This window comes from Oncorhynchus clarkii, unplaced genomic scaffold, assembly GCF_045791955.1.
Source record: "Oncorhynchus clarkii lewisi isolate Uvic-CL-2024 unplaced genomic scaffold, UVic_Ocla_1.0 unplaced_contig_1142_pilon_pilon, whole genome shotgun sequence".
NCBI lineage: Eukaryota > Metazoa > Chordata > Actinopteri > Salmoniformes > Salmonidae > Oncorhynchus > Oncorhynchus clarkii.
In genome coordinates this window covers 4,437-148,615 of record NW_027260904.1, presented here as the reverse complement: position 1 = coordinate 148,615, position 144,179 = coordinate 4,437, and the positions used below count along the sequence as shown (strand labels likewise).

Here is a 144,179-nt window from a genome sequence, read left to right as displayed (position 1 = left end):
TGCAACAGTCACCAGCAGTACTTAGTTTGTCCACACAGTGGCAGTAGATACATTCAGTCATACCAACACTGAGGGTTCTAACCCTAGTTCTATGAACAATAGTGAACCTGTAGTGAACCCAGAACCCTACCACCAAGAGGGTCAACTAGCCTGTCGGGTCAGGTGATCTAAGGGCAGAATAGGTCATTAACTAGCAGGATGCCGGTATGACGTCACACACAGACAATGTTGTAATGGTATTCCTTTGATGCTTCTACGACTGTGTTGCCACTGGAGGCAGCATGTGACTTAGGCTACTGTGTACATTGTACTGTGTACATTACATTGTCCCACATTCAGCTGTAATCACTTCCGTGTGTGGCGCAGCTCATAGGCTTTGCTGTGTCCATTACAAGACCAACAGAAATTGTGTTGATCAAAATATAGATAAAATCCATCAAATATATTATCAGTCAGATAACGGCAGTATAGTTATCATTCGGTATGTCCATAATCTATGACTTGTTCAGGTAGTTTCCTTTCACTGCCAGCTCTTCCTTGCACAGCTGCTAAACTTTGTGAAAATGTGTGGGTTCAAAAACAAAACCCACAACAATTTCACTGATACAGGGACTAATAATTAACATATTCTCTCAGAGTCGGACTCTGACCCCTACCTTTCCCACAATCCTCTGAGAAGGGGTGTCAGTTGGAATGTAGATTGCGAATTGAGAAGGTTTGGAGAGAAAGAGAGAAAGAGAGCAGGGAGAGGAATTCACCGGTGAGTAGCAGTGAACGTTGTTAAAAGGAGAGTTTTGAGGACCACCAGAGTAGAGTAGATAGGGTCTAGGTACTAAGAGAAGGCCTTGAAAAGATGAAGAGCTGAGAGAGAGAGTAGATAGGGTCTAGGTACTAAGAGAAGGCCTTGAAAAGATGAAGAGCAGAGAGAGAGAGAGAGAGAGAGAGAGAGAGAGAGAGAGAGAGAGAGAGAGAGAGAGAGAGAGAGAGAGAGAGTAGAGAGAGTAGAAACAATGATAAAGCTGTAAATAATACAATAGCTGATGGCCCAATGAGAGAAGGAAGGGCTGTATAAATCTATAGTGAGGCTCTGACCTGGAAAGGAAGTGAGGATGTTCAGGTGTCCAGCCTCCTAACAACCTGAACCCTGGCAAGCAATCATTGGCCGGGTCAGAGGGGTCATGGATAGTTTGAAGAGCCCTTCTCTCTGGCACCATGGGGAGGTGGGTGGGGTGAGGTGTGAGATCATGAGAGAAGGAGAGAGCCAGTCTCTCTGGCACCATGGTGAGGTGGGTGGAGTGAGGTGTGAGGTCATGAGAGGAGGAGAGAGCCAGTCTCTCTGGCACCATGGGGAGGTGGGTGGAGTGAGGTGTGAGATCATGGGGAGGTGGGTGGAGTGAGGTGTGAGGTCATGGGGAGGTGGGTGGGGTGAGGTGTGAGGTCATGGGGAGGTGGGTGGAGTGAGTTGTGAGGTCATGGGGAGGTGGGTGGAGTGAGGTGTGAGGTCATGGGGAGGTGGGTGGAGTGATGTGTGAGGTCATGGGGAGGTGGGTGGGGTGAGGTGTGAGGTCATGGGGAGGTGGGTGGAGTGAGGTGTGAGGTCATGGGGAGGTGGGTGGGGGGAGGTGTGAGGTCATGAGAGAAGGAGAGCTCCACTGTCAGTGGGAATTATCAACTCATATACTTGTCTTCTCTTGTCTTCTTTCTCACCAGGAACCATGACTGACATGTTGCCAGTGATGAGAATTGGAGTTGTGGGATATGGACATTTAGGTCAGTGGTGTATTCCTCCTCTCTTCCTCCCTCCTCACCACATCTCATATGTTCTCACTCTGGAATGGATTAATTTATTAAATGTGGTTTTACAGGGAAGATGCACATTCATCAACATTACTATAAAAGTGCCAGACGGCTAATTTTCAGCTGCAGTCCCTGGGTTGATTGCTGTGGTCAGTCTGTGTCAGTAGGTCCCATCTTCCTAAATCATACCACTTTACAACAGGGTCATTCATTTACAGGCCCTCGAGGGCCTAAGTACTGCTGGGTTTCTTCTCTGTCTGATTGTTAATTGATCAACTAATGTAGTGATTGGGTGGAGAGTTCACCAGGTTCATGTTCTGTTTGACCTTTTATCTACAGATGTAGGATCTTAATTTGAGCCAGTTTGCTACAGCAGGAAAATAATCCTGCAGCAACAGGAAATGTGGATTATTATGTGGATTATTATAAAAGGACATTTTTGTGGGGGGTGATACATTTTTTTGTTAGGGAAAATCAAGTCTGAAATTTCAGAGTGGAAATTACAAACTTCAGAAGACTTTTTAAAACTGAAATACACTACAAGTTGTCCTGCAACAGGGTGATCAAATTTAGATCCTACACCTGTACCTACTGGTATTCATAATGTTGATTGTATATTTATGATAGGCCTTTTGTTGTATTCATGGTTTTCAGTTTGTATTGCCTACTACTGTATGTAGTACTCGATACCACATAATAATGGCCAGAACGGAGCAAACGGAATGGCATCGAACACCTGGAAACCATGGAAACCATGTTTTATATGCTTGTTACCAATCCACTAATATCGCTCCAGTCATTACCACAAGACTGTTCTCCCCGATTAAGGTGCCACCAAACATCCTGTGATTACACAGGCAGCCCAATTCTGATATTCCTTTCAACAATTGGTCTTTTGACCAATCAGATCAGCTCTTTGCCAGTAAGAGGACAACATATCAGAATTGTTCTGCCTGTGTAAACACTGCCCATTCAAGGTGAACGTGTTGAACTTTCAGGGCAGTACCTTGTGGAGCGGCTCCAGAGAGAAGGGGCCCAGGTGGGCCTGACACTGGTCTTTGTGTGGAACAGAAACACTGACAAACTCAGGGAATCAGTGGCTGAGGAGCTCATTCTACACAACCTCCCAGACTTTACAGACAGGTAGAGAGCCACGTCACACACACACACTGTAATGTGTGTTATGTCATGTGCACAAGTAACGTGTGTGTGTGTGTGTTCTAGGGGTGCTGATGTGATTGTGGAGGTGTGTCATCCCAAAATTGTAAAAGACTTTGGAGTCCAATTCCTCTCTAAGGCCCATTTTCTGGTAAGATCTCTCTCTCTCTCTGTTTCTATTTTCTAGTAAGATCCCTCTCTCTCTCTCTCTGTTTCTATTTTCTAGTAAGATCCCTCTCTCTCTCTCTGTTTCTATTTTCTAGTAAGATCCCTCTCTCTGTTTCCATTTTCTTGTAAGATCTCTCTCTCTGTTTCCATTTTCTTGTAAGATCTCTCTCTGTTTCTAAAAACATCTAAATGAACACTTTAGAGCATTATCTCTTATTGAACATTCTTTAGCTAGCATGGATAACCTGGCAAAACAGCTGGCATAACATGCCTATATAAATAAATACTAACAGTATATGCTAATGACAACAGTATAAAGGGAGGATTTCCCTCACACACCAATCTGAAACACGGCAAGTTACAGTACGGAGGTAGTCCTTGAAAAGATTGTGGTCTAATTTCTTCTTTTAAAGTCATTTGTTACCCTGTGCACCAGAAATGAAGTAACTACTACACCCTCCCTCCCTCTCTCTCTCTCTCTCTCTGTCTGCCTCTGTTTTAGGTGGGCTCACCTTCAGCCCTCTCAGACCCACAGCTGAACCAGGAACTGCGCCAGGCTGCAGAGCATCATGGGAGGACCCTATATATCCCCAGTGGTGCATTGTGGGGAGGCCAGGATATCCTGAGACTCAATGATAGTGGATCTTTAAAGGTGCCGGGAAAGAGGGAGGAGGAAAGAGGACTTAACAAATACAATATGTTCATTTATAAGGGATAGCATAGTTAATAGTTAAGTTGGTTACGTTATGTAGATAGTTAAGTTAATATATAAGAGTTAGTATAAGAGAATGTGTAGACCTCATCAATATGAGATTCAATTCAGATTGTTATTAAAGGTGAAGAAGGTCATTGTTCTCTATTTCTAATCTTCTGATATGTCAGAATAGAGCATGCAGAATGGTTGTACTGGACAGAATGTTGTTACATACAGAATGGTTGTACTAGACAGAATGCTGTTGCATAGAGCATGCAGAATGGTTGTACTGGACAGAATGGTTGTACTGGACAGAATGCTGTTGCATAGAGCATGCATAATGGTTGTAGTGGACCGAATGGTTGTACTGGACAGAATGCTGTTGCATAGAGCATACAGAATGGTTGTAGTGGACAGAATGGTTGTACTGGACAGAATGCTGTTGCATAGAGCATGCAGAATTGTTGTAGTGGACAGAATGCTGTTACATAGAGCATGCATAATGGTTGTAGTGGACCGAATGGTTGTACTGGACAGAATGCTGTTGCATAGAGCATACAGAATGGTTGTAGTGGACAGAATGCTGTTACATAGAGCATACAGAATGGTTGTACTGGACAGAATGGTTGTACTGGACAGAATGCTGTTGCATAGAGCATGCAGAATTGTTGTAGTGGACAGAATGCTGTTACATAGAGCATACAGAATGGTTGTACTGGACAGAATGGTTGTACTGGACAGAATGGTTTACTGGACAGAATGGTTGTACTGGACAGAATGCTGTTGCATAGAGCATGCAGAATGGTTGTACTGGACAGAATGCTGTTGCATAGAGCATGCAGAATGGTTGTAGTGGACAGAATGCTGTTACATAGAGCATACAGAATGGTTGTAGTGGACAGAATGGTTGTAGTGGACAGAATGCTGTTACATAGAGCATACAGAATGGTTGTACTGGACAGAATGCTGTTACATAGAGCATACATAATTGTTGTAGTGGACAGAATGCTGTTACATAGACCTTATTTTCTGCATTTTCCCAAAACCCCTACAAAAACGCCATTCATTTCCCCATAGACGTTGTCCAACGAACCATGGTGGAGTTAGTTCCTACAAAAAGACTTACTATTGCTCTCTATTCCCTTTAAATCGTAGAGTTTCTGTTGTATTACTGATGTACAAAACACACGTTTTCTAAATCCCTCCTCTGCCTCTGTTCCTCTCCTCTTTCTTTACTAATCTCACGCCCCTCCTCTCGTTGTTCGCTTGAAGGCACTGTTCATCCGGATGTCCAAGCACCCGTCATGTTTCCGTCTGACAGGAGACGTGCTGTCTGATTGGACAGAGGATGAGGGGAGGCGGGTCTTATTCAGTGGCTCCGTGGCAGAGCTCTGTCCCGTCGCCCCTAACAACGTCAACACCATGGCGGCAGCGGCCATCGCAGCGGGGACCCTGGGTTTCGCTGGCGTCCAGGGGGAGATTGTGTCGGATACGGCGTATGCAAAGCTTCATAAATAACCCAAGATTCAGAGTGCTCTTTTACAATGGGAATCACTGTAACACTATGGGCAGAACAAGCAAGGAGGTGGGCTTGTTCTGCCCATAGTGTTACAAAATATATTTCAATTAAGGAACCCCCACTCTGAAGCACAGCTGTGCAAGAACTTAATTCACTAATTACCATGTGGTGGAGGTCACTGGTGCCAATGGCTTCTCTCCATCTCCTAGACTAAGTGATTACCATGTGGTGGAGGTTACTGGTGCCAACAGCTTCTCTCCATCTCCTAGACTAAGTGATTACCATGTGGTGGAGGTGGAGGTTACTGGTGCCAATGGCTTCTCTCTCTCCTAGACTAAGTGATTACCATGTGGTGGAGGTTACTGGTGCCAACAGCTTCTCTCCATCTCCTAGACTAAGTGATTACCATGTGGTGGAGGTGGAGGTTACTGGTGCCAATGGCTTCTCTCTCTCCTAGACTAAGTGATTACCATGTGGTGGAGGTTACTGGTTCCAAAGGCTTCTCTCCCTCTCCTAGACTAAGTGATTACCATGTGGTGGAGGTTACTGGGGCCAATGGCTTCTCTCCCTCTCCTAGACTAAGTGATTACCATGTGGTGGAGGTGGAGGTTACTGGTGCCAATGGCTTCTCTCTCTCTCCTAAACTAAGTGATAACCCTGATGTGGAGGTTACTGGTGCCAATGGCTTCTCTCCCTCTCTTAGACTAAGTGATTACCCTGATGTGGAGGTGGAGGTTACTGGTGCCAATGGCTTCTCTCCCTCTCCTAGACTAAGTGATTACCATGTGGTGGAGGTTACTGGTGCCAATGGCTTCTCTCCCTCTCCTAGACTAAGTAATTACCATGTGGTGGAGGTGGAGGTTACTGGTGCCAATGGCTTCTCTCCCTCTCCTAGACTAAGTGATTACCATGTGGTGGAGGTTACTGGTTCCAATTGCTTCTCTCCCTCTCCTGGACTAAGTGATTACCATGTGGTGGAGGTTACTGGGGCCAATGACTTCTCTCCCTCTCCTAGACTAAGTGATTACCATGTGGTGGAGGTTACTGGTGCCAATGGCTTCTCTCCCTCTCCTAGACTAAGTGATTGCCATGTGGTGGAGGTGGAGGTTACTGGTGCCAATGACTTCTCTCCCTCTCCTAGACTAAGTGATTACCATGTGGTGGAGGTGGAGGTTACTGGTGCCAATGGCTTCACAGTGCATACAGTGAGGAGGAACCCAGCCAAACTTGGAGCTGTAACTGGGAGTGCCACCTACAACTCCTTCTGGAGCAGCTTACTGGGTGGGTTCTGCTGTAGAAGGGTGTGTGTGTGTGTCTCTCGCATGAATCAGTGTGAGAACATGAAGGGTTGTGTTCTCTAACGGTCCATCCTCTCCTTTTCTTCTCTCAGTGTGTAAGGGACATGGTGGCCGGGTTTACTTGTGCTGAAGAGGGAGGGATTTCAGAAGACAATTCTCTCTACCAACCAAACACTCACAACACTATGGTACTGAAACACACACTACACAACATTACGGTACTGAAACACACACTACACAACACTATGGTACTGAAACACACACTACACAACACTATGGTACTGAAACAAACACACTACACAACATTACGGTACTGAAACACACTACACAACATTATGGTACTGAAACACACTACACAACACTACGGTACTGAAACACACTACACAACATTACAGTACTGAAACACACACTACACAACATTATGGTACTGAAACACACACTACACAACACTATGGTACTGAAACACACACTACACAACATTATGGTACTGAAACACACACTACACAACACTATGGTACTGAAACACACACTACACAACATTATGGTACTGAAACACACACTACACAACACTATGGTACTGAAACACACACTACACAACACTATGGTACTGAAACACACACTACACAACACTATGGTACTGAAACACACTACGGTACTGAACAGTCTGCAGTGGCTGTGTCTGTAGTTACTGATCATGTGTGAGCAAAGTTCGGCTTGCTTCATATAATATGGTGTGACTGTATCAGGATTGACAAAGATGGGCTTGCTTCATATAATGGTGTGACTGTATCAGGATTGACAAAGATGGGCTTGTTCATATAATATGGTGTGACTGTATCAGGATGACAAAAACCTTCAAGTCTGCATCTACAATTCTGGGGAATCAAATGTTGCACCTTCATCCTACACAACATCCTACTACTGTATCCCAGCAGCACTTCCCTCCTTTTCTCTACAAATTAAAACATGACTTTGTGAAGTAACAAGTTAAATGAGCAACTCTCTCAGGGTGATGGCAGACACCACATTCATTAGCAATCGTCTAGCAACAACCCACATCTTTTACAGCTCTTATGCATTTACATCCACTACTGAGCTGTAATACATGTTAACAGTAATGTATGAGGATCTTTATGTAGTGCCCTGGTGTTGACACCACACACACACCATTGTGACCTTAAAACTAGAAGGTTCTATCTGCAAAAAATAAGGTTCTGAAGCCTAAATTGGTTTGAATGATGTATTCTTATCTTGTATTCTTTTGAACTTAACATTGAGTTATATAGTACTCCATGTAGAGAACATTGTACAGAACAAGGAATAACAAAATGTCAATAACAAAACGTGCAGATAGAACCTTATAGTTTCAAGCTCTCACAGTATTTCCTGTTGTAGTGAAACCCCAACAAAAGAGAAGAGTCCTGTGTTTCATCATTAATACATAGAATATACTTTATTTTCTCTTCCTCTGGTGTGTGATTGTAACAAACAAACAAACTGACACAGCAGTGTGGGATCTGGATCAACTCATCTTGGTTTCTGGCTGTGCACAGCTGGGAATAGGATCCACCCAAACCTGTGACCTTTTCCCTTCGCTCCTCTCTAATACAGTCTGTCGTCTAAAAACACCACTAGCTTTTCAGGACGGAAGCCCCACCTATTTACCTAAACCTCAGAGTGCAGGCAGAATCAGTGTTCCATCACAAATACATTCACACACACACACAAAGAAAAACACTCAAACACAGGCTCACTGACTGAAAGGTTAAAAGGTGACCAATCAACAGTTTTTACACACAGTAATGCCGGTTCTAATACAGTACAAGGCCCAGAGACGATGACAACGCCCACAGAAAGGTCTGAATCTATGAACAAATGGGAGCCTGTTTCAGCAGGAGGCTCTTCGGCAGGACGTTCTGAGGCTCAGCCATAGAGTTAGAAAGAGGACTCATCTTAGTATCTGTGATAGAAGCCCTCAATGGCAATGTCCATGCAGAAAACGGGCTACATACAGTACATCTATCTAGTCTAACTCTATGGGCCCAGCTCTAAATGTGTTGCTTATTGGTTTCCTAGCCCAGGGAAGTGCTGCTGTTGGTTGGGTTACTGCTACAGTGTGACAGGAAAAGTGCTGCTGCTGTTTAAACAGGTTGCTGTTACTGCTTCAGTGTCTGAACAGGAAAATTGCTGCTGTTGGGTTGGTTGTGTGACTATGACATAGTGGGCCAATGCCTTTGCCCTTGATAGCAAGACTAATTAGCCCTAGTTTTTTTTTTATCCTGATGATACCACTGGTTATATGGTTATCTTAGCCTCAGTTACAACTCATGTTAGTCAACACTGGCAAGGATTTCATAAATTCCTAGATTAAGGACCAGAGCACAGGAGGTTGGTGGCACCTTAATTGGGGAGGACGGGCTCGTGGTAATGGCTGGAGCAGAATACCTGGAATGGTATCAAACACATGGTTTCAGCCATTATTCCAGCTGTTCCTCCCTCAGCAGCCTCCTGTGGACCAGAGGTAACCTAGATTACTGACCAGAGGTAACCCTCCTATATACTCCAAGTTATCCCCCTTTGTTATCTCAAAGCTGGGCTCTTTAACTCAAGGAAACATCACCCGGCTAGCCATCCTTTCCCTCTCCTCCTCCATGTCAGTACAGGATACCCACAGAGGCGGAGCTGCATGTAGGTTTGGAAGACGTTCCGGCTGCTGGATGAATAACACACTGTAAAGAGCTCATCTCTTCAGCAGTTGTCAGATCTATATTATGGAAGTGGAGACGGTCAAGATAAGAGTGCCGTGTTTGTAACGTGTGTGTAGTGAGTATCAGCATATGTCCGTTTGTGTATGTTGTGTGTGTGAGACAGTCAGTTTTTCACACCGGTGGCTCCGTTCTTCTCTCCATTGGCACCTGGCAGGGTGTAAGGCAAGGCGGGACCCTTTTTACTGGGCAGGGTCAAGGGCTGGCGGATGTTCAATCGGTCTTTCTCTGCCTCTGCATCTTCATCATAGCGGTCATCATCTTCTTCCGCCTCGCTCTGGCGGGGGGAGGAGTGGCGCGACAGAGACGGAGATGGGGGCACAGAGGCCGGTCTAGGGTAACGGAAACCTTGGGCCTGAAAATAAAGGTTGGTGGGTTTTAGAGGGTAAGACACAGACAACACACCACACCATGGCTGTGTTTAGACAGGCAGACACATTCTGATGTGTTTTTCACCAATTGATCTTTTGACCAATCACGTCAGATGTATTTCAGATCTGATTGGCCAAAATACCAATTAGTTAAAAAAGATCAGAATTGGGCTGCCTGTCTAAACACAGCCAGAGTAGCATAGCAGTATGTTGAATCTGACACTTTCTCATAAGATTAACTAATCCAGATTTATATCTTATTTCACATATGAAATAAACCAGGGGTGTCCAACTCAATCCCGTCAGGGTCGTGTCTGCTTTCTGTTGTTAGTTCCTTTCAAATTGTATCCAATGAGGACAGAGACAACCAGGTGAGGGGAGTGCCTAATTAATATGACCTTAATTGATAAAGTACAAGGGAGGAAGGAAAACTTGCAGACACTCAGCCCTCCGGGTAATTGAGTAAACACCCCTGTTATAACCCTCAGCCCTCCAGGTAATTGAGTAAACACCCCTGTTATAACCCTCAGCCCTCCAGGTAATTGAGTAAACACCCCTGTTATAACCCTCAGCCCTCCAGGTAATTGAGTAAACACCCCTGTTATAACCCTCAGCCCTCCAGGTAATTGAGTAAACACCCCTGTTATAACCCTCAGCCCTCCAGGTAATTGAGTAAACACCCCTGTTATAACCCTCAGCCCTCCAGGTAATTGAGTAAACACCCCTGTTATAACCCCCAGCCCTCCAGGTAATTGAGTAAACACCCCTGTTATAACCCTCAGCCCTCCAGGTAATTGTGTAGACACCCCTGTTATAACCCTCAGCCCTCCAGGTAATTGAGTAAACACCCCTGTTATAACCCTCAGCCCTCCAGGTAATTGAGTAAACACCCCTGTTATAACCCTCAGCCCTCCAGGTAATTGAGTAAACACCCCTGTTATAACCCCCAGCCCTCCAGGTAATTGAGTAAACACCCCTGTTATAACCCTCAGCCCTCCAGGTAATTGAGTAAACACCCCTGTTATAACCCTCAGCCCTCCAGGTAATTGAGTAAACACCCCTGTTATAACCCTCAGCCCTCCAGGTAATTGAGTAAACACCCCTGTTATAACCCTCAGCCCTCCAGGTAATTGAGTAAACACCCCTGTTATAACCCCCAGCCCTCCAGGTAATTGAGTAAACACCCCTGTTATAACCCTCAGCCCTCCAGGTAATTGAGTAAACACCCCTGTTATAACCCCCAGCCCTCCAGGTAATTGAGTAAACACCCCTGTTATAACCCTCAGCCCTCCAGGTAATTGAGTAAACACCCCTGTTATAACCCCCAGCCCTCCAGGTAATTGAGTAAACACCCCTGTTATAACCCCCAGCCCTCCAGGTAATTGAGTAAACACCCCTGTTATAACCCCCAGCCCTCCAGGTAATTGAGTAAACACCCCTGTTATAACCCTCAGCCCTCCAGGTAATTGAGTAAACACCCCTGTTATAACCCCCAGCCCTCCAGGTAATTGAGTAAACACCCCTGTTATAACCCTCAGCCCTCCAGGTAATTGAGTAAACACCCCTGTTATAACCCCCAGCCCTCCAGGTAATTGAGTAAACACCCCTGTTATAACCCTCGGCCCTCCAGGTAATTGAGTAAACACCCCTGTTATAACCCTCGGCCCTCCAGGTAATTGAGTAAACACCCCTGTTATAAAACAAGAAGAGTCCAACTACAAAGGTCCACTACAGCAGATTCCTACTGAGTCAATAAAGAACACATGTTTTACTCATCTCCCCCGGGCACCATTAGGTACTAGGTGGTTTCCAATGGTGTAGAATTATTAAGTACCCATTGTTACCCAAAAGGAGGAAACAGCATCTCCTCTCCAGACAGACAGAGACAGACTTACAGTGTCAGAGTCATGAGGTTGGTAGAAGTAGGTATCTGGGAAGGCTTTAGCCAGGGCCATGTGACGAGCTGATATGTAATACTGAAGGAGAGAGGAGAGATGATAGTTATTAGTAGAACGGTTGACATTTCTTCTCTTGGTAAAGGTGAAAGTTCTCACCCTGCCCAGGTATCTCCAGTCCAGAAGGTCACTCAGGCGCTCTGTGCGGTTCCGCTGGATGATCCTGGCGCGCCGGCTCTGCTGACAGAACTGGAACAGGTACGACGTGAGCTGGTTACATGACTCATCAACCCCTCTGTACCGTCGATCAAGGATGTAGATTCCTGAGGTAGAGGACAACAGCATTAGTCAAATCTACTGAAGATCAGTTGGTAGAGAGCAGTGTTTGTAATGCCAAAGGTTGTGGGTTCAATTCCCACTGGAACCACCCCATACGTACAACGTAACATGAATGACTGTCTCTTTGGATAAAAGCCTCATCCAAACAACATATTATACTGGGACCATTACTTCTCTAAATGTAGAATGTTTAATCAGCCCCTTGGAAGACACTTAACAACCTTGACTTGGACACATTCTGAACACACCGTATGCTGAGGGATCAGCTATGTGTTCCTCCATGAAGCAGCCAAACCCAGAGAGGTTGGTAGAGATTGAGGGGATCCCCATGACTGTACACTCAGCTGAGAAAGGGAGAGATATTGAAGTAAATATACTTGTATATGCCATACAGCCAATGTACAAGACAACCATATCTCCATGGTTCATAGTATCTATAAGAGTCTACCTGGTGTCTATCTCCATGGCTCATAGTATCTATAAGAGTCTACCTGGTGTCTATCTCCATGGCTCATAGTATCTATAAGAGTCTACCTGGTGTATATCTCCATGGCTCATAGTATCTATAAGAGTCTACCTGGTGTATATCGCCATGGTTCATAGTGTCTATAAGAGTCTACCTGGTGGTTCATAGTATCTGTAAGAGTCTACCTGGTGGTTCATAGTATCTATAAGAGTCTACCTGGTGGTTCATAGTATCTATAAGAGTCTACCTGGTGGTTCATAGTATCTATAAGAGTCTACCTGGTGGTTCATAGTATCTATAAGAGTCTACCTGGTGGTTCATAGTATCTATAAGAGTCTACCTGGTGGTTCATAGTATCTATAAGAGTCTACCTGGTGGTTCATAGTATCTATAAGAGTCTACCTGGTGGTTCATAGTATCTATAAGAGTCTACCTGGTGTATATCCCCACGGTTCATAGTAAGAGGGGAACACTCCAAGATGGCAGCCTCTTACAAACTCTTCATAATCCATCGGCAGGAGGGGAGAGGTGGAGGACAGGAACTCTGGGTGGAAGATCACCTAAAAGGATGATGGGAAACACAAATGAAGCAGGGGATGAGGACAGAGTTGACCAGATGAAAGAGATGCACTTCCACCATATTATTTACACCAGTTTTACAAGTCTTCCAATCAGTGCAGAAGAAGAGGAAGAGAATAATTATTTTGAAGCAGTTGAACCCATTTGACCCCCAGCTCTGCAGCGGGCTGAGCAATGGTTTCTAGCCCAGACTGGCCTTTGCATCAGTAGCAGGATAGTGTTATAGGAATGACATTTGTGTGACGGGAGGGACCAGAGCAGAGCACAGTGTGACGGTTATGTATTTGTAAAGTGTCAGTATAGCCCACATGCCATCTAACTAGCAAATGAGGACAATGGCAATGAGCCTCTGGCCTTCGTGTTTTTATCCTGGAGGATTGTTGACATAGGCTATGTAACGTCGTCTCCGGCTGGAGCTGCCTAATACTTTTAATTATCTAATTATTTAAATGAATCAATCAATCTACCTTGACGCGGTCGGCAGAGCTGTTGAACAGGCCGATGCGGCGAATGCAAGTGAGGATGGGGTCGTTGCTGTCCTCCAGCATGTTGTGGGTACAGATGGGAGGCTGGCACTGCCTCTGGGTGGCAAAGATGGCACGCTTCATCATGGTGAAGTCGTCCTTACTCAGCATCTTGGACACGTCCGGCAACTGCCCACTAATGCAGCACAAAGGTAGATTTTACTAAGGGTGTAAAATACAAACCAGCACAAAAGCTCTGATGAAGGCCAAGAGGCAGACACATAAGCGTGAATCAAATGTGTGTGGGCTTCCCTTCTCTTTAACTAACACAAAGTAATTCATACAAACTGTCGTCTATAAGCTCTCTTACAGTAATAATAAGTACAGTGATTCATATGGGTTTTTCAAGACAGTGATTCATATGGGTTTACAGGACAGTGATTCATATGGGTTTACAGGACAGTGATTCACTCCTAGCTGTCCCCAGTCCACCTGGCCATGCTGCTGCTCCAGTTTCAACTGTTCTGCCTGCGGCTATGGAACGCTGACCTGTTCACCGGATGTGCTTCCTGTCCCAGACCTGCTGTTTTCAACTCTCTAGAGACAGCAGGAGCGGTAGAGATACTCTCAATGATCGGCTATGAAAAGCCAACTGACATTTACTCCTGAGGTGCAGTAGTTGTCTGGGTTTCTGCTTGCTATTTGGGGTTTTAGGCTGGGTTTCTGTACAGCACTTTGAGATATCAGCTGATGTAAGAAGGGCTATATAAATACATTTCATATGGGTTTACAGGACAGTGATTCATATGGGTTTACGGGACAGTGATTCATATAGAGGTCCACTTACACCAGCAGTGATTCATATGGGTTTACAGGACAGTGATTCATATGGGTTTACAGGACAGTGATTCATATGGGTTTACAGGACAGTGATTCATATGGGTTTACAGGACAGTGATTCATATGGGTTTACAGGACAGTGATTCATATGGGTTTACAGGACAGTGATTCATATGGGTTTACAGGACAGTGATTCATATGGGTTTACAGGACAGTGATTCATAGAGGTCCACTTACACCAGCAGTGATTCATATAGTTTCTTTCCGAAGCGTTCCTTCACTGTTTGAGCGGTATCCCTGCCATGAGGATGTCAAAACAAAGTCCAGTTATTAGTCACTAGAAATACATACGTTTTCTTATTTTCTCACATGCAAGTGTCTCCCTCTGTGGCAGGAAACAGCCATGGTGGCGTTGTCATTACCAGAGCTGCTTCCTGACTGCTTGGCCTTTCAGCGTCTCCACGTTGAAGTTGTTGGTCCGTGCAGGCATGATGAAGAACGCAACGACAGTCACGTCGCTGTGGTTGACCTGGGGGAGAGAGAGGAGGCAGGGAGGGAGTAAATACCTGCAAGATTCTTGAATACATCCAACTAACCGACAGACAGGTAGACAATGGGTGTGTACACTCACACAGACACCCGGTCCATTCAGAAGGTATTCAGATCCCTTGACTTTTTACGTTACAGCCTTATTCTAAAATTGATTTTTTTTAAACACAATAACCCATAATGACAAAGTGAAAACAGGTTTTTAGAAATGTTTGCAAATCTATAAAAAAATATTTTAAAAAATACCTTATTTGAGAATAAACAGAAATACCTTATTTACATAAGTATTCAGACCCTTTGCTATGAGACTCGTAATTGAGCTCAGGTGCATCCTGTTTCCATTGATCATCCTTGAGAAGTTTCTTCAACTTGAAGTCCACATGTGGTAAATTCAATTGATTGGACCTGATTTTGGAAAGGCACACACCTGTCTATAGGAGGACCCACAGTTTACAGTGCATGTCAGAGCAAAAACCAAGCCATGAGGTCAAAGGAATTGTTTGTAGAGCTCTGAGACAGGATTCTCTGGTCTGCTGAAACCAAGATTGAACTCTTTGGCCTGAATGCGAAGTGTCACGTCTGGAGGAAACCTGCCACCATCCCTACAGTGAAGAATGGTGGTGGCAGCATCCTGCTGTGGGGATGTTTTTCAGGGGCAGAGACTGGGAAACTAGTCAGGAACGAGGGAAAGATGAACGGAGCAAAGTACAGAGAGATCCTTGATGAAAACCTGCTCCAGAGCACTCAGGACGTCAGACTGGGGCAAAGATCCAACTTCCAACAGGACAACGACCCTAAACACACAGCAAAGTCAATGCAGGAGTGGCTTTGGGACAAGTCTCTGAATGTCCTTGAGTGGCCCAGGCAGAGCCCGGACTTGAACCAAATCGAACGTCTATGGAGAGACCTGAAAATAGCTGTGCAGCTACGCTCCCCATCCAACCTGACAGAGGTTGAGAGGATCTCCAGAGAAGAATGGAAGAAACTCCCCAAATACAAGTGTGCCAAGCTTGTAGCGTCACACCCAAGAAGACTCGAGGCTGTAATCTCTGCAAAAGATGCTTCATAAAAGTACTGAGTAAAGTGTCTGAAGACTTATGTCAATTTGATATAATATTTTGTTGTTGTAGTAATACATTTGCAAAAATGTCTAAAAACCTGTTTTTGATTTGTCATTATGGGGTATTGTGTGTAGATTAATGAGGGATTTTTTCCCAAATCAATTTTAGAATAAGGCAGTAACCTAACAAAATGTGGAAAAAGTTGAGGGGTCTGAATACTTTCGGAACGCACACACATTTTCTGATACACGTGTACACACACACAGTGCCAGACACGCACACACAGCTTACTCTCAGTAGATAGTTGAGTCTGGCCAAAGCCTCCAAGAAGATATCAGCTCCTTTGTTGCTGAACTCATACCTCCCAGCGATGAACAGGAACAGACACTTGTCCAGGTTGAAGTCCAGGTGCCTGGCGGGTGGGACAACAACAACCATTCAAGATGAGACCATCACCTGACCACATGTCCAGACCAGGGTTGGGGTCAATTTCATTTCAATTCAGTCAATTCCAAAAGTAAACCGACATTCCATTTGCTTCTCTATGAGAATTGATATTGGAATTCAGGTTAATTCCTGAATTGAAATGGAACGGACCCCAACCCTCATCCAACCACATCATTCATTAATTCCCTTGTTCTCCATAATCAAGATTTAAATCATTAAAATGAAGGTTGGGGTATGTAGAATTTGATAACGAGATTGAGAATCTTAGCAAATTAAAGAAAAATATGACAAACTATATTTTGACATTTGTTTAATTAGTCCACTGTTGATACAGTCTCAAAATGTCAGCAATCAAGTTTTTTTTGGTGTTGTTCCCCTTTAATTCAGGTGAGCACCAGCCAGACAGTTGTGTTTGGCTAACTGTGTTTCTGTAGTCACTTGTGATGCAGTTTTCAAAACAATGGCCACTGGATTGGTGCAAATCATAATGATTCTGCCAGGTAGTTAATAGGCTACTTTGTATCGACCTTTTAAGTGTCTTTCCATTTACCCCAAAACAGTTAGACACTCATTAGCACCGCTAACGGCTAAGCCCACAGCAGGGCTTGACATTCTGGTAAATGTGCGAGACACACTGGGCCAGTGCCAACTGAAAGCTACTGGCCCGAAGAAAAAAATACAAGATCTGACAGCAGGTGATTTTATATTTAATTTGTGGGCTGAGTAAGTCGCCTTACAGGGTTCATACAGACATCGGAAAGTCAAATTCAAGGACTTTAAATTATTTTTTTAAACACTTAATTGTAGGCAAATTTTGAAGGAGCTACATTTTATGTCATTGTTGTAATAGCCTATAGAAGAAGAAAAATCCCCCCCCGTTTCCACTATGAATAATGCATTCTGTTTTTAATAGGCCTAACCAATAGTATTATGCATTGACAAAACTTTTACATTCTAAAATGTCACAATATTGTGGACATTGCCTGACTAAATAGACAGCATGCTCCTGACACAAACACAACAACGTGTCTGTACATGTGGTAGCTAGTCGGTCTCACCAAAATAAATAAGTGAACCTACTAATCGAGTCAGTTAAGAACAAATTCTTATTTACAACACCGGCCAAACTACCTTTGTATAGAAAACCAAGTTGAAGCAAACATAATAACCGCATAGGGTTTTACCGCAACAGGCTTCAATTGAAACAGCGGGAAACAAACGAAAGCACCTGAATCTCAAAAACTGATCAGAAATTCAATCACGTAATAATTCTATTGGAGCAGTAGAAGTTGTAAATCGGCTACCATAACCAATGACTTCAACAACCAAATAGTGGAGAAGAAATATCTGATTTTCATGGTAGGCTATTCCATGACTGATTTTGTGCATCGCCAATATTTAAACAAGAACGTTTTACCTGGGTTGCATACCCATTCTGGCCTTAGCATTTACTGCTAGATATAACTTGTAACATCTTTCCTACTGCTTTCCTCAACACAACAACCAGCTGTTTCAGAGCTGCGCGTTCTTTCTGCGCATCAGATCATCTATAGGCCGTGTGCAGAGCGAGTGATAAATAACCGACATAACGAACGAAAAGCTTTGCGAATCCATTTTTTTAAATAAATTATATAGCCTAGATTAAAAATAGCATTATTAAAATGTGTTTTCCACTGGCCAGGGGGCCACTGATGGAGGGTTTCTAAACCTCCCCTGTATGTCAAGTCCTGACACACACAGACAGGGGCATTCCCGTGACGATGTTGCCTCTTCAGAAACTTGATTTATTTTTGGTCAGTTGCACATTACTGTTTGAATAAATCATGATAAAAAAAGATATGTAACTGGCACCCTTGCGACCAAAACATGTGTCGCACTGTTATGGCCACAGTATCAAACCCTGAAAATGATAGTGTCAATAAGGTTCAAGCAACAGGCTGTTTCTATGGTTGTCTATTAATATGATAGGTAACACTCCCATCACTGGGAAAAAAACGGGTTAAATTAACATTGTTTCCACATCATTTAAACAAAACAAATGTGATAATGTTGAATCAACAACAAAAATAAACATAAGGGAATTTCTTATTTTTTTCCACCCAACTTTGAACCTAAATCCAATGTGATGGTGATCATGTTTTGTTGAATTTACATTAGTTGACAACTCAACATAATGACAATCAAAAATAGACATTGAAATGACATCTGTGCCCAGTGGGTCAGCAGTATGTATATATAGTATATTTGTGTTTGGGTGGTGACCCCACTGACCCATAGAAGTGACCTCTGATGAACTCCTGGATACGGTTCTTGCTCTGGGCGTGCAGGTTCTGGAACTCATGCATGGCAGAGAACTTCTTCACGTTCAGCCCGTTAGGGGTGATTATGTCTGTGGGGTGGCGGGGGAGAAGGAGAGAGGGAGAACAGGAAAGGGAGAGAGAGAGAGAGAACAGGAGACGGAGAGGTAGAGATAACAAGAGAAGAGAGGTAGAGAAAGAACAGGAGATGAGGGGTAGAGATAACAAGAGAGGTAGAGAAAGAACAGGAGATGAGGGGTAGAGATAACAAGAGAGAGGAGAGGTAGAGATAACAAGAGAAGAGAGGTAGAGAAAGAACAGGAGATGAGGGGTAGAGATAACAAGAGAGAGGAGAGGTAGAGATAACAGAAGAGGTTAGCCAGACAGTCAACTAAGAACAAACAAAGAGGTTAAAAGGTTTAAAAAAAAACTGAGACTTGACAGGAATTCCTGTGACAGACATGCACACACACACCTGGTTTCCTCTTGAGCAGGTGCTCTGCCTCAACGGCTGTGATCTGAGAGACGGTGGTGAAGACATGAGCGCAGCGTGCCGCTGTCCTCTCCAGACAATACCGATGGTAGATCTGTCTATCCCCCGCCTCCTTATCCACGTTGAACTGAGACAGAGAGGACAATTCCAAATCCTCAATTCCCCTCACCAAGACTAAGCTATTACCTACTATGAGCTAAAGTTAATTGAATAAATAACTTGCAAAAAAACATATTCTCAATTATTTTTGATCATAAAACAAAGCCTATCTGATCTAGAGTAGTGGCTATGGTGAAGAGGCTGGGAGACACTGACCCACAACGTTCAGCAGTTGTGGGCCAAGTAAATAGCACATCAACTAAGTGCTTTCACTGTTTTAGTGGAGCAATCCAGGGTCGATGAAACAGGACAGACTAGATGCTAAAAACCAACATGCTAAAAATGCTAAGGTCCTGCCCGCCCCACCTTCCACACACTTGCGTAAGTCTGGAAGCATCAGATTGGTATCAGTCTGGTAACAGTTCTCCACTAACTCTAGAAGCATCAGATTGGTATCAGTATGGTAACAGTTCTCCCCTAACTCTAGAAGCATCCGATTGGTATCAGTATGGTAACAGTTCTCCACTAACTCTAGAAGCATCAGATTCGTATCATCAGTCTGGTAACAGTTCTCCACTAACTCTAGAAGCATCAGCTTGGTATCATCTGGTAACAGTTCCCTTTCAGATCTACACTAGTGAATACTAAGTAGGGGACTAGGGGTTGATTTAAGATCAGGGCAAAAGATACTAGCTAGGGTGATACAACTGACCTTCAAACAACCTAGAATGACCCACAACGCTTACTGTGAGGTCAGTTACCTGTGAATGATGGTGAAGATGCACAAAGACAGAGCAATCAGAACAAAGTAAACATGACATCCCAACCCTGACCAACACACACCACAGATCATGACATCACCACGTGTACACACAAACACACAGATACACTCACATCGGCGAGGTTGTTGTAGAAGTCCACGCTGCCGGCACACAGGTAGCGTCCCAGCAGGGTGGCGTGGGTGGTGAAGATGGTTGCCACGGGCAACTGTCTTTGTCTACACAGCGCCAAGCCCAGGCCTGCCAGCCACTCATGGAAATGGGCCAGGATATGGGGAGGCTCCTCACACTGCGCTGCATACTGGAAGAAGACAATGTGGGGTTAATATAATGGGCCAGCATACTGGAGGAAGACAATGTGGGGTTAATATAATGGGCCAGCATTCTGGAGGAAGACAATGTGGGGTTAATATAATGGGCCAGCATTCTGGAGGAAGACAATGTGGGGTTAATATAATGGTCCAGCATACTGGAGGAAGACAATGTGGGGTTAATATAATGGTCCAGCATACTGGAGGAAGACAATGTGGGGTTAATATAATGGGCCAGCATACTGGAGGAAGACAATGTGGGGTTAATATAATGGGACAGCATTCTGGAGGAAGACAATGTGGGGTTAATATAATGGGCCAGCATACTGGAGTAAGACAATGTGGGATTAATGGGCCAGCATTCTGGAGGAAGACAATGTGGGGTTAATATAATGGGCCAGCATACTGGAGTAAGACAATGTGGGATTAATGGGCCAGCATTCTGGAGGAAGACAATGTGGGGTTAATATAATAGCCAGCATACTGGAGGAAGACAATGTGGGGTTAATATAATGGGCCAGCATTCTGGAGGAAGACAATGTGGGGTTAATACGGAACCTTATACGGAATACTGTTACTAATGAATTGTAAACTTGAACTGACACAAGCCATTATTCATCTGGCTAGAACAGTGGTCGCCAACCGGTCGATCGCGATCTTCAAAACATTCCTAGTCGATGAAATACTTCTGTAGAAAAGCCAACGAACGATAAAGTATTGCACTCCTTTTTTAGATCGTGTTGAGCTATTGCTGGTAGGTGCACTTGATTCAAAAGTGCTGCGCACCGGGTAAGCAAAGTGTTCCCATGAGACAAACTCTGCATACCCGGCAAATCTGTGACTAAATCAAGTGCACCTACTACGCTGCCCAATCGGAAAGCTCAAATCACCGTGAATCACTTTTAAAACCAATGACAACCGAGACTGTCAACGAATACAGCAAAGAGCTGCTGTTTTTATGAGTGTTGAAGTTTCTATTCAGCTCTGTCACTATTAGAAAACGCACATCTCCGTACTTCCACTCAGGCTGCAGCTGTAATGAAAGAGTAGCCAAGTATCAACAGCCCTGCCTTTTATTATTATTAGCAGCTCATCGTGTCCATTTTAATATTATGGAATATTTCACTTTCTCTGGTCACAGGAACATCATGAATTTGTTTATGAGGCAGATGCGGTGCGACCGAGTTTCGCCATCAGGTGGAAGACGGTGTCCCCTCTCTCTGGTCAGTCTCACCGGAGGAAAGGAAGGAGAGAGCAGAGATCGTGAGAGGTGGTTGGGAAAAATAGTTTTGAACGGTCATCTAACCCGGAATTCCAAGTCGGAAACTCTGGCATCTTTCTAGAGCTCCGACTTTTCGACCTGAAGATCATTGACGTGGTGATTTGGCCTCGTTGACCATTAGCTGCAGGTACCATCAGTCCAGCAAAATAAAAAAGCCTTGTTGACCATCAGCTGCAGGTACCATCAGTCCAGCAAAATAAAAAAGCCTCGCTGACCATCAGCTGCAGGTACCATCAGTCCAGTAAAATAAAAAAGCCTCGTTGACCATCAGCTGCAGGTACCATCAGTCCGGTAAAATAAAAAAGCCTCGTTGACCATCAGCTGCAGGTACCATCAGTCCAGTAAAATAAAAAAGCCTCGTTGACCATCAGCTGCAGGTACCATCAGTCCAGTAAAATAAAACAAGCCTCGTTGACCATCAGCTGCAGGTACCATCAGTCCAGTAAAATAAAAAAAGCCTCGTTGACCATCAGCTGCAGGTACCATCAGTCCGGTAAAATAAAAAAGCCTCGTTGACCATCAGCTGCAGGTACCATCAGTCCGGTAAAATAAAAAAGCCTCGTTGACCATCAGCTGCAGGTACCATCAGTCCGGTAAAATAAAAAAGCCTCGTTGACCATCAGCTGCAGGTACCATCAGTTCAGTAAAATAAAAAAGCCTCGTTGACCATCAGCTGCAGGTACCATCAGTCCAGCAAAATAAAAAAGCCTCGTTGACCATCAGCTGCAGGTACCATCAGTCCAGTAAAATAAAAAAGACAATTATTTAAATTCATGCTTCACAGTGACTCACAACTGCTAAACCAACTGATCTATTTTGTTATCAAAGCTCGAGTTTTGAAATATGGTCTGATTAACAATATTGGCAGGCCAATCATATAGCCTGTATTCTGTGATAATGTATAAGGCCTACTGCCCAAACCTCATTCCTACAAAACTGTTTGTGTGAGGTTAATGTAAAAAATTAATCTGAGCAGTAGATCTCAGCTTGCTTTTTGACTGCGAAAGTGATCTTGACTCAGAAAAGGTTGGCGACTACTGGGCTAGAACCACCTACTTATAACAGTGAGCAGTATGTAGGCCACGCCCCCCTTATCCCCATTCAACCCATTATCCCTGACCCTCTGTGGCAGCAACCCACCTCTCCTAGTAACTCATTATCCCTGACCCTCCCTGACAGCAACCCACCTCTCCTAGTAACTCATTATCCCTGACCCTCCCCGACAGCAACCCACCTCTCCTAGTAACTCATTATCCCTGACCCTCCCCGACAGCAACCCACCTCTCCTAGTAACCCATTATCCCTGACCCTCCCTGACAGCAACCCACCTCTCCTAGTAACCCATTATCCCTGACAGCAACCCACCTCTCCTAGTAACCCATTATCCCTGACAGCAATCTATCTCTCCTAGTAACCCATTATCCCTGATAGCAACCCACCTCTCCTAGTAACCCATTATCCCTGACCCTCTCTGGCAGCAACCTACCTCTCCTAGTAACCCATTATCCCTGACCCTCCCTGACAGCAACCCACCTCTCCTAGTAACCCATTATCCCTGACCCTCCCTGACAGCAACCCACCTCTCCTAGTAACCCATTATCCCTGACAGCAATCTACCTCTCTTAGTAACCCATTATCCCTGACAGCAACCAACCTCTCCTAGTAACCCATTATCCCTGACAGCAACCCACCTCTCCTAGTAACCCATTATCCCTGACAGCAATCTCTCCTAGTAACCCATTATCCCTGACAGCAACCCACCTCTCCTAGTAACCCATTATCCCTGACAGCAACCCACCTCTCCTAGTAACCCATTATCCCTGACAGCAACCCACCTCTCCTAGTAACTCATTATCCCTGACAGCAACCCACCTCTCCTAGTAACCCATTATCCCTGACAGCAATCTACCTCTCCTAGTAACTCATTATCCCTGACCCTCTCTGGCAGCAACCCACCTCTCCTAGTAACCCATTATCCCTGACAGCAACCCACCTCTCCTAGTAACCCATTATCCCTGACAGCAACCCACCTCTCCTAATAACCCATTATCCCTGACAGCAACCCACCTCTCCTAGTAACCCATTATCCCTGACAGCAACCCACCTCTCCTAGTAACCCATTATCCCTGACAGCAACCCACCTCTCCTAGTAACCCATTATCCCTGACAGCAATCTACCTCTCCTAATAACCCATTATCCCTGACAGCAACCCACCTCTCCTAGTAACCCATTATCCCTGACCCTCCCTGGCAGCAACCCACCTCTCCCAGTAACCCATTATCCCTGACCCTCCCTGGCAGCAACCCACCTCTCCTAGTAACCCATTATCCCTGACCCTCCCTGGCAGCAACCCACCTCTCCCAGTAACCCATTATCCCTGACCCTCCCTGGCAGCAACCCACCTCTCCTAGTAACCCATTATCCCTGACCCTCCCTGGCAGCAACCCACCTCTCCCAGTAACCCATTATCCCTGACCCTCCCTGGCAGCAACCCACCCTTCCTAGTAACCCATTATCCCTGACCCTCCCTGACAGCAACCCACCTCTCCTAGTAATCCATTATCCCTGACAGCAACCCACCTCTCCCAGTAACCCATTATCCCTGACCCTCCGACAGCAACCCACCTCTCCTAGTAACCCATTATCCTTGACCCTCCCTGACAGCAACCTACCTCTCATAGTAACCCATTATCCCTGACCCTCCCTGGCAGCAACCCACCTCTCCCAGTAACCCATTATCCCTGACAGAAACCTACCTCTTCCAGTAACCCATTATCCCTGACCCTCCCTGGCAGCAACCCACCTCTCCTAGTAACCCATTATCCCTGGCAGCAACCCACCTCTCATAGTAACCCATTATCCCTGGCAGCAACCCACCTCTCATAGTAACCCATTATCCCTGACCCTCCCTGACAGCAACCCACCTCTCCCAGTAACCCATTATCCCTGACAGCAACCCACCTCTCCCAGTAACCCATTATCCCTGACAGCAACCCACCTCTCCCAGTAACCCATTAGCCCTGACAGCAACCCACCTCTCCCAGTAACCCATTAGCCCTGACAGCAACCCACCTCTCCCAGTAACCCATTATCCCTGACAGCAACCCACCTCTCCCAGTAACCCATTATCCCTGACAGCAACCCACCTCTCCCAGTAACCCATTATCCCTGACAGCAACCCACCTCCCCTAGTAACCAGGCGGTCAAGAAGCCAAAGAGGACGGCGTCGTTGGCCTCGCGGTCGAACCAGGGCACCCCGATAGAGAAGTTGTCCCACAACTCTTTTTTCCACTTATCCAGGTTCCAGGCAGTGAACGCCACATCTATCAGCACCACGTATGGACTGCCCTCAATCAGCCAACGACCAAAGTACACCTGGGGTGAAAAGAGAGAGTGAGAGAGAAAGGGTGAGAAAGAGACTGGGGTCAGTGTTTTTAAAGTAGCTTGCTAGCCAGGCAGGTGCTGTTAGCCATAGTGTCGCAACACATTTAGCATATTTTCAATGTGGTCACAGTCTGGACATAGAGTGTTTGACATGTATATGTTTATTTGTTGTGGCCCAGTAAAGATAATTAAAAAGCCATTTCTTGTTGTTTATACCATAAAGAACTGGGAGCTTACACAATGATTTACACATATGTTCCACAACTTCCAGTCCTGAAGTGAGGACGATTACGGCACAGTATCGCTCTCATCCAATCAAATGATCTGACCTCACTACACAGGGCTTTCCCATGGTGCACTGCACTGCTACGACAATGCACACCTAGAATGCCAAGGAGTGACTCAGTATGGCACACACACTTACACATATGAACTACACATGCCCACTACACACACGCTACAGACTGCCTACCAGAAATAGACAGCAGTGTGTGTGACACTGATACAGCCTTTAACCTTTTAACAGAAATACCAGAGATTAGAACGACAGGGACAGAGAGTGAAGGATAGAGTGAAATAAATACAGAGAGGAGGGACACTGTGTGTGTGTGTGTGTGTGTGTGTGTGTGTGTGGGGGGACGTGTTCAACTATACTTGTGGGGACCAGAAGTAAACAAATGTATTTTTGACAAACTGGGGACATTTTGTTAGTCCCCACAAGGTCAAATACTATTTCTAGGCGGTTTAGGGTTAAGGTTAGAATTAGTGCTCGGGTTAGAATTAAGTTTAGGGTTAGGAACTAGGGTTAGGGTTAGGAACTAGGGTTAGGGTTAGGAACTAAGATTAGGGTAAGGGAAAATATGATTTTGAATGGAACTGACTTGTGTGTCCCCACAAGGTTAGTTATACAAGACTGTGTGTGTGTGTGTGTCCTGAGGAAAGGCCAATGCCATGGACCAGTGTTAGGTGGAGTCTTGGGGTGCACAGGGGCTTCTGAGGCAAGGTTGACGTCACTGATCAAACCTTTTTAAAAACCGAAGGACACTGCTTAGAAATGCCTAAAATGGAATAATACTGCTTTTAACCTCATCATAATCCCCCAAAAAACTTCAATTGCAAGGACGTGAATAAGTTATGTACTGCTAATGTTTTTTTCATATTGTTGTCAACGTCACGATGGAGAACCAATGGTAATTCAGGAAGCTGCACACACACACAGGCTAGTTGAGGTACGAATTCTAATTAGAAACTTCACACTGGGTTCTAAAAAGCACATTTTAGTCTCATGGATTTTATTCTCCTTTGGTGCTAATGTTAGATGCAGCTGCTTTAAAGCGACAATCTGCAGTTTGGTAAAAAGCTGAGGGGTGGGGCTGGGGAAATGTAACCACTCTCAAACTCAGACAGAACTATGGACTGACCATCCATGATATCACACTGATAGTTTTAACCATGTTTGATTTATATGGTGTTTGTTTAATGTTTACAAACATTGGAGTAAATCAAGCTTATATATTTTGGGTTGTGGTGGGGTACGACAGTTAAACTGAGCTCATGAGGCATTTAAATAAGTTATATTCTTAAAGAATCAAAAATGGATGAAGCAACTGCAGATTTCCCCTTTAAGTACTTTAACAGTGCCAGCAAACTGGTGTGGGTCTCTGTGCGGGTCTCTGTGCGGGTCTCTGTGCGGGTCTCTGTGCGGGTCTGTACCTTACATCCACTGGAATTCATCTTGTCTATGGCTCTCTTAAGGGCAGGGTTGGTGGGCTCAATCAGCTCCACCTGGGTACGGACGTTACTCTCCACGTACGGACCAACCAGGAAATAGTTTTCTCCCCATTCCTCTGCCGTCAGACGGGCTTTGGTCTGGATCACTGTGTAAATCCCACCAACTGCACAGAGGCACGGACCAAGAGTTATTACTAATATACTGTCATTACACACAGAACCAAGAGTTTACTAATATACTGTCGTTACACAGAGAACCAAGAGTTATTACTAATATACTGTCATTACACACAGAACCAAGAGTTATTACTACACACAGAACCAAGAGTTATTACTAATATACTGTCATTACACACAGAACCAAGAGTTATTACTAATATACTGTCGTTACACAGAGAACCAAGAGTTATTACTAATATACTGTCATTACACACAGAACCAAGAGTTATTACTAATATACTGTCCTTACACACAGAACCAAGAGTTATTACTAATATACTGTTATTACACACAGAACCAAGAGTTATTACTAATATACTGTCATTACACACAGAACCAAGAGTTATTATTACACACAGAACCAAGAGTTATTACTAATATACTGTCATTACACACAGAACCAAGAGTTATTACTAATATACTGTCATTACACACAGAACCAAGAGTTATTACTAATATACTGTCATTACACACAGAACCAAGAGTTATTACTAATATACTGTCATTACACACAGAACCAAGAGTTATTACTAATATACTGTCATTACACACAGAACCAAGAGTTATTATTACACACAGAACCAAGAGTTATTACTAATATACTGTCATTACACACAGAACCAAGAGTTATTACTAATATACTGTCATTACACACAGAACCAAGAGTTATTACTAATATACTGTCATTACACACAGAACCAAGAGTTATTACTAATATACTGTCATTACACACAGAACCAAGAGTTACTACTAATATACTGTCATTACACACAGAACCAAGAGTTATTATTACACACAGAACCAAGAGTTATTACTAATATACTGTCATTACACACAACCAAGAGTTATTACTAACATACTGTCGTTACACACAGAACCAAGAGTTATTATTACACACAGAACCAAGAGTTATTACTAATATACTGTCATTACACACAGAACCAAGAGTTATTACTAATATACTGTCATTACACACAGAACCAAGAGTTATTACTACACACAGAACCAAGAGTTATTACTAATATACTGTCATTACACACATAACCAAGAGTTATTACTAATATACTGTCGTTACACACATAACCAAGAGTTATTACTAATATACTGTCGTTACACACAGAACCAAGAGTTATTACTAATATACTGTCGTTACACACAGAACCAAGAGTTATTACTAATATACTGTCGTTACACACAGAACCAAGAGTTATTACTAATATACTGTCATTACACACAGAACCAAGAGTTATTACTAATATACTGTCATTACACACAGAACCAAGAGTTATTACTACACACAGAACCAAGAGTTATTACTAATATACTGTCATTACACAGAACCAAGAGTTATTACACACAGAACCAAGAGTTATTACTAATATACTGTCATTACACACAGAACCAAGAGTTATTACTAATATACTGTCGTTACACACAGAACCAAGAGTTATTACTAATATACTGTCATTACACACAGAACCAAGAGTTATTACTAATATACTGTCATTACACACAGAACCAAGAGTTATTACTACACACAGAACCAAGAGTTATTACTAATATACTGTCATTACACAGAACCAAGAGTTATTACACACAGAACCAAGAGTTATTACTAATATACTGTCATTACACACAGAACCAAGAGTTATTACTACACACAGAACCAAGAGTTATTACTAATATACTGTCATTACACACAGAACCAAGAGTTATTACTAATATACTGTCGTTACACAGAGAACCAAGAGTTATTACTAATATACTGTCATTACACACAGAACCAAGAGTTATTACTAATATACTGTCCTTACACACAGAACCAAGAGTTATTACTAATATACTGTTATTACACACAGAACCAAGAGTTATTACTAATATACTGTCATTACACACAGAACCAAGAGTTATTATTACACACAGAACAAAGAGTTATTACTAATATACTGTCATTACACACAGAACCAAGAGTTATTACTAATATACTGTCATTACACACAGAACCAAGAGTTATTACTAATATACTGTCATTACACACAGAACCAAGAGTTATTACTAATATACTGTCATTACACACAGAACCAAGAGTTATTACTAATATACTGTCATTACACACAGAACCAAGAGTTATTATTACACACAGAACCAAGAGTTATTACTAATATACTGTCATTACACACAGAACCAAGAGTTATTACTAATATACTGTCATTACACACAGAACCAAGAGTTATTACTAATATACTGTCATTACACACAGAACCAAGAGTTATTACTAATATACTGTCATTACACACAGAACCAAGAGTTACTACTAATATACTGTCATTACACACAGAACCAAGAGTTATTATTACACACAGAACCAAGAGTTATTACTAATATACTGTCATTACACACAGAACCAAGAGTTATTACTAATATACTGTCGTTACACACAGAACCAAGAGTTATTATTACACACAGAACCAAGAGTTATTACTAATATACTGTCATTACACACAGAACCAAGAGTTATTACTAATATACTGTCATTACACACAGAACCAAGAGTTATTACTACACACAGAACCAAGAGTTATTACTAATATACTGTCATTACACACATAACCAAGAGTTATTACTAATATACTGTCGTTACACACATAACCAAGAGTTATTACTAATATACTGTCGTTACACACAGAACCAAGAGTTATTACTAATATACTGTCGTTACACACAGAACCAAGAGTTATTACTAATATACTGTCGTTACACACAGAACCAAGAGTTATTACTAATATACTGTCATTACACACAGAACCAAGAGTTATTACTAATATACTGTCATTACACACAGAACCAAGAGTTATTACTACACACAGAACCAAGAGTTATTACTAATATACTGTCATTACACAGAACCAAGAGTTATTACACACAGAACCAAGAGTTATTACTAATATACTGTCATTACACACAGAACCAAGAGTTATTACTAATATACTGTCGTTACACACAGAACCAAGAGTTATTACTAATATACTGTCATTACACACAGAACCAAGAGTTATTACTAATATACTGTCATTACACACAGAACCAAGAGTTACTACTAATATACTGTCATTACACACAGGACCAATAGTTATTATTACACACAGAACCAAGAGTTATTACTAATATACTGTCATTACACACAGAACCAAGAGTTATTACTAATATACTGTCGTTAAACACAGAACCAAGAGTTATTACTAATATACTGTCATTACACACAGAACCAAGAGTTATTACTAATATACTGTCGTTACACACAGAACCAAGAGTTATTACTAATATACTGTCGTTACACACAGAACCAAGAGTTATTACTAATATACTGTCGTTACACACAGAACCAAGAGTTATTACTAATATACTGTCGTTACACACAGAACCAAGAGTTATTATTACACACAGAACCAAGAGTTACACACAGAACCAAGAGTTATTACACACAGAACCAAGAGTTATTACTAATATACTGTCGTCACACACAGAACCAAGAGTTATTACTAATATAATGTCGTTACACACAGAACCAAGAGTTATTACACACAGAACCAAGAGTTATTACCAATATACTGTCGTTACACACAGAACCAAGAGTTATTACTAATATACTGTCGTTACACACAGAACCAAGAGTTATTACTAATATACTGTCATTACACACAGAACCAAGAGTTACTACTAATATACTGTCGTCACACACAGAACCAAGAGTTATTACTAATATACTGTCGTTACACACAGAACCAAGAGTTATTACTAATATACTGTCATTACACACAGAACCAAGAGTTATTACTAATATACTGTCGTTACACACAGAACCAAGAGTTATTACTAATATACTGTCGTTACACACAGAACCAAGAGTTATTATTACACACAGAACCAAGAGTTATTACTAATATACTGTCGTTACACACAGAACCAAGAGTTATTACACACAGAACCAAGAGTTATTACACACAGAACCAAGAGTTATTATTACACACAGAACCAAGAGTTATTACTAATATACTGTCATTACACACAGTGATACCTTTGTTGGCCACCTCCCATGCGATCTCGAAGAGGACAGCGTCCTCCAGGTCAAACTCCTCATCCCACTCCTCCAACCCCGACAGGGAGGTGATGGACAGGCTGCGAGCCAGAGGCATGCTGGGAAAGAACAACAACACACATGGTTTAGACATGTCATGAGACACACACACATTGTTTTTTGGAAGGAAGGGTATATTCAGCTGATAAAATAGCTGAAGATGTAGTTAGACATGGGGGTCATCATTGAGGTGGAAAAGAAATGGGGCTAGGTGTAGAGTCAGTGAGGTTAAGGGGTGAGGTTGAAAAGTTACCATTGGCTAGGATTAGAGTCAGTGAGGTTAAGGGTTAAAGTGAATGTGTGCTCACTTTCCAGCATTTTTACATATCAGTTTATTGTACCTTTATTTAACTAGGCAAGTCAGTTAAGAACAAATTCTTATTTTCAATGACGGACTAGGAACAGTGGGTTAACTGCCTGTTCAGGGGCAGAACGACGGATTTTGACCTTGTCAGCTCGGGGATTTGATTTTGCAACCTTCCGGTTACTAGGCCACCTGCCTCTAACCGCTAGGCCACCTGCCTCTAACCGCTAGGCCACCTGCCTCTAACCGCTAGGCCACCTGCCTCTAACCGCTAGGCCACCTGGCGCCCAGATTGCTAAGACCATTGAGAGAGTGGATGGTTACAACTACCTCAGTACACTCAGCTTAGAGAGAACTGGGATGTCGTGGTCTAAAAATACGTCAGTAAAAAATGATTATTTATATTTTATTTCACTTGCTCCCCCACCCCCTCAGCCGACAGTCTTTACTCTGCCTCCACCCCCTCAATGGTAATTTAGTCTGCTGCTCTCCCTATGGTCCCCCCCCCCCCCCCCCGACAGTCTTTACTCTGCCTCCACCCCCTCAATGGTAATTTAGTCTGCTGCTCTCCCTATGCCCCCCCCCCCCCCCCCTCCACCCCCTCAATGACAGTCTTTACTCTGCCTCCACCCCCTCAATGGTAATTTAGTCTGCTGCTCTCCCTATGGTCCCCCCCCCCCCCCCCGACAGTCTTTACTCTGCCTCCACCCCCTCAATGGTAATTTAGTCTGCTGCTCTCCCTATGGCCCCCCCCCCCCCCCCGCCGACAGTCTTTACTCTGCCTCCACCCCAATGGACATGTATTTATTCATCACTGCTACAGTTGTTACTGTGTTCCTATCTATGCTGCTATAGTCTATGTGGCGGGGGATATATATATCACACACACAGTACACACACACACCTCTCTCTCGTGGGACTTTTTCCACATTGCTTGCTCTTTGGGGATTTTAGGCTGGGTATCTGTAGAAGTATTTGTGTCAGCCGCTGATGTCAAAAGGGATTAATTAAATACATTTGATTGACTGAGTCACTGGTCTACTTTGCAAACTGAGAAGGCTGGATAAAAATGACGTCAGAATGGGAGAGATGGTTTATGTTCAAATGAGATTTGTTGAGACCAGGATATCGGTTGGAGAGCAGCTGGGCAGCTGAGTGTTAGGCAATCTCCTTCACAGCCCAAAGAACTGCCAGACTGGCACACACCTTCAGTCTTTAAAAAGCCAATGAGAAGAGGCTGTTCCAACTAGCTCCTCTGTGTCTTATGGGGTTCTAGGAGTGTGTGTGAGAATGAGAGAGACAGTATGCAGTGTTGTGTGTGTGCATATGGGTGTGTGAGAGAGAATGTGATTTGTGTGGTGTGTGTGTGTGCGTGAGTGCGTGAGTGTGATCTGTTTGTGTGTGAGAGAGAGAGTGAAATATTTGTGGAAGTACAGTCATCAACTGTAATGTAAAGTAGTGGAAGACAAGAGGGGGAAGGTAGAAGAGGTGGGGGGAGGGAGAGGAAGAGAGAGGGGAGGTAGAAGAGGTATGGGGAGGGAGAGGAAGAGAGAGGGAAGGTAGAAGAGGTGGAGGGAGGGAGAGGACGAGGAAGAGAGGGAAGGTAGAAGAGGTGGAGGGAGGAAGAGGACAAGGAAGAGAGGGAAGGTAGAAGAGGTGGAGGGAGGGAGAGGACAAGGAAGAGAGGGAAGGTAGAAGAGGTGGAGGGAGGGAGAGGACAAGGAAGAGAGGGGTAAGGTAGAAGAGGTGGAGGGAGGAAGAGGACGAGGGGGGGGGTAAGGTATAAGAGGTGGAGGGAGGGAGAGGATGAGAGAGGTGCAGGTGGGCTCTGAGTAGAGCCTAGGTCCAGGAAGTTACTACACTATTTTAGTGACATGTTCTGACCAGACATTCCTGTCATGCCAGAAAAATACTGAATGTGACACACACCCCTCAGCTTCTGTGAAATAGCTTGGACAACAAACGATGCTGGTGACACACAGCACCATGATGAAATATTGCAGGGTGATTTACGACACTAGTTGCAGCAACCCAAAGCTGGTCGACTGTTGGCATGCTGTGGCTCGGGCAAAACCAACTCCCATGGTTTCAGACTGTTGTTGGAAATGTAGAGACATGTCATATAGAGCAAGTCATAATACTGTAGTGTAACACACTTGTGATGATCGAGAGAATGTTCTCCCCCTTTTTTCTTCTCTCTCTCACACACACATTTGATGAATGATAAAGCTGTAAAAGACAGATGAGACCTACTCAGCCAGGGCAGGCTAATATATATCATACATGATAGTCTATGTCACACTGACCATGTCTGAGGCTACTTTCTCTTCCTGACTATGAATGAAGTCCATTATACATCCTAAAGAAGCCTGTAGGGCTGCCTGGGAACAGGTTGATGGCTACTAGTACTGTCCGAGGCCTCCTCTTCGCTCGTGCCGCTCAGTCACACCTCCAACACAGACACTCCAGCAGCGAACAACACACTATCATTTATAAATATGAAACACCGCTTTGTTACTAATAATGATAACAATGTAACGTGTTTACTGTCATCCGCTACATTGCAACGACACACTGTATCAGGAAAGACTGCTTGCCCAGCCAGAACACAGTGTGACTATGACAGCAAACACATCGCGATGCAGACGACGCTCTCCTAACCTCGGCAATAATACACGTCCTCATAGGCTATACGTTCCAGAAAACATGGAATTATCATCAACCCCACTGAAGTGGTGAAGGTTACTTACCCTAAACCGGTGTCGTACCAAGTTCGGTAAAGCAAGCTATGGCAACGTTAGCATCTGTTTAAATCAATCAACAAAAAAACTTGAGATAGCAGAGGGGGCGGAAGCCTCATGCGAATGCTGGAGATTCACATTGGTTTAATGCACAGTGTGTCATGTTGATGGACAAAATGAAATAACGTCTGTGTGCGGATTACTGCACGTAAGGGGGCGGGGTTGTATCGGCTAAAGTACCGCCCCTTTCACATTATTCATGAGATGGCGTTCTTGACCCCTTGATTTCTATGGGGTACAGGCCCCGCCCATGGGAAATGGGTCGTTTTCACAAACCAAAATGCACAATTGGTTTACTGAGTTCACTAACACGGACTCTGGTTGGTGGACTTTGTTGTCAATCGAAGGAGAGGGAATCGTGAGCAACGTGAGCAACTGGTCTGTCTTTTTTTATTTTTCAAAGAGGAGAGAAAAGGGCAAGCAAGTTATTTATAATGTTCGTTGAGTGTCAGATTGGAGTATAGCGGAAAGTACAACCGACAACGTGACTACAGAATGACATTTGACCATGCAGCAAGCCCCGCTCTCAGTTCTTATATGCTGTGAAACCTTACCGAACTTATAGTTTTTCCTCTTGCATGTCTCTCTCTCCACACACACACACACACACACACACACACACACACACACACACACACACACACACACACACACACACACACACACACACACACACACACGTCATTGCCCACATGGGGCATTTGCAGATTTGCAGGTAAAGAAAAAAAAATACTACTAGCCAACTAGCAATTCTATAAAGTTGGCTTTAGCTAGCCCAGATGGGTTCCCAATCTCCCAACCTCCAAGAAGCTAGATGCTTTTAGCAACAGTAGTATTTACATACTAGCCTTGTTAGGAATTAGCTTGCAAAGCCAGAAGTTCAATTTCAATTTACTATGTAGATTGTCTGTAGGGTTGGTCCTAATGCAGTGGGGAAATTGAGATTTTTAAAAAACTGAACATAAATTAAACAGACTTTTCAAATGTCTGTCTGTTGTATACCCACTTCCTCTCCGCTTACCTTACGTCATAATTAAAGTTCTGCAGGTGCGCCATACCTGCAACAAAAAAAAGTCAGAACTTGTGGGGGGACTTTTATTTTGAAATGAGGAAATCCGAAAGGAACTGACTTCGCTGAGGAACTGCATGGGTCTACAACAGACCCACGTTTGGAAAGTCTGTTTAATTATAAGTTCCACTGATGCAATCTCTATTGCACTCCACACTGCCCTTTCCCACCTGGACAAAAGGAGCACCTATGTGAGAATGCTATTCATTGACTACAGCTCAGCGTTCAACACCATAGTGCCCTCAAAGCTCATCAATAAGCTAAGAACTCTGGGACTAAACACCTCCCTTTGCAACTGGATCCTGGACTTCCTGACGGGCCGCCCCCAGATGGTAAGGGTAGGTAACAACACATCCGCCACACTGATCCTCAACACGGGGGCCCCTCAGGGCTGCGTGCTCAGTCCCCTCCTGTACTCCCTGTTCACTCATTACTGCATGGCCAAGCACGACTCCAACACCATCATTAAGTTTGTCGGTGACACAACAGTGGCCTGATCACTGACAACGACGAGACAGCCTATAGGGAGGAGGTCAAAGACCTGACCATGTGGTGCCAAGACAACAACCTCTCCCTCAACGTGATCAAGACAAAGGAGATGATTGTGGACTACAGGAAAAAGATGACCGAGCACACCCCCATTCTCATTGACAGGGCTGCAGTGGAGCAGGTTGAGAGCTTCAAGTTCTTTGGCGTCCACATCACCAACAAACTAACATGGTCCAAGCACACCAAGACAGTCATGAAGAGGACACGACAAAACCTAATCCCCCTCAAGAGACTGAAAAGATTTGGCATGGGTCCTCAGATCCTCAAAAGGTTTTACAGCTGCACCATTGAGAGCATCCTTACTGGTTGCATCACTGCCTGGTATGGCAACTGCTCGGCCTCCGACCGCAAGGCACTACAGAGGCTAGTGCGAACGGCCCAGTACATCACTGGGGCCAAGCTTCCTGCCACCCAGAACCTCTATACCAGGCGGTGTCAGAGGAAGGCCCTACAAATTGTCAAGACTCCAACCATCCTAGTTATAGACGGTTTACTCTGCTACCACATGGCAAGTTGTATTGAAGCGCCAAGTCTAGGTCCAAGAAGCTTAGAGGTTAGAAGCTTCTTAACAGCTTCTAGCCCCAAGCCATAAGACTCCTGAACATCTAATCAAATGTCTACCAAGACTATTTGCATTGCCTCAACTCCCCATCCTCTTTCACACAGCTGCTACTCTGTTGTCATCTATGCATATTAACTTTAATCCTACATGTACATATTACTTCAACTAACTGGTGGCCCCGCATGTTGACTCTGTACCGGTACCCCCCCTGTATATAGTCTCGCTATTGTTGTTTTACTGCTGCTCTTTAATTACTTGTTACTTTAATTTCTTATTCTTATCTGTCTTTTTTTTAACTGCATTGTTGGTTAGGGGCTCGTAAGTAAACATTTCACTGTAAGGTCTACTACACCTGTTGTATTCGGTGAATGTGAACAATAAAATTAGATTTGATTAGATGTTTTTTCTCTCTCAAATCTCCCCTGCATAAAGACCAAGCCTACAGACAATCAACAAAATAAGTTGAAATGTAATTTTATTAAACTTTTGGCTTCTGGCAGATTTTTCAGTTTTTTTGCAAGCTAATTCCAAGCACTGCAATTGTGTAAATGCTAGCGTTGCTAAAGGCAGCAACCAAGAAGACATTTCGGGATATCAATCAAGTTAGAGTAGGCAAGGTTGGTTTAGAAAATCAAGTAATAGCTAAATGTATGGAATAAGACTCAAATTCCTTGAACTCTTTTACCTAGATTTGATCAGAGATGCAGAGAAGAATATTTAGTTTCTTTAAAAAAACAACCACCAGTCAGGAGGAGACAGACAGCTTAGATATGCAGAACATTTGAGGTATTCGTTTACACAGAATTAAGTATGATTATGGCTGTAGATTGCAGGAAAAAGCTGTTTGAGGTGCCCTCCAGCCATCTTCACGTACTTTGTGCCCCCTCAGATTATTGCGGTGCATGATGCACCTACACACACACACACACACACACACACACACACACACACACACACACAACCCTTTAGTAATCCGTAACGATAAATACATTACAGTGAACCACACTGCTTGTTAACAATATAATAATTGGAATAAGATCTATTTCATCTATTGGTTTAGGTTATTAGCTTCATAGAGATCTCTCTTCTCTGTGATTAGACTTCAAATTGAGTGTCACCACAATGTAAACATATTGTTATGATAGCTATCTAACACAGCTCACACAGAGTTGTCAGTCTCTGAGCCACACCAAATATGGCCGCTGCTTCCATCCCTTTTTTCAGCCACGGGTTTCCGCTCTATTGACCAACCACCACGTGCGCTGTGGAAATCCTCCGCTCTTTCCGGGGGTGGAAGTTCACGAATTAAACGCACAAGTGGCGGGAGTTGTTGTCAAGTAAGATCTGATCGAAGTCACCACATTGAACAAAGGTAGCTACAACATTTTATTGCCAAGTAGCGAGAGCTAGCTAATAATGTCACATGTGTCCGATTGCCAAATACATGCGGATAATAATTAATTGGTATACCCATTTGTTTCTTTGTAACTAGCTATTTACAACTGAAACAGGGCTAGCTAGTTAGCTATAGCTAACTTGCAGGCGTGTTGTTGTTCAACGACGTTGAGAAGTTCACATTGAGGCAAATAAACACCTCAACTGCGGCTTGTAACTATTAATATTGATAGCTACTTACTAACGATGCCTGCTCCTCTTCCAAATGTGACCAGTAGTTACCAGTGTCTCAACTTCATCAGCGGATAGCTAGCTATGAGGTTGGAAAGTGATATTTGGATTCGGTTATTGTAGCTAGTTAAGGTTAGCTGTTAAAGGCACAGTCCTTCATTCGTGTTTCAGCCAAACGACAGCCCTGCCACTTGGTTCCTATAGTTAGTGGTGTAAAATACTTTAAGTAAACTACTTAAAGTCGTTTTTTTTGGTTAGTTACTATTTATATTTGACAACTTTTACTTTTACTCCACTACATTCCTTAAAAAGTGTGCTTTCTACTCCATACATTTTCCCTGACACCCAAAAGTACTCGTTACATTTAGAATGTTTAGCAGGACGGGAAAATGGTCAAATTCACGCACTTATCAAGCAAACATCCCTGGTCATCCCTACTGCCTCTGATCTGGCGGACTCGCAAAACACATGCTTTATTTGTAAATAATGTCGGAGTGTTGAACTGTGCACTTGGCTATCCGTAAATTAAAAATACAAAAACACCGTGTCGTCTGGTTTTATTAATATTAGACATTTTAAATGATTTTTACTTTTGATACCTAAGTACATTTTATCAATTACATTTGCTTTTGATACTTAAGTATATTTAAACCAAATACTGACTTTTCCTCAGGTACTATTTTACTGGGTGACTCACTTTTATTTGAGTCATTTTCTTTTAAGGTATCTTTACTTTTACTCAAGTATGAAAATGTTGTACTTTCTCCACCACTGTAGTTAGTTCACAGGAATAGCCAGGGCTACATGTAGATAACTTTGTAAAAATGAGGGAGCTACTGTAGCTAGCTAGGTAATACTCAACTTCATAGATGTAGCTATGAACCTAAAGTCCCAGTCTACATGAGATCAGAGTGATAGCTAGTTTAACACATACTTTGAAGCTATAGCTACATTGTTTAAAAGACATTGTAACAACCTTATATTTTGGATTATGGTGGGGTAAGACCGTTCTACTAAACTCATGAGGCATTTCAAGAATCATTGGGCATTGAAATGAAGTGGCCTAAATATTGAATTCTATGAGGGTAGCTGGCTAGCAAGCTAACACAACAACCTTCACTGTCCACCTGACTGATGCCCAGGCAGCCACTGCGCAAGAAAGCTCACCATAGCTTCATCAGCGACAGTTGAAGTCGGAAGTTTACATACTTAGGTTGGAGTCATTAAAACTTGTTTTTCAACCACAAATTTCTTGTTAGCAAACTATAGTTTAGGCATGTTAGTTAGGACATCTACTTTGTGCATGACACAAGTAATTTTTTCCAACAATTTATACATACAGGGTATTTCACTAATAATTCACTGTATCACAAATCCAGTGGGTCAGGAGTTTACATACACTAAGATGACTGTGCCTTTAAACGGCTTGGAAAATTCCAGAAAAATGTGGTCCTGGCTTTAGAAGCTTCTGATAGGCTAATTTGCATCATTTAAGTCAATTTTAGGTTTAACTGTGGATGTATTTCAAGGCCAACCTTCAAACTCAGTGCCCCTTTGCTTGACATCATGGGAAAATCAAAAGTAATCCGCCAAGACCACAATTTCACATTCTTAAAATGAAGTGGAGATCCTAACTGACCTAAGACAGGGAATTTTTACGAGGACTATATGTCATGAATTGTGAAAAACTGAGTTTAAATGTATTTGGCTAAGGTGTATGTAAACTTCCGACTTCAACTGTATAATCAATGTGACCAGATGACAGTGAATTCTATCAATCAGAATGAAATAGGCCTGGCTATATAATACACATGCTATTTAACTAACGTTTTTATCCAAAGTGACCTACGGTTTTGGGTCAATTTTTTTTTATTGATTGCTGTAGCGGTAATCAAACCCACGACCTGATGGTGCCAGCGCCATGCTCTACCAGCTGAACCAGTTGTAGCCTATTTGGTTGAATAGAATACACTGGAATTACTTTAATTTTCCAGAAGGAACTTAAGTTGTTGCAAATCAGATAAGATAAATATATAGTTTTAAATATATAAACAACATTCACACGTGACAGATACAAATGCTTACAAGGTGTGTAAAGTACTAATCGTTGGTTCATTGATGTCTCCTGTAGATGGATGCTAAAAGGCGGAATAGCGGTCCGCCGAGGGGCGGGGCGTCCCAGGCCAAGCGTGGTAAAACTGGCGGGGATTGGGAAGACAGCCCGTCGATCTTCGAGGAGGAACTCGCCCTGTTCGAAGAAGCCGATATGGAGGCGGAGGAGAGGGAAGGACAGGCGGGGCATGACGTCATCCCTGTTGGTGAGAGGATGAGAGGAGAGCGCATGGTGATGTGCATTGTGCAGGCTTTAGTCTTACCAGGGATTCCTATTGTCTGGAATGACTGGAATGTTTAGGATTTCTGCCATTTAACCAGCCTGAAATCCAGAACCTGTTTAAAACGTCATTCCACTCCATGTAGGCCAACTACATGTTTAGCATGACAAGGAGTGGAATAACTCAACGCACTGGTACCCAGGCTACCATTTGACGCTGGTGGTGGAGAGTTTAATTCATTTTTCACCAACCTGCCTCTTTAACATCACACTGACTGACCAATCTCCTGTCTTCTGCATGTGACCCTTGACCCGGTTGCAGGTGAGCTGTTCTCTACTGACCTCAACCCCCGATGGCGTCGGCCACAGGCCGCCCCTCTTAACCCGGACTCTGACACCCTGGTCTTCCAACAGATTGACCTCGACTACTATTTAGGTAAGCTATGTCACTGAAATGTTTAGGGTTTCTGCCCTTCGACTAGCCTGGAATCCAGAACCTGTTTGAAACCATCATTCCACTACATGTTGGCCTACATGGAGTGGAATGTTGCAATTAAGCTCAGGGATGAGGCTGGAGAAATGTAACCACTGTCAAGATCATAGATGGATATATGAAGGCAATGCCTGACAGTCCATGGGACCAACAGGTTAGTTTTAGTTGGAGCATATTTAGGCTGCCATGGACTTTTAAAGGCCATTTTTCTGTCACGTTTTAAGGCAGGAGTACGAGTCATGACACCGACCTAAACTGTTTGTGATGGTCTGTTCAACAGGGGCTGCTGTGGCTGGCATGCCAGGTCAGTCTCAGGGGAATGTACCAATAATCCGCATGTTTGGGGTGACTGACAGCGGGAACAGTGTGTGCTGCCACGTGCACGGCTTTGCCCCCTATTTCTACATCCCTGCCCCCAATGGTGAGTTTTCTCTGAAAATGAGCAATATAGTGATACGCAACATTACTCTACATATCAGACCTATTAGTGTGAGCTAAGCATGGCATGACCGTGTGGGATACGTGTTTTCTAGGCATCACAGTAGGAATGTCGTGGTCACTTTAAGAAGCAGAAGACTACATTATTATTTAGGACTAAATCTGAGGGCCAACCACAAATGACATGAAAATAATGACTTTAATTTTGTCAAAATCAAATTCATCCACCCCTTTTTCTCTCTCACTTTCCCCCTCCCTTCCTCTCTCTGTCTCAGGGTTCACCAGTGATCACTTGAGTGAGTTCAAAAGGGAGCTTAACTCTGCTGTGCTGAAGGACATGCGCTACAACAAGGACAACATGTCGGTCACTGTGCTGGCGGTGGACATCACACACAAAGAAAGTATGTATAGTGTCCCTGTCTGGTGTAGTGGTGGCACTGCAATAGGCTAGTAGTGGGACTGCTGACTCCTGGATACACTCAGGGTGCATTCCACTAGTCATTTGAGGCAAAGGAAAGTTCAGAATGGTAACATGGACATGTTTTGGACAGGTAGCAAAGAAAAGAGCGTTTGAATTGGTTGAATGAACGAAGTAAAGACGCTCTATCAGTCCTTACCTCCTTTTACCCAGGATGCAGAGGAGTATTCTGTGTGTTAACAGTTGAACTGTTGTTTTTGGTTGTGTGTGTGTGTGTGTGGTAGCTTGTAGTGCTGTGGTGTTGACTAGGCTGACAAGGTAGTTGATAACTTCCTCCCCATCTCTTCTCCAGGTATGTATGGTTACCATGGGAAACGGATTGCGGACTTCCTGCGCATCACCATGGCAATGCCTCGTCTGATTGCCCCGGCGAAGAGGCTCCTGGAGCAGGGATTTAAGTTTGGACCTTTCCCCATTCAGAGCTTCTCTTCCTACGAGGCTAACATCGACTTTGAGATCAGGTAGGTGTGTGTGTGTGTGTGTGTGTGTGTGTGTGTGTGTGTGTGTGTGTGTGTGTGTGTGTGAAGTAAAAAAAAAGAAGCAGTCCTGGTTTTCCCTTGACATTTTAACCCAGTTCATTCCCTAAACTGCCGGGTCTCTTACCCCCCCCCCCCCCCCCCCGTGCTGCAACACTCTGACAGTCTCATAAATACAGTTCATATATGCTTTCGAAAAAAATGATCACTTGGTTGTGTTTATGACGGTCATGAGTAACATTAGAATACAGAATGTATTTCATTTCAAAGAACACATTATCATTAGTTTATGTTACTGTAGGTCATCTGTTGCAGCGTGGTCACGTGTGGAGGCCATGAAACAGGGTTTATTCTTGGTAAACATTTTATTTTGAAATAGTGTTCATCTTTTCATTTTGAGAGGTAATTCACAATGGTAAGTGTGTTGGACACCTCCGAATGTGCTCTTTCTGATACTGTATAGAAATCAACACGTGTTACCTGCGTGTGACTCTAGGAGGATTTGAAAAAGTCACTTTTTGGCGCTCAGTGAAACAAAATGGCGTGTCCTTCTGAAACGGCTTCTAACACTAATGAAATTGACTTATTTAGGATGAGTCTAGGAAGTAGTGGAGCAGGACTTTAAAAAGGAGATTAACATGTTTTATTGATATGCATGATATGCATACAAAATGACTTCCTCAGGGCTTCCAGTGTTAAACTATATAAACCAATTATTTAGACCTTTTTGGGAGAAATGTATTTTCAACCAAATTCACACAGTAAGCAGTTGTTTTTCATGAGAATTAACAAATTCATTTGTACAGATGTTGTTAAATGAGGTCCGCTGTGTCCCGTGGTGCTATAGGTTTATGTTGTTAAATGAGGTCCGCTGTGTCCCGTGGTGCTATAGGTTTATGTTGTTAAATGAGGTCTGCTGTGTCCCGTGGTGCTATAGGTTTATGTTGTTAAATGAGATCCGCTGTGTCCCATGGTGCTATAGGTTTATGTTGTTAAATGAGGTCCACTGTGTCCCGTGGTGCTATAGGTTTATGTTGTGAAATGAGGTCCACTGTGTCCCGTGGTGCTATAGGTTTATGTTGTTAAATGAGGTCCGCTGTGTCCCGTGGTGCTATAGGTTTATGTTGTTAAATGATGTCCGCTGTGTCCCGTGGTGCTATAGGTTTATGTTGTTAAATGAGGTCCGCTGTGTCCTGTGGTGCTATAGGTTTATGTTGTGAAATGATGTCCGCTGTGTCCCATGGTGCTATAGGTTTATGTTGTTAAATGATGTCCGCTGTGTCCCGTGGTGCTATAGGTTTATGTTGTTAAATGAGGTCCGCTGTGTCCCTTGGCGCTAGGTTTATGTTGTTAAATGAGGTCCGCTGTGTCCCATGGTGCTATAGGTTTATGTTGTTAAATGAGGTCCGCTGTGTCCCGTGGTGCTATAGGTTTATGTTGTTAAATGAGGTCCGCTGTGTCCCGTGGTGCTATAGGTTTATGGTGGACAGCGATGTGGTGGGTTGCTGCTGGATTGAGCTGCCCAAAGGGAAGTACCGGGTGAGGGAGGAGAGGATGTTGGGGGAGACGGACGCTCACCACCCAGGCAAGGTAAGAGAATAAAGACCTCTGGGCCTTTACACACCAAGGGTGTGTTCCAGATTTACAATACCCCCCTCCTCTCTCCTAGGTGTCTCTGTGTCAGTATGAGGTTGATGTGGGATGGACCCAGCTGATCAGTCACCCAGCAGAGGGAGAGTACCAGAGGATCGCTCCTCTCAGGGTTCTCAGCTTTGACATTGAGTGTGCTGGAAGAAAAGGTTTGTGCTCTGTACTGCATTGTACTATATTATGACATTATATTATATTATATCGTGACACTACAACATTCTATGACAGCCATGTTAACTCTTCATTTACATGACACTACAACATTCTATGACAGCCATGTTAACTCTTCATTTACATGACTCTACAACATTCTATGACAGCCATGTTAACTCTTCATTTACATAACACTACAACATTCTATGACAGCCATGTTAACTCTTCATTTACATGACACTACAACATTCTATGACCGCCATGTTAGCTCCCCGTTTACATGACATGAGGAGAATTGACACTGTTCTATGTAACTGAATGTCTAGGATCAGAACAGTATTCACTATTCTAAAGGTTGGCCCAACTCTCTTGTCTTCTTCTAGGAATTTTTCCAGAGGCAGAGAAAGACCCAGTGATCCAGATAGCCTCCATGGTGCAGCGACAGGGAGAGAAGGAACCTTTCATCCGCACCGTCTTCACCCTCCAGTCCTGCTCCAGCATCGTGGGCTCCCAGGTCCTGTGCTTCACTAAAGAGAGCCAGTTACTACAGGTAACATATACACACACAAACACACTTGTGGGGAGTTGAGCTTGGCTGCTTTAAGACCAACAGCAGTGGAGGTTCCCCCCTGATTAGCTCTTTGTATTCCCCCTGCAGAGCTGGGCTGAGTTTGTGAGGACTGTGGATGCAGACATCATCACTGGGTACAACATCCAGAACTTTGACCTTCCCTACCTGCTGAACAGAGCAGCTACCCTGAAGGTCAGTACAGACAGACTGGCCATGGTTCTTTGGAAACTTCTAGAATCAGAACATCCAGATTCTAAGTCTAACCTGCCAGATCAATGTCTGTTGATGCAGTATTTGTTGTATATTGCCTTGTTGTATGTGGACCTGTCAGTCTAACTACTGGAGCTGTACCTGCCTGTCAGTCTGACTACTGGAGCTGTACCTGCCTGTCAGTCTAACTACTGGAGCTGTACCTGCCTGTCAGTCTAACTACTGGAGCTGTACCTGCCTGTCAGTCTGACTACTGGAGCTGTACCTGCCTGTCAGTCTAACTACTGGAGCTGTACCTGCCTGTCAGTCTAACTACTGGAGCTGTACCTGCCTGTCAGTCTAACTACTGGAGCTGTACCTGCTTGTCAGTCTTAACTACTGGAGCTGTACCTGCCTGTCAGTCTAACTACTGGAGCTGTACCTGGCTGTCAGTCTAACTACTGGAGCTGTACCTGCCTGTCAGTAACTACTGGAGCTGTACCTGCCTGTCAGTCTAACTACTGGAGCTGTACCTGCCTGTCAGTCTAACTACTGGAGCTGTACCTGCCTGTCAGTAACTACTGGAGCTGTACCTGCCTGTCAGTCTAACTACTGGAGCTGTACCTGCCTGTCAGTCTAACTACTGGAGCTGTACCTGGCTGTCAGTCTAACTACTGGAGCTGTACCTGCCTGTCAGTCTAACTACTGGAGCTGTACCTGCCTGTCAGTCTAACTACTGGAGCTGTGCTGCCTGTCAGTCTAACTACTGGAGCTGTACCTGCTTGTCAGTCTTAACTACTGGAGCTGTACCTGCCTGTCAGTCTAACTACTGGAGCTGTACCTGCCTGTCAGTCTAACTACTGGAGCTGTACCTGCCTGTCAGTCTAACTACTGGAGCTGTACCTGCCTGTCAGTCTAACTACTGGAGCTGTACCTGCCTGTCAGACTAACTACTGGAGCTGTACCTGCTTGTCAGTAACTACTGGAGCTGTACCTGCCTGTCAGTCTAACCACTGGAGCTGTACCTGCCTGTCAGTCTAACTACTGGAGCTGTACCTGGCTGTCAGTCTAACTACTGGAGCTGTACCTGCCTGTCAGTCTAACTACTGGAGCTGTACCTGCCTGTCAGTCTAACTACTGGAGCTGTACCTGCCTGTCAGTCTAACTACTGGAGCTGTACCTGCTTGTCAGTAACTACTGGAGCTGTACCTGCCTGTCCGTCTAACTACTGGAGCTGTACCTGCCTGTCAGTCTAACTACTGGAGCTGTACCTGCCTGTCAGTCTAACTACTAGAGCTGTACCTGCCTGTCAGTCTAACTACTGGAGCTGTACCTGCCTGTCAGTCTAACTACTGGAGCTGTACCTGCCTGTCAGTCTAACTACTGGAGCTGTACCTGCCTGTCAGTCTAACTACTGGAGCTGTACCTGCCTGTCAGTCTAACTACTGGAGCTGTACCTGCTTGTCAGTCTAACTACTGGAGCTGTACCTGCTTGTCAGTAACTACTGGAGCTGTACCTGCCTGTCAGTCTAACTACTGGAGCTGTACCTACCTGTCAGTCTAACTACTGGAGCTGTACCTGCCTGTCAGTCTAACTACTGGAGCTGTACCTGCCTGTCAGTCTAACTACTGGAGCTGTACCTGCCTGTCAGTCTAACTACTAGAGCTGTACCTGCCTGTCAGTCTAACTACTGGAGCTGTACCTGTGCTCTGCCTCTGTGCTTCTGCCACTGTGTCTCTGTGCTTCTGCCTCTGTGTCTCTGTGCTTCTGCCTCTGTGTCTCTTGCTCTTTGGGGTTTTAGGCTGGGTGTCTGTGAAGCACTCTGTGGCTTTATAAAAGTGTGTTCTAAAATGTATTTGATTGATATGTCTGATTCCAGGTCAAGCTGTTCCCCTACCTGGGCAGAGTACTGGGCATCAAGTCAGTCCTGAGAGACTCCAGTTTCCAGAGCAAACAGATGGGCCGCAGAGAGAACAAGATCCTCAACATGGAGGGACGAGTTCAGTTTGACCTGCTCCAGGTAACTGGCCCGCCCTGGACCATAGTTAGAGGACTCATCATGGGTTCATGTTTGTCTGACTGACCCTGGACCATAGTTAGAGGACTCATCATGGATTCATGTTTTTGTCTGACTGATCCTGGACCATAGTTAGAGGACTCATCATGGATTCATGTTTTTATCTGACTGACCCTGGACCATAGTTAGAGGACTCATCATGGGTTCATGTTTTTGTCTGACTGACCCTGGACCATAGTTAGAGGACTCATCATGGATTCATGTTTTGTCTGACTGGCCCTGGACCATAGTTAGACTCATCATGGATTCATGTTTTATCTGACTGATCCTGGACCATAGTTAGAGGACTCATCATGGGTTCATGTTTTTGTCTGACTGACCCTGGACCATAGTTAGAGGACTCATCATGGATTCATGTTTTTGTCTGACTGATCCTGGACCATAGTTAGAGGACTCATCATGGGTTCATGTTTTATCTGACTGACCCTGGACCATAGTTAGAGGACTCATCATGGATTCATGTTTTTGTCTGACTGACCCTGGACCATAGTTAGAGGACTCATCATGGATTCATGTTTTTGTCTGACTGACCCTGGACCATAGTTAGAGGACTCATCATGGATTCATGTTTTTGTCTGACTGACCCTGGACCATAGTTAGAGGACTCATCATGGATTCATGTTTTTATCTGACTGACCCTGGACCATAGTTAGAGGACTCATCATGGATTCATGTTTTTGTCTGACTGACCCTGGACCATAGTTAGAGGACTCATCATGGATTCATGTTTTTGTCTGACTGATCCTGGACCATAGTTAGACTCATCATGGATTCATGTTTTGTCTGACTGACCCTGGACCATAGTTAGACTCATCATGGATTAATGTTTTGTCTGACTGATCCTGGACCATAGTTCGACTCATCATGGGTTCATGTTTTTGTCTGACTGACCCTGGACCATAGTTAGAGGACTCATCATGGATTCATGTTTTTGTCTGACTGACCCTGGACCATAGTTAGAGGACTCATCATGGATTCATGTTTTTGTCTGACTGACCCTGGACCATAGTTAGAGGACTCATCATGGATTCATGTTTTTGTCTGACTGACCCTGGACCATAGTTAGACTCATCATGGATTCATGTTTTATCTGACTGATCCTGGACCATAGTTAGACTCATCATGGATTCATGTTTTATCTGACTGATCCTGGACCATAGTTAGAGGACTCATCATGGGTTCATGTTTTTGTCTGACTGTTCCTGAACCATAGTTAGACTCATCATGGATTCATGTTTTATCTGACTGATCCTGGACCATAGTTAGACTCATCATGGATTCATGTTTTATCTGACTGATCCTGGACCATAGTTAGACTCATCATGGATTCATGTTTTATCTGACTGATCCTGGACCATAGTTAGAGGACTCATCATGGGTTCATGTTTTTGTCTGACTGTTCCTGAACCATAGTTAGACTCATCATGGATTCATGTTTTATCTGACTGATCCTGGACCATAGTTAGACTCATCATGGATTCATGTTTTATCTGACTGATCCTGGACCATAGTTAGAGGACTCATCATGGATTCATGTTTTTGTCTGACTGACCCTGGACCATAGTTAGAGGACTCATCATGGGTTCATGTTTTGTCTGACTGACCCTGGACCATAGTTAGACTCATCATGGATTCATGTTTTATCTGACTGACCCTGGACCATAGTTAGAGGACTCATCATGGATTCATGTTTTTGTCTGACTGACCCTGGACCATAGTTAGACTCATCATGGATTCATGTTTTATCTGACTGACCCTGGACCATAGTTAGAGGACTCATCATGGATTCATGTTTTTGCGTGGACATTGCCATTGAGAGCTTCCATGATCTTAAAGCAGTCAACTGGGTGGGGATTCCTATGGACAGACTCCATAATGGAATACATACAAAGATGAGGTCTGTAACTCTATGCCCCTGGACCTGTCCATGTGGGTTCTTCAGGTGCTGCTGAGGGACTACAGACTGTTCTGTTGTTCTAAGGGTTCTGTTCTGACAGACTGTTCCGACTGTTCCAAGTGTTCTGTCTGACTGACTGGATCTGTCCATGTGGGTCCTTCAGGTGCTGCTGAGGGACTACAGACTGTTCTGTTGTTCTAAGGATTCTGTTCTGACAGACTGTTCCGACTGTTCCAAGTGTTCTGTCTGACTGACTGGACCTGTCCATGTGGGTCCTTCAGGTGCTGTTGAGGGACTACAGACTGTTCTGACTGTTCCAAGTGTTCTGTCTGTCTGACTGACTGGATCTGTCCATGTGGGTCCTTCAGGTGCTGCTGAGGGACTACAAACTGCGCTCGTACACACTCAACGCCGTCAGCTTCCACTTCCTGCAAGAACAGAAGGAGGATGTTCAGCATTCTATCATCACAGATCTGCAGGTACATCTCTCTGCTCTCTCTGCTCTCTCTGCTCTCTCTCTCCTCTCTCTGCTCTCTCTCTCCTCTCTCTGCTCTCTCTCTCCTCTCTCTGCTCTCTCTGCTCTCTCTCTCCTCTCTCTGCTCTCTCTCTCCTCTCTCTGCTCTCTCTCTCCTCTCTCTGCTCTCTCTCTCCTCTCTCTCTCTGCTCTCTCTCCTCTCTCTACTCTCTCTGCTCTCTCTCTCTCCTCTCTCTGCTCTCTCTCTCCTCTCTCTCTCCTCTCTCTCCTCTCTCTCCTCTCTCTGCTCTCTCTGCTCTCTCTCTCCTCTCTCTCTCCTCTCTCTCTCCTCTCTCTGCTCTCTCTCTCCTCTCTCTGCTCTCTCTCTCCTCGCTCTCTCTCTCCTCTCTCTCTCCTCTCTCTCTCCTCTCTCTGCTCTCTCTCTCCTCTTTCTGCTCTCTCTCTCCTCTCTCTCTCCTCTCTCTGCTCTCTCTCTCCTCTCTCTCTCCTCTCTCTCTCCTCTCTCTCTCCTCTCTCTGCTCTCTCTGCTCTCTCTGCTCTCTCTCTCCTCTCTCTGCTCTCTCTCTCTCCTCTCTCTGCTCTCTCTGCTCTCTCTCTCCTCTCTCTCCTCTCTCTGCTTTCTCTCTCTCCTCTCTCTGCTCTCCTCTCTCTCTCTCCTCTCTCTGCTCTCCTCTCTCTCTCTCCTCTCTCTGCTCTCTCTCTCCTCTCTCTCTCTCCTCTCTCTGCTCTCTCTCTCCTCTCTCTGCTCACTTTCTGTCAAGTGGAGGCCTATTAGTACCTATTAGGACTTTCCCCCAGATACTGACAGCGTCTCATTCATGTTTCCTCTCTTTCCCTCCCTGTCGTCCTTCTATCCCAGAATGGTAATGAGCAGACCCGGAGGCGCCTGGCGGTGTACTGCCTGAAGGATGCCTACCTGCCCCTGCGTCTGCTGCAGAAGCTGATGTGTGTGATCAACTACATGGAGATGGCCAGAGTCACCGGGGTTCCCCTCACCTACCTGCTCTCCAGAGGCCAGCAGATCAAAGTGGTGTCCCAGCTACTGCGGCAGGTGAGACACACACTCTATCTCTCAATACACATTCCTAGAACACACGTTCTCACCTAAATGTTTGGGACCGAGAAAATGATGTCAACTCTGTGTCTGTGTGTTAGGCAATGAAACAGGGGCTGGTCATGCCAGTGGTGAAGCCTGAGGGAGGTGAAGACTACACTGGAGCTACAGTCATTGAGCCAGAGAAAGGGTGAGTAACACTGCTCTGAAGACTACTGGAGTTAGTCATTGAGACAGGGTGAGTAACACTGCTCTGAAGACTACTGGAGTTAGTCATTGAGACAGGGTGAGTAACACTTCTCTGAAGACTACTGAAGTTAGTCATTGAGACAGGGTGAGTAACACTGCTCTGAAGACTACTGGAGTTACAGTCATTGAGACAGGGTGAGTAACACTGCTCTGAAGACTACTGAAGTTACAGTCATTGAGACAGGGTGAGTAACACTGCTCTGTAGACTACTGAAGTTACAGTCATTGAGACAGGGTGAGTAACACTGCTCTGAAGACTACTGGAGTTAGTCATTGAGACAGGGTGAGTAACACTGCTCTGTAGACTACTGGAATTAGTCATTGAGACAGAGAAAGGGTGAGTAACACTGCTCTGTAGACTACTGGAGTTACAGTCATTGAGACAGGGTGAGTAACACTTCTCTGAAGACTACTGAAGTTAGTCATTGAGACAGGGTGAGTAACACTGCTCTGAAGACTACTGGAGTTACAGTCATTGAGACAGGGTGAGTAACACTGCTCTGAAGACTACTGAAGTTACAGTCATTGAGACAGGGTGAGTAACACTGCTCTGTAGACTACTGAAGTTACAGTCATTGAGACAGGGTGAGTAACACTGCTCTGAAGACTACTGGAGTTAGTCATTGAGACAGGGTGAGTAACACTGCTCTGTAGACTACTGGAATTAGTCATTGAGACAGGGTGAGTAACACTGCTCTGAAGACTACTGGAGTTACAGTCATTGAGAAAGGGTGAGTAACACTGCTCTGTAGACTACTGGAGTTACAGTCATTGAGACAGGGTGAGTAACACTGCTCTGAAGACTACTGGAGTTACAGTCATTGAGCCAGAGAAAGGGTGAGTAACACTGCTCTGAAGACTACTGGAGGTACAGTCATTGAGCCAGAGAAAGGGTGAGTAACACTGCTCTGAAGACTACTGGAGGTACAGTCATTGAGACAGAGAAAGGGTGAGTAACACTGCTCTGAAGACTACTGGAGGTACAGTCATTGAGACAGAGAAAGGGTGAGTAACACTGCTCTGAAGACTACTGGAGGTACAGTCATTGAGACAGGGTGAGTAACACTGCTCTGAAGACTACTGGAGTTACAGTCATTGAGACAGGGTGAGTAACACTGCTCTGAAGACTACTGGAGTTACAGTCATTGAGACAGGGTGAGTAACACTGCTCTGAAGACTACTGGAGTTACAGTCATTGAGACAGAGAAAGGGTGAGTAACACTGCTCTGAAGACTACTGGAGGTACAGTCATTGAGACAGGGTGAGTAACACTGCTCTGAAGACTACTGGAGTTACAGTCATTGAGACAGAGAAAGGGTGAGTAACACTGCTCTGAAGACTACTGGAGTTACAGTCATTGAGACAGAGAAAGGGTGAGTAACACTGCTCTGAAGACTACTGGAGTTACAGTCATTGAGACAGAGAAAGGGTGAGTAACACTGCTCTGAAGACTACTGGAGTTACAGTCATTGAGACAGAGAAAGGGTGAGTAACACTGCTCTGAAGACTACTGGAGTTACAGTCATTGAGACAGGGTGAGTAACACTGCTCTGAAGACTACTGGAGTTACGGTCATTGAGACAGAGAAAGGGTGAGTAACACTGCTCTGTAGACTACTGGAGTTACAGTCATTGAGACAGAGAAAGGGTGAGTAACACTGCTCTGTAGACTACTGGAGTTACAGTCATTGAGCCAGAGAAAGGGTGAGTAACACTGCTCTGTAGACTACTGGAGTTACAGTCATTGAGACAGGGTGAGTAACACTGCTCTGTAGACTACTGGAGGTACAGTCATTGAGACAGGGTGAGTAACACTGCTCTGTAGACTACTGGAGTTACGGTCATTGAGACAGGGTGAGTAACACTGCTCTGTAGACTACTGGAGTTACAGTCATTGAGACAGGGTGAGTAACACTGCTCTGTAGACTACTGGAGTTACGGTCATTGAGACAGGGTGAGTAACACTGCTCTGTAGACTACTGGAGTTACAGTCATTGAGACAGGGTGAGTAACACTGCTCTGTAGACTACTGAAGTTACAGTCATTGAGAAAGGGTGAGTAACACTGCTCTGTGTTTTAGGGTGAGTAACACTGCTCTGTGTTTTAGGGTGGGTTCTGACATGGTTTTTACTTGTGATTTTAGCTTGAATGTTTTGTTTGTGTATTAATGTAATCTAATATTGATTAGATTTTTATTTGACAGTTCAACTAATATACAGACAGTACATACATGCTGTCAGCGATAACACAGTAAAGTTAATGACTTATTTCCATTGTGGTCCCTTTATGTATTTCACTGTCTATGACTGCTATGTGGGTAAAAACATCAAGTTGAAGTAATCTCTCTCTCTCTGGGTTCTCCAGATACTACAGCGTTCCCATCGCCACCCTGGATTTCTCCTCCCTGTATCCCTCCATCATGATGGCCCACAACCTCTGTTACACCACCCTGCTTCAGAAGGGCTCAGCGGAGAAGCTGGGGTGAGAGTCACTGTTGTTGTGTTGTTCCACTAACCAGGGCCCACAACCTCTGTTACACCACCCTGCTTCAGAAGGGCTCAGCGGAGAAGCTGGGGTGAGAGAGTCACTGTTGTTGGCGTTCCACTAACCAGGGCTCACCAACCCTGTTCCTGGAGAGATACCCTCCTGTAGGTGTTCACTCCAACCCTGTTCCTGGAGAGCGACCCTCCTGTAGGTTTTCATTCCAACCCTGTTCCTGAAGAGCGACCCTCCTGTAGGTTTTCATTCCAACCCTGTTCCTGAAGAGCGACCCTCCTGTAGGTTTTCATTCCAAGCCTGTTCCTGAAGAGCGACCCTCCTGTAGGTTTTCATTCCAACCCTGTTCCTGAAGAGCGACCCTCCTGTAGGTTTTCATTCCAACCCTGTTCCTGGAGAGCTACCCTCCTGTAGGTTTTAACTCCAACCCTGTTCCTGGAGAGCTACCCTCCTGTAGTTTTTAACTCCAAACCTTTTCCTGGAGAGCGACCCTCCTGTAGGTTTTCATTCCAACCCTGTTCCTGAAGAGCGACCCTCCTGTAGGTTTTCATTCCAAGCCTGTTCCTGAAGAGCGACCCTCCTGTAGGTTTTCATTCCAACCCTGTTCCTGAAGAGCTACCCTCCTGTAGGTTTTCATTCCAACCATAATCTAGCTACGGCAGGGCTCTGCAACAGGTGGCTGTGAAAACCTCAGCCAGTTATGTATGACTGCATCCTTGATTGGTCGACCTAGGTTGATTTTGTAAGTGACATGGGTGTCTTGTCTCCTTAGTCTGACCCCAGAGGACTTCATCAAGACTCCCACCGGAGACCTGTTTGTTAAGAGCTCGGTGAGGAAGGGACTTCTGCCTGATATCCTGGAGGACCTGCTCTCTGCCAGGAAGAAGTAAGCACTGACCTGGAGTCAGCTGAAACGAGGGTCTATGCACATCTCCTAGATTTCTCAATCTGATCTAGGATCAGTAACACTGCTATAGAGTATATGAGGGCTGTTTTTGTGCAGACTATTCCTTTTATAATGCTGGGCTTGTTTGCTTCTTTGTGTTTCCTGTCTTGATTGAACTGTTTCTGTGTGTAACTTATTGTGTAATTGCTTGCTGGGTTTGAGATGCAGGGCTCCCTTGCCAAATAGACTTGTTTCTCTATGGGACTCCCTGCTTAGATAAAGGTTACATAAATATAATGGCCAAAAGATGGCCTGGGGATCAAATCAAATCAAATTTTATTTGTCACATACACATGCTTAGCAGATGTTAATGTGAGTGTAGCGAAATGCTTGTATGACAGGTGGTTCTTGTATATTTCTGACATTTTAAGTGCGCTCTTAACCCATTTCACTCACACAAAAGTTAATGAAACTCTTGTGCCGTCAAATGACCAAAGCTGAGTTGTGTATGAGCCAATTCATCCTGGACAAAAGTCAGTCCATGTAGACCTTAACAAACAGTGAATGAACAGGGCTTAACAAACAGTGAATGAACAGGGCTTAACAAACAGTGAATGAACCGTGCTTAACAAACAGTGAATAGACAGGGCTTAACAAACAGTGAATGAACCGTGCTTAACAAACAGTGAATAGACAGGGCTTAACAAACAGGGAATGAACAGGGCTTAACAAACAGTGAATGAACAGGGCTTAACAAACAGTGAATGAACAGGGCTTAACAAACAGGGAATGAACCGTGCTTAACAAACAGTGAATAGACAGGGCTTAACAAACAGTGAATAGACAGGGCTTAACAAACAGGGAATGAACCGTGCTTAACAAACAGTGAATAGACAGGGCTTAACAAACAGGGAATGAACAGGGCTTAACAAACAGGGAATGAACCGTGCTTAACAAACAGGGAATGAACCATGCTTAACAAACAGGGAATGAACAGGGCTTAACAAACAGGGAATGAACCGTGCTTAACAAACAGAGAATGAACAGGGCTTAACAAACAGTGAATGAACAATGAAAATGAAAGTTGTTGTGGTGGTTGTTATTTCTGACCCCCTTCCGTCTTCAGGGCCAAAGCGGAGCTGAAAAAGGAAACGGATCCTTTCAAGAAACAGGTCCTTGACGGTCGACAGCTCGCTCTCAAAATCAGCGCCAACTCCGTCTATGGCTTTACAGGGGCTCAGGTGGGCAAGCTGCCCTGCCTTGAGATCTCACAGGTGAGCACCCTGCCCAGTTTCCTCAAGCATAGTGTCTCAAAGTGGAAACTGGGACCAGGACCCCAGGCCAGTGGAGCTGTAGGACTCCAGACAATGTCCTGCTTGTATTTACATACCCAGCCAACACCATGTCTTCAGACTTCTTAAGACATAAACATGTCTTGATGTCCTTGGACACATCTTAACACGTCTTGGAAATACCAGTGTTCCTAACCTCTCCCTGTGTTTCCAGAGTGTCACCAGTGTTCCTAACCACTCCCTGTGATTCCAGACGGTCACCAGTGTTCCTAACCTCTCCCTGTGTTTCCAGACTGTCACCAGTGTTCCTAACCTCTCCCTGTGTTTCCAGAGTGTCACCAGTGTTCCTAACCTCTCCCTGTGTTTCCAGAGTGTCACCAGTGTTCCTAACCTCTCCCTGTGTTTCCAGAGTGTCACCAGTGTTCCTAACCCCTCCCTGTGTTTCCAGTGTGTCACCAGTGTTCCTAACCTCTCCCTGTGTTTCCAGACTGTCACCAGTGTCCCTAACCTCTCCCTGTGTTTCCAGAGTGTCACCAGTGTTCCTAACCTCTCCCTGTGTTTCCAGACTGTCACCAGTGTTCCTAACCTCTCCCTGTGTTTCCAGACTGTCACCAGTGTTCCTAACCTCTCCCTGTGTTTCCAGAGTGTCACCAGTGTTCCTAACCTCTCCCTGTGTTTCCAGAGTGTCACCAGTGTTCCTAACCTCTCCCTGTGATTCCAGACGGTCACCAGTGTTCCTAACCTCTCCCTGTGTTTCCAGAGTGTCACCAGTGTCCCTAACCTCTCCCTGTGTTTCCAGAGTGTCACCAGTGTTCCTAACCTCTCCCTGTGTTTCCAGACTGTCACCAGTGTTCCTAACCTCTCCCTGTGTTTCCAGACTGTCACCAGTGTTCCTAACCTCTCCCTGTGTTTCCAGAGTGTCACCAGTGTTCCTAACCTCTCCCTGTGTTTCCAGACTGTCACCAGTGTTCCTAACCTCTCCCTGTGTTTCCAGAGTGTCACCAGTGTTCCTAACCTCTCCCTGTGTTTCCAGAGTGTCACCAGTGTTCCTAACCTCTCCCTGTGTTTCCAGACTGTCACCAGTGTTCCTAACCTCTCCCTGTGTTTCCAGACTGTCACCAGTGTTCCTAACCTCTCCCTGTGTTTCCAGAGTGTCACCAGTGTTCCTAACCTCTCCCTGTGTTTCCAGACTGTCACCAGTGTTCCTAACCTCTCCCTGTGATTCCAGACGGTCACCAGTGTTCCTAACCTCTCCCTGTGTTTCCAGAGTGTCACCAGTGTTCCTAACCTCTCCCTGTGTTTCCAGACTGTCACCAGTGTTCCTAACCTCTCCCTGTGTTTCCAGAGTGTCACCAGTGTTCCTAACCTCTCCCTGTGTTTCCAGACTGTCACCAGTGTTCCTAACCTCTCCCTGTGATTCCAGACGGTCACCAGTGTTCCTAACCTCTCCCTGTGTTTCCAGAGTGTCACCAGTGTTCCTAACCTCTCCCTGTGTTTCCAGAGTGTCACCAGTGTCCCTAACCTCTCCCTGTGTTTCCAGAGTGTTACTGGGTTTGGCAGACAGATGATTGAGCAGACCAAACAGCTGGTGGAATCCAAGTACACCATCGCCAACGGTTACCAAGCCGATGCCAAGGTGAGAGGAGAGCGAGGAGGACAGTCGTTACATCATCCTCACCTGTCCTTTCTTCTCCTCTTTTTAGTTGTTCTACTTTCACAACCCTCCTTGATTGTCTGTGTGTGTGTCAGGTCATCTACGGGGACACGGACTCCGTCATGGTCAAACTGGGCGTGGACACTGTGAGCAGGGCCATGGAGGTTGGGAGGGAGGCGGCAGAGTGGGTCTCCTCCCACTTCACCCCTCCCATCAAACTGGAGTTTGAGAAGGTACCCAGTTCACCATTTAAAACACAGTTGCTAATAGCCCTGGGTCATGTTCAGTTGATAGGAAACGTTTTGAAACGGAGTGAAACTATTGTTTGAAAACCCTAACCCCTGTGGGGGAAATTATTAAAACCAGAAGGTACTACCACGGAGACCCTATTAAAATACTATATTATATTATTTAAATATATGGGTACAACCGGTAGATGTCCAATTAGGAAAAACGTACTTTTTGATGTTGCATCGACAGTGTTCTCGAATGAACATAACCCAGGTCAAGTGTTTAGTCTGGAAAAAAGCTATGCTCATCCTCTCTTGGATGGTCAAATAACTAACATCCATACTCTCTCCTCTCTTCTCCCTATTGGACTTGACCCGAGGCTACTATGAGCTCCTTCTACGGTCAAATAAAGACTAGTTAAACTCCCTCTTATCGCTCTCTCTCTCCTCCCTTCAGGTGTACTACCCCTACCTGTTGATCAACAAGAAGCGCTACGCAGGCCTCTACTTCTCCTCCAGCGCCGACACTCACGACAAGATGGACTGCAAGGGTATCGAGACGGTCCGCAGAGACAACTGTACCCTGGTGGCCAATCTGATCAACTCCTGCCTGCAGACCATTCTGATAGACAGGTAGGTACCATCTAGAACATTCTGATAGACGGGTAGGTACCATCTAGAACATTCTGATAGACGGGTAGGTACCATCTAGAACATTCTGATAGACAGGTAGGTACCATCTAGACCATTCTGATAGACAGGTAGGTACCATCTAGAACATTCTGATAGACGGGTAGGTACCATCTAGAACATTCTGATAGACGGGTAGGTACCATCTAGAACATTCATTCTGATAGACAGGTAGGTACCATCTAGAACATTCTGATAGACGGGTAGGTACCATCTAGAACATTCTGATAGTCACGGGTAGGTACCATCTAGAACTAGAACATTCTGATAGACAGGTAGGTACCATCTAGAACATTCTGATAGACAGGTAGGTACCATCTAGAACATTCTGATAGACGGGTAGGTACCATCTAGAACATTCTGATAGACGGGTAGGTACCATCTAGAACATTCTGATAGTCAGGTAGGTACCATCTAGAACATTCTGATAGACGGGTAGGTACCATCTAGAACATTCTGATAGACGGGTAGGTACCATCTAGAACAGTCTGATAGACCATTCTGATAGACAGGTAGGTACCATCTAGAACATTCTGATAGACGGGTAGGTACCATTAGAACATTCTGATAGACGGGTAGGTACCATCTAGAACATTCTGATAGACGGGTAGGTACCATCTAGAACATTCTGATAGACGGGTAGGTACCATCTAGAACATTCTGATAGACGGGTAGGTACCATCTAGAACATTCTGATAGACGGGTAGGTACCATCTAGAACATTCTGTTAGACGGGTAGGTACCACCTAGACCATTCTGTTAGACGGGTAGGTACCACCTAGAACATTCTGTTAGACGGGTAGGTACCACCTAGAACATTCTGTTAGACGGGTAGGTACCACCTAGAACATTCTGTTAGACGGGTAGGTACCACCTAGAACATTCTGTTAGACGGGTAGGTACCACCTAGAACATTCTGTTAGACGGGTATGTACCACCTAGAACATTCTGTTAGACTGGTAGGTACCATCTAGAACATTCTGATAGACGGGTAGGTACCACCTAGAACATTATGATAGACGGGTAGGTACCATCTAGAACATTATGATAGACGGGTAGGTACCACCTAGAACATTCTGTTAGACTGGTAGGTACCACCTAGAACATTCTGTTAGACGGGTAGGTACCACCTAGAACATTCTGATAGACGGGTAGGTACCACCTACTACAGAACGTTCTCATAAACCAGGTTTCCATCCAACCATTTCATGCGGATGAATTACCGGGCTCACGAAAGAAGTCATGACGGAGCTGATGGAAACAGGAAATGCCGGTACATTTTATAAATGTCGACAGACAATTTGTTTATTCAACATGGAATCTTTTTGTCGGTAAAATGAATTGTGTGATAAATTGCGGTGGGAAGTTTTTACCCAAACATATGTTGTGTGGTCCTCCCACTATGACTCAGGAAAGCATGCAGTTTATTAGTGTCCAGATGCACTATGTGATGAACTTCACAGGGTGCTGACAGTACAAGGTGATGAGCTTGATGCTGCTTTCCAATAAATATTGCGTGTACCAGAATAAGACACTCAATATTTATTCTGGTGACATGATGATCAACACTTGGCTGCCGTTTGACAAATAGAAATATTGCTCTTATCCATAATAATGTCACCATGTAGGCTTCTACCTGCACTGTATCTGCCAGCTGTTGGTTAGAGCACACCTGACAATACCAGAGTGGAGTGGGCACATTACTTATACAACACGTCTTTAGTGACAAAATAACCATTAAAGTTGAAAATGCGATGGAAACCCTTTTTCATTCTTTACATGGGAATTTAGCCACAAAATAAATTTTTATGTGCGCTATGTCATCACGCACAGACATTATTTTATGACGATTTTTAAATATTCTCATAAAGATCTGTTGCAAATTGGATGGAAACCTATAGACACCTATAGACACCTACAGACACCTATAGACACCTACAGACACCTACAGACACCTACAGACACCTATAGACACCTACAGACACCTATAGACACCTACAGACACCTACAGACACCTACAGACACCTATAGACACCTACAGACACCTATAGACACCTACTGACACCTATAGACACCTATTGACACCTATAGACACCTACAGACACCTACAGACACCTATAGAAACCTACAGACACCTATAGAAACCTATAGACACCTATAGAAACCTATAGACACCTATAGAAACCTATGGAAACCTATAGACACCTATAGACACCTATGGAAACCTATAGACACCTATAGACACCTATGGAAACCTATAGACACCTATAGACACCTATGGAAACCTATAGACACCTATAGACACCTATGGAAACCTATAGACACCTATAGACACCTATAGACACCTATGGAAACCTATAGACACCTATGGAAACCTATAGACACCTATAGACACCTATAGACACCTACAGACACCTATAGACACCTACGGAAACCTATAGACACCTATAGACACCTATAGACACCTACAGACACCTATAGACACCTATAGAAACCTATAGACACCTATAGACATGTAGATTTATTTCGAGGCCTACCTTCAAAATCGGTGCCTCTTTGCTTGACATCATGGGAGAATCAAAAGAAATCAGCCAAGACCTCAGAAAAATAATTGTAGACCTACGCAAGTCTGGTTCATCCTTGGGAGCAATTTCCAAATGCCTGAAGATACCATGTTCATCTGTACAAACAATAGTAAGCAAGTATAAACACCACAGGACCACGCAGCCTCCGTACCGCTCAGGAAAGAGACGTGTTCTGTCTTCTAGAAATGAACGTACTTTGGTGCGAAAAGTGCAAATAAATCCCAGAACAACAGCAAAAGACCTTGTGAAGATGCTGGAGGAAACGGGTACAAATGTATCTATATCTTCATTAAAACAAGTCCTATATCGGCATAACCTGAAAGGCCGCTCAGCAAGGAAGAAGACACTGCTCCAAAACCGCCATAAAAATGCCAGACTACGGTTTGGCTTAAGGACAACAAAGTCAAGGTATTGGAGTGTCCATCACAAAGCCCTGACCTCAATCCTATAGAAAATTTGTGGGCAGAACTGAAAAGGCGTGTATGAGCAAGGAGGCCTACAAACCTGACTCAGTTACACCAGCTCTGTCAGGTGGAATGGGTCAAAATTCTCCCTACTTATTGTGGGAAGCTTGTGGAAGGCTACCCAAAATGTTTGACCCAAGTTAAACAATTTAAAGGCAATGCTACCAAATACTAATTGAGTGTATGTAACCACCTGACCCACTGGGAATGTGATGAAATAAATCATTCTTTCTACTATTATTCTGACATTTCACATTCTTAAAATGAAGTGGTGATCTTAATTGACCTAAAACAGGGAATTTCTACTAGGATTAAATGTCAGGAATTGTGAAAAACTGAGTTTAAATGTATTTGGCTAAGGTGTATGTTAACTTCTGACTTCAACTGTATGTAACAGAGTTGTTGTCCTGGGTCCTGTTCAGTAGGTCTGGAACAGAGTGAAACTGGGAGGCACTATCTTAACGTATCCAATAAGAAACTTGTTTTCATTTGCCGCTGCGGAACATTTCAGAATATTGGACAACAATCTAGATATTTGTGTTGTGTACATGTTTGTTACTGACATGCTGCTTGTTGTATTGATGTAAGGTTTGTCTGGTTGATGTTCATGTCTGAATCTGATGTTGCTTCTGTCTTGGTTCAGGCCTCTCCTGAAAAAGTTTTATTTCAACGAGACTAACCTGGTTAAATAAATCAAATAATTGACTCTGTTCTTTCTCTCCCTCATCTCTCTACCCTCCCTCCTGGTCTCTCTACCCTCCCTCACTCCACTCCCTCCTGGTCTCTCTACCCTCCCTCCTGGTCTCTCTACCCTCCCTCACTCCACTCCCTCCTGGTCTCTCTACCCTCCCTCACTCCACTCCCTCCTGGTCTCTCGACCCTCCCTCACTCCACTCCCTCCTGGTCTCTCTACCCTCCCTCACTCCACTCCCTCCTCGTCTCTCTACCCTCCCTCCTGGTCTCTCTACCCTCCCTCACTCCACTCCCTCCTGGTCTCTCTACCCTCCCTCACTCCACTCCCTCCTCGTCTCTCTACCCTCCCTCACTCCACTCCCTCCTCGTCTCTCTTCCCTCTCTCCCTCGTCTCTCTACCCTCCCTCCCTCCTGGTCTCTCTACCCTCCCTCACTCCACTCCCTCCTCGTCTCTCTTCCCTCCCTCCCTCGTCTCTCTACCCTCCCTCCCTCCTGGTCTCTCTACCCTCCCTCACTCCACTCCCTCCTCGTCTCTCTTCCCTCCCTCCCTCGTCTCTCTACCCTCCCTCCCTCGTCTCTCTACCCTCCCTCCCTCCTGGTCTCTCTACCCTCCCTCACTCCACTCCCTCCTAATTTCTCTTCCCTCCCTCCCTCGTCTCTCTACCCTCCGTCCCTCCTGGTCTCTCTACCCTCCCTCCCTCCCTCGTCTCTCTACCCTCCCTCCTGGTCTCTCTACCCTCCCTCCCTCCTGGTCTCTCTACCCTCCCTCCCTCCTGGTCTCTCTACACAGAGATCCGCAGGGTGCGGTGGCCCACGCCAAAGAGGTGATCTCTGACCTGCTGTGTAACCGCATCGACATCAGCCAGCTGGTTATCACCAAGGAGCTGACCCGCACAGCCCAGGAGTACGCTGCCAAGCAGGCGCATGTGGAGCTGGCCGAGAGGTAAGGAGGGAGAGATGCACAGAGAGAGGAGGAACATTGGAGGCTGTTACAGGGAGAAATGGGGTGGAAAGGCTCATTGTAATGGCTGGATTGGAACAGTTGATGGAAGCCCATCCAAATAAGTTGTTATTTTATCTTTGTTACCAGTTGATAACCTCTGACCCCTCTGCAGGATGAAGAAGAGAGACGCGGGTAGCGCCCCCCAACTGGGAGACAGAGTTCCCTATGTCATCATCAAAGCTGCCAAAGGAGTAGCAGCATACATGAAGTCTGAGGTTAGAACTGTGTCTGTCTATTGGAGGCTATTGGAAATATTCATGTGATTGTCGGTGTGTCGTGTAAAGCTATACATTAATTAACATTCACACAAATCATTTCTATTGTGTGTGTAGGATCCAATCTATGTTCTGGAGAACAACATTCCCATTGACACCCAGTACTACCTGGAACAACAGCTCTCCAAGCCACTGCTCCGCATCTTTGAGCCCATCCTGGGAGAGAGCAAAGCAGAGAGCGTCTTACTGAGTGAGTCAGCATGCTACACACACACACACACACACACACACACACACAGGGTCTCTTCCTTTCTCTCGGCCCTCTCACTCACACACCCACACATGCACAAATACATACACACACACGCATATACACACACACACACACACACACACACACACACACACAGGGTCTCTTCCTTTCTCTCGGCCCTCTCACTCACTCACTCACACACACACACACACGCACAAATACACACACACACACACACACACACACACACACACACACACACACACACACACACACACAGACAGGGTCTCTTCCTTTCTCTCGGCCCTCTCACTCGCACACACACACACACACACACACACACAGAGTCTCTTCCTTTCTCTACGCCCTGTCACTCACACTACAAACACACCATGACTGCTGCTGCTATTAGACTAATTGCAGAAATAAAGTTGATTTGATGTGTGTTTCAGAGGGGGATCACACGCGCTGTAAGACAGTGTTGACCTCCAGGGTGGGGGGGCTCATGGCCTTCGCCACCAAGAGGAGCGCCTGTATCGGTTGCAGAGCAGTGCTGAAGGACGATGGTGAGAGAGAGTAATAATGTACTGTGTGTGTGTGTGTGTGTGTGTGTGTGTGTGTGTGTGTGTGTGTGTGTGTGTGTGTGTGTGTGTGTGTGGAAGTAATTTATCAGTTTGATGGATGGATTAGTGGGAACACACAGCCACAGTAGAAAGAGGATGTTCCCACTAAGCCATCCATTTTTCTATAGTGGCTGTGTGTTCCCACTAATCCATCCTCTTTCTACTGTGGCTGTGTGTTCCCACTAATCCATCCTCTTTCTACTGTGGCTGTGTGTTCCCACTAATCCAACCTCGTTCTACTGTGGCTGTGTGTTCCCACTAATCCATCCTCTTTCTACTGTGGCTGTGTGTTCCCACTAATTCAACCTCGTTCTACTGTGGCTGTGTGTTCCCACTAATCCAACCTCTTTCTACTGTGACTGTGTGTTCCCACTAATCCAACCTCTTTCTACTGTGGCTGTGTGTTCCCACTAATCCAACCTCTTTCTACTGTGGCTGTGTTCCCACTAATCCATTGTTCTACTGTGGCTGTGTTCCCACTAATCCATTGTTCTACTGTGGCTGTGTGTTCCCACTAATCCGTCCTCTTTCTACTGTGGCTGTGTGTTCCCACTAATCTATCCTCTTTCTACTGTGGCTGTGTGTTCCCACTAATCCATCATTCTACAGTGGCTGTGTTCCCACTAATCCAACCTCTTTCTACTGTGGCTGTGTGTTCCCACTAATCCATCATTCTACACTGGCTGTGGTTCCCACTAATCCAACATTCTACACTGGCTGTGGTTCCCACTAATCCAACCTCTTTCTACTGTGGCTGTGTGTTCCCACTAATCCATCATTCTACACTGGCTGTGGTTCCCACTAATCCAACCTCTTTCTACTGTGGCTGTGTGTTCCCACTAATCCATCATTCTACACTGGCTGTGTGTTCCCACTAATCCATCATTCTACACTGGCTGTGGTTCCCACTAATCCAACCTCTTTCTACTGTGGCTGTGTGTTCCCACTAATCCATCATTCTACACTGGCTGTGGTTCCCACTAATCCATCCTCTTTCTACACTGGCTGTGGTTCCCACTAATCCAACCTCTTTCTACTGTAGCTCTGTGTTCCCACTAATGCGTCCTCTTTCTACTGTAGCTCTGTGTTCCCACTAATGCGTCCTCTTTCTACTGTAGCTGTGTTCCCACTAATCCGTCCTCTTTGTGTACGTGTTTAACTATGCCACAAGAATAGTAAACAAACAAACATTTTGTTGGTCCCCACAAGGTCAGATGCTATTTCTAGGGGGGTTAAGGTTAGGGGTTAGGGAAAATAGGATTTTGAATGGGACTGAATTGTGTGTTAGGTTAGTTGTACAAAACTGTGTGATTTGTAATCTCTGCTTTCCTCCCCACAGCGGCTGTGTGTGATTTCTGTAAGAAGAAGGAGTCGGAGCTGTACCAGAAAGAGGTACAATATATCAACCTGTTGTGTTAATCTGGGTCCTGTTCATTAGGAACTAATACACTGCTCAAAAAAATAAAGGGAACACTTAAACAACACAATGTAACTCCAAGTCAATCACACTTCTGTGAAATCAAACTGTCCACTTAGGAAGCAACACTGATTGACAATAAATTGCACATGCTGTTGTGCAAATGGAATAGACAACAGGTGGAAATTATAGGCAATTAGCAAGACACCCCCAATAAAGGAGTGGTTCTGCAGGTGGTGACCACAGACCACTTCTCAGTTCCTATGCTTCCTGGCTGATGTTTTGGTCACTTTTCAATGCTGGCGGTGCTTTCACTCTAGTGGTAGCATGAGACAGAATCTACAACCCACACAAGTGGCTCAGGTAGTGCAGCTCATCCAGGGTGGCACATCAATGCGAGCTGTGAAAAGAAGGTTTGCTGTGTCTGTCAGCGTAGTGTCCAGAGCATGGAGGCGCTACCAGGAGACAGGCCAGTACATCAGGAGACGTGGAGGAGGCCGTAGGAGGACAACAATCCAGCAGCAGGACTGCTACCTCCGCCTTTGTGCAAGGAGGAGCAGGAGGAGCACTGCCAGAGCCCTGCAAAATGAACTCCAGCATGCCACAAATGTGCATGTGTCTGCTCTAACGGTCAGAAACAGGCTCCATGAGGGTGGTATGAGGGCCCAACGTCCACAGGTGGGGGTTGTGCTTACAGCCCAACACCGTGCAGGACGTTTGGCATTTGCCAGAGAACACCAAGATTGGCAAATTCGCCACTGGCGCCCTGTGCTCTTCACAGATGAAAGCAGGTTCACACTGAGCACATGTGACAGACGTGACAGAGTCTGGAGACGCCGTGGAGAACGTTCTGCTGTCTGCAACATCCTCCAGCATGACCGGTTTGGCGGTGGGTCAGTCATGGGGGCCGCACAGCCCTCCATGTGCTCGCCAGAGGTAGCCTGACTGCCATTAGGTACCGAGATGAGATCCTCAGACCCCTTGTGAGACCATATGCTGGTGTGGTTGGCCCTGGGTTCCTCCTAACGCAAGACAATGCTGGACTTAATGTGGCTGGAGTGTGTCAGCAGTACCTGCAAGAGGAAGGCATTGATGCTATGGACTGGCCTGCCCGTTCCCCAGACCTGAATCCAATTGAGCACATCTGGGACATCATGTCTCGCTCCATCCACCAACACCACGTTGCACCACAGACTGTCCTGGAGTTGGCGGATGCTTTAGTCCAGGTCTGGGAGGAGATCCCTCAGGAGACCATCCGCCACCTCATCAGGAGCATGCCCAGGCGTTGTAGGGAGGTCATACAGGCACGTGGAGGCCACACACACTACTGAGCCTCATTTTGACTTGTTTTAAGGACAATACATCAAAGTTGGATCAGCCTGTAGTGTGGTTTTCCACTTTCATTTTGAGTGTGACTCCAAATCCAGACCTCCATGGGTTGATAAATTTTGATTTCCATTGATCATTTTTGTGTGGTTTTGTTGTCAGCACATTCAACTATGTAAAGAAAAAAGTATTTATTAAGAATATTTCATTCATTCAGATCTAGGATGTGTTATTTTAGTGTTCCCTTTATTTTTTTGAGCAGTGTATATCAACCCTGTTCTGTTAATCTGGGTCCTGTTCATTAGGACCTAATATATCAACCTGTTCTGTTAATCTGATGCTAAATATTTAATGTAACAAGGATACTACATGCGTACATTGGGGTGTGCCAAGGTGATGTGGTGATAACTACTTACTAATGGTGAATCCATCTGATAACGACACTGAACAAAAATATAAACACAACATGTAAAGTGTTGGTCCCATGTTTCATGAGCTGAAATAAAAGATCCCAGAAAAAGCTTATTTCTCTCAAATTCTGGGCACCATTTTGTTTACATCCCTGTTTGTGAGCATTTCTCCTTTACCAATATAATCTATCCACTTGACAGTTGCGGAGGGGTTTTAGTCTGTAATTAAGCCCTTTTGTGGGGAAAAACTCATTCTGATGGGTTGGACCTGGCTTCGCAGTGGGTGACCCTATGCCCACCCATGGTTGTACCCCTGTCCAGTCATGTGAAATCCATAGATTAGGGCCTAATGACTTTATTTCAATTGACTGATTTCCTTATATGAACTGTATCTCAGCAAAATCTTTGAAATTGTTGCATGTTGCGTTTTATATTTTTGTTCAGTGTACTTTAATGGTGAATTTCTCCTGATTTGTACTTACAAATGGTGAATTTCTCCTGATTTGTACTTACTAATGGTGAATTTCTCCTGATTTGTACTTACTAATGTTGAATCTCTTTGAATTCTAGATCTTCCACTTAAGTACTCTGGAGGAGCGCTTCTCTCGCCTGTGGACACAGTGTCAACGCTGTCAGGGCTCTCTCCATGAGGATGTGCTCTGTACCAGGTACACACACACACACACACACACACACACACACACACACACACACACACACACATACAAATGCATACAATTGGTGTACAGATGTGTGTGTTTGAAAGTTACTTCCCCGGTACATGGGGCGGCAGGGTAGCCTAGTGGTTAGAGTGTTGGACTAGTAACCGGAAGGTTGCAAGTTCAAACCCCCGAGCTGACAAGGTACAAATCTGTCGTTCTGCCCCTGAACAGGCAGTTAACCCACTGTTCCTAGGCCGTCATTGAAAATAAGAATTTGTTCTTAACTGACTTGCCTAGTAAAATAAAGGTAAAATAAAAAAAATAAAAAAATAAACATCGTTAATGTGACTCTCACAGGGTGATGTCAAGCTCCAAGTTTGTTTACAATCTAAAGATAACTTAGGTAAATAAATACATAGGTGACATTTCTGAAACAGGAGATACTCTATATTCACTTCTGACATGGGAGATACTCTATATTCACTTCTGACATGGGAGATACTCTATATTCACTTCTGACATGGGAGATACTTTATATTCACTTCTGACATGGGAGATGCTCTATATTCACTTCTGACATGGGAGATGCTCTATATTCACTTCTGACATGGGAGATGCTCTATATTCACTTCTGAAATATGCAGTGCAGGGATCCTTTAACGCACCTAAAAATGCAACGTCTGTACCAGCAGTGTACACTCACGTTGGACAATTACCACACATAAACCCATATCAACATATCTGTTACACACAGACCAAGCACACATCAAAATCCACAAATACATTTTTATTGGCCACTAAATCAACATTTTGCAATGGCCATCTCAGTCTCCAGACTTCAAACCCATTTGAAAACCTGTGGTTTGAATTGAAGAGGGCAGTCCATATGCACAGACAACGGATATCAGGGATCTGGAAGCATTCTGTATGGAGGAATGGTCTAAAATCCCTCATATTGGATTCTCCAACTCATAAAACCTTTTAGAAAAAGGCTCAGTACCTTTAACCCTCACAAGGTGAGGTATTGTAAAGGGGAGAAAAAAACATATTACCTAATCAAAATCTCTTTCTCTGAGCAATGATATAAGCATAAAATAATATTCATCCCCATTTTTATGGAGCATATAGTATTTTAATTATTTTATACATTTTTGCTCATCTTTATCAAGGTTGTCAATAATTTAGGACCCCACTGTATATATGATATTATTTATAAGTAAATGTTGCTGTGTCTCTCTCTATCTAGCCGGGACTGTCCCATATTCTACATGAGGAAGAAGGTGCAGAAAGATCTGGATGATCAGGAGAAGCTGGTGTCTCGCTTTGGATGGTGAGAGGCAGAACCAACCGAGACTCCATATTGACCGGCTCCCCTCTCTCTCCCCACTCTTTCTCAGACTCCCTCCCTCTCCTTGAAAGGATTTGTACTGTATTTTCTTCTTGTAAGAATTGTAAATGTTACACTTAGACTTTTTTCTTGAATTATGAATCTAAATAAATGGCATTTTTTTGTAGAAATGTGTCTTACCATAGTTGTCTGTCTTCAGTCTAGAAGATCTCAGTTGCATTGAACTAAAAGTATGGTGGTGGATGTTGTAGTATGTTGAGTACGAAAAGTGAATAACCAATGAAAAGCAGCAGTTGGTTTTTACTAAACACTTCTAATAGGCTACATTCCCATGCCATGTGTTATGATAGACTAGTGCCTGTATTTCTGAAGCATCTCCGTAGGAGTTGTGATCCAGGATAGGGTTTGCAAACAGTACTCAGACGTTTTACAGCCTTATTCTAAAATGGTTTAAATCGTCCCCCGCCTCAATCTACACACAATACTCCGTAATGACAAAGCAAAAAAACAGTTTTCATACAAATGTTTACAAAATAAGAAACTGAAATATCTCATTTATATAAGTATTCAGACCCTTTACTCAATACTTTGTTGAAGCACCTTTGGCAGAGTTTACAGCCTCGAGTCTTCTTGGGTATGACACTACAAGCTTGACAGCTGTATTTGGGGACTTTCTCCCATTCTTCTCTGCAGATCCTCCAAACCTCTGTCAGGTTGGATGGGGAACGTCGATGCACAGCTATTTTCAGGTCTCTCCAGAGATGGATCAGGTTCAAGTCCGAGCTCTGGCTGGGCCACTCAAGGACATTCAGAGACTTGTCCCAAAGCCACTCCTGCGTTGTCTTGACTGTGTGCTTAGGGTCATTGTCCTGTTGGAAGGTGAACCTTTGCCCCAGTCTGAGGTCCTGAGCGCTCTGAAGCCGATTTTCATCAAGGATCTCTGTACTCATCTTTCCTGACTAGTATCCCGGTCTCTGCCGCTGAAAAACATCTCTACAGCATGATGCTGCAACCACTATGCTTCACCGTAGGGATGGTGCCAGGTTTCCTCCAGATGTAACGCTTGGCATTCAGGCCAAAGAGTTCAATCTTGGTTTTATCAGACCAGAGAATCTTTTCGTGACCAAGCTACCTGATGCTAAGTGTACTTAATGTTTTGTCATGCGATCGATAAATTTATACAAACGCTTGGATTGCGTTCGCTATAAAGCATAATTTCAAAATCTGAGACGACAGGTGGATTAATAAAAGGCTAAACTGTGTTTTGCAATATTGCACTTGTGATTTTATGATTTTTTTTTTGTAATATTATTTGACTGTGGCGCTATGCTATTCAGCGGTTGCTGATGACAATTATCCCACTACCGGGATGGGTAGCGTCAACAAGTTTTAAGGACTTTGCCAGAGCTTTTGAGTGTTTTTAATTTGCACTCTTATGTAGACATTGCTCCACCCATACCCGTTTAATGGGGTTGGAGTCTAGGGAAAATAAACATGTTAGTTACCAAATATAACAATGTGCACATAAAATATATTAAACACGTCAGTAAAACCACAACGAGGACATCGACCTATCAAGTACGTGAATAATCCATGTCATTTCTCCTGATTGTTCACTAATTCTCTATTTGGGAGTGTCGTGAAAAGTCTACACAGGGACCCTAAATCAATTTTAAATGAATAATTCTTTATCAATGCGCTGGAGAGGTTTCAACCAACTCAATGCACCAAGTACACATGTCAATCAGGAGCTCCCCCGGGGCAGTCTCGTTAGTTCTTTATATACTGCAGACAAGTCATATTTGTATGATTTAGCTAATTCATTCATTATTGACATTTGCTTCATGTGACCTAACAATACTGGGTCATACATGTGACTGACCAATACCTCACAAGGCTTCTCTAAACTGAGACCTTGAAACTGATTTTACATTCTCAAAAACAGGGTTTGGGCGTACTGCCAAATTGCAGATACTGATAGTGAGGATTTGTTCAGTCACTTGCATGAACACAGAAATTGGTTATTAGAAAAGCACATGAATAGAACTCAAACATAAAATGTTCCATCACAGGAGAACGAGAGGTTTTACCTACATAACACAACCAACATGGACATTTAATCATGTAGATAACATGGGTGGAGGTGCACATAATGTCATATATTTGGAACTGTTTTCCTGTGTGTGTATGGCAGAAATATTCACACTTCATCACATTGTTGCACTGTGCTGTATGTTACCCTTTCTATCAGCTTATATTATAAACTACAATGCGAAAGCTACTGTTTACGTGACTGTTAATCATGTCAGCACATGTAACAGACCCTTTTTTTGTTCCTTATTCTTCCTCTCCCCAATTCACTTAAACAATACTGCTTTATTTCCTATGGGCTTCACCAGAGTACCCCCTAGTGGCTGGAATACAACTGTATTAATCCCCTTAGCTACCATTTGGAACAGAGTGTAAAAGAGCTTGGCTCAGTTTCTTTTGTGGCTGACAGTTGGTCTACTTGTGCGTAAATTGCAACCTCTTCTATATACAAAAGTGGTGGGTTCTTAAATTCAGCTGGCAAAGCTGGGACCCATTGTAAGACATGCCAGTGTTTCTCGACAGCATCTCCCACTTTGCGCGAGTTCAAAGTATATGTGGTGGTGAACAGTGTTCTTTAGCGCTAGTGACGAAGGCCTTCAGGCCGATACATAAAGCAGTGTGTGGGTTTCTTCAGTTGTTAGTTACCATGCATCTGCAACAAAGATAGCCCAGATGTGCTGGTGCCTTCTGAGTTGTGTTACAGACTCAATTTCAAATGGATTAAATCGATTTGTCACTGGCCTACACATGATACCCCATAATATCAAAGTGGAATAATATTTTTGGAAATATTTACAAATGAATTAACAGTAGAACCACTAAAGCAGTCATTGTGGCTGCTCGTAAATTGTATTTATTACTCTGCCATTTTTTTGTCATGCTCCCTCCATCCTTGACTTTTCCTAAAAATACATCTATACAACACGCTGTGTTTTAACCGTAATATTACGAGCAGAACTGTAGTTATAGCCAGTTTTAGGAGGCTTGTCATTTGTCTGGATGGTTTTGCCCTCACCAGGCGACAAACAACACTGCCATAAATGCATGGAAGGAAGGGGTGTTTTTTTGTCACAATTTTGGACACATCTGTCAAGAATGAAGCATTAAACAGGTTTTAAATTTGTGAATTTTATTGAATGTTCTCCCTTGATGTCATAACATGAAAATAATTGTCAGATTTTTGTCAACGATTTATTAACAGCTGGATGGGAGTGTTCCCCGATGTGTTCTGGATCTCTTCACACTGGGGACAGGTCACATGGACACTTACTGCAGGAAGAAGAGAGAGAGCGACATTATAAAATCCCTTTCTATGAGCTTATTACACATTCCCACAAATAATTATTAAACAAATCCAATTTCGATAAACTCATATCTATTGGGTGAAATACCACAGTGTGACATCACAGCAGCAAGATTTGTGACATGTTGCCACAAGAAAAGGGCAACCAGTGAAGAACAAACACCATTGAAAATACAACTTATATTTATTTATTTTCCCTCTTGTACTTCAACAATTTGCACATCATTACAACACTGCATATAGACATGACATTTGAAATGTCTATTCTATTGGAACTTTGAATGTCTGTAATGTCTACTGTTCATTTGAATTGTTTAATCTATTTCACTTGCTTTGGCAATGTAAACATATATTTCCCATGCCCCTTGAATTGAGAAAGAGAGACCCTTAAATTGAAACGGTTTAACCACAACTTTTCTTCTACGTAAATACAGTGGAGAAATCCTGCACCGAGCCTTCACATGCTCATCCTCAGTCAGAAAGGAGGAAATAAAGATACAGTGGGGAGAACAAGTATTTGATACACTGCCGATTTTACAGGTTTTCCTACTTACAAAGCATGTAGAGGTCTGTCATTTTTATCATAGGTACACTTCAACTGTGAGAGATGGAATCTAAAACAAAATTCCAGAAAATCACATTATGATTTTTTTAAGCAATTAATTAGCATTTTATTGCATGACATAAGTATTTGATACATCAGAAAAGCAGAACTTAATATTTGGTACAGAAACCTTTGTTTGCAATTACAGAGATCATACGTTTCCTGTAGTTCTCGACCAGGTTTGCACACATTGCAGCAGGGATTTTGGCCCACTCCTCCATACAGACCTCCTCCAGATCCTTCAGGTTTCGGGGCTGTCGCTGGGCAATACGGACTTTCAGCTCCCTCCAAAGATTTTCTATTGGGTTCAGGTCTAGAGACTGGCTAGGCCACTCCAGGACCTTGAGATGCTTCTTACGGAGCCACTCCTTAGTTGCCCTGGCTGTGTGTTTTGGGTCGTTGTCATGCTGGAAGACCCAGCCACGACCCATCTTCAATGCTCTTACTGAGGGAAGGAGGTTGTTGGCCAAGATCTCGCGAGACATGGCCCCATCCATCCTCCCCTCAATACGGTGCAGTCGTCCTGTCCCCTTTGCAGAAAAGCATCCCCAAAGAATTATGTTTCCACCTCCATGCTTCACAGTTGGGATGGTGTTCTTGGGGTTGTACTCATCCTTCTTCTTCCTCCAAACACGGCGAGTGGAGTTTAGACCAAAAAGCTCTATTTTTGTCTCATCAGACCACTCCCATTCCTCCTCTGGATCATCCAGATGGTCATTGGCAAACTTCAGACGGGCCTGGACATGCGCTGGCTTGAGCAGGGGGACTGCCCGGCACCCTCCACAGCAACCCACCAAAGCCCCCACCATTTCTCCTTCACCCATATCCAGATAGCTGATGTTCTGAAAGAGCTGCAAAATCTGGACCCCTACAAATCAGCCTAAATGCATGCTATTCAACCGATCATTGCCCGCACCTGCCCGCCCATCCAGCATCATTACTCTGGACGGCTCAGACTTAGAATAGGTGGACAACTACAAATACCTAGGTGTCTGGCTAGACTGTAAACTCTCCTTCCAGACTCACATTAAGCATCTCCAATCCAAAGTTAAATCTAGAATTGGCTTCCTATTTCGCAACAAAGCTTCCTTCACTCATGCTGCCAAACATACCCTCGTAAAACTGACCATCCTACCGATCCTTGACTTCGGCGATGTCATCTATAAAATAGCCTCCAACACTTTACTCAGCAAACTGGATGTAGTCTATCACAGTGCCATCCATTTTGCCACCAAAGCCCCATACACTACTCACCACTGCGACCTATACGCTCTTGTTGGCTGGCCCTCGCTTCATACTCATCGCCAAACCCACTGGCTACAGGTTATCTACAGGTCTCTGCTAGGTAAAGCCCCGCCCTATCTCAGCTCGCTGGTCACCATAGCAGCACCCACTCGTAACACACGCTCCATCAGGTATATCTCACTGGTCACCCCGAAAGCCAATTCCTCCTTTGGTCGCCTTCCCTTCCAGTTCTCTGCTGCCACTGACTGGAACGAACTGCAAAAATCACTGAATCTGGAGATTCCCATCTCCCTCACTAGCTTTAAGAACCAGCTGTCAGAGCAGCTCACAGATCACTCTACCTGTACATAGCCCATCTGTAACAGCCCACCTCATCCCCATACTGTATTTATTTATTTAGCTCCTTTTGCACCACAGTATCTCTACTTGCACATCCATCTTCTGCACATCTACCATTCCAGTGTTTAATTGCCATATTGTAATTACTTCGCCACCATGGCCTATTTATTTCCTTAACTCCCTTATTTGACCTTATTTACACTCACTGTATATAGACTTAGTTTTCTTTTTTTTCTACTGTATTATTGACTGTATGTGTTGTTCATTCCGTGTGTAACTGTGTTGTTGTATGTGTTGAATTGCTATGCTTTATCTTGGCCAGGTCGCAGTTGCAAATGAGAACTTGTTCTCAACTAGCCTACCTGGTTAAATAAAAGGTGTAGAAAGACCCGGATGATCAGGAGAAGCTGATGTCTCACTTTGGATGGTGAGAGGCAGAACCAACAGACTCCATATTCACCGGCTCCCCTCTCTCCCTCGGTCCCCTATCTCGTTCCCCACTACCCCTCTCTCCCTCGGCCCCCTCTTTTGCTCCCCACTACCCCACTCCCTCTCCCTCCTCCTCTTTCCCTCTCTTCCCCTCTGCTGGAAAGGATTTGTGTTGTCTTGAGTGTTTGTAAAAATGCTAAATGTTACACTTATTCTCTATTTTCTTGAAATATGAATCTAAATAAATGGCATCTTTTTTTGTAGATGTCTGTCTTCAGTCTAGAAGACCTCCATTGCATTGAACCAAAAGTAGTTGTGGTTTTGTACTATTTAGAAAAAGCGTTGTGTAGTGCTCATTTTGTGATAACCGATGTGTTAGTTGTCTGTGGTAAAGCAGCAGGTCATTTTCTTTTTTACTGTTCTTCACTTCTAACAGGTTACATTTCAGGCTCCTATGGGGCCAAACACAATCCAACACACAACCAAAACAAACAGAAAATGCATCTAGTGAGTTTGTAGAGTCACCAACTCTATGTAGTCATTGCGTGCAAGAAATATGGGACTAAATACTAAAGTTTTGACTACTTCAATACACTCTAAGTCAGTTTTTCCCAACTCCGGTCCTCGAGTACCTCCGGGGAAACAGTTGGGAAACACTGCTCTAAGTGAATTGGTCAGAATACTTAAGACTTCTACAAATGGGGGGACTAGATACATAACGTGCTTTCATTTCTAAACTGTGAACCAAATGTACAATTGTAGCTTTACTGTCAAAATACATGAGGACTGTATATGCATTTATATTCCCTCGACTCAGTCTCCCTGCTTCTGCTCCTAACCTGTCATATATATATATATATATACATATACATAATCAATAGGAGCTAAGGTTGTGTGTTTATACCTCTGGTCCAGAAGGTTGTGTGTTTATACCTCTGTCTGGTCCAGAAGGTTGTGTGTTTATACCTCTATCTGGTCCAGAAGGTTGTGTTTATATACCTCTATCTGGTCCAGAAGGTTGTGTGTTTATACCTCTGGTCCAGAAGGTTGTGTGTTTATACCTCTGTCTGGTCCAGAAGGTTGTGTGTTTATACCTCTATCTGGTCCAGAAGGTTGTGTGTTTATACCTCTATCTGGTCCAGAAGGTTGTGTGTTTATCCACCAAATTCACTTCAATATTCACCACCAACATTGACCAATATCAGTCAATGCTAAAATTAAATGAGTGTCTAAACCAAAGCTTTATTTCTCTTGAGAAACTCTGGCCTCCTGTACACAGACAGACGGGTGTGTTGTGGTTCCTGTTTGAAGCGAGACATATTTAACAAACTAATATTTACAAAGTATTTGGTCACACTTAACAACAAATTGTATCCTATTCAAAGTCAAAAGCATTTCACATAACTGCACTAACATTACAGAACATGGATGTACAGTCACAGGAATATAATCTAATCATCTGATGTATTAATGTCCATATCTGAAGTCATGACCACTGTCAACCGCATCAAGTCACACGGTTGTGTGTGTGACTGTTGTCATGGAGACCCAGGTGTTCCTCCAGGACCGAGAAGGCTACTCTACCTGGCACAAGGACACTGAGCAAGGGTTACAGCTACCTAGTCCAAAAGCTGGATAGAGGGGCTCAGTGAATGTGGTGTGGAATGTGTACATATGGGTCAATGTTTCAGAGAGGACCGTGTAGAAGGACAGAGTGCCGGCCGGCCAGTCCAGATACACTCCTATTCTGTGCCTAGAGTGGTTCCTAAAGGGGGGGAATGTAATATCTGCGCCATTATGACAAAAATGTGTTTTGTACTCCATACACCAGGACTTGTCATTGTGTCCAATGACAACGTCATTGGAGATGCTGCCTTTTCTTTTGATTCCTTTGTACGTCACTCCGAGAACAACGTCATCAGTTGACTCCGTTTCCCAGTAATGGCGCTCAGTCAGAGCCTCTCTACAAAGAACCTGAAAAGCGTCATAAAATCTCTCTGGGTGATCAGGGTACGGCTGTTTCTTAATCTCATATCTCACCACTCTGTTTCCTTCAGACAGAGAAAGGTGTTTGTTTGCTGTGTTTGGGTCCAGTGTGAGATCACAGGCATCTGTAGACAAGAGGTGAGAGGAGAGGATCAGCTGGATTAAATCAGGAGTGTATTGTTACCAGGGCTGTCAAACTGTTTTAAAACTATGTTTATGTGTAGTATAATACATTATTATGTAACATGTCAAGTATAATGTATTCTTACACTTCTTCAGCAGCTCCAGTTTCACCCAGCACTCATCGTTCTGGTCAATACTGTGCGAGAGGCAGGAGAACAGATAGTGTGAATATACTCAAAGGTCTTACTAGAGTATCTTGCATTATTTTCATCAACTGCACTTACTTGATGTTCAGTCTACAGGCTGGATCTTCCATAGTAGCAGAGAGCATCTTCACTCCTGAGTCTCCTGGGTAATTGTAGCTCAGGTCCAGCTCTCTCAGGTGGGAGGGGTTTGACGTTAGTGCTGAAGCCAGATAATCACAGCCTTCCTTTGTGACTCTACAGAACGGCAGCCTGCAAAGAGAGGTAATGACGATCATTGGCACATAAATCCTGCTTTTGTAGCGATGAGACAAGATAGTAAAACAATTGGATACCACGAAATTGGGGAGAAAAAAGGGTAACAAAAAAAAAGTGTGGACATGGAACAAAAAGTTCAGACCCACTTGTTTATTTATCAAAGTTGATATATCAATGGGGATTAAAACATACTGACACGGAAACTACACGCCAAGAGAAAACCTGGTTGTACATTTTTTGAATGGAGCATGCTTGTTTAAGATGGTGAGGAAGGCACTTTTAAAGAATAACCAGGCGTCCTCTACTGACGGGATGAGGTCAATGTCTTTCCAGGATACCCCGGCCAGGTCAATTAGAAAGGCCTGCTCGCAGAAGTGTTTTAGGGAGCGTTTGACAGTGATGAGGGGTGGTCGTTTGATCGCAGACCCATTACAGATGCAGATTGAAAACAGCAGAGGTGTATTTGGAGAGCGAGTTATTTAGGAGGATATCTATGAGGGTGCCTGTGTTTACGGATTTGGGGTTGTACCTGGTAGGTTCATTGATAATTTGTGTGAGATTGAGGCCATCAAGCTTAGATTGTAGGATGGCCGGGGTGTTAAGCATGTCCCAGTTTAGGTCACTGAGTAGCACGAGCTCAGAAGATAGATGGGGAGCAATCAATTCACATATTCTGGTTAGAGCCAGTTTGCGCTGTTCTATGAAGTGAGTAGTACACAGCGTTGTACGAGATCTTCAGTTTCTTGGCAATTTCACGCATGGAATAAGCCATCATTTCTCGGAACAAGAATAGACTGATGAGTTTCAGAAGAAAGTTCTTTGTTTCTGGACATTTTGAGCCTGTAATCGAACCCACAAATGCTGATGCTCCAGATACTCAACTAATCTAAAGGCCAGTTTTATTGCTTCTTTATTCAGAACAACAGTTTTCAGCTGTGTTAACATAATTACAAAAGGGTTTTCTAATGATCAATTAGCCTTTTAAAATGATAAACTTGGATTAGCTAACACAACGTGCCATTGGAACACAGGAGTGATGGTTGCTGATAATGGGCATCTGTACGCCTATGTAGATATTCCATAAGAAATCTGCCTTTTCTAGCTACAATATTCATATACAACATTAACAATGCACACTGTATTTCTGATCAATTTGATGTTATTTTCATGGACAAAACAATTGCGTTTTCTTTCAAAAACATTTCAAAGTGACCCCAAACTTTTGAACGGTAGTGTACGTACATACTATATATATATATATATATATATATATATATATTAGCATGGGTATATACAGTGCCTTGCGAAAGTATTCGGCCCCCTTGATCTTTGCGACCTTTTGCCACATTTCAGGCTTCAAACATAAAGATATAAAACTGTACTTTCGCAAGGCACTGTATATATATTAGCATGGGTATATATATATTAGCATGGGTATATATATATATATTAGCATGGGTATATATATATATATTAGCATGGGTATATATATATTAGCATGGGTATATATATATATATATATATATTAGCATGGGTATATATATATATATATATTAGCATGGGTATATATATTAGCATGGGTATATATATATATATATTAGCATGGGTATATATATATATATTAGCATGGGTATATATATATATATATTAGCATGGGTATATATATATATTAGCATGGGTATATATATATATATTAGCATGGGTATATATATATTAGCATGGGTATATATATATTAGCATGAGTATATATATATATTAGCATGGGTATATATATATATATATATATTAGCATGGTTATATATATATATATATATATATATATATATATATATATATATTAGCATGGGTATATATATATATATATTAGCATGGGTATATATATATATATATTAGCATGGGTATATATATATATATATATATTAGCATGGGTATATATATATATATATATATATTAACATGGGTATATATATATATATATATTAACATGGGTATATATATATATATATATTAGCATGGGTATATATATATATATATATTAGCATGGGTATTGAAATATACTAGAGGGTGGATAACAATAAAAACACTAATATAAGAAGTGGACAGTACATGTTTTGTTTTTGGTCTGAATGTGTACATTATGATTTTTCTCTGAACTGTATGTGAACCCCTCTGCAATCTACTGGCACTAATCATTAAAACTAGGACTTCAACCAGGCTGTCCCTATGCTCTTTGCTCTCTTTCTCTCTTAAACTGCTAGCACAAAGCCTCTGTGAAAATGTGGTTTTTCACAAAAGAGCATGAAAAAAATATAAACTGGCCCAGCTCTACATAATTCAGCAAGGATGTGTGCAACTACCACACATTATAGGTATTACCAAATACCTTTCAATTCACATTCCTTGCAGAAATAACTACTTGTAAACCTTTTAAAACATCCAGAAAGACAGTGGTCTTAGAAGGGCATTTATACTTTAAAATACATATTGTATGTGGATGACAAAATTCTGCAGTATTTTAATGTCCTTGTTTCATATTTTTTTCCTTACCTCCAACTCTATATATCCAAGTGACCCTATGAGGACCTTGGGGATCAGATTTATCATTATACCCATTGATCAAACGTATAACAGACAGACACTGCTCAAAAGGAGTTGTTTGTGATATCTACACTCAGTTGCCACTTTATTAGGTTCATCACCCTATTCACGAAAATAAATTGCTCCTACATACACCAAGTCCAGTGGTCTTGGCTTCCTAGACACTAAAGCATGCAGAGAAGTATTCTGGTATTCTGTTTGAACTTTAGAATGTGCAAAATGACAGCAGTCTGTGATGGTCTTTTGTAACTCAGAAAAGTTCCAAAACTGTTTTTTTTTATTTTTATAATTCCAACACAGCTTGTATTGACTGTAAAAAAAACTCCATGTGGACATAAAAACATGAACACTCCATCTCATCACATTCCAGAATGTGTTCTGGGAATACCCGGGGTACTAAACATTTGGCTGTAAGTGTTGAACAGTTGAATCTCTTACCTCAGGAGATGGTACCATTCAGCTTGTCTGGGGATGACAAAGAAGGACTTCAACAAAGCCCAAATAGAAAATGATTGGAAGGGGGCTCTTTGCTGTTAAATTAGAGACATATAAATAACTGTTGTGCCTTTTAACTACTTTATAATGTGGAACTGTTGCACTAAAAATGCAAACATTGATTTGGCATACAATTTAAGATTGCAAACATTGTCTGACTTCATATAGAACAAATTGCACTTGAAATTAACATTTCTTTAAAGATATTGCAAATAAATGCATATTTTCACTTTTTTTCTGCAAAAATCACTGAATTAGTTATTGATTTCTTCATCTTTAAGGGCAATATTTGAGATTTTATGTATTTCTATCAAATCGAAACTGTAATTTCTACTTAAAACAAAAGTATGCTAGACATTTATAGAATAAATCATACCTAGTTTGATGATTATGACATAGTCAGTGAAAACGTTATTAATTTATACTGCTTTAAATGGCATTTGATATATTATGTATTTCTATCAAGCCAACTGGAATTTGTACTCAAAACAAAGGTTGTAAAAGTATGTTAGACATTTATAGAATAAATCATATCTAGTTTGATGATTATGTGACAAACAGTGAATTAGTTATTGATTTTTACATTTTTAAATGGCTTTTGGCGAATGTCTGTTGAAGGTCTGAATGTGTGAATATAAAACCAACTTTACCTCGATCAGTTTGTCAGTGTCAAAGTAGCCTGCCATTTCGATCATTTGTGCGGTATAAAATAAAACGTTTCTGCCAAAGTCTCCAGTCATGTAAAATGACGTAGAATTGCATGAAATGCGTTTATAAAAGGCCCAAGTTTTACCCGACCAAAGGCTACTAAACATGTTTACAGCAGGGTTGAAATGTCAAGGCTTTGTTCCCTTTTTATCGGGAAATGCATTCACGTTAAACGCTGCATGTCAGCGGAATCGGAAATGACCTTCACATTTCTTTCAAGGAATCTGTAAGGCTTCAGTTTGAATAGAGCCCTAGATGACACCAACCATGGATAAGTAGCCTATTGTCGCATGTCTTTGGGTAAAAGCCATAGTAAAAGTTGACGGGAGATTGTGATGGGGCAGATAAAAATTCTCTTTGGGCCGATACCTTAGAAAGAGTTGGTTAGATAGAGAGAAATGACGTGCTAATTTATTCAATTAAGCTCATATGTATATGCAAATGAGTTGTTATTTTCAAATGTTATTATTCAATCAATATAATAACAAAACATAGAAAAGAGAGTAGCCTACCAACCTCAGAGTCTCCAGTTTACAGTGGGGATTCCCCAGTGCAGTAGACAGCAGCTTTACTCCTGAATCCTTCAGGTCATTGTTACTCAGATCCAGCTCTCTCAGGTGTGAGGGGATGGTCTGAAGAGCTGACGCCAGTGCTTCACAACTTTCGTTATTGAGATTACATTGATGGAGCCTAAATGAAAAGAAGAAACATATGAAGACAGAAAGTCCCCAGTCCCTGCCAGCCACCATCACGATTGAAACTGTTTTACTCAGCGACCTGTTCAGTTGGATTTGGCCCAAACCTTTTATCCTGTGTCCCAGATCTGTTTTAGATCCATGCATCGTTTTCTCCTATATCAGCTGTTGAACTCTGTAGCTGTCTTAAAATCAACATTGGCCTCTTAATGACGTCCCTGTTAACCTGCTATGTTGACCTTGCTCCAAGGAATATGTACTTAGTGTCTTGGTATTTGGTATAACCTCCCCCTGATCACTGCCTGTCCACAATGTCCATGGGATGTTTTAGAAATACTCCATAATATTTCTTTAACATTGAAAGTGTGAGAGTTGATTGTGGAGATCAGTGAAAATAATCAGGCTATATTTTTTATTTATTTTATTTAACCTTTATTTAACTTGGCAAGTCAGTTAAGAACAAATTCTTATTTTCAATGACGGCCTAGGAACAGTGGGTTAACTGCCTGTTCAAGGGCAGAACGACAGATTTGTACCTTGTCAGCTCGGGGATTTGAACTTGCAACCTTTCGGTTACTAGTCCTTCAAGAAATACAAACCTGAGAACAAGAAACATACTGACCTCAATTTCTCCAGTTTACAGTGTGGACTTTTGAGTCCAGTGGAGAGCAGCTCCACTCTTAAATCGATCAGGTCACAGTGAACAATGTCCAGCTCTTTCAGATGAGAGGAATTTGAGCTGATAGCGGAGACTAGTACTTCACAGAAGTCGTCTGTTAGTGTATTTCGATTCAGCCTGTACACAAGATTTATTTCATTTTATTATAACATGCATTTTGTTTGTAATTCAAAGATCCCAACATGCTAAATCAAAACGCCTGCATTTATTTAGTAAATCAAACAACCCCTGACAAAGAAATGAATTACTTTGAATTCACAGTCCAAATCGATGAACTAACAGAAAAACTACTGACCTCAGTATCTCCAGTTTACAGTGTTGACTCCCTAGTCCAGTAGAGAGTACCTCAACTACAGAATCCCGCAGTGTGAAGTTACTCAAGCCCAGCTCTCTCAGGTTGCAGCTGAGAACTGTTTTTATAGAGGAGACCAAATTATCACGGCCCTTTTTTACGAGTCCATTCCCGCAGAGACTGCAATTGCAGATATAATGCATTTTAAGGCAGCTTGTTTCATCAACACATTGAGGCAGATTGTTTTGTGAGACATGCTGTTATATCTTGTGGACAGATGCACGTAACATAACTGGTATCGATGCCAGACTGGTGTGACGACTAATGAGAAAGTTTGTTTCGGTGTGGCATTAGCACATGGTTTGCAGTAATATATAATCTTGAACACACTAAAATCTTGCATAATTGCATCAGATGCTCGATTAATGCTGCATTCACATGATAGTCAGAAGAAGGAAACTATTACATTTCCGACTTGCTAACTAATTGAACGCGGCACGCGTAAAACTACAACCAGTTAGCAAGTCAAAGATTTCAGAGTTTCCTAGTTGCGACTAGCACGTGAACACGGCATAAGTCAATTTGAGGCAAATGTTTGCCTAAATGGTCATTGTAGTGACAAAGAAAATATTAACACATACAAGAAAGAAAATGTTACCTCATCATTCAATGGCACTTGCTGACATAAAATGTATTTTTCTATTTTAAAAAATCAAATAAAAATCTCTTCAATTACCTCAGTGCTTCCAGTTTACAGTCTTGGCTAGACAGTCCAGTACAGAGCACATCCACTTCTGAATCCATCAAGATTAAATCTATCAGGTGCAGTTCTCTCAATGGTGAGTTTGGTAACTGGAGAGCTGAGGCCAACGCTGCACAGTACCATCTATCCAGATAAACGCCTTCAATTCTGCAGAAACAGAGGAAAATTACATTTAGTCTACATTTGAGTCATTTAGCAGACTTACAAGAGTGAATAGGGTTAAGGGCCTTGCTTTTCACCTAGTCAACTCAGGGATTCGAACCAGCAACCTTGCGGTTCCTGGCCCATCGGTCTTAACTGCTAGACTACCTGCTGCCCTAATTATTCCTGTGAGGATTTGGATCTGCACAGTTCTCCATAATTTCTGTTTGCACACAGGCCCCGATTCTGACCTTAAGCGCGCTTAAATGGAATGTAATTCCCTTTTTATGTGATTCTCTCTGAGTATTTTTGACCTTGAATACTTTTCACCCACTAATCATTTGAGGTGGAGCTTGAATGAATGAAGGTGTGGTGGAGGCGTGTCTACAGACTGACCCTATTCTGACCTTGAGGCATGTCTACAGACTGACCCTATTCTGACCTTGACTTCTGACCCTATTCTCACCTTTACGCATGAGGAAACCATGAAGAAGGTCAAGCGAACCTGACGGTTCAAGGTGGAATTTTTGTATTTTATTTAACCTTTATTTAACTAGGCAAGTCAGTTAAAACTTCTTATGGCCTCAGGGGCAGTATTGAGTAGCTTGGATGAAAGGTGCCCAGAGGTGCCCAGGGTAAACGGCCTGCTCCTCAGTCCCAGTTGCTAATATATGCATATTATTATTAGTATTGGATAGAAAACACTCTGAAGTTTCTAAAACTGTTTGAATGATGTCTGTGAGTATAACATAACTCATATGGCATGCAAAAATCTGAGAAGAAATCCAAACAGGAAGTGGGAAATCTGAGGTTGGTCAATTTTCAACCCAGCCCCTATTGAATACACAGTGGGATATTGGTTATGATCCACTTCCTAAGGCTTCCACTAGAGGTCAACCGTCTCTAGAATGAGGCTTCTACTGTGATGTGGGGCCGGATGGGAGCTCTTTGAGTCAGTGGTCTGGCAGAGAGCCAGGTCCTGGTCACGCGCATTTCACATGATAGCGACCTGCGTTCCATGGCTTTTCTACAGACATAGGAATTCTCCGGTTGGAACGTTATTGAAGATTTATGATAAAAACATCCTAAAGATTGATTCTATACTTAGTTTGAAATGTTTCTACGACCTGTAATATAACTTTTGGAAGTTTTTGTCCGACGTTATGCTGGACCTGCACGAGTGTTTGGATTTGTGTACCTAATGCCCTAACAAAAGTAGCTACTTGGACATAAATAATGGACATTATCGAACAAATCAAACATTTATTGTGGAACTAGGATTCCTGGGAGTGCATTCTGATGAAGACCATCAAAGGTAAGGGAATATTTACAATGTTATTTCTGATTTCTGTTGACTCCAACATGGCAGATAATTTCTTTTTCTTTTTCTGAGCGCCTTCTCAGATTATTGCATGGTTTGTCTTTTCCGTAAAGCTTTTTTGAAATCGGACACAGCGGTTGCATTAAGGAGAGGTTAAGGAGAGGTTAAGGAGATATTTCCATGTCTAACAATTGTATTTTCATTGACATTTACAATGAGTATTTCTGTAAAATGATGTGGCTCTCTGCAATATCACCGGATGTTTTTGGAACAAGTGAAAGTAACGCGCCAATGTATACTGAGATTTAAAAAAATATAAATATGAACTTTATCAAACAAAACATACATGTATTGTGGAACATGAAGTCCTATGAGTGTCTGATGATCTTCATCAGATAAGGTTAGTGATTCATTTTATCTCTATTTGTGCTTTTTGTGACTCCTCTCTTTGGCTGGAAAAATGGTTGTGTTTTTCTGTGAGTTGGTGGTGACCTAACATAATCGTCTGTGGTGCTTTCGCTGTAAAGCCTATTTGAAATCGGACACTGTGGTGTGATTAACAACAAGATTACCTTTAAAACGGTATAAAATACATGTAATTATGAGATTTCTGTTGTTTTGAATTTGGCGCCCTGCACTTTCACTGGCAGTTGTCATATCGATCCCATTAACGGGATTGCAGCCATAAGAAGTTTTTAAGAACAAATTCTTATTTACAATAACAGCCTAGGAACAGTGAGTTAACTACCTTGTTCAGGGGTAGAACAACATATTTTTACCCTGTCAGCTCAAAGATTTGATCAAACAACCTTTCGTTTACTGGCCCAACGCTCTAACCACTAGGCTACCTGCCGCCCCGAAAGTTCAGTGTTTGAAAAAGCATCTACTTTATTTTTTTCCGATAGAAATAAAAGCATTTTCCATGCACTGTAATTTATAAATTGACAAGTGCTAGGTAAATGAGTAATCCATTTGGAGAAAGGGATTGTAAATACACAGTAATTGTTTTAAGATTTTTCTTTATCATCCCTGGAGAGTGCCAAACATTCAACTTGAGGCCCCCATAGTGCCAAACATTCAACTTGAGGCCCCCAGAGTGCCAAACATTCAACTTGAGGCCCCCAGAGTGCCAAACATTCAACTTGAGGCCCCCAGAGTGCCAAACATTCAACTTGAGGCCCCCAGAGTGCCAAACATTCAACTTGAGGCCCCCAGAGTGCCAAACATTCAACTTGAGGCCCCCAGAGTGCTAAACATTCAACTTGAGGCCCCCAGAGTGCCAAACATTCAACTTGAGGCCCCCAGAGTGCTAAACATTCAGGCCAAAAAAGCCTGACGTTAGAACGTCTGCACCATTAAAGCTGGAGTCCGTTCTTGGTGAAACTGCCACGTGCTTCTGGGATATTACAACAACAAAGAAGTTACTTCAAACAACGAACACTTTTGTTCCCCCCAACATCATTGCCGGTGCAGAACACTCTGCCGGACACTCCTCTCCTCCGTTTCTTAAACAAAACAAAAACACTGATAAAGGTATTGGGGTGAACAGTGGCGCTGTGCGGATTCCAGCTTTAAAGGGGAAATCCAGTAGAAATGGACAGTTTTCAGTTGAGAAATTATATTCTAGGGTTGGATTTTTTTTTTTACTGTTAAAGTAGCAGCCATATCAGCCAGGGAAACTAATTGTTCTCACTTTATGATTGAACATTCAGGTTTTTCTCCCTGACTGTGGCGCTATTTACCTAAATTATTAGGATTTTCTAGTGATCACAACAAAACGACTTATTGCGCTCAAATAGAGTAGCCTACCTCTCCTCTTATAGTTGGGCGTGCGAGATCAAGTGGGCCGAGTATACTCTGGGGTCCCATGTGCCCGTCATCTCACACCTGTGTCTGAATTTTATACAAATTATTAAAAGGAATAATTTTGACAGTAACCCTCCTTTTTAATTTCCACATGTAGCAAGCGTGGTGTCCAATCTACATGGGTGGTAGGTGAATCAGACAATATCGTTTTCATGCATCTAATTGCTGCCTGCCTCTGCTTCCCCAGTTAATTGGCTATCAAGTTTTTTTTTTTTAAGTGAGTGAATCAGGTCGGACTCGGTTGGAGAGTGAGTGTGTTGTTCAAAATGGATAAACAAAAGGTAAGACCAAGTTGTGCACAAAAACACAGCACAAAAGCTTTATCTGATCACGGTCGTGCCATATTACCGAAGATAACCACATCATGCGGGAGGGTCCCCCAAATGCCGACTTTATGGGGGTCCGGAGAAACTCAGCTACACCAGTGTATATGTTCCATACTAACAGCCATCCAAATATTGCATTTCAGGTCAAAGAGGTAATGGGTAATGAAAACAATAACAATTCAGTATATTCATTGTTATTTGGTATGTGTGAATGTTGACGATCTTTCTTACATTGCCTTTCTGCAGTTCCTCACAGCTGGAAGAAGTCTGAAAAAACCCTTTTGGGAGGTTTTATATTTCTTCAGGACAAACTCATCCAACACCTTCTCTGACATCAGAAGTACATAGGCCAGTACTGAGCAATGAGCGGGTGAGAGCTCTCTGTCTGCTTCCTTTTCTGACAGATATCTCTGAATGTCTTCATGTAGGGAATGGTCTTTAACTTCTTCAGTCAAAGAGAAGAGATTGAGGCACCTCTCAGGGGAGACATCAATTAGATCCATCTCCTTGAGTATTATCTTCATTTCTTTAACAATCTCTGAACTGTTCTCTGTCTTTGGCAGCAGGCCTTGTAGAAGGCACTGAACGGATTCCATAGACATTCCAAGAAGGAAGCGGAGGAACATGTCCATCTCTCCATTCTCTCTGGACACAGAATTGTACATGGTAATCTCCATCAACTCATCCAAGGGAAGGTCTACAGGCTCGTTCTCCAAGATAGCTTTGAGATATGGTTCTGAACCTTCCATCAGAAAAGACTTGAGGCTCGATGACGTCTTGAGGCTCTTGGTTGTGAAACAGTGGAAAACAAAGAGGGCAGCAATAAACTCCTGAATGGTCAGATGCATGAAGCAATACACCTTCTTTTTGTACACCTTCTCTTCTTTAAAGATTTCTGTGCACAACGCAGAGTAGACTGCAACTTCACTGATGTCAATGCCATATTCATTCAGGTCTTCCTCATAGAACATGAGATTGCGTTTCTCCAGGTGTTCAAACGCTAGCTTCCCCAGCTTCAGAAGGAAGTCTTTATTTGATTCCCAGATCTTCTGTTTATCCCTCTCATGCCCAGGATCCTTTTGTGCCAGCTGTATTTGAATGAGCAGGAAGTGAGTGTACATCTCAGTCAGAGTTGTAGGGATTTCTCCATTCACATTTTCTCTCAACAGTTCCTCAAGAACCTTAGCGGAAATCCAACAGAAGACTGGTATGTGGCACATGATTTGGAAAGTTCTCGATGTTGTAATGTGTGCGATGATTCTTCTGGCAACTTCCCCATTCTTGACCCTCTTTTTGAAGTACTCCTCTTTCTGTCGCTCATCGAACCCTCTTACTTCTGTCACCAGGTTGATGTATCTACGGGGAATCTGATTGGCTGCTGCAGGTCTAGAGGTTATCCATATCAGAGCTTTGGGAAGCAGCTTCTCCTCGATGAGGTTTGTCACCAATACATCTACATTGTGACCTGTCTTTGTAACATCAGTCACCCTCTTGGTATTGAACTTTAGTGGATGTCGCTTTTCATCCAGACCATCAAAGATGAACAGAACTTTGCTGGTAGCATATATCTTTGCATCTTTTATCTCTGTAAGTTCAGGGTGGAAGTCATTTATAAGTCCATGAAGACTTAACTCATCATCTTTGATCGAATGCAGCTCTCTGAAAGGGAGGACAAAGATGAAATCCAAATCCTGATTGGCTTTTCCTTCGACCCAGTCAAGGACGAACTTCTGCACGGAGACTGTTTTTCCAATGCCAGCAATGCCCTTTGTCAGCACAGTTTTAATGGGTCTCTTCTCTTCTTCCTCTTGTCCAGCTAAGGGCTTGAATATGTCATTAGAGTTGATTGGAGTGTCCGACGATGTTTCTCTTCTGGATGTGTATTCAATCTGCCAAACCTCATGTTCTTTATTAACTCCTTCATTCTCTCCCAGCGTGATATAGAGCTGTGTGTAGATGCTGTTCAGGGGAGTTTCTTCCTCTGCAGTGCCTTCAAACACAAACCTAAACTTCTTCTTCAGACTGGCTTTATGTTCCTCTTTAACTCTCTGTATGAGTTCTGTAAGGACAGAGTCAGAATAAAACAGCTTCGTTATTAGAGCATAAGATGAAGAAGAAGTCTTATCCACCTTTCACTCATACGGTTGAGACTGTCTACTAATAAACCACTATAAGGTCTAGTGAGGTGCTGTGGGGGTTTCATGAGACTGTCTACTAATAAACCACTATAAGGTCTAGTGAGGTGCTGTGGGGTTTTCATGAGACTGTCTACTAATAAACCACTATAAGGTCTAGTGAGGTGTTGTGGGGTTTTCATTGAGACTGTCTACTAATAAACCACTATAAGGTCTAGTGAGGTGCTGTGGGTTTTTCATGAGACTGTCTACTAATAAACCACTATAAGGTCTAGTGAGGTGCTGTGGGGGTTTCATGAGACTGTCTACTAATAAACCACTATAAGGTCTAGTGAGGTGTTGTGGGGTTTTCATTGAGACTGTCTACTAATAAACCACTATAAGGTCTAGTGAGGTGCTGTGGGGTTTTCATGAGACTGTCTACTAATAAACCACTATAAGGTCTAGTGAGGTGCTGTGGGGTTTTCATAGTTTTTTTCTTAATTTGTCAGAAGTCAACTAATTATTCACCATTCCTCATCCTACTCCTTTATCAGTAGTCATCTTATTCAACTCATTCCATTCCTCATCCTACTCCTTTATCAGTAGTCATCTTATTCACCATTCCTCATCCTACTCCTTTATCAGTAGTCATCTTATTCAACTCATTCCATTCCTCATCCTACTCCTTTTGAGTCCACACTTACTTATACTGTATCTATGGTAACATCTCCTATGAATACCCTCTTCATAATGCATTATATGTGCATGCATATGCACAATACACAATGCAATATAACCTATTAGCTCCTATGTCATACATCATAATATGTGCTTATAATTAAAGATGTATTTAGTCTTCTTTGTCTTTATCTTCATATTGTGGTGGTAGTGGATGGCAGTGTGTGTTCCTCGACACGCTCTGGGTCTCTCTGCACTCTGGGGACAGGTAGCATAGATCACCATGCAACTCACTGCAGAAAGAGAGAGAGGGTTCAACCACAAAACTTTTATTTTAAACACACACACACTCTCTAAAGTAAAATGTTTGACACCTTACCTTTTTTGTGTGTCACTGCATTGTGCAACCTGGGAGGAGTCATCTAGAATTTGAACAAAGAAGGAAAATATATGATATTCTCCTACAGTTCTGAAGGTGACTTGATTGAATACAGTATGAATTTAATGTGCAGGTGGATACTTTTTCCTCACAGTTATGTAAAGAAAGAGTTATGTTTTTACCGTTGTTCTGAATGACGTTCTGAGTGATGTTCTGAGTGATGTTGATGCTACCTCCTACTTCATTATTACTGATCACTGGGGCACATAGATTGCTTCCACCCTCAGCTGTGAGGGAAAACTGGGGATTGAATGCTGGTGAGAACGGGGATTGTAGGCTAGGAAGACTAGGAGAGACAAAGAGATAAATAGAGGTAACACTGGCCCCTGTGTCCTCACCCTTGTACTACAACACAAGGCAAAACCGACAAACCATTCAGGGAAATTGGTCTCACCTTTGTTGACAGGGCGTTTCTCCACCAATGAGACTGTTGCCCTCTGCGATCCTCCCTTCAGTGTACCCCGATTTTCTTCTTTGATTTTTGGAGAAAGTGGTTGTGTCCCCATCTTCTCTCCTCCCTTTGGAGCAATTGCTCCCCATCTCTTTCTCTCAAATCTCAATCTATGGAACATGAGTGAACTCATGAAAACATTTTGTTGTATTCTTCAGAAAATGTGTTCTAAACCCTACCAAATTAAAGACAATAGCTGTTACCTAGAAAACAGTTACAAATATATTTTACTCTTATGTATTGCAAATCCATTCGAGTTTGATAAATTGTTGAGAACACTTCTGTTCCACCATATCAGTAGCATCTGATTTAAAGGGGAATGGAAACCGTTTAGGAAGTAGATCTAAGCACTAAACATGTTCATTTAACATAAAAACATCTATATTTTTTGTATTTTGATCGCCGACAAGGTTTATTTGAGCTATGGTCAGCGCTATTTTAAATTGCCATAGCAAATTGTCTGTGGTATTGAGCTTTCACGCAGAGAGTGAATTGAAGAGAGTGAGGTCAGGTGCGGACAACGAAGATGGCAACAACAAGTAGTCATTCAAACATGAACTGTATAGCGCCAGGCTATAGGAATTGGCTCCAAAAGAATCCCTTGGTAAACTACCATCAGCTGCCCAATGACCCACAACTTTTGAAGAAGTGGCTTCATGTCCCAAAGAGGAAGGACATGCCAGCTTGAGCTTGTAGGATGTGCAGACAGCACTTCGGAGGCAGACTTTGCGATGAAGGGCACTTTCGATGCGGCAACTGACGTCACCGATTGAAACACTATTAGCGCGCACCACCGCTAACCAGCTAGCCATTTCACATCGGTTACACTCACCCCCCTTTTGACCTCCTCCTTTTCTGCAGCAACCAGTGATCCGGGTCAACAGCATCAATGTAACAGTACAACTTTACCTCGTCCCCTCGCCCATACCCGGGCTCGAACCAGGGACCCTCTGCACACATCAACAACTGACACCCATGAAGCATCGTTACCCATCGCTCCACAAAAGCCACGGCCCTTGCAGAGCAAGGGGAACCACTTCTTCAAGGTCTCAAAGCGAGTGACGTCACTGATTGAAACGCTATTAGCGCGCACTACCGCTAACTAGCTAGCCATTTCACATCCGTTACATATAGTTGAATGTAACTACCTAATTGCATCTGAAGTGTTTTGTGTAACACCCCCCCCCCCCCCCCAGAAAATAACGTCAGCAAGCAACTCAACTGCAACTAAAGTTGCAACAGTTTCTGTGTACTCCTGTTATCAGGTAATGTCAGATAGCTTCCACCTCAGATAGTTAAGTAACGTTAATGTAATATATTTTTGTTGACAGATTTTTGTTGTAATGTTTTGTTAGCTCCACCTCATTTAGCTAGACTGAAGTTGACATAGCTAATGTTTGATGAAAAATACATTTCCCTGTATTTTCAGACAGACAGACAGACAGACAGACAGACAGACAGACAGACAGACACAGACAGAGACAGACAGAGACAGACAGAGACAGACAGAGACAGACAGAGACAGACACAGACAGACACAGACAGACACAGACAGACAGACAGACAGACAGACAGACAGACAGACAGACAGACAGACAGACAGTCTGTCTGTCGACAAAGCATACAAGACAGGTAGCTTGTTGATACCAACTGAAGTTGGGGTTCAGTTGTCTGAACAAAGCGTTTGTTTACAGGATGACATCTTCATTCCCGAACATGTTTTCATCCTGGAGGAGACTGCAGGAGGCAGAGGAGGTACATGCAAATCTCTAAGGCTATTGTTTATTTCAAGTTTATGTAGTGATTTTTGAATATACAGTTGAAGTCGGAAGTTTCCATACACTTAGGTTGGAGTCATTAAAACTCGTTTTTAAACCACTCCACAAATGCCTTGTTAACGAACTATAGTTTTTGCAAGTCGACATCTACTTTGTGCATGACACAAGTAATTTTTCCAACAATAGTTTACAGACAGATTATTTCACTTATAAGTCACTGTATCACAATTCCAGTGGGTCAGAAGTTTACATACATTAAGTTGACTGTGCCTTTAAACAGCTTGAAAAGTTCCAGACAATTATGTCATGGTTTAGAAGCTTCTGATAGGCTAATTAACATAATTTGAGTCAATTGGGGGTGTACCTGTGGATGTATTTCAAGGCATACCTTCAAACTCAGTGCCTCTTTGCTTGACATCATGGGAAAATCAAAAGAAATCAGCCAATACCTCAGAAAAAAAACTGTAGACCTCCACAAGTCTGGTTCATTCTTGGGAGCAATTTGGTACCATGTTCAGCTGAACAAACAATACTACGAGAGTATAAACACCATGGGACCGCGTAGCTATCATGCCGCTCAGGAAGGAGATGCGTTCTGTCTCCTAGAGATGAACGTACTTTGGTGCGAAAAGTGCAAATCAATCCCAGAACAACAGCAATGGACCTTGTGAAGATGCTGGAGGAAACAGGTACAAAAGTATCTATATCCACAGTAAAACGAGTCCGATATCGACATAACCTGAAAGGCCGCTCAGAAAGGAAGAAGCCACTGCTACAAAACCGCCATTAAAAAGCCAGACTACGGTTTGCAACTGCACATGGGGACAAAGATCGTACTTTTTTGAGAAATGTCCTCTGGTCTGATGAAACAAAAATAGAACTGTTTGGCCATAATGACCATCGTTATGTTTGGAGGAAAAAGGGGGATGCTTGCAAGCCGAAGAACACCATCCCAACTGTGAAGCACGGGGGTGGCAGCATCATGTTGTGGGGGTACTTTTCTGCAGAAGGGACTGGTGCACTTCAAAAAATAGATGGCATCATGACAGAGGAAAATTATATGGATATATTGAAGCAACATCTCAAGACATCAGTCAGGAAGTTAAAGCTTGGTCGCAAATGGGTCTTCCAAATGGACAATGACCCCAAGCATACTTCCAAAGTTGTGGCAAAATGGCTTAAGGACAACAAAGTCAAGGTATTGGAGTGGCCATCACAAAGCCCTGACCTCAATCCTATAGAAAATGTGTGGGCAGAACTGAAAAAGCATGTGCGAGCAAGGAGGCCTACAAACCTGACTCAATTACACCAGCTCTGTCAGGAGGAATGGGCCAAAATTCACCCAACTTATTGTGGGAAGCTTGTGGAAGGCTACCCAAAACATTTGACCCAAGTTAAACAATTTAAAGGCAATGCTACCAAATACTAATTGAGTGTATGTAAACTTCCGACCCACTGGGAATGTGATGAAAGAAATAAAAGCTTAAAAAAAAATCCTCTCTACTATTATTCTGACATTTCACATTCTTAAAATGAAATGGTGATCCTAACTGTCCTAAAACAGGGAATTTTTACTAGGATTAAATGTCAGGAATTGTGAAAAACTTGAGTTTAAATGTATTTGGCTAAGGTGTATGTAAACTTCCGACTTCAACTAACTATAGCCTAATAGGTCCCTTATTTGTTATCTACCAACAGGAAAGAACGGTTAGTACAGCTGCGTAGTGTTCCTGCGCTGCGGTGGAGAAGAGGTCCACTGGGACCATCACTGAAGAACTCAGGGCCCAGCTAGATTGCGCTCACGACCATCAGTATACAACCAAGTCCTGTATTCTGATACTGAGTCCCCTATACGCCACAGATGGAGTTGACGGAGAGTGAGGTCATTGAAGACCAGAACTCGCTGTGTGAACCTGTGAGCTCAGAATCACAATCATCACAGAGCGAGCCAATATATATATACTATCAATCACTTTGGGGGAGCGGGCTGGTGTTCTGAGAAGGAGCAGGCCATTCAACAGCTAATTCTAAAAAACACCCACCCATAAAGGGAATCGGAGTGGAATAGTTTTTCCACACATTTTTTTTAGGGGTTTCAATGGATGTGCTACTTTGTCCCGATCCTGCTGTTTCGACTTTCTCTCAACCTATGAATGCTCAGCTATGAAAAGACAACTGACATTTGCTCCTGAGGTGTTGAACTGTTGCACCCTCTATAACCACTGTGGTTATTATTTTGATGTAAAAAGGGCTTTTGTAAAATACATTTGATTGATTGTTTGCTGTGCTGGATGCTGTGTGTTCACTAACTGTCTGAGTGATGGGACATTTATAGTATCTGTAACATATTTTGATGTGTACTTAATCTGCATCTTATTTCTTAAAGTGGGAATCATCAGTAGAAACAATAAGTGTTCTCCCTGCTCCTTATTCAGTAAAATGCTGAGGGACGGGGCTGGAGAAATGTAACCACTCACAAATTCATAGACAGAGCTATAGATGCAAGGACTGACCATCCATGATATCAAAATTGTAATCCTGTTTCTGATCCGTTTCCACGACCATGTACCCTGTTCGCTTTGGATAAAGGTGTCTGCTAAATGGCATATATTATTGAAGTCTACTTTAACTCTGCCAACTAGCTGCCCAGTGTAGTTACCATTCCTTTCCAATAGATGGCAGTGGAAGCTGGTTGAAGTCTCTGTAGCGGCAGGGACATGGGATTAGTACGTATTGAAAGTTGTTTTATCTGGTTACGCTTGAACCTGTTGTTTATACCGAACAAGCTAACTAATACTATTTTTACATATAGAAGAAACGACACACTCAGGGATGAGATTCCGTACACCTCGTCCAATTCTCCCTTTTGCCCATAGGGTGAACTGGAAAAATCATAAGAAAAGTTAGTCTGATATCGAAACTAAATCACATAATGAGCACGTCCCATATTTGGTTAGAAAGAGATTTCATGAATCATGCTGTCTGCGATTCCAACTCCGGTCGTCTAATCTAAAGGTAAATGTGTTACCATAGCGCCAAACAGCGCTGATGATTAAACATCTTTATAGGATACTGATTATATATATTGAGCACCTACCCACTACAGATATTAACCTTAAACAATTTATAATCAAGCAAAATGTCACCAATTATTTAACTGGCATATCGGCTGCAGACTGGTCGAGAAACCTCTTCAGCCAGGAAGTCCTTCATAACGATTAGTGACACGTCCAATAAATACATCGCCAGACAGACTGACAGGAACCTGACTGGATGTAATACAGCCCCCATCCAGACAGACTGACTGGAACCTGACTGGATGTAATACAGCCCCCATCCAGACAGACTGACTGGAACTTCTGACTGGATGTAATACAGCCACCATCCAGACAGACTGACAGGATCATCTGACTGGATGTAATACAGCCACCATCCAGACAGACTGACAGGATGTAATACAGCCACCATCCAGACAGACTGATAGGAACCTCTGACTGGATGTAATACAGCCACCATCCAGACAGACAGACAGGATGTAATACAGCCACCATCCAGACAGACTGACAGGATGTAATACAGCCACCATCCAGACAGACTGACAGGAACATGACTGGATGTAATACAGCCACCATCCAGACAGACTGACAGGAACCTGACTGGATGTAATACAGCCACCATCCAGACAGACTGGAACCTGACTGGATGTAATACAGCCACCATCCAGACAGACTGACAGGAACCTGACTGGATGTAATACAGCCACCATCCAGACAGACTGACTGGAACCTGACTGGATGTAATACAGCCACCATCCAGACAGACTGACTGGAACCTCTGACTGGATGTAATACAGTCACCATCCAGACAGACTGACAGGAACATGACTGGATGTAATACAGCCACCATCCAGACAGACTGACAGGATGTAATACAACCACCATCCAGACAGACTGGAACCTGACTGGATGTAATACAGCCACCATCCAGACAGACAGACTGGAACATGACTGGATGTAATACAGCCACCATCCAGACAGACTGGAACTTCTGACTGGATGTAATACAGCCACCATCCAGACAGACTGACAGGAACCTCTGACTGGATGTAATACAGCCACCATCCAGACAGACTGACAGGAACCTCTGACTGGATGTAATACAGCCACCATCCAGACAGACTGACAGGAACCTCTGACTGGATGTAATACAGCCACCATCCAGACAGACTGACTGGAACCTCTGACTGGATGTAATACAGCCACCATCCAGACAGACTGACAGGAACCTCTGACTGGATGTAATACAGCCACCATCCAGACAGACTGACAGGAACCTCTGACTGGATGTAATACAGCCACCATCCAGACAGACTGACTGGAACCTGACTGGATGTAATACAGCCACCATCCAGACAGACTGACTGGAACCTGACTGGATGTAATACAGCCACCATCCAGACAGACTGACTGGATGTAATACAGCCACCATCCAGACAGACTGACTGGAACCTGACTGGATGTAATACAGCCACCATCCAGACAGACTGACTGGAACCTGACTGGATGTAATACAGCCACCATCCGCTGGGATTTTGTGCTGTTTCGCCACCATCTCTCTACAACACACACTCCTACTCTATCTGGCAGCATCCCCACTCACACCTGTTAGTTTTGCTACGCAGACCCTCTAGCTGAGGTGTTTCAGGCGGCATATCTGTGTTGTTACTGCTACGAAAACGAACTCTGATCTCGGGCAACAGTCGGCTCAAACATGAACGGCTTCAGTAGGTTCATTGGCTCCCTAACTAACAATTTCATTCTCTGTAATAAACAAATTCTCAGACTCGGAGCTACTTGGTAATTCAGCCATTTTTGGGAGTTCCATAATGTTCTCTCCTGCCAGTGACGCAACAATGCCAATATGGCGATTTACAGTTAGCTGGTGTTGTAAATCCTAGTGTTTCCATTCCTCCTTAAGGTGAATCTAAATATTCGGTTCAACAAAGATTTACTTCAGAAGTTACTCCAAAACAAATCGAACATATTGTAATTATTAAAAGAAGATCCTTACCTTTCTGGTAATAGAAATTTACTGCGGTGTGAATGTCATGTTATTGTGTGTGTGTGAGAGAGAAAGAAAGACAGAGAGAGCGAGAATGAAAGAGAAAGAGAACCCCTATCGTGGCAGGTTGTTATCTTAGATCAGGGCACAGCAGGACTGTCAGCAAACAATCTCTACGAAGATAAGCGCCGTTCTAGAATATTGGTTCCCACATAATATCCTATTGGTGAGCCAACTGGTAAATGCAGAGGGTCCACCCAGAAACAGTGTTGCATCTTTTTTGGCATTGTATTCAAATATCAATTACGGTCCCATTCTGATTTACTTCTAACAGTACCAAAAATGATTACAGGTCATGGTAGAAATAGTTTTAGTTACTTAGCACCGTGGTCCTGGAATTCTCTCCTGAACATTTTTAAAATGTGATGATCTAGTGTCGTTGGTGGAGTTTAAACACTTGATCGATGTATATATCATAGAAGAGTGTAATTGTTTTTAGGCCAGCTGTTTTTAGTCAAGATGTTTGTGTTTTTAATGTAATATGTAATTGTTGTACTGTATGTGTGTTTATAGTTTTGTTTAATGTTGTGTTAGTGTATGTAAGTTGTTTTGTCTGAAACGTTGTTCCCCCTGCTGCTATTGGACCAGGTCTCTCTTGGAAAAGAGATATTATCTCAATGAGAAAAAAAAAGACATGCTTTTTTTCTATTGCCTACTTAAGTAGACGGTCTGACTTCACCACTACGCGCCAAATCTTCCCCTATATTCTGAACATGGCGAACCTGTTACCAACACCTGCGCCGAACGTTGTGCAACAGGTAATTCATATGTTTACCTAAGTAGTTAGAAGGGTCAGAGCCAATGACACATCAAATCATTGATTGGGTTAAGACGAACCGTCACTCCAAAACTAGCAGACTAATGGAGACACATTGTCTACGCCTCATGGGAAAATAACGGTACAACTTGCAATCTAAAAGACTGGCAGTTTAAGCAAAGAAACAGACATCGAAAGAAAATATACGAGTAGCGTAACCAAAAGGTAGTACATGCAGGCAAGAGCGTAGGCAACATGTATTCAATAGGATTGGTTGCTGGGAAAGTTTAACCGAAAACCATTTTTGCATTCGTTTTCAAATATTTGTCATAGAGTTTTGCTCTCGCTTTAAAATTATTTGCTTATAAGTTTTGGGGGTTTGCTTTTGATGTGTTCTTTTTGTTGACAATTCTGTACATTTTGCTTTCAATTGTTTGGTTTTTGATTTCAACATCCATTACTTCACCCATCCTCGAAAATATGTTTATACATTCACAACTTTATTTTTCATGTTCACAATTTATTTTATTTTGAATTCAATACATATGGCATGAAATTGACCCCATACATTACCGCCACTTACTGTTCTGGAGCGCCTCTGCCTCCCACCTATGAACATGGATATAGTTAGTATGCCAAAAGATCCCGGATGTCGTACTAAATGTTTACGGACATATTCAATCAATCCCTATACCAGTCTGCTGTTCCCACATGCTTCAAGAGGGCCACCATTGTTCCTGTTCCCAAGAAAGCTAAGGTAACTGAGCTAAACGACTACCGCCCCGTAGCACTCACTTCATCATGAAGTGCTTTGAGAGACTAGTCAAGGACCATATCACCTCCACCCTACCTGACACCCTAGACCCACTCCAATTTGCTTACCGCCCAAATAGGTCCACAGACGATGCAATCTCAACCACACTGCACACTGCCCTAACCCATCTGGACAAGAGGAATACCTATGTGAGAATGCTGTTCATTGACTACAGCTCGGCATTCAACACCATAGTACCCTCCAAGCTCGTCATCAAGCTCGAGACCCTGGGTCTCGACCCCGCCCTGTGCAACTGGGTACTGGACTTCCTGACGGGCCGCCCCCAGGTGGTGAGGGTAGGCAACAACATCTCCTCCCCGCTGATCCTCAACACTGGGGCCCCACAAGGGTGCGTTCTGAGCCCTCTCCTGTACTCCCTGTTCACCCACGACTGCGTGGCCACGCACGCCTCCAACTCAATCATCAAGTTTGCGGACGACACAACAGTGGTAGGCTTGATTACCAACAACGACGAGACGGCCTACAGGGAGGAGGTGAGGGCCCTCGGAGTGTGGTGTCAGGAAAATAACCTCACACTCAACGTCAACAAAACTAAGGAGATGATTGTGGACTTCAGGAAACAGCAGAGGGAACACCCCCCTATCCACATCGATGGAACAGTAGTGGAGAGGGTAGCAAGTTTTAAGTTCCTCGGCATACACATCACAGACAAACTGAATTGGTCCACTCACACAGACAGCATTGTGAGGAAGGCGCAGCAGCGCCTCTTCAACCTCAGGAGGCTGAAGAAATTCGGCTTGTCACCAAAAGCACTCACAAACTTCTACAGATGCACAATCGAGAGCATCCTGGCGGGCTGTATCACCGCCTGGTACGGCAACTGCTCCGCCCTCAACCGTAAGGCTCTCCAGAGGGTAGTGAGGTCTGCACAACGCATCACCGGGGGCAAACTACCTGCCCTCCAGGACACCTACACCACCCGATGTCACAGGAAGGCCATAAAGATCATCAAGGACATCAACCACCCGAGCCACTGCCTGTTCACCCCGCTATCATCCAGAAGGCGAGGTCAGTACAGGTGCATCAAAGCTGGGACCGAGAGACTGAAAAACAGCTTCTATCTCAAGGCCATCAGACTGTTAAACAGCCACCACTAACATTGAGTGGCTGCTGCCAACACACTGACACTGACTCAACTCCAGCCACTTTAATAATGGGAATTGATGGGAAATGATGTAAATATATCACTAGCCACTTTAAACAATGCTACCTTATATAATGTTACTTACCCTACATTATTCATCTCATATGCATACGTATATACTGTACTCTATATCATCGACTGTATCCTTATGTAATACATGTATCACTAGCCACTTTAACTATGCCACTTTGTTTACATACTCATCTCATATGTATATACTGTACTCGATACCATCTACTGTATCTTGCCTATGCTGCTCTGTACCGTCACTCATTCATATATCCTTATGTACATATTCTTTATCCCCTCACACTGTGTACAAGACAGTAGTTTTGGAATTGTTAGTTAGATTACTTGTTGGTTATTACTGCATTGTCGGAACTAGAAGCACAAGCATTTCGCTACACTCGCATTAACATCTGCTAACCATGTGTATGTGACAAATAACATTTGATTTGATTTGATTTGATTTACGACCCATAATGCAATTCTTCAGAAAATGGGCGAGGCTTCACAACGTTTTCAGGGTTGAAGAAAATGGTGGAAAATATGCAGCCGAAGTCCAATGAGAGTGGATACAAATTCATTGCAACTAATTATGACAAATGATAAGAAATATAATAAAGAAATGACTTTTCCAATAAGTTACACATTATGTTGGTGGACAATTTGTTAGCTACGCTATCCTTACGAACTGCATAGCATTACAGCAGTATGTACCGGTATGTTAGCTAGTTACCTAACATTAGTTGTCTACTACGTCGAACTTGCAAGGCAGTATATTAACTAACTAACTACCCAACATTTATTGACTTGATTATTCACATCATGCTTAGCTAAGTGGTATAGTCGTTGTGCCTTTCAATGGAGTTAACAGCTCTCTCGTCTGAGTGTGCCAGAGCGCAGAATAACTGATGAATTTACGAACGCTCAACACCAGTTGAATATGGTCAGTAAACATAAGCAAAAAATGTATTAAAAAAGCGTAATTAAATTGTTGCTAGCAGCACAGTTACAGTCACCAACGCACTGGATAACATGAAAACAGCCTAACCAGCTCTGCTAGGCTAGGGTGAATAAAATAGTCAGAGTGAGGTGTTCTCTCATTTGTGGCTAAAAGTAGCTAGCCAATGTTAGCCAGTTAGCTTGGGTGCCTGACTGCAGTTGAACACTCGGATCAACCCCCCTCGGCCAGAGCGTCCAGTACGCTCCGAGAGCAAAACGCTCTGAATTTGATGAACTGACAATCTGACAACGCTCTGGATTTAAAAAATGTATAGCAAGTAATTTGTTATGCTAACAAGCTAGCAAGAGGTTGCATAGCAACAGCATCAACTTCCGGTAGACAGGTGAAGCGCTAGTATGCTCAACTGAAACGATACCGTTCCTTTACAGTATACTAAAATTAACTAATAGTATGTAGTATATACTCATTAAGTATGTAGTATACAGTAAAGGTATTAGAACACAGCTATTTATTGCCTACCTCCTCATGCCTTTTTTTCTACTATGTTATTGACTTGTTTATTGTTTACTCCATGTGTAACTCTGTGTTGTCTGTTCACACTGCTATGCTTTATCTTGGCCAGGTCGCAGTTGCAAATGAGAACTTGTTCTCAACTAGCCTACCTGGGTAAATAAAGGTGAAATAAAACATTTAAAAAATAAACAGCTATAGCTTAAAAATGTATCAATATAAGTACAAAGAGGGGTTCCTACTGATGCCTCCCCCCAAAAAAATGACATGAATTTCCTTCAATTCGCAAGAGGCTGAATGTATCTCACTCGAGAAACCATCAGAGCGAACGAAACAGCGCCCCTCTGACTCAGGTCTTAGTATGTGTAGAGTATCTATCTGATCCTGTCTGGTCAGAAAGAGTATGACATTGTTGCCGCCCATAGCATTGAATGTAAGGGAAGCCAGCAAGCATTTGGCCTCCCTTGATAAAACAATGTATTAAATAATAGCCAATCAGCATTGAGCTAAGCCGAACGAGTTCAGCTGTGAATGGTCCTGACGCACCAACAAAAAAAGTGTGAAGGGAAGCCAGTGATTCTGATCCAACCATAAATTAATACTGTGCCGCTGGCCTGAGATTATGGAAGTTCAACATGGAGCCAGATGTAGTATAGCTATGTTAACTAGCTGGCATGGCATATCATTGCCCATGAAAGGAAGTTAGGGAAGTGAGTAAGTATTTTAACCAGGTAGCCTAGGACAACAACAAATAAAAATGTGTACTGTATGACAGTCATAGGCCGTTTAGGCAACATGAAAGAGAGGAGGATGGCATTGGCATTTCTCTACAAGGTGAGTCAACACGTTTTTCTACTTTCCCGAACAAGCATGCACACAGAAATAAGAACCATGGATAACCACATATTTAGCTTCAGTTGATTGGACTAAATCGTTATATTTTAGTTGTACTAGACGATTAGATGATGTGTTACCAGGTTCTGCACCGGTTCCTTTCTGCGTTTGTGTTCTGGTGAGGTGCAGGTGGAAGGGAAGGCTCTGAACACGATTCTGCCAGTTGTCTCTCTTAATGGCTGCATGGAATGGATACAAATGCAAGGCAAACGTTAATGCTGCCATCCGGACTCCACACAAGTATATTTGCCTCTCCTCATCACACTTTGAGCAAAAACCACATAAAAAATTGTAGAAAATGTACATGTTCATATTTTCAAGAGACTCACATTTCATTTTATAAACCTTTAACACCATTACACTAATTGTCTAATAAGTGATAAATATTTGAGTGTACTATTGTACCATTATACCTGAGGCATACTAATGAGGCAACAACCCCATTTTTGACATGACCGGACAGGTAACAAAATGAAGGACAGCTAACTAGGCACATTAAACATGAAATACAAAAACGTCACATTTCACAACATACCTGCATGGAATAGATATAAATGCAAGACTAACTTAATGCTGCCGCCTGGACTCTCATACACAAGTATATTTGCCTGATAAAAGACAGTGCAGAATGCCCGTGAGAAAATCGTCAGAAAACTCAAGCTGTCTAATGTTACCCGAAAGAGACCCTCTACCGCAACCAAAGCTAACCGTAGCTGGGCTAGCCTTGCAAAGTTGCAATTGAAAATTATCCCCATTCACGCTAATCTATATTGCTACAAGCAGTAGTGGAACAACACTAAATCAATGACGATATCATTTTTTGCTTGTCTTTTTTGTGCATTTGCGAACATGTGTATACATAAACACATACCTCTCCTCATCAAGCCTTGTGCAAACTGAGGAGTAAAAGCATGGCTCCCGATGACGACATTAACACAATTTAGAAAATAAATACAATAAAATAGTTCACTCTTGAAAATAGTGTAATACATCTCAAAATAACCTTAAAATAATAAATGAAAATAAACGAGGGATTTTCTGTGAAATACAATACAAGTATATTTTACACATCCTGAATTTCACCAAAATCCTGAATGCATATCAAAACAGGATATACATCACAAGGGACAACGAACTCTACTGAGTCACTACTGGCACATGTGAACACCAAGATCTCACCTTCGGTCTCTGCTATACAAGCCATCTATCTATCTGCTGGGCAGATTCGGATGAATGGGGCAGCAGGTAGCCTAGTGGTTAGCACATTGGACTAGTAACCGAAAGGTTGCAAGATCGAATAAGGGGCAGAAAGATGTCATTGAAAATAAGAATTTGCTATTAAATGACTTGTTCAGAGCGTCATAGGATAGTGGGGAGAACAAGTATTTGATACACTACCGATTTTTCAGGTTTTCCTACTTACAAAGCATGTAGAGGTCTGTAATTTTTATCTTAGGAACACTTCAACTGTAAGAGGCGGAATCTAAAACAAAAATCCAGAAAATCACATTGTACGATTTTTTTAAAGTAATTAATTAGCATTTTATTGCATGACATAAGTATTTGATCACCTACCAACCAGTAAGAATTCCGGCTCTCACAGACCTGTTAGTTTTTCTTTCAGAAGCCCTCCTGTTCTCCACTCATTCATTACCTGTATTAACTGCACCTGTTTGAACTCGTTACTTGTATAAAAGACACCTGTCCACACACTCAATCAAACAAACTCCAACCTCTCCACAATGGCCAAGACCAGAGGGCTGTGTAAGGACATCAGGGATAAAATTATAGACCTGCACAAGGCTGGGATGGGCAACAGGACAATAGGCAAGCAGCTTGGTGAGAAGGCAACAACTGTTGGCGCAATTATTAGAAAATTGAAGACGTTCAAGATGACGGTCAATCACCCTCGGTTTCGGGCTCCATGCAATATCTCACCTCGTGGGGCATCAATGATCATGAGGAAGGTGAGGGATCAGCCCAGAACTACACGGCAGGACCTGGTCAATGACCTGAAGAGAGCTGGGACCACAGTCTCAAAGAAAACCATTAGTAACACACTACGTTGTCATGGATTAAAATCCTGCAGCGCACGCAAGGTCCCCCTGCTCAAGCCAGCGCATGTCCAGGCCCGTCTGAAGTTTGCCAATGACCATCTGGATGATCCAGAGGAGGAATGGGAGAAGGTCATGTGGTCTGATGAGACAAAAATATAGCTTTTTGGTCTAAACTCCACTCGCTGTGTTTGGAGGAAGAAGGATGAGTACAACCCCAAGAACACCATCCTAACCATGAAGCATGGAGGTGGAAACATCATTCTTTGGGGATGCTTTTCTGCAAAGGGGACAGGATGACTGCACCGTATTGAGGGGAGGATGGATGGGGCCATGTATCATGAGATCTTGGCCAACAATCTCCTTCCCTCAGTAAGAGCATTGAAGATGGGTCGTGGCTGGGTCTTCCAGCATGGCAACGACCCGAAACACACAGCCAGGGCAACTAAGGAGTGGCACCGTAAGAAGCATTTCAAGGTCCTGGAGTGGCCTAGCCAGTCTCCAGACTTGAACCCAATAGAAAATCTTTGGAGGGAACTGAAAGTCCGTATTGCCCAACGACAGCCCCGAAACCTGAAGGTTCTGAAGATGGTCTGTATGGAGGAGTGGGCCAAAATCCCTGCTGCAGTGTGTGCAAACCTGGTCAAGAACTACAGGAAACGTATGATCTCTGTAATTGCAAACAAAGGTTTCTGTACCAAATATTAAGTTCTGCTTATCTGATGTATCAAATACTTATGTCATGCAATAAAATGCTAATGAATTACTTAAAAATCATACAATGTGATTTTCTGGATTTTTGTTTTAGATTCCGTCTCACAGTTGAAGTGTACCAATGATAAAAAGTACAGACCTCTACATGCTTTATAAGTAGGAAAACCTGCAAAATCGGCAGTGTATCAAATACTTGTTATCCCCACTGTACATAGATGAGAAATGCAAGATATGAAAACATTATTAAAGGGACTAGTGTTCCAAATGCAATTATTGTTAATGCATTATCTTAATTAGGAATGTTATTTTTATATTTTTTAAATGTGAGCAATAATACCAAATTCTGTGTCCATTGATATCAGAAAAGTGCCCTATGGATTGTAGCTACTTCGCAGACAGAGTTCAGTGTGTCAAATCGGAGGGTCTGTTGTCTTGACCTCTGGCAGTCTTATGGGGGTACCACAGGGTTCAATTCTCGGGCCAAATCTTTTCTCTCTATATATCAACGATGTCGCTCTTGTTGCGGGTGATTCCCTGATCCACCTCTACGCAGATGACACCATTCTGTATCCATCTGGCCCTTCTTTGGACACTGTGTTAACTAACCTCCAAATGAGCTTCAATGCCATAAAACTCTCCTTCCATGGCCGTCAACTGCTCCGCAGTTGTAAATGAGAACTTGTTCTCAACTAGCCTACCAGGTTAAATAAAGGTGAAATAACAAAATAAAATAAAAAAGTAGCTGAGGGTCAAACTGGCTGCATTACACAGACTCCCTGTGATGACAAACAAATGCAATTCTAGAGCTCAATGCCATTTAAAAAAAATTTAACTAGGCAAGTCAGTTAAGAACAAATTATTATTTACAATGACAGCCTACCGGGGAACAGGGAATGAACAACCAATTTTTATGTTGTCAGCTCGTTGATTCAATCCAGCAACCTTTCGGTTACTGGCCCAACACTCTAACCACTAGGCTACCTGTAAAACAAATCCCCTCCATCATTTATTCATTATTTTATAGAAACAGTATGTTCCTCCAGCCTTGTCTTGAATAGTGATTTCCTACTCATTGTAATGGCACTATACATCCACTAGATGGAGGTGTTTTGACTAAAGTACCTCCTTTTCCAAAACTCCATCTGTTTAATTATTATATTAATGTATTAATAGCCACTACCCTTTCCAAGGGAAAAAGCCTGGATGAAAATATTGCTCCTGCAAAGGATTTAATAAACTGCTGAGGAGGCTGCAGTGTAGGAAGCACCAGGGTCATTCCAATGCCCACTAATTCTGGAACTCAAATCAAGCTCTATTTATATAACACATTTTAGACATGAATGAGCTAAAATACAATGCACTTCTCAGGAAAAAAAAATCTAAAATCTGAAAATAAAAACATAAAAGAGGATTAAAAAAACAAAATAATAACTATTTAAAACTGAAAGCAATAGTAAAGCTAAAAATGTTTGTTTTAAGATCTTTAAAATATTCAGCCCCCCTCATGTTCTCTGGCAGGCTATTCCAGAGGCAGGGGGTATAGTAACTAAAGGCTGCCTCTCCATGCCTCTTGGTCCTAGGCTGGGGGCTTAGTAACTAAAGGCTGTCTCTCCATGCCTCCTGGTCCTAGGCTGGGGGCTTAGTAACTAAAGGCTGTCTCTCCATGCCTCTTGGTCTTAGGCTGGGGGCTTAGTAACTAAAGGCTGTCTCTCCATGCCTCCTGGTCCTAGGCTTTGGGATAGTTAAAAGGCTGCCTCTCCATGCCTCCTGGTCCTAGGCTTTGGGATAGTTAAAAGGCTGTCTCTCCATGCCTCTTGGTCCTAGGCTTGGGGATAGTTAAAAGACTGTCTCTCCATGCCTCTTGGTCCTAGGCTTTGGGATAGTTAAAAGACTGCCTCTCCATGCCTCCTGGTCCTAGGCTTGGGGATAGTTAAAAGGCCAGTGCCAGAGGACCTGAGGGACCTACTGGGTACATAACTTAAAAGCATGTCTGATATGTATTGGGGTGCATGACTGTGGATTGATTTGAAAACCAATAGAATAATCTTCAAATGTATTCTAAAACTCACAGGCAGCCATTGCAGAGACTTTAACCCTTGTGTGGTGTTCGGGTCTGTGGGACTCATTTTGTCACGCCGTGATCTGTTTCACCTGTTTCTGTGATTGTCTCCACCCCCTCCAGGTGTTGCTTATTTTCCCCAGTGTATTTATCCCTGTGTTTCCTTTCTCTCTGTGCCAGTTCGTCTTGTATGTTAGTCAAATCAGCCAGTGTGGTTTTTTTTTGCTGTACACCTTTTGCTAGTCTTCCCGGTTTTGACCCCTGCCTGACTCTGGACTACTTTCCCACCTGCCTGATCATCCTGCCTGACTCTGGAGTACTTTCCCACCTGCCTGATCATCCTGCCTGACTCTGGAGTACTTTCCCACCTGCCTGATCATCCTGCCTGACTCTGGAGTACTTTCCCACCTGCCTGATCATCCTGCCGGACTCTGGACTACTTTCCCACCTGCCTGATCATCCTGCCTGCCTCTGGAGTACTTTCCCACCTGCCTGATCATCCTGCCGGACTCTGGACTACTTTCCCACCTGCCTGATCATCCTGCCTGCCCTGACCTTGATTCTGCCTGCCCTTCGGTACATTTTGCCTGTCCACAACCATTCTCATGCCTTGCCCTATTGGATTAATAAATACTGTAAGACTCCAACCATCTGCCTCCTGTGTCTGCATCTGGGTCTCGCCAGATGTCATGGTTCATTTTCAATGTTTACCTAAAGAAAAATTATACAATTATCTTTTCAACCCGAGACTCATTGGACTAAAATAACACATTTTCATTGGGTGCACACTGCACCCCCCTACACATTTATATTACATATGTAGTGTTTGTGTCCGCCTGAGGGTAATAAAAGTGTGAAAAAGTGTGTGTGTGTGTGTTGGTAAAAACAAGTCAAAATGAAACAAAGGTTTGTGTGTCTTCACTGTCTTCCTCCTCACTGGGCCTGCTGTTTCAACATGAGCAGACAGACACAGGTTATTGGTGCTATCTCCCACTTTTCTCGCTCTCTTTAACCTTTGAAGTGTGTGAAACTACACAATGTCTTGCAGGAACCTGAACAATGCTATCACAATACTTTATTTTTGATACATTGTAAAAAATGCAGTGTTTTTCCACACAAATTGGGGGAGGGACACAACAAATAAATATCTTGACATGTGTGGCTCCTTATCAGCAGCCAGCCCCAGGACCAGCCCAATCAGCAGCCAGGACCAGCCCAATCAGCAGCCAGGACCAGCCCATCAGCTGCCAGGGCCAGCCCATCAGCAGCCAGGACCAGCCCATCAGCAGCCAGCCCCAGGACCAGCCCAATCAACAGCCAGGACCAGCCCAATCAGCAGCCAGGACCAGCCCATCAGCTGCCAGGGCCAGCCCATCAGCAGCCAGGACCAGCCCATCAGCAGCCAGCCCCAGGACCAGCCCACCAGCAGCTAGGACTAGCCCATCAGCAGCCAGCAGCCAGGACCAGCCCAATCAGCAGCCAGGACCAGCCCAATCAGCAGCCAGCCCCAGGACTATCCCATCAGCAGCCAGGACCAGCCCATCAGCTGCCAGGGCCAGCCCATCAGCAGCCAGCCCCAGGACCAGCCCATCAGCAGCCAGGACCAGCCCATCAGCAGCCAGCCCCAGGACCAGCCCACCAGCAGCTAGGACTAGCCCATCAGCAGCCAGCAGCCAGGACCAGCCCATCAGCAGCCAGGACCAGCCCATCAGCAGCAAGCGCCAGGACCAGCCTATCAGCAGCCAGGACTAGCCCATCAGCAGCCAGCAGCCAGGACTAGCCCATCAGCAGCCAGCAGCCAGGACTAGCCCATCAGCAGCCAGGACCAGCCCATCAGCAGCCAGGACCAGCCCAATCAGCAGCCAGGACCAGCCCAATCAGCAGCCAGGACCAACCCATCGGCAGCCAGGACCAGCCCATCAGCAGCCAGGACCAGCCCATCAGCAGCAAGCGCCAGGACCAGCCCATCAGCAGCCAGGACTAGCCCATCAGCAGCCAGGACCAGCCCATCAGCAGCAAGCGCCAGGACCAGCCCATCAGCAGCCAGGACTAGCCCATCAGCAGCCAGGACCAGCCCATCAGCAGCAAGCGCCAGGACCAGCCTATCAGCAGCCAGGACTAGCCCATCAGCAGCCAGCAGCCAGGACCAGCCCATCAGCAGCCAGGACCAGCCCAATCAGCAGCCAGGACCAGCCCAATCAGCAGCCAGGACTAGCCCATCAGCAGCCAGCAGCCAGGACCAGCCCATCAGCAGCCAGGACCAGCCCATCAGCAGCCAGGATCAGCCCTATCAGCAGCCAGCAGCCAGGACCAGCCCATCAGCAGCCAGGACCAGCCCATCAGCAGCCAGGACCAGCCCATCAACAGCCAGCCCCAGGACCAGCCCAATCAGCAGCCAGCCCCAGGACCAGCCCATCAGCAGCCAGGACCAGCCCAATCAGCAGCCAGCCCCAGGACCAGCCCAATCAACAGCCAGCCCCAGGACCAGCCCAATCAGCAGCCAGGACCAGCCCATCAGCAGCCAGGACCAGCCCATCAACAGCCAGCCCCTGGACCAGCCCAATCAGCAGCCAGACCCAGGACCAGCCCATCAGCAGCCAGCCCCAGGACCAGCCCATCAGCAGCCAGCCCCAGGACCAGCCCATCAGCAGCCAGCCCCAGGACCAGCCCATCAGCAGCCAGGACCAGCCCATCAGCAGCCAGGAACAGCCCATCAGCAGCCAGCCCCAGGACCAGCCCAATCAGCAGCCAGCCCCAGAACCAGTCCATCAGCAGCCAGGACCAGCCCATCAGGAGCCAGGACCAGCCCATCAGCAGCCAGGACCAGCCCATCAGCAGCCAGGACCAGCCCTTCAGCAGCAAGCGCCAGGACCAGCCTATCAGCAGCCAGGACTAGCCCATCAGCAGCCAGCAGCCAGGACCAGCTCATCAGCAGCCAGGACTAGCCCATCAGCAGCCAGGACCAGCCCAATCAGCAGCCAGGACCAGCCCAATCAGCAGCCAGGACCAACCCATCGGCAGCCAGGACCAGCCCATCAGCAGCCAGGACCAGCCCATCAGCAGCAAGCGCCAGGACTAGCCCATCAGCAGCCAGGACTAGCCCATCAGCAGCCAGGACTAGCCCATCAGCAGCCAGGACTAGCCCATCAGCAGCCAGGACTAGCCCATCAGCAGCAAGCGCCAGGACCAGCCCATCAGCAGCCAGGACCAGCCCATCAGCAGCCAGGACCAGCCCAATCAGCAGCCAGGACCAGCCCAATCAGCAGCCAGGACCAGCCCAATCAGCAGCCAGGACCAACCCAATCAGCAGCCAGGACCAGCCCATCAGCAGCCAGGACCAGCCCATCAGCAGCCAGCCCCAGGACCAGCCCAATCAGTAGCCAGCCCCAGGACCAGCCCATCAGCAGCCAGGACCATCTTAATCAGCAGCCAGCCCCAGGACCAGCCCAATCAACAGCCAGCCCCAGGACCAGCCCAATCAACAGCCAGCCCCAGGACCAGCCCAATCAGCAGCCAGGACCAGCCCATCAGCAGCCAGGACCAGCCCATCAACAGCCAGCCCCTGGACCAGCCCAATCAGCAGCCAGACCCAGGACCAGCCCATCAACAGCCAGGACCAGCCCATCAGCAGTCAGGACCAGCCCATCAGCAGCCAGGACCAGCCAATCAGCAGCCAGGACCAGCCCATCAGCAGCCAGCCCCAGGACCAGCCCAATCAACAGCCAGCCCCAGGACCAGCCCAATCAGCAGCCAGGACCAGCCCATCAGCAGCCAGGACCAACCCATAAGCAGCCAGCACCAGGACTAGCCCATCAGCAGCCAGGACCAGCCCAATCAGCAGCCAGGACTAGCCCATCAGCAGCCAGCAGCCAGGACCAGCCCATCAGCAGCCAGGACCAGCCCATCAACAGCCAGCCCCAGGACCAGCCCAATCAGCAGCCAGCCCCAGGACCAGCCATCAGCAGCCAGGACCAGCCCAATCAGCAGCCAGCCCCAGGACCAGCCCAATCAACAGCCAGCCCCAGGACCAGCCCAATCAGCAGCCAGGACCAGCCCAATCAGCAGCCAGGACCAGCCCAATCAGCAGCCAGGACCAACCCATCGGCAGCCAGGACCAGCCCATCAGCAGCCAGGACCAGCCCATCAGCAGCAAGCGCCAGGACCAGCCTATCAGCAGCCAGGACTAGCCCATCAGCAGCCAGGACTAGCCCATCAGCAGCCAGGACCAGCCCATCAGCAGCCAGGACCAGCCCCTCAGCAGCCAGGACCAGCCCATCAGCAGCCAGGACCAGCCCAATCAGCAGCCAGGACCAACCCAATCAGCAGCCAGGACCAGCCCAATCAGCAGCCAGGACCAACCCAATCAGCCCAATCAGCAGCCAGGACCAGCCCACCCAGCCCCATCAGCAGCCAGGACCAGCCCATCAGCAGCCAGCCCCAGGACCAGCCCATCAGCAGCCAGCCCCAGGACCAGCCCATCAGCAGCCAGGACCAGACCAATCAGCAGCCAGCCCCAGGACCAGCCCAATCAGCAGCCAGGACCAGCCCATCAGCAACCAGGACCAGCCCATCAACAGCCAGCCCCTGGACCAGCCCAATCAGCAGCCAGACCCAGGACCAGCCCATCAGCAGCCAGGACCAGCCCTTCAGCAGCCAGCCCCAGGACCAGCCCATCAGCAGCCAGCCCCAGGACCAGCCCATCAGCAGCCAGCCCCAGGACCAGCCCATCAGCAGCCAGGACCAGCCCATCAGCAGCCAGGAACAGCCCATCAGCAGCCAGCCCCAGGACCAGCCCAATCAGTTGCCAGCCCCAGAACCAGTCCATCAGCAGCCAGGACCAGCCCATCAGGAGCCAGGACCAGCCCATCAGCAGCCAGGAACAGCCCATCAGTAGCCAGGACCAGCCCATCAGCAGCAAGCGCCAGGACAAGCCTATCAGCAGCCAGGACTAGCCCATCAGCAGCCATGACCAGCCCATCAGCAGCCAGGACTAGCCCATCAGCAGCCAGGACCAGCCCATCAGCAGCCAGGACCAGCCCAATCAGCAGCCAGGACCAGCCCAATCAGCAGCGAGGACCAGCCCATCAGCATCAAGCACCAGGACCAGCCTATCAGCAGCCAGGACCAGCCCATCAGCAGCCAGGACCAGCCCAATCAGCAGCCAGGACCAGCCCAATCAGCAGCCAGGACCAGCCCAATCAGCAGCCAGGACCAACCCAATCAGCAGCCAGGACCAACCCAATCAGCAGCCAGGACCAGCCCATCAGCAGCCAGGACCAGCCCATCAGCAGCCAGCCCCAGGACCAGCCCATCAGCAGCCAGGACCAGCCCAATCAACAGCCAGGACTAGCCCATCAGCAGCCAGCAGCCAGGACCAGCCCATCAACAGCCAGGACCAGCCCATCAGCAGCCAGGACCAGCCCCATCAGCAGGCAGCAGCCAGGACCAGCCCATCAGCAGCCAGGACCAGCCAATCAGCAGCCAGGACCAGCCCATCAGCAGCCAGCCCCAGGACCAGCCCAATCAACAGCCAGCCCCAGGACCAGCCCAATCAGCAGCCAGGACCAGCCCATCAGCAGCCAGGACCAACCCATCAGCAGCCAGCACCAGGACTAGCCCATCAGCAGCCAGGACCAGCCCAATCAGCAGCCAGAACTAGCCCATCAGCAGCCAGCAGCCAGGACCAGCCCACCAGCAGCCAGGACCAGCCCATCAACAGCCAGCCCCAGGACCAGCCCAATCAGCAGCCAGCCCCAGGACCAGCCCATCATCAGCCAGGACCAGCCCAATCAGCAGCCAGCCCCAGGACCAGCCCAATCAACAGCCAGCCCCAGGACCAGCCCAATCAGCAGCCAGGACCAGCCCATCAGCAGCCAGGACCAGCCCATCAACAGCCAGCCCCTGGACCAGCCCAATCAGCAGCCAGGACCAGCCCAATCAGCAGCCAGCCCCAGGACCAGCCCAATCAACAGCCAGCCCCAGGACCAGCACAATCAGCAGCGAGGACCAGCCCATCAGCAGCCAGGACCAGCCCATCAACAGCCAGCCCCTGGACCAGCCCAATCGCAGCCAGGACCAGCCCATCAGCAGCCTGCCCCAGGACTAGCCCATCAGCAGCCAGGACCAGCCCATCAGCAGCCAGGATCAGCCCTATCAGCAGCCAGCAGCCAGGACCAGCCCATCAGCAGCCTGCCCCAGGACTAGCCCATCAGCAGCCAGGACCAGCCCATCAGCAGCCAGGATCAGCCCTATCAGCAGCCAGCAGCCAGGACCAGCCCATCAGCAGCCAGGACCAGCCCATCAGCAGCCAGGACCAGCCCAATCAGCAGCCAGACCCAGGACCAGCCCATCAGCAGCCAGGACCAGCCCATCAGCAGCCAGGACCAGCCCATCAGCAGCCAGGACCAGCCCATCAGCAGCCAGCCCCAGGACCAGCCCATCAGCAGCCAGGACCAGCCCATCAGCAGCCAGGACCAGCCCATCAGCAGCCAGGATCAGCCCTATCAGCAGCCAGCAGCCAGGACCAGCCCATCAGCAGCCAGGACCAGCCCATCAGCAGCCAGGACCAGCCCAATCAGCAGCCAGCCCAGGGACCAGCCCAATCAACAGCCAGCCCCAGGACCAGCCCATCAGCAGCCAGGACCAGCCCATCAACAGCCAGCCCCAGGACCAGCCCAATCAGCAGCCAGCCCCAGGACCAGCCCATCAGCAGCCAGGACCAGCCCAATCAGCAGCCAGCCCCAGGACCAGCCCAATCAACAGCCAGCCCCAGGACCAGCCCAATCAGCAGCCAGGACCAGCCCATCAGCAGCCAGGACCAGCCCATCAACAGCCAGCCCCTGGACCAGCCCAATCAGCAGCCAGACCCAGGACCAGCCCATCAGCAGCCAGGACCAGCCCATCAGGAGCCAGCCCCAGGACCAGCCCATCAGCAGCCAGCCCCAGGACCAGCCCATCAGCAGCCAGCCCCAGGACCAGCCCAATCAGCAGCCAGGACCAGCCCATCAGCAGCCAGGACCAGCCCATCAGCAGCCAGCCCCAGGACCAGCCCATCAGCAGCCAGCCCCAGGACCAGCCCATCAGCAGCCAGCCCCAGGACCAGCCCAATCAGCAGCCAGGACCAGCCCATCAGCAGCCAGGACCAGCCCATCAGCAGCAAGGAACAGCCCATCAGCAGCCAGCCCCAGGACCAGCCCAATCAGTTGCCAGCCCCAGAACCAGTCCATCAGCAGCCAGGACCAGCCCATCAGGAGCCAGGACCAGCCCATCAGCAGCCAGGACCAGCCCATCAGCAGCCAGGACCAGCCCATCAGCAGCAAGCGCCAGGACCAGCCTATCAGCAGCCAGGACTAGCCCATCAGCAGCCATGACCAGCCCATCAGCAGCCAGGACTAGCCCATCAGCAGCCAGGACCAGCCCATCAGCAGCCAGGACCAGCCCAATCAGCAGCCAGGACCAGCCCAATCAGCAGCCAGGACCAGCCCATCAGCAGCAAGCGCCAGGACCAGCCCATCAGCAGCCAGGACCAGCCCAATCAGCAGCCAGGACCAGCCCAATCAGCAGCCAGGACCAGCCCAATCAGCAGCCAGGACCAGCCCAATCAGCAGCCAGGACCAACCCAATCAGCAGCCAGGACCAGCCCATCAGCAGCCAGGACCAGCCCATCAGCAGCCAGCCCCAGGACCAGCCCATCAGCAGCCAGGACCAGCCCAATCAACAGCCAGGACTAGCCCATCAGCAGCCAGCAGCCAGGACCAGCCCATCAACAGCCAGGACCAGCCCATCAGCAGCCAGGACCAGCCCATCAACAGCCAGGACCAGCCCATCAGCAGCCAGGACCAGCCCATCAGCAGCCAGGACCAGCCAATCAGCAGCCAGGACCAGCCCATCAGCAGCCAGCCCCAGGACCAGCCCAATCAACAGCCAGCCCCAGGACCAGCCCAATCAGCAGCCAGGACCAGCCCATCAGCAGCCAGGACCAACCCATAAGCAGCCAGCACCAGGTCTAGCCCATCAGCAGCCAGGACCAGCCCAATCAGCAGCCAGGACTAGCCCATCAGCAGCCAGCAGCCAGGACCAGCCCATCAGCAGCCAGGACCAGCCCATCAACAGCCAGCCCCAGGACCAGCCCAATCAGCAGCCAGGACCAGCCCAATCAGCAGCCAGCCCCAGGACCAGCCCAATCAACAGCCAGCCCCAGGACCAGCCCAATCAGCAGCCAGGACCAGCCCAATCAGCAGCCAGGACCAGCCCAATCAGCAGCCAGGACCAACCCATCGGCAGCCAGGACCAGCCCATCAGCAGCCAGGACCAGCCCATCAGCAGCAAGCGCCAGGACCAGCCTATCAGCAGCCAGGACTAGCCCATCAGCAGCCAGGACTAGCCCATCAGCAGCCAGGACTAGCCCATCAGCAGCCAGGACCAGCCCATCAGCAGCAAGCGCCAGGACCAGCCCATCAGCAGCCAGGACCAGCCCATCAGCAGCCAGGACCAGCCCAATCAGCAGCCAGGACCAGCCCAATCAGCAGCCAGGACCAGCCCATCAGCAGCAGCCAGGACCAACCCAATCAGCAGCCAGGACCAGCCCATCAGCAGCCAGGACCAGCCCATCAGCAGCCAGCCCCATCAGCAGCCAGCCCCAGGACCAGCCCATCAGCAGCCAGGACCAGCCCAATCAGCAGCCAGCCCCAGGACCAGCCCAATCAACAGCCAGCCCCAGGACCAGCCCAATCAGCAGCCAGGACCAGCCCATCAGCAACCAGGACCAGCCCATCAACAGCCAGCCCCTGGACCAGCCCAATCAGCAGCCAGACCCAGGACCAGCCCATCAGCAGCCAGGACCAGCCCATCAGCAGCCAGCCCCAGGACCAGACCATCAGCAGCCAGCCCCAGGACCAGCCCATCAGCAGCCAGCCCCAGGACCAGCCCATCAGCAGCCAGGACCAGCCCATCAGCAGCCAGGAACAGCCCATCAGCAGCCAGCCCCAGGACCAGCCCAATCAGTTGCCAGCCCCAGAACCAGTCCATCAGCAGCCAGGACCAGCCCATCAGGAGCCAGGACCAGCCCATCAGCAGCCAGGACCAGCCCATCAGTAGCCAGGACCAGCCCATCAGCAGCAAGCGCCAGGACAAGCCTATCAGCAGCCAGGACTAGCCCATTAGCAGCCATGACCAGCCCATCAGCAGCCAGGACTAGCCCATCAGCAGCCAGGACCAGCCCATCAGCAGCCAGGACCAGCCCAATCAGCAGCCAGGACCAGCCCAATCAGCAGCCAGGACCAGCCCATCAGCAGCAAGCACCAGGACCAGCCTATCAGCAGCCAGGACCAGCCCATCAGCAGCCAGGACCAGCCCAATCAGCAGCCAGGACCAGCCCAATCAGCAGCCAGGACCAGCCCAATCAGCAGCCAGGACCAACCCAATCAGCAGCCAGGACCAGCCCATCAGCAGCCAGGACCAGCCCATCAGCAGCCAGCCCCAGGACCAGCCCATCAGCAGCCAGCAGCCAGGACCAGCCCAATCAACAGCCAGGACTAGCCCATCAGCAGCCAGCAGCCAGGACCAGCCCATCAACAGCCAGGACCAGCCCATCAGCAGCCAGGACCAGCCCCATCAGCAGCCAGCAGCCAGGACCAGCCCATCAGCAGCCAGGACCAGCCAATCAGCAGCCAGGACCAGCCCATCAGCAGCCAGCCCCAGGACCAGCCCAATCAACAGCCAGCCCCAGGACCAGCCCAATCAGCAGCCAGGACCAGCCCATCAGCAGCCAGGACCAACCCATCAGCAGCCAGCACCAGGACTAGCCCATCAGCAGCCAGGACCAGCCCAACAGGCAGCCAGGACTAGCCCATCAGCAGCCAGCAGCCAGGACCAGCCCATCAGCAGCCAGGACCAGCCCATCAACAGCCAGCCCCAGGACCAGCCCAATCAGCAGCCAGCCCCAGGACCAGCCCATCAGCAGCCAGGACCAGCCCAATCAGCAGCCAGCCCCAGGACCAGCCCAATCAACAGCCAGCCCCAGGACCAGCCCAATCAGCAGCCAGGACCAGCCCATCAGCAGCCAGGACCAGCCCATCAACAGCCAGCCCCTGGACGAGCCCAATCAGCAGCCAGGACCAGCCCAATCAGCAGCCAGCCCCAGGACCAGCCCCAATCAACAGCCAGCCCCAGGACCAGCCCAATCAGCAGCCAGGACCAGCCCATCAGCAGCCAGGACCAGCCCATCAACAGCCAGCCCCTGGACCAGCCCATCAGCAGCCAGGACCAGCCCATCAGCAGCCAGCCCCAGGACTAGCCCATCAGCAGCCAGGACCAGCCCATCAGCAGCCAGGATCAGCCCTATCAGCAGCCAGCAGCCAGGACCAGCCCATCAGCAGCCAGGACCAGCCCATCAGCAGCCAGGACCAGCCCAATCAGCAGCCAGACCCAGGACCAGCCCATCAGCAGCCAGGACCAGCCCATCAGCAGCCAGGACCAGCCCATCAGCAGCCAGCCCCAGGACCAGCCCATCAGCAGCCAGGACCAGCCCATCAGCAGCCAGGACCAGCCCATCAGCAGCCAGGATCAGCCCTATCAGCAGCCAGCAGCCAGGACCAGCCCATCAGCAGCCAGGACCAGCCCATCAGCAGCCAGGACCAGCCCAATCAGCAGCCAGCCCAGGGACCAGCCCAATCAACAGCCAGCCCCAGGACCAGCCCATCAGCAGCCAGGACCAGCCCATCAACAGCCAGCCCCAGGACCAGCCCAATCAGCAGCCAGCCCCAGGACCAGCCCATCAGCAGCCAGGACCAGCCCAATCAGCAGCCAGCCCCAGGACCAGCCCAATCAACAGCCAGCCCCAGGACCAGCCCAATCAGCAGCCAGGACCAGCCCATCAACAGCCAGCCCCTGGACCAGCCCAATCAGCAGCCAGACCCAGGACCAGCCCATCAGCAGCCAGGACCAGCCCATCAGCAGCCAGCCCCAGGACCAGCCCATCAGCAGCCAGCCCCAGGACCAGCCCATCAGCAGCCAGCCCCAGGACCAGCCCAATCAGCAGCCAGGACCAGCCCATCAGCAGCCAGGACCAGCCCATCAGCAGCCAGCCCCAGGACCAGCCCATCAGCAGCCAGCCCCAGGACCAGCCCATCAGCAGCCAGCCCCAGGACCAGCCCAATCAGCAGCCAGGACCAGCCCATCAGCAGCCAGGACCAGCCCATCAGCAGCCAGCCCCAGGACCAGTCCATCAGTAGCCAGGAACAGCCCAATCAGCAGCCCGCCCCAGAACCAGTCCATCAGTAGCCAGGACCAGCACATCAGTAGCCAGGACCAGCCCATCAGCAGCCAGGACCAGCCCATCAGCAGCCAGCCCCAGGACCAGCCCATCAGCAGCCAGGACCAGCCCATCAGCAGCCAGCCCCAGGACTAGCCCATCAGCCCCAGGACCAGCCCATCAGCAGCCAGCCCCAGGACCAGCCCATCAGCAGCCAGCCCCAGGACCAGCCCAGTCAGCAGCCAGGACCAGCCCAATCAGCAGCCAGGACCAGCCCAATCAGCAGCCAGGACCAACCCAATCAGCAGCCAGGACCAGCCCATCAGCAGCCAGGACCAGCCCATCAGCAGCCAGGACCAGCCCATCAACAGCCAGCCCCAGGACCAGCCCAATCAGCAGCCAGCCCCAGGACCAGCCCATCAGCAGCCAGGACCAGCCCATCAACAGCCAGCCCCAGGACCAGCCCAATCAACAGCCAGCCCCAGGACCAGCCCAATCAACAGCCAGTCCCAGGACCAGCCCAATCAGCAGCCAGCCCCAGGACCAGCCCATCAGCAGCCAGGACCAGCCCATCAGCAGCCAGCCCCAGGACCAGCCCATCAGCAGCCAGCCCCAGGACCAGCCCATCAGCAGCCAGCCCCAGGACCAGCCCAATCAGCAGCCAGGACCAGCCCATCAGCAGCCAGGACCAGCCCATCAGCAGCCAGGACCAGCCCAATCAGCAGCCAGCCCCAGGACCAGCCCAATCAGCAGCCAGGACCAGCCCAATCAGCAGCCAGGACCAACCCAATCAGCAGCCAGGACCAGCCCATCAGCAGCCAGGACCAGCCCATCAGCAGCCAGGACCAGCCCATCAACAGCCAGCCCCAGGACCAGCCCAATCAGCAGCCAGCCCCAGGACCAGCCCATCAGCCAGGACCAGCCCATCAACAGCCAGCCCCAGGACCAGCCCAATCAACAGCCAGCCCCAGGACCAGCCCAATCAACAGCCAGTCCCAGGACCAGCCCAATCAGCAGCCAGCCCCAGGACCAGCCCATCAGCAGCGAGGACCAGCCCATCAGCAGCCAGCCCCAGGACCAGCCCATCAGCAGCCAGCCCCAGGACCAGCCCATCAGCAGCCAGCCCCAGGACCAGCCCAATCAGCAGCCAGGACCAGCCCATCAGCAGCCAGGACCAGCCCATCAGCAGCCAGGACCAGCCCAATCAGCAGCCAGCCCCAGGACCAGCCCAATCAGCAGCCAGGACCAGCCCATCAACAGCCAGCCCCTGGACCAGCCCAATCAGCAGCCAGACCCAGGACCAGCCCATCAGCAGCCAGGACCAGCCCATCAGCAGCCAGCCCCAGGACCAGCCCATCAGCAGCCAGCCCCAGGACCAGCCCATCAGCAGCCAGCCCCAGGACCAGCCCAATCAGCAGCCAGGACCAGCCCATCAGCAGCCAGGACCAGCCCATCAGCAGCCAGCCCCAGGACCAGCCCAATCAGCAGCCAGCCCCAGAACCAGTCCATCAGTAGCCAGGACCAGCCCAATCAGCAGCCAGCCCCAGAACCAGTCCATCAGTAGCCAGGACCAGCACATCAGTAGCCAGGACCAGCCCATCAGCAGCCAGGACCAGCCCATCAGCAGCCAGCCCCAGGACCAGCCCATCAGCAGCCAGCCCCAGGACCAGCCCATCAGCAGCCAGCCCCAGGACCAGCCCAATCAGCAGCCAGGACCAGCCCAATCAGCAGCCAGGACCAGCCCAATCAGCAGCCAGGACCAACCCAATCAGCAGCCAGGACCAGCCCATCAGCAGCCAGGACCAGCCCATCAACAGCCAGCCCCAGGACCAGCCCAATCAGCAGCCAGCCCCAGGACCAGCCCATCAGCAGCCAGCCCCAGGACCAGCCCAATCAGCAGCCAGGACCAGCCCATCAGCAGCCAGGACCAGCCCATCAGCAGCCAGGACCAGCCCAATCAGCAGCCAGCCCCAGGACCAGCCCAATCAGCAGCCAGGACCAGCCCATCAACAGCCAGCCCCTGGACCAGCCCAATCAGCAGCCAGACCCAGGACCAGCCCATCAGCAGCCAGGACCAGCCCATCAGCAGCCAGCCCCAGGACCAGCCCATCAGCAGCCAGCCCCAGGACCAGCCCATCAGCAGCCAGCCCCAGGACCAGCCCAATCAGCAGCCAGGACCAGCCCATCAGCAGCCAGGACCAGCCCATCAGCAGCCAGCCCCAGGACCAGCCCAATCAGCAGCCAGCCCCAGAACCAGTCCATCAGTAGCCAGGACCAGCCCAATCAGCAGCCAGCCCCAGAACCAGTCCATCAGTAGCCAGGACCAGCACATCAGTAGCCAGGACCAGCCCATCAGCAGCCAGGACCAGCCCATCAGCAGCCAGCCCCAGGACCAGCCCATCAGCAGCCAGCCCCAGGACCAGCCCATCAGCAGCCAGCCCCAGGACCAGCCCAATCAGCAGCCAGGACCAGCCCAATCAGCAGCCAGGACCAGCCCAATCAGCAGCCAGGACCAACCCAATCAGCAGCCAGGACCAGCCCATCAGCAGCCAGGACCAGCCCATCAGCAGCCAGGACCAGCCCATCAACAGCCAGCCCCAGGACCAGCCCAATCAGCAGCCAGCCCCAGGACCAGCCCATCAGCAGCCAGGTCCAGCCCATCAACAGCCAGCCCCAGGACCAGCCCAATCAACAGCCAGCCCCAGGACCAGCCCAATCAACAGCCAGTCCCAGGACCAGCCCAATCAGCAGCCAGCCCCAGGACCAGCCCAATCAGCAGCCAGCCCCAGGACCAGCCCATCAGCAGCCAGGACCAGCCCATCAACAGCCAGCCCCAGGACCAGCCCAATCAACAGCCAGCCCCAGGACCAGCCCAATCAACAGCCAGTCCCAGGACCAGCCCAATCAGCAGCCAGCCCCAGGACCAGCCCATCAGCAGCCAGGACCAGCCCATCAGCAGCCAGCCCCAGGACCAGCCCATCAGCAGCCAGCCCCAGGACCAGCCCATCAGCAGCCAGCCCCAGGACCAGCCCATCAGCAGCCAGCCCCAGGACCAGCCCAATCAGCAGCCAGGACCAGCCCATCAGCAGCCAGGACCAGCCCATCAGCAGCCAGGACCAGCCCAATCAGCAGCCAGCCCCAGGACCAGCCCAATCAGCAGCCAGGACCAGCCCATCAGCAGCCAGGACCAGCCCATCAACAGCCAGCCCCTGGACCAGCCCAATCAGCAGCCAGACCCAGGACCAGCCCATCAGCAGCCAGGACCAGCCCATCAGCAGCCAGCCCCAGGACCAGCCCATCAGCAGCCAGCCCCAGGACCAGCCCAATCAGCAGCCAGGACCAGCCCATCAGCAGCCAGGACCAGCCCATCAACAGCCAGCCCCTGGACCAGCCCAATCAGCAGCCAGACCCAGGACCAGCCCATCAGCAGCCAGGACCAGCCCATCAGCAGCCAGCCCCAGGACCAGCCCATCAGCAGCCAACCCCAGGACCAGCCCATCAGCAGCCAGCCCCAGGACCAGCCCAATCAGCAGCCAGGACCAGCCCATCAGCAGCCAGGACCAGCCCATTATCAGCCAGCCCCAGGACCAGCCCAATCAGCAGCCAGCCCCAGAACCAGCCCATCAGTAGCCAGGACCAGCACATCAGCAGCCAGCCCCAGGACCAGCCCATCAGCAGCCAGCCCCAGGACCAGCCCATCAGCAGCCAGGACCAGCCCATCAGCAGCCAGCCCCAGGACTAGCCCATCAGCCCCAGGACCAGCCCATCAGCAGCCAGCCCCAGGACCAGCACATCAGCAGCCAGGACTAGCCCATCAGCCCCAGGACCAGCCCATCAGCAGCCAGCCCCAGGACCAGCCCATCAGCAGCCAGGACCAGCCCATCAGCAGCCAGGACCAGGACCAGCCCAATCAGCAGCCAGGACCAGCCCATCAGCAGCCAGCCCCAGGACCAGCCCATCAGCAGCCAGCCCCAGGACCAGCCCAATCAGCAGCCAGCCCCAGGACCAGCCCATCAGCAGCCAGCCCCAGGACCAGCCCATCAGCAGCCAGCCCCAGGACCAGCCCATCAGCGGCCAGGACCAGCGCATCAGCAGCCAGCCCCAGGACTAGCCCATCAGCCCCAGGACCAGTCCATCAGCAGCCAGCCCCAGGACCAGCACATCAGCAGCCAGGACTAGCCCATCAGCAGCCAGGACCAGCCCATCAACAGCCAGCCCCAGGACCAGCCCAATCAACAGCCAGCCCCAGGACCAGCCCAATCAACAGCCAGTCCCAGGACCAGCCCAATCAGCAGCCAGCCCCAGGACCAGCCCATCAGCAGCCAGGACCAGCCCATCAGCAGCCAGCCCCAGGACCAGCCCATCAGCAGCCAGCCCCAGGACCAGCCCATCAGCAGCCAGCCCCAGGACCAGCCCAATCAGCAGCCAGGACCAGCCCATCAGCAGCCAGCCCCAGGACTAGCCCATCAGCCCCAGGACCAGCCCATCAGCAGCCAGCCCCAGGACCAGCACATCAGCAGCCAGGACTAGCCCATCAGCCCCAGGACCAGCCCATCAGCAGCCAGCCCCAGGACCAGCCCATCAGCAGCCAGGACCAGCCCATCAGCAGCCAGGACCAGGACCAGCCCAATCAGCAGCCAGGACCAGCCCATCAGCAGCCAGCCCCAGGACCAGCCCATCAGCAGCCAGCCACAGGACCAGCCCAATCAGCAGCCAGCCCCAGGACCAGCCCATCAGCAGCCAGCCCCAGGACCAGCCCATCAGCAGCCAGCCCCAGGACCAGCCCATCAGCGGCCAGGACCAGCGCATCAGCAGCCAGCCCCAGGACTAGCCCATCAGCCCCAGGACCAGTCCATCAGCAGCCAGCCCCAGGACCAGCACATCAGCAGCCAGGACTAGCCCATCAGCAGCCAGGACCAGCCCATCAACAGCCAGCCCCAGGACCAGCCCAATCAACAGCCAGCCCCAGGACCAGCCCAATCAACAGCCAGTCCCAGGACCAGCCCAAACAGCAGCCAGCCCCAGGACCAGCCCATCAGCAGCCAGCCACAGGACCAGCCCAATCAGCAGCCAGCCCCAGGACCAGCCCATCAGCAGCCAGCCCCAGGACCAGCCCATCAGCAGCCAGCCCCAGGACCAGCCCATCAGCGGCCAGGACCAGCGCATCAGCAGCCAGCCCCAGGACCAGCCCATCAGCAGCCAGCCCCAGGACCAGCCCAATCAGCAGCCAGGACCAGCCCATCAGCAGCCAGCCCCAGGACTAGCCCATCAGCCCCAGGACCAGCCCATCAGCAGCCAGCCCCAGGACCAGCTCATCAGCAGCCAGGACTAGCCCATCAGCCCCAGGACCAGCCCATCAGCAGCCAGCCCCAGGACCAGCCCATCAGCAGCCAGCCCCAGGACCAGCCCAATCAGCAGCCAGGACCAGCCCATCAGCAGCCAGGACCAGCCCATTATCAGCCAGCCCCAGGACCAGCCCAATCAGCAGCCAGCCCCAGAACCAGCCCATCAGTAGCCAGGACCAGCACATCAGCAGCCAGCCCCAGGACCAGCCCATCAGCAGCCAGCCCCAGGACCAGCCCATCAGCAGCCAGGACCAGCCCATCAGCAGCCAGCCCCAGGACTAGCCCATCAGCCCCAGGACCAGCCCATCAGCAGCCAGCCCCAGGACCAGCACATCAGCAGCCAGGACTAGCCCATCAGCCCCAGGACCAGCCCATCAGCAGCCAGCCCCAGGACCAGCCCATCAGCAGCCAGGACCAGCCCATCAGCAGCCAGGACCAGGACCAGCCCAATCAGCAGCCAGGACCAGCCCATCAGCAGCCAGCCCCAGGACCAGCCCATCAGCAGCCAGCCCCAGGACCAGCCCAATCAGCAGCCAGCCCCAGAACCAGCCCATCAGTAGCCAGGACCAGCACATCAGCAGCCAGGACCAGCCCATCAGCAGCCAGCCCCAGGACCAGCCCATCAGCAGCCAGCCCCAGGACCAGCCCATCAGCGGCCAGGACCAGCGCATCAGCAGCCAGCCCCAGGACTAGCCCATCAGCCCCAGGACCAGCCCATCAGCAGCCAGCCCCAGGACCAGCACATCAGCAGCCAGGACTAGCCCATCAGCCCCAAGACCAGCCCATCAGCAGCCAGCCCCAGGACCAGCCCATCAGCAGCCAGGACCAGCCCATCAGCAGCCAGGACCAGCCCATCAGCAGCCAGCCCCCAGGACTAGCCCATCAGCCCCAGGACCAGCCCATCAGCAGCCAGCCCCAGGACCAGCACATCAGCAGCCAGGACTAGCCCATCAGCCCCAAGACCAGCCCATCAGCAGCCAGCCCCAGGACCAGCCCATCAGCAGCCAGGACCAGCCCATCAGCAGCCAGGACCAGCCCATCAGCAGCCAGCCCCCAGGACTAGCCCATCAGCCCCAGGACCAGCCCATCAGCAGCCAGCCCCAGGACCAGCACATCAGCAGCCAGGACTAGCCCATCAGCCCCAGGACCAGCCCATCAGCAGCCAGCCCCAGGACCAGCCCATCAGCAGCCAGGACCAGCCCATCAGCAGCCAGGACCAGCCCATCAGCAGCCAGCCCCAGGACTAGCCCATCAGCCCCAGGACAAGCCCATCAGCAACCAGCCCCAGGACTAGCCCATCAGCCCCAGGACTAGCACATCAGCCCCAGGACTAGCCCATCAGCCCCAGGACCAGCCCATCAGCAACCAGCCCCAGGACTAGCCCATCAGCAGCCAGGACCAGCCCATCAGCAGCCAGGACCAGCCCATCAGCAGCCAGCCCCAGGACCAGCCCATCAGCAGCCAGGACCAGCCCATCAGCAGCCAGGAACAGCCCATCAGCAGCCAGCCCCAGGACCAGCCCAATCAGTTGCCAGCCCCAGAACCAGTCCATCAGCAGCCAGGACCAGCCCATCAGGAGCCAGGACCAGCCCATCAGCAGCCAGGACCAGCCCATCACTAGCCAGGACCAGCCCATCAGCAGCAAGCGCCAGGACCAGCCTATCAGCAGCCAGGACTAGCCCATCAGCAGCCATGACCAGCCCATCAGCAGCCAGGACTAGCCCATCAGCAGCCAGGACCAGCCCATCAGCAGCCAGGACCAGCCCAATCAGCAGCCAGGACTAGCCCATCAGCAGCCAGGACCAGCCCATCAGCAGCCAGGACCAGCCCATCAGCAGCCAGCCCCAGGACCAGCCCATCAGCAGCCAGGACCAGCCCATCAGCAGCCAGGAACAGCCCATCAGCAGCCAGCCCCAGAACCAGTCCATCAGCAGCCAGGACCAGCCCATCAGGAGCCAGGACCAGCCCATCAGCAGCCAGGACCAGCCCATCAGCAGCCAGGACCAGCCCATCAGCAGCAAGCGCCAGGACCAGCCTATCAGCAGCCAGGACTAGCCCATCAGCAGCCATGACCAGCCCATCAGCAGCCAGGACTAGCCCATCAGCAGCCAGGACCAGCCCATCAGCAGCCAGGACCAGCCCAATCAGCAGCCAGGACCAGCCCAATCAGCAGCCAGGACCAGCCCAATCAGCAGCCAGGACCAACCCAATCAGCAGCCAGGACCAGCCCATCAGCAGCCAGGACCAGCCCATCAGCAGCCAGCCCCAGGACCAGCCCAATCAGCAGCCAGCCCCAGGACCAGCCCATCAGCAGCCAGCAGCCAGGACCAGCCCAATCAACAGCCAGGACTAGCCCATCAGCAGCCAGCAGCCAGGACAAGCCCATCAACAGCCAGGACCAGCCCATCAGCAGCCAGGACCAGCCCAATCAGCAGCCAGGACTAGCCCATCAGCAGCCAGCAGCCAGGACCAGCCCATCAGCAGCCAGGACCAGCCAATCAGCCCCAGGACCAGCCCATCAGCAGCCAGCCCCAGGACCAGCCCATCAGCAGCCAGGACCAGCCCATCAGCAGCCAGGACCAGCCCATCAGCAGCCAGCCCCAGGACTAGCCCATCAGCCCCAGGACAAGCCCATCAGCAACCAGCCCCAGGACTAGCCCATCAGCCCCAGGACTAGCACATCAGCCCCAGGACTAGCCCATCAGCCCCAGGACCAGCCCATCAGCAACCAGCCCCAGGACTAGCCCATCAGCAGCCAGGACCAGCCCATCAGCAGCCAGGACCAGCCCATCAGCAGCCAGCCCCAGGACCAGCCCATCAGCAGCCAGGACCAGCCCATCAGCAGCCAGGAACAGCCCATCAGCAGCCAGCCCCAGGACCAGCCCAATCAGTTGCCAGCCCCAGAACCAGTCCATCAGCAGCCAGGACCAGCCCATCAGGAGCCAGGACCAGCCCATCAGCAGCCAGGACCAGCCCATCAGCAGCCAGGACCAGCCCATCAGCAGCAAGCGCCAGGACCAGCCTATCAGCAGCCAGGACTAGCCCATCAGCAGCCATGACCATCAGCAGCCAGGACTAGCCCATCAGCAGCCAGGACCAGGACTAGCCATCAGCAGCCAGGACCAGGAGCCAGGACCAGCCCAATCAGCAGCCAGGACCAGCAGCCAGGAACCAGTCCCATCAGCAGCCAGGACCCCCAGCCAGGACCAGCAGCCAGGACCAGCAGCCAGCCCCAGAACCAGTCAGCAGCCAGGACCAGCCCATCAGCAGCCAGGACCAGCCCATCAGCAGCCAGCCCCAGGACCAGCCCATCAGCAGCCAGCCCACAGCAGCCAGGAACAGCATCAGCAGCCAGCCCCAGGACCAGCCCATCAGCAGCCAGGACCAGCCCATCAGCAGAGCCAGGACCAGCCCATCAGCAGCCAGGACCAGCCCATCAGCAGCCAGGACCAGCCCATCAGCAGCCAGCGCCCAGGACCAGCCCATCATCAGCAGCCAGGACCAGCCCATCAGCAGCCATCAGCAGCCAGCCCCCATCAGCAGCCAGGACCAGCCCATCAGCAGCCAGGACCAGCCCAGGGACCAGCCCATCAGCAGCCAGGACCATCCCAGCCAGCCCAGCCAGGACCAGCCCAATCAGCAGCCAGCCCCAGGACCAGCCCAATCAGCCGGCCCCAGGACCAGCCCAATCAGCAGCCAGGACCAGCCCATCAGCAGCCAGGACCAGCCCATCAACAGCCAGCCCCTGGACCAGCCCAATCAGCAGCCAGACCCAGGACCAGCCCATCAGCAGCCAGGACCAGCCCATCAGGAGCCAGCCCCAGGACCAGCCCATCAGCAGCCAGCCCCAGGACCAGCCCATCAGCAGCCAGCCCCAGGACCAGCCCAATCAGCAGCCAGGACCAGCCCATCAGCAGCCAGGACCAGCCCATCAGCAGCCAGCCCCAGGACCAGCCCATCAGCAGCCAGCCCCAGGACCAGCCCATCAGCAGCCAGCCCCAGGACCAGCCCAATCAGCAGCCAGGACCAGCCCATCAGCAGCCAGGACCAGCCCATCAGCAGCCAGGAACAGCCCATCAGCAGCCAGCCCCAGGACCAGCCCAATCAGTTGCCAGCCCCAGAACCAGTCCATCAGCAGCCAGGACCAGCCCATCAGGAGCCAGAACCAGTCCATCAGCAGCCAGGACCAGCCCATCAGCAGCCAGGACCAGCCCATCAGCAGCAAGCGCCAGGACCAGCCTATCAGCAGCCAGGACTAGCCCATCAGCAGCCATGACCAGCCCATCAGCAGCCAGGACTAGCCCATCAGCAGCCAGGACCAGCCCAATCAGCAGCCAGGACCAGCCCAATCAGCAGCCAGGACCAGCCCAATCAGCAGCCAGGACCAGCCCAATCAGCAGCCAGGACCAACCCAATCAGCAGCCAGGACCAGCCCATCAGCAGCCAGGACCAGCCCATCAGCAGCCAGCCCCAGGACCAGCCCATCAGCAGCCAGCAGCCAGGACCAGCCCAATCAACAGCCAGGACTAGCCCATCAGCAGCCAGCAGCCAGGACCAGCCCATCAACAGCCAGGACCAGCCCATCAGCAGCCAGGACCAGCCCATCAACAGCCAGGACCAGCCCATCAGCAGCCAGGACCAGCCCATCAGCAGCCAGGACCAGCCAATCAGCAGCCAGGACCAGCCCATCAGCAGCCAGCCCCAGGACCAGCCCAATCAACAGCCAGCCCCAGGACCAGCCCAATCAGCAGCCAGGACCAGCCCATCAGCAGCCAGGACCAACCCATAAGCAGCCAGCACCAGGACTAGCCCATCAGCAGCCAGGACCAGCCCAATCAGCAGCCAGGACTAGCCCATCAGCAGCCAGCAGCCAGGCCCAGCCCATCAGCAGCCAGGACCAGCCCATCAACAGCCAGCCCCAGGACCAGCCCAATCAGCAGCCAGGACCAGCCCAATCAGCAGCCAGCCCCAGGACCAGCCCAATCAACAGCCAGCCCCAGGACCAGCCCAATCAGCAGCCAGGACCAGCCCAATCAGCAGCCAGGACCAGCCCAATCAGCAGCCAGGACCAACCCATCGGCAGCCAGGACCAGCCCATCAGCAGCCAGGACCAGCCCATCAGCAGCAAGCGCCAGGACCAGCCTATCAGCAGCCAGGACCAGCCCATCAGCAGCCAGGACTAGCCCATCAGCAGCCAGGACTAGCCCATCAGCAGCCAGGACCAGCCCATCAGCAGCAAGCGCCAGGACCAGCCCATCAGCAGCCAGGACCAGCCCATCAGCAGCCAGGACCAGCCCAATCAGCAGCCAGGACCAGCCCAATCAGCAGCCAGGACCAGCCCAATCAGCAGCCAGGACCAGCCCAATCAGCAGCCAGGACCAGCCCATCAGCAGCCAGGACCAGCCCATCAGCAGCCAGCCCCATCAGCAGCCAGCCCCAGGACCAGCCCATCAGCAGCCAGGACCAGACCAATCAGCAGCCAGCCCCAGGACCAGCCCAATCAACAGCCAGCCCCAGGACCAGCCCAATCAGCAGCCAGGACCAGCCCATCAGCAACCAGGACCAGCCCATCACCAGCCAGCCCCTGGACCAGCCCAATCAGCAGCCAGACCCAGGACCAGCCCATCAGCAGCCAGGACCAGCCCATCAGCAGCCATTCCCAGGACCAGCCCATCAGCAGCCAGCCCCAGGACCAGCCCATCAGCAGCCAGCCCCAGGACCAGCCCATCAGCAGCCAGGACCAGCCCATCAGCAGCCAGGAACAGCCCATCAGCAGCCAGCCCCAGGACCAGCCCAATCAGTTGCCAGCCCCAGAACCAGTCCATCAGCAGCCAGGACAAGCCCATCAGGAGCCAGGACCAGCCCATCAGCAGCCAGGACCAGCCCATCAGTAGCCAGGACCAGCCCATCAGCAGCAAGCGCCAGGACAAGCCTATCAGCAGCCAGGACTAGCCCATCAGCAGCCATGACCAGCCCATCAGCAGCCAGGACTAGCCCATCAGCAGCCAGGACCAGCCCATCAGCAGCCAGGACCAGCCCATCAGCAGCAAGCACCAGGACCAGCCTATCAGCAGCCAGGACCAGCCCATCAGCAGCCAGGACCAGCCCAATCAGCAGCCAGGACCAGCCCAATCAGCAGCCAGGACCAGCCCAATCAGCAGCCAGGACCAACCCAATCAGCAGCCAGGACCAGCCCATCAGCAGCCAGGACCAGCCCATCAGCAGCCAGGACCAGCCCATCAGCAGCCAGCAGCCAGGACCAGCCCAATCAACAGCCATGACTAGCCCATCAGCAGCCAGCAGCCAGGACCAGCCCATCAACAGCCAGGACCAGCCCATCAGCAGCCAGGACCAGCCCCATCAGCAGCCAGCAGCCAGGACCAGCCCATCAGCAGCCAGGACCAGCCAATCAGCAGCCAGCACCAGCCCATCAGCAGCCAGCCCCAGGACCAACCCATCAGCAGCCAGCACCAGGACTAGCCCATCAGCAGCCAGGACCAGCCCAACCAGCAGCCAGGACTAGCCCATCAGCAGCCAGCAGCCAGGACCAGCCCATCAGCAGCCAGGACCAGCCCATCAACAGCCAGCCCCAGGACCAGCCCAATCAGCAGCCAGCCCCAGGACCAGCCCATCAGCAGCCAGGACCAGCCCAATCAGCAGCCAGCCCCAGGACCAGCCCAATCAACAGCCAGCCCCAGGACCAGCCCAATCAGCAGCCAGGACCAGCCCATCAGCAGCCAGGACCAGCCCATCAACAGCCAGCCCCTGGACCAGCCCAATCAGCAGCCAGGACCAGCCCAATCAGCAGCCAGCCCCAGGACCAGCCCAATCAACAGCCAGCCCCAGGACCAGCCCAATCAGCAGCCAGGACCAGCCCATCAGCAGCCAGGACCAGCCCATCAACAGCCAGCCCCTGGACCAGCCCATCAGCAGCCAGGACCAGCCCATCAGCAGCCAGCCCCAGGACTAGCCCATCAGCAGCCAGGACCAGCCCATCAGCAGCCAGGATCAGCCCTATCAGCAGCCAGCAGCCAGGACCAGCCCATCAGCAGCCAGGACCAGCCCATCAGCAGCCAGGACCAGCCCAATCAGCAGCCAGACCCAGGACCAGCCCATCAGCAGCCAGGACCAGCCCATCAGCAGCCAGGACCAGCCCATCAGCAGCCAGCCCCAGGACCAGCCCATCAGCAGCCAGGACCAGCCCATCAGCAGCCAGGACCAGCCCATCAGCAGCCAGGATCAGCCCTATCAGCAGCCAGCAGCCAGGACCAGCCCATCAGCAGCCAGGACCAGCCCATCAGCAGCCAGGACCAGCCCAATCAGCAGCCAGCCCAGGGACCAGCCCAATCAACAGCCAGCCCCAGGACCAGCCCATCAGCAGCCAGGACCAGCCCATCAACAGCCAGCCCCAGGACCAGCCCAATCAGCAGCCAGCCCCAGGACCAGCCCATCAGCAGCCAGGACCAGCCCAATCAGCAGCCAGCCCCAGGACCAGCCCAATCAACAGCCAGCCCCAGGACCAGCCCAATCAGCAGCCAGGACCAGCCCATCAACAGCCAGCCCCTGGACCAGCCCAATCAGCAGCCAGACCCAGGACCAGCCCATCAGCAGCCAGGACCAGCCCATCAGCAGCCAGCCCCAGGACCAGCCCATCAGCAGCCAGCCCCAGGACCAGCCCATCAGCAGCCAGCCCCAGGACCAGCCCAATCAGCAGCCAGGACCAGCCCATCAGCAGCCAGGACCAGCCCATCAGCAGCCAGGACCAGCCCATCAGCAGCCAGCCCCAGAACCAGTCCATCAGTAGCCAGGACCAGCCCAATCAGCAGCCAGCCCCAGAACCAGTCCATCAGTAGCCAGGACCAGCACATCAGTAGCCAGGACCAGCCCATCAGCAGCCAGCCCCTGGACCAGCCCATCAGCAGCCAGGACCAGCCCATCAGCAGCCAGCCCCAGGACTAGCCCATCAGCCCCAGGACCAGCCCATCAGCAGCCAGCCCCAGGACCAGCCCATCAGCAGCCAGCCCCAGGACCAGCCCAATCAGCAGCCAGGACCAGCCCAATCAGCAGCCAGGACCAGCCCAATCAGCAGCCAGGACCAACCCAATCAGCAGCCAGGACCAGCCCATCAGCAGCCAGGACCAGCCCATCAGCAGCCAGGACCAGCCCATCAACAGCCAGCCCCAGGACCAGCCCAATCAGCAGCCAGCCCCAGGACCAGCCCATCAGCAGCCAGGACCAGCCCATACACAGCCAGCCCCAGGACCAGCCCAATCAACAGCCAGCCCCAGGACCAGCCCAATCAACAGCCAGTCCCAGGACCAGCCCAATCAGCAGCCAGCCCCAGGACCAGCCCATCAGCAGCCAGGACCAGCCCATCAGCAGCCAGCCCCAGGACCAGCCCATCAGCAGCCAGCCCCAGGACCAGCCCATCAGCAGCCAGCCCCAGGACCAGCCCAATCAGCAGCCAGGACCAGCCCATCAGCAGCCAGGACCAGCCCATCAGCAGCCAGGACCAGCCCAATCAGCAGCCAGCCCCAGGACCAGCCCAATCAGCAGCCAGGACCAGCCCATCAGCAGCCAGGACCAGCCCATCAACAGCCAGCCCCTGGACCAGCCCAATCAGCAGCCAGACCCAGGACCCGCCCATCAGCAGCCAGGACCAGCCCATCAGCAGCCAGCCCCAGGACCAGCCCATCAGCAGCCAGCCCCAGGACCAGCCCATCAGCAGCCAGCCCCAGGACCAGCCCAATCAGCAGCCAGGACCAGCCCATCAGCAGCCAGGACCAGCCCATCAGCAGCCAGCCCCAGGACCAGCCCAATCAGCAGCCAGCCCCAGAACCAGTCCATCAGTAGCCAGGACCAGCCCAATCAGCAGCCAGCCCCAGAACCAGTCCATCAGTAGCCAGGACCAGCACATCAGTAGCCAGGACCAGCCCATCAGCAGCCAGGACCAGCCCATCAGCAGCCAGCCCCAGGACCAGCCCATCAGCAGCCAGCCCCAGGACCAGCCCATCAGCAGCCAGCCCCAGGACCAGCCCAATCAGCAGCCAGGACCAGCCCAATCAGCAGCCAGGACCAGCCCAATCAGCAGCCAGGACCAACCCAATCAGCAGCCCCAGGACCAGCCCATCAGCAGCCAGGACCAGCCCATCAGCAGCCAGGACCAGCCCATCAACAGCCAGCCCCAGGACCAGCCCAATCAGCAGCCAGCCCCAGGACCAGCCCATCAGCAGCCAGCCCCAGACCAGCCCATCAACAGCCAGCCCCAGGACCAGCCCAATCAACAGCCAGCCCCAGGACCAGCCCAATCAACAGCCAGCCCCAGGACCAGCCCAATCAACAGCCAGCCCCAGGACCAGCCCATCAGCAGCCAGGACCAGCCCATCAGCAGCCAGCCCCAGGACCAGCCCATCAGCAGCCAGCCCCAGGACCAGCCCATCAGCAGCCAGCCCCAGGACCAGCCCATCAGCAGCCAGCCCCAGGACCAGCCCAATCAGCAGCCAGGACCAGCCCATCAGCAGCCAGCCCCAGGACCAGCCCATCAGCAGCCAGCCCCAGGACCAGCCCATCAGCAGCCAGCCCCAGGACCAGCCCAATCAGCAGCCAGGACCAGCCCAATCAGCAGCCAGGACCAGCCCAATCAGCAGCCAGGACCAACCCAATCAGCAGCCAGGACCAGCCCATCAGCAGCCAGGACCAGCCCATCAGCAGCCAGGACCAGCCCATCAACAGCCAGCCCCAGGACCAGCCCAATCAGCAGCCAGCCCCAGGACCAGCCCATCAGCAGCCAGGACCAGCCCATCAACAGCCAGCCCCAGGACCAGCCCAATCAACAGCCAGCCCCAGGACCAGCCCAATCAACAGCCAGTCCCAGGACCAGCCCAATCAGCAGCCAGCCCCAGGACCAGCCCATCAGCAGCCAGGACCAGCCCATCAGCAGCCAGCCCCAGGACCAGCCCATCAGCAGCCAGCCCCAGGACCAGCCCATCAGCAGCCAGCCCCAGGACCAGCCCAATCAGCAGCCAGGACCAGCCCATCAGCAGCCAGGACCAGCCCATCAGCAGCCAGGACCAGCCCAATCAGCAGCCAGCCCCAGGACCAGCCCAATCAGCAGCCAGGACCAGCCCATCAGCAGCCAGGACCAGCCCATCAACAGCCAGCCCCTGGAACAGCCCAATCAGCAGCCAGACCCAGGACCAGCCCATCAGCAGCCAGGACCAGCCCATCAGCAGCCAGGACCAGCCCATCAGCAGCCAGCCCCAGGACCAGCCCATCAGCAGCCAGGACCAGCCCATCAGCAGCCAGCCCCAGGACCAGCCCATCAGCAGCCAGCCCCAGGACCAGCCCAATCAGCAGCCAGGACCAGCCCATCAGCAGCCAGGACCAGCCCATCAGCAGCCAGCCCCAGGACCAGCCCAATCAGCAGCCAGCCCCAGAACCAGTCCATCAGTAGCCAGGACCAGCCCAATCAGCAGCCAACCCCAGAACCAGTCCATCAGTAGCCAGGACCAGCCCAATCAGCAGCCAGGACCAGCCCAATCAGCAGCCAGGACCAGCCCAATCAGCAGCCAGGACCAGCCCATCAGCAGCCAGGACCAGCCCATCAGCAGCCAGCCCCAGGACCAGTCCATCAGCAGCCAGGACCAGCCCATCAGCAGCCAGCCCCAGGACCAGCCCATCAGCAGCCAGCCCCAGGACCAGCCCAATCAGCAGCCAGGACCAGCCCATCAGCAGCCAGGACCAGCCCATCAGCAGCCAGCCCCAGGACCAGCCCAATCAGCAGCCAGCCCCAGAACCAGTCCATCAGTAGCCAGGACCAGCCCAATCAGCAGCCAGCCCCAGAACCAGTCCATCAGTAGCCAGGACCAGCCCAATCAGCAGCCAGGACCAGCCCATTATCAGCCAGCCCCAGGACCAGCCCAATCAGCAGCCAGGACCCCCCAGAGCCAGGACCAGCCCATCAGCAGCCAGGACCAGCCCATCAGCAGCCAGGACCAGCCCATCAGCAGCCAGCCCCAGGACCAGCCCATCAGCAGCCAGGACCAGCCCATCAGCAGCCAGCCCCAGGACCAGCCCATCAGCAGCCAGCCCCAGGACCAGCCCAATCAGCAGCCAGGACCAGCCCATCAGCAGCCAGGACCAGCCCATCAGCAGCCAGCCCCAGGACCAGCCCAATCAGCAGCCAGCCCCAGAACCAGTCCATCAGCAGCCAGGACCAGCCCAATCAGCAGCCAGCCCCAGAACCAGTCCATCAGTAGCCAGGACCAGCCCAATCAGCAGCCAGGACCAGCCCATTATCAGCCAGCCCCAGGACCAGCCCAATCAGCAGCCAGCCCCAGAACCAGCCCATCAGTAGCCAGGACCAGCACATCAGCAGCCAGCCCCAGGACCAGCCCATCAGCAGCCAGCCCCAGGACCAGCCCATCAGCAGCCAGGACCAGCCCATCAGCAGCCAGCCCCAGGACTAGCCCATCAGCCCCAGGACCAGCCCATCAGCAGCCAGCCCCAGGACCAGCACATCAGCAGCCAGGACTAGCCCATCAGCCCCAGGACCAGCCCATCAGCAGCCAGCCCCAGGACCAGCCCATCAGCAGCCAGGACCAGCCCATCAGCAGCCAGGACCAGGACCAGCCCAATCAGCAGCCAGGACCAGCCCATCAGCAGCCAGCCCCAGGACCAGCCCATCAGCAGCCAGGCCCAGGACCAGCCCAATCAGCAGCCAGCCCCAGAACCAGCCCATCAGTAGCCAGGACCAGCACATCAGCAGCCAGGACCAGCCCATCAGCAGCCAGCCCCAGGACCAGCCCATCAGCAGCCAGCCCCAGGACCAGCCCATCAGCGGCCAGGACCAGCGCATCAGCAGCCAGCCCCAGGACCAGCCCATCAGCAGCCAGGACCAGCCCATCAGCAGCCAGGACCAGGACCAGCCCAATCAGCAGCCAGGACCAGCCCATCAGCAGCCAGCCCCAGGACCAGCCCAATCAGCAGCCAGCCCCAGGACCAGCCCAATCAGCAGCCAGCCCCAGAACCAGCCCATCAGTAGCCAGGACCAGCACATCAGCAGCCAGGACCAGCCCATCAGCAGCCAGCCCCAGGACCAGCCCATCAGCAGCCAGCCCCAGGACCAGCCCATCAGCGTTCAGGACCAGCGCATCAGCAGCCAGCCCCAGGACTAGCCCATCAGCCCCAGGACCAGCCCATCAGCAGCCAGCCCCAGGACCAGCACATCAGCAGCCAGGACTAGCCCATCAGCAGCCAGGACCAGCCCATCAACAGCCAGCCCCAGGACCAGCCCAATCAACAGCCAGCCCCAGGACCAGCCCATCAGCAGCCAGCCCCAGGACCAGCCCATCAGCAGCCAGCCCCAGGACCAGCCCAATCAGCAGCCAGGACCAGCCCATTATCAGCCAGCCCCAGGACCAGCCCAATCAGCAGCCAGCCCCAGAACCAGCCCATCAGTAGCCAGGACCAGCACATCAGCAGCCAGCCCCAGGACCAGCCCATCAGCAGCCAGCCCCAGGACCAGCCCATCAGCAGCCAGGACCAGCCCATCAGCAGCCAGCCCCAGGACTAGCCCATCAGCCCCAGGACCAGCCCATCAGCAGCCAGCCCCAGGACCAGCACATCAGCAGCCAGGACTAGCCCATCAGCCCCAGGACCAGCCCATCAGCAGCCAGCCCCAGGACCAGCCCATCAGCAGCCAGGACCATCCCATCAGCAGCCAGGACCAGGACCAGCCCAATCAGCAGCCAGGACCAGCCCATCAGCAGCCAGCCCCAGGACCAGCCCATCAGCAGCCAGCCCCAGGACCAGCCCAATCAGCAGCCAGCCCCAGAACCAGCCCATCAGTAGCCAGGACCAGCACATCAGCAGCCAGGACCAGCCCATCAGCAGCCAGCCCCAGGACCAGCCCATCAGCAGCCAGCCCCAGGACCAGCCCATCAGCGGCCAGGACCAGCGCATCAGCAGCCAGCCCCAGGACTAGCCCATCAGCCCCATGACCAGCCCATCAGCAGCCAGCCCCAGGACCAGCACATCAGCAGCCAGCCCATCAGCAGCCAGCCCCAGGACCAGCCCATCAGCCCAGGACCAGCGCATCAGCCCCAAGACCAGCCCATCAGCAGCCAGCCCCAGGACCAGCCCATCAGCAGCCAGGACCAGCCCATCAGCAGCCAGGACCAGCCCATCAGCAGCCAGCCCCCAGGACTAGCCCATCAGCCCCAGGACCAGCCCATCAGCAGCCAGCCCCAGGACCAGCACATCAGCAGCCAGGACTAGCCCATCAGCCCCAAGACCAGCCCATCAGCAGCCAGCCCCAGGACCAGCCCATCAGCAGCCAGGACCAGCCCATCAGCAGCCAGGACCAGCCCATCAGCAGCCAGCCCCCAGGACTAGCCCATCAGCCCCAGGACCAGCCCATCAGCAGCCAGCCCCAGGACCAGCACATCAGCAGCCAGGACTAGCCCATCAGCCCCAGGACCAGCCCATCAGCAGCCAGCCCCAGGACCAGCCCATCAGCAGCCAGGACCAGCCCATCAGCAGCCAGGACCAGCCCATCAGCAGCCAGCCCCAGGACTAGCCCATCAGCCCCAGGACCAGCCCATCAGCAACCAGCCCCAGGAATAGCCCATCAGCCCCAGGACTAGCACATCAGCCCCAGGACTAGCCCATCAGCCCCAGGACCAGCCCATCAGCAACCAGCCCCAGGACAAGCCCATCAGCAGCCAGGACCAGCCCATCAGCAGCCAGGACCAGCCCATCAGCAGCCAGCCCCAGGACCAGCCCATCAGCAGCCAGGACCAGCCCATCAGCAGCCAGGACCAGCCCATCAGCAGCCAGCCCCCAGGACTAGCCCATCAGCCCCAGGACCAGCCCATCAGCAGCCAGCCCCAGGACCAGCACATCAGCAGCCAGGACTAGCCCATCAGCCCCAAGACCAGCCCATCAGCAGCCAGCCCCAGGACCAGCCCATCAGCAGCCAGGACCAGCCCATCAGCAGCCAGGACCAGCCCATCAGCAGCCAGCCCCCAGGACTAGCCCATCAGCCCCAGGACCAGCCCATCAGCAGCCAGCCCCAGGACCAGCACATCAGCAGCCAGGACTAGCCCATCAGCCCCAGGACCAGCCCATCAGCAGCCAGCCCCAGGACCAGCCCATCAGCAGCCAGGACCAGCCCATCAGCAGCCAGGACCAGCCCATCAGCAGCCAGCCCCAGGACTAGCCCATCAGCCCCAGGACCAGCCCATCAGCAACCAGCCCCAGGACTAGCCCATCAGCCCCAGGACTAGCACATCAGCCCCAGGACTAGCCCATCAGCCCCAGGACCAGCCCATCAGCAACCAGCCCCAGGACTAGCCCATCAGCAGCCAGGACCAGCCCATCAGCAGCCAGGACCAGCCCATCAGCAGCCAGCCCCAGGACCAGCCCATCAGCAGCCAGGACCAGCCCATCAGCAGCCAGGAACAGCCCATCAGCAGCCAGCCCCAGGACCAGCCCAATCAGTTGCCAGCCCCAGAACCAGTCCATCAGCAGCCAGGACCAGCCCATCAGGAGCCAGGACCAGCCCATCAGCAGCCAGGACCAGCCCATCAGCAGCCAGGACCAGCCCATCAGCAGCAAGCGCCAGGACCAGCCTATCAGCAGCCAGGACTAGCCCATCAGCAGCCATGACCAGCCCATCAGCAGCCAGGACTAGCCCATCAGCAGCCAGGACCAGCCCATCAGCAGCCAGGACCAGCCCAATCAGCAGCCAGGACCAGCCCAATCAGCAGCCAGGACCAGCCCATCAGCAGCAAGCGCCAGGACCAGCCTATCAGCAGCCAGGACCAGCCCATCAGCAGCCAGGACCAGCCCAATCAGCAGCCAGGACCAGCCCAATCAGCAGCCAGGACCAGCCCAATCAGCAGCCAGGACCAACCCAATCAGCAGCCAGGACCAGCCCATCAGCAGCCAGGACCAGCCCATCAGCAGCCAGCCCCAGGAACAGCCCATCAGCAGCCAGCAGCCAGGACCAGCCCAATCAACAGCCAGGACTAGCCCATCAGCAGCCAGCAGCCAGGACCAGCCCATCAACAGCCAGGACCAGCCCATCAGCAGCCTGGACCAGCCCCATCAGCAGCCAGCAGCCAGGACCAGCCCATCAGCAGCCAGGACCAGCCAATCAGCAGCCAGGACCAGCCCATCAGCAGCCAGCCCCAGGACCAGCCCAATCAACAGCCAGCCCCAGGACCAGCCCAATCAGCAGCCAGGACCAGCCCATCAGCAGCCAGGACCAACCCATCAGCAGCCAGCACCAGGACTAGCCCATCAGCAGCCAGGACCAGCCCAATCAGCAGCCAGGACTAGCCCATCAGCAGCCAGCAGCCAGGACCAGCCCATCAGCAGCCAGGACCAGCCCATCAACAGCCAGCCCCAGGACCAGCCCAATCAGCAGCCAGGACCAGCCCATCAGCAGCCAGGACCAGCCCATCAACAGCCAGCCCCTGGACCAGCCCAATCAGCAGCCAGGACCAGCCCAATCAGCAGCCAGCCCCAGGACCAGCCCAATCAACAGCCAGCCCCAGGACCAGCCCAATCAGCAGCCAGGACCAGCCCATCAGCAGCCAGGACCAGCCCATCAACAGCCAGCCCCTGGACCAGCCCATCAGCAGCCAGGACCAGCCCATCAGCAGCCAGCCCCAGGTCTAGCCCATCAGCAGCCAGGACCAGCCCAATCAGCAGCCAGGACTAGCCCATCAGCAGCCAACAGCCAGGACCAGCCCATCAGCAGCCAGGACCAGCCCATCAGCAGCCAGGATCAGCCCTATCAGCAGCCAGCAGCCAGGACCAGCCCATCAGCAGCCAGGACCAGCCCATCAGCAGCCAGGACCAGCCCAATCAGCAGCCAGCCCCAGGACCAGCCCATCAGCAGCCAGGACCAGCCCATCAGCAGCCAGCCCCAGGACTAGCCCATCAGCCCCAGGACCAGCCCATCAGCAGCCAGCCCCAGGACCAGCCCATCAGCAGCCAGCCCCAGGACCAGCCCAATCAGCAGCCAGGACCAGCCCAATCAGCAGCCAGGACCAGCCCAATCAGCAGCCAGGACCAACCCAATCAGCAGCCAGGACCAGCCCATCAGCAGCCAGGACCAGCCCATCAGCAGCCAGGACCAGCCCATCAACAGCCAGCCCCAGGACCAGCCCAATCAGCAGCCAGCCCCAGGACCAGCCCATCAGCAGCCAGGACCAGCCCATCAACAGCCAGCCCCAGGACCAGCCCAATCAACAGCCAGCCCCAGGACCAGCCCAATCAACAGCCAGTCCCAGGACCAGCCCAATCAGCAGCCAGCCCCAGGACCAGCCCATCAGCAGCGAGGACCAGCCCATCAGCAGCCAGGACCAGCCCAATCAGCAGCCAGCCCCAGGACCAGCCCAATCAGCAGCCAGGACCAGCCCATCAACAGCCAGCCCCAGGACCAGCCCATCAGCAGCCAGCCCCAGGACCAGCCCAATCAGCAGCCAGCCCCAGGCCAGGACCAGCCCAATCAGCAGCCAGGACCAGCCCATCAGCAGCCAGGACCAGCCCATCAGCAGCCAGGACCAGCCCAATCAGCAGCCAGCCCCAGGACCAGCCCAATCAGCAGCCAGGACCAGCCCATCAACAGCCAGCCCCTGGACCAGCCCAATCAGCAGCCAGACCCAGGACCAGCCCATCAGCAGCCAGGACCAGCCCATCAGCAGCCAGCCCCAGGACCAGCCCATCAGCAGCCAGCCCCAGGACCAGCCCATCAGCAGCCAGCCCCAGGACCAGCCCAATCAGCAGCCAGGACCAGCCCATCAGCAGCCAGGACCAGCCCATCAGCAGCCAGCCCCAGGACCAGCCCATCAGCAGCCAGCCCCAGGACCAGCCCAATCAGCAGCCAGGACCAGCCCATCAGGACAGCCAGGACCAGCCCATCAGCAGCCAGGACCAGCCCAATCAGCAGCCAGCCCCAGGACCAGCCCATCAGCAGCCAGGACCAGCCCATCAGCAGCCAGCCCCTGGACCAGCCCAATCAGCAGCCAGACCCAGGACCAGCCCATCAGCAGCCAGGACCAGCCCATCAGCAGCCAGCCCCAGGACCAGCCCATCAGCAGCCAGCCCCAGGACCAGCCCATCAGCAGCCAGCCCCAGGACCAGCCCAATCAGCAGCCAGGACCAGCCCATCAGCAGCCAGGACCAGCCCATCAGCAGCCAGCCCCAGGACCAGCCCAATCAGCAGCCAGCCCCAGAACCAGTCCATCAGTAGCCAGGACCAGCCCAATCAGCAGCCAGCCCCAGAACCAGTCCATCAGTAGCCAGGACCAGCACATCAGTAGCCAGGACCAGCCCATCAGCAGCCAGGACCAGCCCATCAGCAGCCAGCCCCAGGACCAGCCCATCAGCAGCCAGCCCCAGGACCAGCCCATCAGCAGCCAGCCCCAGGACCAGCCCAATCAGCAGCCAGGACCAGCCCAATCAGCAGCCAGGACCAGCCCAATCAGCAGCCAGGACCAACCCAATCAGCAGCCAGGACCAGCCCATCAGCAGCCAGGACCAGCCCATCAGCAGCCAGGACCAGCCCATCAACAGCCAGCCCCAGGACCAGCCCAATCAACAGCCAGCCCCAGGACCAGCCCAATCAACAGCCAGTCCCAGGACCAGCCCAATCAGCAGCCAGCCCCAGGACCAGCCCATCAGCAGCCAGGACCAGCCCATCAGCAGCCAGCCCCAGGACCAGCCCATCAGCAGCCAGCCCCAGGACCAGCCCATCATAAGCCAGCCCCAGGACCAGCCCATCAGCAGCCAGCCCCAGGACCAGCCCAATCAGCAGCCAGGACCAGCCCATCAGCAGCCAGGACCAGCCCATCAGCAGCCAGGACCAGCCCAATCAGCAGCCAGCCCCAGGACCAGCCCAATCAGCAGCCAGGACCAGCCCATCAGCAGCCAGGACCAGCCCATCAACAGCCAGCCCCTGGACCAGCCCAATCAGCAGCCAGACCCAGGACCAGCCCATCAGCAGCCAGGACCAGCCCATCAGCAGCCAGCCCCAGGACCAGCCCATCAGCAGCCAGCCCCAGGACCAGCCCATCAGCAGCCAGCCCAAGGACCAGCCCAATCAGCAGCCAGGACCAGCCCATCAGCAGCCAGGACCAGCCCATTATCAGCCAGCCCCAGGACCAGCCCAATCAGCAGCCAGCCCCAGAACCAGCCCATCAGTAGCCAGGACCAGCCCATCAGCAGCCAGGACCAGCCCATCAACAGCCAGCCCCTGGACCAGCCCAATCAGCAGCCAGACCCAGGACCAGCCCATCAGCAGCCAGGACCAGCCCATCAGCAGCCAGCCCCAGGACCAGCCCATCAGCAGCCAGCCCCAGGACCAGCCCAATCAGCAGCCAGGACCAGCCCATCAGCAGCCAGGACCAGCCCATCAACAGCCAGCCCCTGGACCAGCCCAATCAGCAGCCAGACCCAGGACCAGCCCATCAGCAGCCAGGACCAGCCCATCAGCAGCCAGCCCCAGGACCAGCCCATCAGCAGCCAGCCCCAGGACCAGCCCATCAGCAGCCAGCCCCAGGACCAGCCCAATCAGCAGCCAGGACCAGCCCATCAGCAGCCAGGACCAGCCCATTATCAGCCAGCCCCAGGACCAGCCCAATCAGCAGCCAGCCCCAGAACCAGCCCATCAGTAGCCAGGACCAGCACATCAGCAGCCAGCCCCAGGACCAGCCCATCAGCAGCCAGCCCCAGGACCAGCCCATCAGCAGCCAGGACCAGCCCATCAGCAGCCAGCCCCAGGACTAGCCCATCAGCCCCAGGACCAGCCCATCAGCAGCCAGCCCCAGGACCAGCACATCAGCAGCCAGGACTAGCCCATCAGCCCCAGGACCAGCCCATCAGCAGCCAGCCCCAGGACCAGCCCATCAGCAGCCAGGACCAGCCCATCAGCAGCCAGGACCAGGACCAGCCCAATCAGCAGCCAGGACCAGCCCATCAGCAGCCAGCCCCAGGACCAGCCCATCAGCAGCCAGCCCCAGGACCAGCCCAATCAGCAGCCAGCCCCAGGACCAGCCCATCACCAGCCAGCCCCAGGACCAGCCCATCAGCAGCCAGCCCCAGGACCAGCCCATCAGCGGCCAGGACCTGCGCATCAGCAGCCAGCCCCAGGACTAGCCCATCAGCCCCAGGACCAGTCCATCAGCAGCCAGCCCCAGGACCAGCACATCAGCAGCCAGGACTAGCCCATCAGCAGCCAGGACCAGCCCATCAACAGCCAGCCCCAGGACCAGCCCAATCAACAGCCAGCCCCAGGACCAGCCCAATCAACAGCCAGTCCCAGGACCAGCCCAATCAGCAGCCAGCCCCAGGACCAGCCCATCAGCAGCCAGGACCAGCCCATCAGCAGCCAGCCCCAGGACCAGCCCATCAGCAGCCAGCCCCAGGACCAGCCCATCAGCAGCCAGCCCCAGGACCAGCCCAAACAGCAGCCAGGACCAGCCCATCAGCAGCCAGCCCCAGGACTAGCCCATCAGCCCCAGGACCAGCCCATCAGCAGCCAGCCCCAGGACCAGCACATCAGCAGCCAGGACTAGCCCATCAGCCCCAGGACCAGCCCATCAGCAGCCAGCCCCAGGACCAGCCCATCAGCAGCCAGGACCAGCCCATCAGCAGCCAGCCCCAGGACCAGCCCATCAGCAGCCAGCCCCAGGACCAGCCCAATCAGCAGCCAGCCCCAGGACCAGCCCAACAGCAGCCCGCCCCAGGACCAGCCC

The 144,179-nt window shown here is 48.8% G+C and overlaps 4 protein-coding genes across 4 annotated transcripts; 2 read left to right on the top strand and 2 right to left on the bottom strand.

Annotated features, from left to right (window-relative positions):
- The first annotated feature begins 714 nt into the window (after positions 1–714).
- On the top strand, positions 715–6,922 carry LOC139402184 (aspartate dehydrogenase domain-containing protein-like). Its single transcript, XM_071146281.1, has 8 exons — positions 715–760; positions 1,711–1,770; positions 2,796–2,940; positions 3,022–3,106; positions 3,626–3,775; positions 5,090–5,313; positions 6,478–6,617; positions 6,727–6,922. The coding sequence occupies exons 2-8, from the start codon at positions 1,716–1,718 to the stop codon at positions 6,762–6,764; spliced, it is 837 nt and encodes a 278-aa protein (XP_071002382.1). The 5' UTR covers positions 715–760; positions 1,711–1,715; the 3' UTR covers positions 6,765–6,922.
- Positions 6,923–8,060: 1,138 nt separating this feature from the next.
- Positions 8,061–34,348, bottom strand: LOC139402183 (glycogen [starch] synthase, muscle-like). Its single transcript, XM_071146280.1, has 16 exons — positions 34,196–34,348; positions 31,082–31,200; positions 26,770–26,951; positions 24,856–25,047; positions 20,194–20,379; positions 19,183–19,327; positions 18,682–18,799; positions 16,255–16,375; positions 14,776–14,882; positions 14,591–14,650; positions 13,517–13,709; positions 12,904–13,030; positions 12,253–12,348; positions 11,825–11,988; positions 11,666–11,746; positions 8,061–9,754 (listed from the first exon to the last, which is right to left on the bottom strand). The coding sequence occupies exons 2-16, from the start codon at positions 31,197–31,199 to the stop codon at positions 9,506–9,508; spliced, it is 2,139 nt and encodes a 712-aa protein (XP_071002381.1). The 5' UTR covers position 31,200; positions 34,196–34,348; the 3' UTR covers positions 8,061–9,505.
- A 3,370-nt stretch (positions 34,349–37,718) lies between these two features.
- LOC139402182 (DNA polymerase delta catalytic subunit-like) lies at positions 37,719–69,947 on the top strand. The gene is made up of 27 exons (XM_071146279.1): positions 37,719–37,798; positions 40,184–40,370; positions 40,707–40,820; positions 41,158–41,298; positions 41,591–41,716; positions 42,086–42,254; positions 43,745–43,859; positions 43,939–44,068; positions 44,456–44,622; positions 44,731–44,835; positions 46,713–46,853; positions 49,176–49,286; positions 50,142–50,333; positions 50,438–50,526; positions 52,949–53,065; positions 53,853–53,966; positions 55,093–55,240; positions 56,799–56,894; positions 57,008–57,145; positions 57,600–57,775; positions 62,365–62,517; positions 62,690–62,792; positions 62,910–63,042; positions 63,498–63,611; positions 65,008–65,060; positions 67,392–67,489; positions 68,730–69,947. Exons 2-27 carry the CDS (start codon positions 40,184–40,186, stop codon positions 68,815–68,817), a joined length of 3,318 nt encoding a protein of 1,105 aa, XP_071002380.1. The 5' UTR covers positions 37,719–37,798; the 3' UTR covers positions 68,818–69,947.
- A 2,116-nt stretch (positions 69,948–72,063) lies between these two features.
- LOC139402180 (NACHT, LRR and PYD domains-containing protein 12-like) lies at positions 72,064–89,428 on the bottom strand (the record flags this gene model as incomplete). Its single annotated transcript, XM_071146277.1, has 9 exons — positions 72,064–72,191; positions 76,883–76,953; positions 77,098–77,147; positions 77,236–77,406; positions 81,730–81,903; positions 82,531–82,704; positions 82,883–83,059; positions 83,616–83,789; positions 87,528–89,428. Coding segments are annotated over 9 exons (2,895 nt in total), but the record flags the coding sequence as incomplete, so codon positions are not given.
- Between the last annotated feature and the right edge of the window lie 54,751 nt (positions 89,429–144,179).

Coding starts and splice junctions, on each gene's coding strand:
- LOC139402182 (XM_071146279.1), top strand. CDS start 40,184: ATGGATGCTAAAAGGCGGAATAGCGGTCCGCCGAGGGGCGGGGCGTCC. Junction 41,717..42,085: donor GGACATCACACACAAAGAAA/GTATGTATAGTG, acceptor TCTCTTCTCCAG/GTATGTATGGTTACCATGGG. Junction 42,255..43,744: donor AACATCGACTTTGAGATCAG/GTAGGTGTGTGT, acceptor GTGGTGCTATAG/GTTTATGGTGGACAGCGATG.
- LOC139402183 (XM_071146280.1), bottom strand. CDS start 31,199: ATGCCTCTGGCTCGCAGCCTGTCCATCACCTCCCTGTCGGGGTTGGAG. Junction 26,952..31,081: donor ATGGGAGGTGGCCAACAAAG/GTATCACTGTGT, acceptor GCCTCTGTGCAG/TTGGTGGGATTTACACAGTG. Junction 14,651..14,775: donor GCAGTCAGGAAGCAGCTCTG/GTAATGACAACG, acceptor TCCTCATGGCAG/GGATACCGCTCAAACAGTGA.
- LOC139402184 (XM_071146281.1), top strand. CDS start 1,716: ATGACTGACATGTTGCCAGTGATGAGAATTGGAGTTGTGGGATATGGA. Junction 1,771..2,795: donor TGTGGGATATGGACATTTAG/GTCAGTGGTGTA, acceptor TTGAACTTTCAG/GGCAGTACCTTGTGGAGCGG. Junction 3,107..3,625: donor TCTCTAAGGCCCATTTTCTG/GTAAGATCTCTC, acceptor CCTCTGTTTTAG/GTGGGCTCACCTTCAGCCCT.